The 144,179-nt window shown below is 42.9% G+C and overlaps 1 long non-coding RNA gene across 1 annotated transcript; it reads right to left on the bottom strand.

Moving 5' to 3' along the window:
- Positions 1 to 79,690: 79,690 nt before the first annotated feature.
- Positions 79,691 to 134,569, bottom strand: LOC115460179. The gene is made up of 3 exons (XR_003940399.1): positions 134,206 to 134,569; positions 85,707 to 85,874; positions 79,691 to 82,051 (listed from the first exon to the last, which is right to left on the bottom strand). It is a non-coding gene; the product is annotated as an uncharacterized LOC115460179 (long non-coding RNA).
- Positions 134,570 to 144,179: the final 9,610 nt, after the last annotated feature.

The raw sequence follows: 144,179 nt of genomic DNA, 5'->3' as shown, positions 1-144,179 counted from the left end.
GTACCTTCTGCTCTGCTCCTAAGGTCAGTGCCTCCGCAGAGATGTCCTGCACATCCTTGGTCAGGTCCATCCATAACAATAATGACACATAATGGTATAATTCCATATAGGCAAAATATAGCATACTTCTGCTGCAATTCATGAAAAAGATTTAAGTTTCCTCTCTTCAGTAATAAAAGAAAAATGTACTTTATACCCTTTCCAACATATTGAGAGAAAATACCCTGGTCTTGTCCCGGGGGAAATACTGGGTTACCACATGTAGAGGGGCATTTTCAATATGATGTCTAAGCCCAACTTTAAACGTTTTGGAAAAAACGTCCAAAATCTGAATAGGAAAGAATTTCATTTTCAAAAAAGAAAAACGTCTTTCTTTTGTTTTCGAAAATACTGTTTCTAACAAGGTTTTGCGCTTTGGACATTTTGTTTTTTGATCCATTTTCAAAAAGAAAGCATCCAAGTGAAAAACGTAGAAAATCAAGCCATTTGGATGTAGGAGGGGCCAGCATTTTTAGTAGTCTCCCAGACACCCCAGGAGATAAATGGGGCACCCTAGGCACAGCAGTGGACTTCAAAAACATGTTTCCAGGTACACATCTCACTGTTGCTCCCTTATCTTGTCTGCTGAGCCCCATAAAACCCACTCAAAACCTACTTCCCACAACTGTACACCACTACAATAGCCATTATGGGTGAAGGGGGCACCTGTATGTGGGTACTGTGGGCTTCTGGTGAGTTTTGGAGGGCTCCAAGTTTAACATAGTAAATGACGGCAGATAAAGACCTGTACAGTCCATCCAGTCTGCCCAACAAGATAAACTCATTTTACATGGTGTGCGATACTTTATATGTCGACGTTTATATGAGATATGGGGTGATACGAGTCCATCTCATCACTCATCTTCCCGGGTTTCCTGATCAACATAATAAGTGCTGTATTAGCATAAGGGGTGAAAGTTTCCACCTCCACGATTTCATGAAAATATTCTATAGGCCCTATCAAGGGCACCTGTAGCATTATATAAAAGGCTCCGGAGAAACCATCCACTCCTGGGGCTGAATGAGTATTCAAAGACTTAATGGCCTCCTGAAGCTCCTTTGCTTGGATAGGCCTGTTTAAGGCCTCCAGGGTCAAACCAGGAAAGGTCCATCTGATATAAGAATGCAGATGATTGGGGCTCCATATCCCCCTGCAATGACGAGTACAAGGAGCTGAAATACTTCAAAAATATATTAGTTATCCAATCACTATGATTAGTTAGTGCTCCCGAAGAGTCTTTCATTGCCGTTATGGAACGCAAGCCACCCCAATTCTTAACCACATTTGCTAGTAGTTTTCCAACTTTATTTCCATATTTGTAAAATTTGTATTTGCGAAAAATCATACCACGCTGTGCATGTTCATGAAGTAGCCTATTGAGCACATTCTGAGTAGATACCAATGAGTCTTTTGTGTCCTGAGAAGGATTATGTATGTAAATCCTGTGCACTCTGAGCAGCTGTTTCTCTAAGTGTATGATACTCATGGCTAATTTCCGCCGACATGCACTAGTATAAGCTGTGATATCTCCCCAGATCACTGCCTTCCCAGCTTCCCAAAATAATTGGGGTTGGTCTTTATGTTGAGAGTTATTGCAGACATAATCCACCTACTTATTATTTAGAAATTCTTGGAAATCAGTATTATGGAGCAAATATGTGGGAAAATGCCACCCAGTGGTATCATTTGGTATCATTTGGTATTGAGGCCTCCAAGTCAATACCAACCATTGAATGAGATAGCCTCTACTCCTATATCAGAGGCCCGACTGAACAAAAAAGTGTACTCTACAAAAATGTAGTCCAGGCAGGATAGGGTTTCATGTGCCCATGATCTATGAGTGTAGTCCATGACTTGAGGATGCAACATACGCCACACATCTACAAGATCTAGTGCTTGGGCAAATGAGCCAATACCCCTTGCCCAGGCCTCCCTGCCCCCTCTACACTTCTGGAGGAAGCGGTATCTACTAGGGAGTCCATTAGCAAGTTTATGTCTCCCACTGCAAGAAGAGGTTGATCAGCATAGGGGTTTACCAGGCGCAAAAGCTCCGGGTAAAACCCAGGATCAAAGGGGGTAGGTCCATACACTCCCAGTAAATGTATTTCTCTGCCCTGCACCCTTAGTGATGACAGCAAATGTCTTCCATGGGGGTCTGCTCTTAATACTTTAGCAGAACATAATAACGTTTTTCTAATGAGGATTGCTATACCCCCCTTTCGGGAACCCAAAAAAAACTGATAAAACCTCCCCCATCCAGGATCTTCACAATTTCTGGTGTTCAGCATGAGTGAGTCTAGTAAAGTTTCCTGAAGACAGGTTAGATCTGCTTTCCACCGATTAAGAGCAGCCAAGATTTTAGTCCTCTTCATCAGTAAAGATATGCCTCCTACATTTCAGAAGACTATTTTACATTGACTACTCAGCTATACACTTTCCAAACAGTATTCCTTATATACAAGGTGAATTTTACGTTTACTGGGGATGCCCAGCCCTCATCACTGATCTGTGTCACATGACCTCCACCAGCTTCCCAAAATGTTAAAGTGTCTGTCATACTAGCGTGCTTCATTGCCCTTATTCCAGAGTAGAGCAGTGTCTCTAAAGCATTACAAGTGGCTTTGTTCCTTACATTAGCTAGATCTCCCAATATTCCAGATGCCCTCCTTCCACTCAATTTAGCAGCATTATTACTCTATGAAGTTCCACAAAACATAAACAACCCCTCTTATCCTCATTCTGCAACAATTCCACCACAGCATTTAGCAGTGGAAACCAAAAACCACGAACCATGATTTGGGGTTCCACCTGCACCCCGCACCTCAATTTCACTTTATACAGTATTAGCAAACATTACAATTTAAAGTTATGAAAAACTGAATCACTCTACACTCCAAATGAAACCACTGTGAAATCTGGTCATTAGCATTGCGCAAAAGAAAATCAGTTAAGCATGCATTCACAAGCATCATGTTAAAAATTATCTCAATGTCCATTTTAATATCCACCCATTTAGGGTTCTTTTGGCGATACACAGGGGAGCTGTGCTAGGAAGGCTTGTGCTGCCATGACATTGTCATAACAACTCCACTTGCCATCACTTTGAGCAGCGCCGGATATTGTAGCGCTTAATGTGCTTTGTAAATAGCTCCACACAAAGAGGGGTAAACTTGCATCTCTTCTCCAGTAAAGAATATGAGTAGTTCTGAAATATTTTAATAGGTTGTCCATTGTAACACAGATTATTACACTTCTGTCGAAAACCCTGTAGGATTTTTACCTTGTAATTATAATTCAGAATTTTTATAATATCTGCACAGGGAGTTCAACGGACATCTTGGAATCTACCAACATGGTGTGCCCACTCAAGACTTAGAGGTCCTGCATGATCTGAAAGCACAAATTCTTTAATCAACCACTGCTCCAGGATGGTTGGTAAAATGCGATCTTCCACTGCTTCTGGGAGTCCGATAATCTGTAAGTTGTTGCAGCGGGATCTGTTTTCAAGCTCATTAATTTTCTGTTTCTGCATGCACTTGATTAGTCAGGTCTAACAAAGACATTGATGCGTCTTCTAATGCTGAAATCCATTCCCCTAGCTCTCCCGCGCGACAGTTGTTCTCGGCCAGACACGCTTCAACATTCGCCAGCTGACTGAGCAGTTGTCCCAATTGTGGCTGAAATACATGGCCCACTGCCTCCGTAAGTTGAGTTAACTGTTCTTTTGTAAAGGCTAAAGCATCAGATGCCATGACACCTTCCGACTTACTATTCCTTGCCTGGTATGTGTTCTTTTCCTTCTTTTGCCCTTTTCAAGCCATTTCTCCTGCCGAACTCCGCAAAAATTTGTCCATGGGCATTTAAATTCTCAGATGCAGGTAGAGAACAATTAGTCTGACTGTGATGTGATTAGTTTCGGTACAGAGTAAGAGCAGCACCCACAGAGAGCAATAACACACATCCTGCCACTCTCAGTGCATCATGTGATCTCCTAAGTTACAGGTTTAAAATCTGCTGAGTCATACTTGCAAGAGTACAATTTCCTTTCTGTCAGAATAGATTTTCTTCTTCATATAACATCAAGTCCTATGACATAGTACCAGTAGGTGCTCTGAAGCAGACTATGGGGCTCATTTTTGAAACAGAAAAACATTTAAGAAGTGTCATAAAGCAGCATTTGGATGAGTTTATTCTCAAAACATCCAAATCGCTATTTTTGAAACCTGTTTTGCAGATATGTATCTATGCAATTCTTCTGCAGTGCATCCAAATCACAAGGAGGCATGTTGAGGGAGTGTCGTGAGTGGGATTATGGCATTCCTAACACTTGAACATTTTGCAGCCATAATGGAAAAAATGAAAATGTCTAGGTCTACAATTTCAACGTTTTGGTCTAGACCTGTTTTTAGAATGAATAAGGAACAGAAAGGTGTCCTAAATGACCAGATAACCACTGGAGAGATTATGGCATGAACCCCTTTACTCCCCAGTGGTCACTGACTCCCCTCATACCCCCCAAAGATGTGCAAATAAAACAGTACATACCAGCCTGTATGACAGCTTCAGATGTTATTTGCCAGTTCTATTACAGCAACAAGCAGGTCCCTGGAGTAGTGTAGCGGTCAGTGCAGTCACTGTAGAGAGGAGGACTCAGGCCCATATCCCACTCTACCTGTTATATTTGTGGTGGAAAATGTGAGCCCTCCCACACTCACCAAAAACCTACTGTACCCATATATAGGTGACCCCTTCAGCCATGAGGGCTATTGTAGTGATGTACAGTTGGGGACAGTCAGGGCCGGCGTTACGGGGGCAAACAGGGAAGCTGCCCTGGGCCCCACAGCTCCAGGGGACCCTGTGGTCTGGGCAAGTGTTCCCCTTCTCCCCACCATGGTCCATCTCCTCCTCCATTCCCTTCATCTTCCCGGTCTTTTTAAAAATCAATTCCCTTTCTGAGAGGGGATCTGGTGCGGCAGCCATTCACACAAGCTGCCGGCAGCTGCCCTGAAGCTTTTCCCCTGCCGTGATCCGCCCCTTCTGACACAACTTCCTGTTTCTGCATGGGTGGATCACGGCAGAGTGTTCCTTATCTACAGAAATGCTACTATTTGGTTATTATTATTCATCGTGTTGTGTGCTGGCTATTATGCTGGCTCCGGTAAGTTCCCACTTTTACATTTGCCCATTTTGATCTTTTTACTTCCAGAATCTCACATGGGTATATTTGCAATATAGTTTCACTTTGTGCCGGTAAGCAACACTACGGCATACCGGCACCTTTTTTTTGCCCCCCCCCCCCCCCCCCCCCCGGCGAGTCCTGCACTTCCTCTCACTTTCCCTCCAGGCCCGCCCACCCAACACCGACCTGCCAAGTCTCCCGTGAAACACACGGCACCAGCTCCCATTTCTGGCCACTGCTGCTTCTCCTGTTGAGCAGCAGCGGCCGCTACAAAAACAAAAACAGCTGTTTTTAGGAAGCAAGCGCGGCACCGCAGGCAGCCATCAGGCATTGGCTGTCGGCTCTGCAGCCGCTCCTCTCGCCTCTCACATCACTGCCCCTGGAGTACGACCCCGGAGGAGCGCAGTAACATGAGAGGCGAGAGGAGTGGCTGCAGAGCCGATAACCAATGCCTGATGGCTGTCTGCAGTGCCGCGCTTGCTTTTTAAAAACATTTTGGTAACACTTTTTGCTTTTGTAGCGGCTGCTGCTGCTCAACAGGAGAAGCAGCAGTGGCCAGAAATGGGAGCTGGCGCCGCGTATTTCGCGGGAGACTTGGCAGGTCAGTGTTGGGTGGGCGGGCGGGCCTGGATGGAAAGAAGGGGATAGAGATAGTCACTGGATGGAAGAATTGGGAGAGGGGGGTAGACAGATGGAAGGATGGGGAGAGAAAGAGGGGAAACAGATGGAAGGATGGGGAGAGAAAGGGGGAGATGGATGCAGAGAGAAAGGGGAGAGACTGGAAGGATGTGGAGAGAGAAGGGACACTGAACAGAAAAGGGTAGAGAGATAGAGAGCCACTGGATAGGAGGGGGAGAGAGACATTAGATGGAAGGATCAGGAGAGAGGGTAGATGGGTGGAAGGATGGGGAGAGAAAGAGGGAAGACACTGGATGGAAGGGTAGGGAGAAAGAGGAGACACTGAATGGAAGGATGCTGAAACAAAGAGGGGAGACATTGGAAGGATGGGGAGAGAAAGAGGGGAGACACGAAGGATGGGGAGAGAAAGAGGAGAGTTGCTGGATGGAAAAGGAGAGTAGAGAAAGACTGGAGAATAAGGGGCATGGGGAGAACAAGGGTGAGAAAAAGATGAAAAGCCATAGGTAGATGAAGGAAAAAGAAGGAAATTAAAGAATGGATAGTAAGAATGAATTAAATCTGGACAGAGAGAGAGGCTGAAAAATATTGAAGAAAGCAAAGAAAAAGGAGAGAAAAATGACAAATTGCGTAGAAGAGTTAAGCGAAAATGAAGGAAAGCAGAATCTAGAGACTGGGAGCAACACAATGAGAAAAAGTAAATGGCCATACAAGAAAGGTAACAGCTTACAGAAATTATTTCTGATGAAAAAAAATCACGTTATTTTTTTCTCCTATACTAGTATAATATTTTCAATGTCTGTTTATATGCGCCATAGCTGGTATAAGGGGTGTGGCTAATGTGGGTGTGGCTATCATAGGGGTGGGGGCATATGTGGTGACCCCGCCCATAATGAGTACCGGCACCTTTTTTTCTACAAATAAAGCACTACTTGCACTACAGTTTTGCTTCACTCACGTATTTATGGCGCCTATAGTTGGTGTCCTTACATTGGGTTTCTCTTTTGGATATAACTTTTTCTTGCTTCACAATTCATGTCTGTAAGTACCTCAACAAGAGCAGCTACCCCTTAAATTGTTAAATTGCCATTGTAAGTGTACTTCATGATAGCACTCGAATATGTTGGATTATTTGTAGTAAATAATTAGCAGATTTTAGTACACACAGCTTCAGCTTTAGAAATGTTAATTTCTTTCTTCATCTCTCTCTCATTCACCCCTGAATAATTCACTGCTGAGTCACTTTAAAGTTGAAGTAACAAAACATCTGTTTACTCACAGTTTGTAGTTAGATTATAATCAGACAGGCTTATATATACATATTACTATACATTTGTATTATCAGCTCCTTCCATGTGCTTAGATGGTAATGGATGCTCACACCACCATAGATCCTCTCAGGTTAGGAGAGATCATGAGCTCCATGTGCTCCATGTGCTGCATGTGCTGTGTCTAACCCCCAACAGGAAGTTGCATAGCTATGTGACCTCTCTAAGTAATTCACATCAGAGGTCACAGAGTAATCACAGAGAAATAATAGGTGACAGGCAATGCATGTAAAAATACAATACATTCCAACAAACCCCTTCTCATGCATAACTGTCATGCAATTATTTATTCATACAAAGTCCAAGCTTTATACGCAGATTCACAAAATGTTCTCTGGGTAACGGTTTGGTCATGATGTCAGCTGCCATCTCACTGGTGTGACAATAGTGTAGACTGATGACCCCTTCTTTCGCCAACTCTCGCACGTTGTGGTATTTCGTTGCGATGTGCTTGGTGCGTGACTGAACCTTGTCATTCTGTGACAGTCGGATGCAGCTCTGATTATCTTCCATTATCTGGATTGGTCTCTTTTCAGCTATTCCGAAATCCAGCAAAAGTTTTTCAATCCACATCAGTTCTCTGCACGCTTCCGATACGGCCACATATTCAGCTTCTGTAGAAGACAAACTCACAATACTTTGTTTATGACTGGCCCATGAAATTTGTACATTTCCATACATAAACACATATCCACTTGTGGACTTATAATCAGAATGATCCCCTGCCCAATCTGAATCACAGTAACATATTAGTTTTGGATTACTATTGGCTGAAATCTTTAATTTACAATCAATGGTACCCTTTAAATACCTTACCATCCTTTTAACTGCAGTCCAATCTGATTTGGTAGGTGAGCTGACCCTTCTGCTCAAAATTCCTACTGCATTTGCTATATCAGCCCTGTATGTGGTAGCTAGATATAAAAGCTTACCTATGGCTGATCTATATTGGATGTTATCTGGTAAAGGTTCTCTTACTGTTTCATCCTTCAGAAAATCAGTGATCATGGGAGTGCTTACAACTTGGGCATCTTGCATACCTAAACTTTCAATAAGCTCATTTATTTTCTGCTTCTGGCTTAGAAGATAAGAACCATCATTTTGTTTCTCAATTTCTATGCCAAGATAGTATGACACATTACCAAATTCTTTTATCTCAACATTGTGGTTTAAACACTTTACAATGTCCTTGTACTCTTGCTCACTTTTGCTTGCAATGAGCAGATCATCAACAAAAGCTAAAATGTATGCATATTGTCCATTTCTGCACCTAGTATACAAGCATTTATCTGCTTCACCTTGCTTAAATCCTAAATTTGTCAATATTTCATGCAATTTTTCATTCCAACATTTTGCACTTTGCTTTAATCCATAAAGACCTTTGTTTAATTTACACACTAGCTGTCTTTGTTTTGTATTTATGAAACCTGTTGGCTGTTCCATGTACAAGTCTTCAGTTATTTCTCCGTGAAGAAATGCTGTTTTCACATCAATGTGTTTGACTTGCATGCCTTTTGAGACTGCAATGCTCAGAAGTGTTCTTATTGTCGTGTGTTTCACTACAGGTGCAAACACTTCATCAAAATCTTCTCCATATTTTTGAAGATATCCCTTTGCCACTAATCTGGCTTTATACCTTTCCACTTTTCCTTGTGCATTCCTTTTTAACTTGAATACCCATTTGCATCCTATAGCTTTCTTGCCAGGAGGTAATTTTGTAAGAATCCAAGTATTATTTTTATCCAATGCATCAATTTCTTCCTGTGCAGCTTTACGCCATTCAGCAGCTTCTTCTGCTGGCATTTTCTCAATCTCATCCCATGTTAAGGGCTCTTGAGCTTCTGCTGACTTTGTTAGGTAAGACAGTCTTGGGGGTGGAACACCTTTGTTTTCCCTGGATGAGCGTCTGACAACAGGTTGGTCTGACCTTTCCGCATCCTCTAAATCTGAGAGTCCTTCTCCAATTGATTCCCCTTCTCCAACTGTACTGTCTTCTTCAATGATCCTTTCTGTGTCTGTTTCCTCTGCCTGTTCCTCGTTAGATACAGATGAGTTGCTTTCAGACATCTGCCTTGGTATGGCATTTATATACACTGGCATGTCTATTATGGTTCTAGTTTCATATTCTGGATGATAAGGCTCATCTGGGATAATCCAGCCTTTATCAACCCTTTTGTTTTCATCAAAATATGTAACATGTCTTATGCCAACAATGCCAGTTTTCAGATTCAAAATTCTATATCCTTTGTGTCCTGGAGCATAGCCAACTAAAATGCCCCTTTCTGTTGTGGAATCCAGCTTATGCCTTCTTTGCTTTGGTACATGAGCATATGCTGTACTTCCAAATGTTCTTATGTGTGACAGGTTTGGCTTCCTACCATGCCATGTCTCATGTGGTGTGCGCTCAGCGCCTTTAGTTGGCATTCTGTTTTGTAGGTACACTGCTGTGAGAATGGCTTCCCCCCATAGTCTTTTAGGGAGATTGCTATCTGACAGCATACATCTGGTCATTTCCACAAGTGACCTAAATTTTCTCTCTGCAACAGAATTTTGCTCTGGTGTATAAGCTACTGTTGTGATATGTTGAATGCCTTCTTGTTCTAGAAATGTGCGCATGCTTTGTGAAGTGAACTCACCACCATTGTCGGTCTGAAGAACCTTTGGTTTTCTTTCAAATTTATTGCTCACCATGGCTACGTATTTCTTCAGCATGTCTGTGACTTGACTTTTTTCTTTCAGCAAATAGGCCACACAATATCTAGAGAAATCATCCAAGAATATTAGCACAAATCTGTTATTTCCCAATGATGGGATATTAAACGGTCCACATAAGTCACTGTGTATTAAGTCCAGCACTTTATTACTCCTATTTCCTGTGTATGCAGGAAATGAGGGTCTCACACCTTTTTGAGTAACACAGTCTATGCATTTCTCCATTTTACCAGCATCTGCACTTATCTGAATGTCAGTGGCTAGTTGCTTACTGTAAAGATCCTGGATCACCTTAGAATCACAATGTCCCAGGCGGCGATGCCAGATTTCCAGACTACATTTACCATCATTCTTCCTTACTTGCGCCATATGTGAGGCTTCACCTGAAATGTTCAGCTTATAAACATCATTATGCATAAAAGCTTCAGCATACACTTCATCATTTTTAGAGATTGTGCACTTACTGTTTTCAAAATGAATCACAAATCCCTTCTTATCTAATGTAGATACACTAAGCATATTGCAAACTGCTTGGGGAATATACAAGACATCACTTACAGGAATTTCTTTAACTTCATTAGACACTTTGCATTTTAAGAATCCAATACCTTTTGCTTGGATCTTAGCAGTCCCTGCGTTTGCAGTTTTAAGAATACCTTCCTCTGGACACATTTCCTGAAAGAAATTCTTACAATTGGTTAAATGGCATGTGCTCCCTGAATCCAAAATCCAAGTACTTTCATTTGAATTATTATTTACCATAGTCAAAGATTTTTCTGCCATTAGAAAGCCCTTGTGTTTATCTTTGTCCTTCATACATTTCCTGGTTTGAAAATTCTTTAGTTCCATTGGCTTAGGTGAGCTAGAGGGAGTGTTTTGTGTTTCCTTACACCATTTAGATACATGTCCCTCCTTTCCACATGAGTAGCAAATCAGCTTGCCCTTGGGTGGAGTTTTCCCATAGCTCCGCCTTCCTCTGTTCTTTGCCAAGAAATTTGTTTCATTTCTCTCTGACTTGCTTTGAGAACACATCTCCTCAGAATCATTTATTATGCATTCCTGCCTTAGTTTTGATGTTGCCTGTTCAAAGGATTGCCCTTCAATGGCCTCATTTACAGACCTAAAAACATCAAACTTCTTTGATAGTGAGGTAAAAAGAAATGCTCTTTTCAATGCATCACACATGGGAATTCCAGAAAGTTCTAACTTTTGAAATGAAGACATAAGATGCATAATGTGATCATTACATTCACTTTTATCCCTTAATTTGGTTTCATTCAACTCTGCCAGCCAAATTGGTTGCTGCTTTGCATATGTAGTTGCATACATAGTTCTCAGTTTATATAAAATGTCCTTTGGTGTATCTTTTCCCTCCACTAATATGGCTTGTTTCTCTGAGAGAGCTTCCAAAAGCATGCACTTCACATAATAGTTTGCATTGTCCCATTCAGCCATATTTTCAGCTGTTCTGTCTTGGTCTAAGCATATATTTAATCTTTTTGCTCGAAGGAGACATATGAATCTTAGTTCCCACTGCCGATAATTAAACTCAGTTAATTTAGGCACCTTGAGAGAATAGAAAAATGGTGAATTTCTTCCCTCAGCCATTTTCTTAGCCTTCTGTCTGCTGTGTGGGGGGAGAGAGAGACAGACTGAATCTTTCCTTTAAAACTTAAGAGAAAAATGTGGCCTTTTTTTTTTTTCTGCCTGGTAATATTTCTCTTCTTTTTCAATTCCTGGACTCCTGGGCCCATAACCCTTTTGTTGGATTATTTGTAGTAAATAATTAGCAGATTTTAGTACACACAGCTTCAGCTTTAGAAATGTTAATTTCTTTCTTCATCTCTCTCTCATTCACCCCTGAATAATTCACTGCTGAGTCACTTTAAAGTTGAAGTAACAAAACATCTGTTTACTCACAGTTTGTAGTTAGATTATAATCAGACAGGCTTATATATACATATTACTATACATTTGTATTATCAGCTCCTTCCATGTGCTTAGATGGTAATGGATGCTCACACCACCATAGATCCTCTCAGGTTAGGAGAGATCATGAGCTCCATGTGCTCCATGTGCTGCATGTGCTGTGTCTAACCCCCAACAGGAAGTTGCATAGCTATGTGACCTCTCTAAGTAATTCACATCAGAGGTCACAGAGTAATCACAGAGAAATAATAGGTGACAGGCAATGCATGTAAAAATACAATACATTCCAACAGAATATGTTTTAGTGTGTCCCTAATGTTCGCTTCTATAATTGGGTGTCAAATAGTAAGTTCACTAATGTGTTTAGCTGTCTATCCATTATATCCCTTTTGGCACAATTGTCTTAATTTCTTCTTCAGTATTCCTTTTGTCCATATACACATACACATAACTATCTAGATGTTTTGTTTTTTTAAGTTGTCTCTTGCTCCCCTCTTTGTGGGGTCTGATAGACACCAGTATTATGTGCTTACCTTTATTCTTTTGCTCACCTCATTTTTTCCAGTACCATATTCAGGCATTTGTTTAACTTCCTAACTGGTTCTATACATTGCAGATATTGTTTCAGCTATTTTTCCTTTTTTAATGTATTGTATATCCTTGTGGTTAACATGTTTTTATAACTCTGGTTTTATATCTAAGTTATGTAGATCAATGTACACCTACAATTAAGGTGTTATTTATCTGTTTTAGGTATTTGCTTTCATTTGCTTATTTATTTATTTATTTACTAGTAAAAAAGCCCGTTTCTGATGCAAATGAAACGGGGGCTAGCAATGTTTTCTTCTGTGTGCATGTGGGAGTGTGTGTGTCCCTGCCCTCTGCCCTCTCTCCCCTCCCCCCTCTGAGTCCTTCAGTAAAAAAGCCCTGTTTCTGATGCAAATGAAACGGAGGGTGGGGGGGGGGGGGCTAGCAAGGTTTTCTTCTGTGTGCATGTGGGAGTGTGTGTGTCCCTGCCCTCTGCCCTCTCTCCCCTCCCCCCTCTGAGTCCTTCAGTAAAAAAGCCCTGTTTCTGATGCAAATGAAACGGAGGGTGGGGGGGGGGGGCTAGCAAGGTTTTCTTCTGTGTGCATGTGGGAGTGTGTGTGTCCCTGCCCTCTTCTTCTCTCCCCTCCCCCCTCTGAGTCCTTCACTGTTACAGAGCCAGTGATTTGATTTCGTGCTCTGCTGTTTTCCTTCACTGACTGTTTGTGTTACAGAGAGGGCGGGACAGACACTCATGGGGAAACCGGATATCTCTCCCCCTTCACACTTCCGTCTGGAGGCTTCATAGAACGTTGGTGTTGCCTTTTATATAGAGAGATGTGCCTTTTATGTACTGACTCTTGTGTAAGGTTAAGTTAATTATTTTTCATATGTTGATTGTAGACTCTAGACACAGGCTCTATAGCCGAAATAGGGTATCCATGTCAGGTCCTTTTCATAAAGGCTGTATTTTGAACTTCACCCCTTGTGCTGTTGTTCCGTTGTGGAGTGTAGTACTTCCTTCTTATTTAGCTTTGGGATATGTGCATCACAGATTTTTGTAGTGTATTCGGTGGCTTAGCCAGACAGCTGATGGGGGGAGGGGACATCGGCCTTGAGCCCAAAGTGGTTGGATACCAAGTTTCTCCCTGTCCTCCCCATGCCCAAATGGAAAGTATATATACCTAAGCTGGTGGGGATCCCCAAGCCCCACCAGCTGAAGACCTCTTCCTCCAGTCTCGTGGCCAGAACTCTCAAAGCTCTGCGGCTTGTGACAGCTTGGTGGCACTGTTACTAGCTGAAGTGCTTGGAAATTTCTGGCTGCCAGACTAGAGAAGGTGGTCTTCAGCTGTTAGGACTTTGGGATCCCACCAGCCACAGCAAGGGAGGTGGCTAATTTTGGGAGGCCTGGGCCCAGGTCCTCTGTCTGTTCAGTACAAAAAGAAGTGCATACCTGTTTTAATTTCTCCAGTGCTATAGTACTTGCTGAGTTTAATTTCTTGGGGTTCCCATTTCTATTTCTATTTGTGATCCCTTTGTCTGTATTTGGTGAAGGTCTGTTTGTGTTTTGTGTGTGAAGAAGTCATTTAAAGTTGTTTTATGTGTGGTACTAATGGCAGGTGAGGAAATGAGAGGGAGAGACAGGGGCCCCCTCCTTAATTTCTGCCCTGGGCCCCAGTATGTTCTAAAAATGGCCCTGGGGACAGTAGGTATTTGGTGGGTTTTGGAGGGCTCACCATGCAATATAAGGAGTGAAGGGTGATATGTGTACCTGGGACCTTTTATGTGAAGTCCACTGCATCACTGCTTTGCTAGGATGTCTGTGTGGCCAGTTTACTAAGATTACTGGGTCCTCCTACATCCCAAGCTTGATTTTGTACATATTTTTTTCTTTTCGAAAATGGACCTAAAACAAATAAATGCACAGAGCACAAAAACATCTTGATGTGGCCATTTTCGAGAAAAAAAAAAAAAGATAAGATGTTTTGCTGTTTGAAAAATGGCTGCACTTGCTATTCGGATTCTGGACTTTTTGAGTAAAACGTCCAAAGTCGGACTTAGACGTAATATCGAAAATGCCCCTGCACAACTCCTTCAGGACAAATAAATCCTTCTATTATCCAAAAACCCCATTTCAGGGCATTCAATGCACTCAAACAACCCTCAGCCTTTGAATCAGGTCTGAGAAGTCAAAACTCGTTAAGTTTCTTTTCCCCCTCAAAATACTTTCAACCACATTAACACAGTTCTCTTACTCAAAGAAAATACAGCTTCTTAACAGCAATCAATCAATTTCTTTTCCAAATTTTAATACAGGTTTAAAATAATATTGGACAACTTCACTTTGGCATTAAACTTCAGTTATACATGTATGCAATAAATTCCCACAATTTAAGCTGTTTAGAATTTTATAACTGATCCTGAACTACTTTAATCAAATGTAAGCCCGAACAGTGCTCCTGCCACTGTGTGAGCAAACAGTACTGCTCAGAAGCCACCTGCTACTCTCCCAGAACCACCAGGAGTTTGATTAAAGCCCCGGGAGCCCCAGGTAAAAAAAATAAAAAAAATAATAAAATTAACCTCTGATTACATTAAGGCTCATTTCTTTTTTCAAGGCTTCCCATTAGCATCTTAATCCAGGGTAGCGGTAATGGCGGCTTGGGCTGTAATAACCCTTGATTGCACTGCACAACTATTGCATAACCTCTTTTCCACAGGGTAAATATTATCTCCCTCCTCCTACATTAGGTTATTGTGTCCTGATCCTTCTCTTTATTACCATTAATTGACTATTGTGAACTGCTTAGATACCGTGTTTTAATTGCAGTATAGTAAATAAACTTGACGTGAAATATTTTTCAGTCACCTAACTGCAAAACCTTTTATGGAATGAAGACATCATCCCTGAGGTAGCCCTTATTTCAACTACACTTACTCCAGACTAGTCAAAGATCTAAGAAAATTCTTCTTATGATTTTGCTAAAGAAAAAAAAATTCAATGTCTTGAAAGGCTAGGTCTCAGCTTGCCTCGAACATCTCATACAACTCTCTGGCAGACACAAAACATCCACCCCTAGGTCCTTCACTGTAAAAACACCAGTGGGTTACAAACCATTGTCCTGCCAGATCACACAGAAGGGAAAGGAGCTTCTTACAGACAGGAGTCTGTGATGGGGTGGCCCTGAGAATAACTCAGCCAGAAAAGGTATAAAAAGGTGAAAGTAAATGTTTTAGTCACACGTGCCCTGAGAACTGTTTCCTCAAAGGCCGGGAACCTCAGATGCAACAGCTTCTCTAGTTTAGTAACAGTTTTGAGTAGGCCTCTGGCTAGCAGGCCAAGCAGTCTGTGGCTGGTGGGGCTGCCCCACCCCAAACAGAGCCTGTAGGTTCTCTAGTCTTGTGAGACTCAGGTCTGGCTCCAGCCAGACTTCAGCAAGGCTTGCAAGTCTAAACAAGAAACAAAATTGGCTTACCTCAGCCAGGTCACAGCAGCTAAACATATTTAGTAAAGGCAAAAACTTGGGCTTCAGTTCTTCCTTCCCTGGGCCTCTTTAACCTTAGCCTGGCCCTGTCTTTTAAACTCCCAGGTATTGACTCTGCCCCTCCCGGCTCACTTCCTCCTGGGGCGGGATCACTGACTAGTGGTCTAGGCTAGTTAGAGAAGGACTTTTCTTATGGGTGAGGAGCAGTGTTCCATAAACCCCTTCACAGAGTCAATAAAATTCAACCTTAACCCTTTGCTTACCTGTAACCAGATCTCAGACATAAGTTTTAGAAAAGGAATTCAACCTCATACATCCTGGATGACTCTCAGGAGCAAAAAGTCTGGGGTCAATTTTCGAAGGGTTTAGATCCCAGTCCCTTTGAAAACTGGAAAAGGGTGAGCACCTAAGGGCTCAATATTCAAGGATTTATAACAAAGGGGTCAATATTGAAAGTGGTTTAACCAGGCAGGAGAGGGTCCTGCCTGGTGAAACCCCACTGAGATTGCTGGCCACCAATATTCAGCAGCACTTAACCAAGTGGCGCAGCTGAATATTGGCTCTAACCAGCACTTCTAACTTTATCCACTTAGCCAGTTTATGAACTGAATATCGTCACTAACTGACTAAGTAGTGGCTCCACCCAAACTCCACCTCTGAGAGTTTGGACAGAGTCACTACTTAGCTGGTTAGCAACATTATTCAGGGGTCATTGCACAAAGCTTACCGTGCTGTCAATGTTTGCTTTACACTGGTTGTAGCCAGTCTAAAGCAAATGCTATTTAGCGAGTAATGCACAAAGGGGTTTTCTGTGGCTCTAACATGTGCCATTAGCAGCCACCAAGAACCCCATGCAAATGCATTACAACCTGCTCATTATTATTCTAATGAGCATTCTGTGTGATGCACAGCTCCAGAGCATCTAGCTTTAACGAGCTAGATTTTACATCTGCTCAGGAGCTATCAGAGAGGAGGGAAACACAGGCAGCTGCAAAGGCTGCCTGCTTGTGCTCCCTGCATCTCCCCTCCCGTACCTCCACTCCGGCAATCCCCTGAGCTAAAAATCCTTGGTGGTCCAGTGGACTTCCTCCCAATCCCCCTGATCCAACCCCCCCCCCCCCCCCCCCACCAAAGCAAAAGAATCCTGATGGTCCAGTGGACGGCCTCCTGACCCCCCTCCTAAGATATTTTAAAAATCTCCCCCCCCCAACCAAAAGAAACCCAGAATTCATGCTCAGTGCGCATCATCCCAGTGCCTATCTTTGGCCGATCTGTTATGATGAAACCGTGCATAAGGCAGATCTGCTACTAGGGTCTGCAGCTCACTAACCCTGTGAGCTGAAGTGACTGCCACCAAAAACAAAACATTCCAGGTCAAATACTTCAGATAATAGGAATGAAATGGCTCAAAAGGAGCTTTCATCAGCTGGGTGAGGACAATGTTGAAGTCCCATGACACAGAAGGAGGTTTGATGGCGGGGGGGGGGGGGGGGGGGGCTTGTCAACAGCAACCCTCTCATGAAGCGAACAGCTAAAGGCTGTACAGAGATGAGTTTACCCCAACACTGTGATGAAAAGCAATGCTTGCACTGAGGTGAACCATTGCAAAGTTAGTTTTCAAACCAGACTCGGAAAGATGAAGGAGGTGTTCAAGCAGGTTTTGTATAGTGCAAGAGAGGATATCTTGCCATCACATCAGACAGTAAGCCTCCTAAACATAACACCTCTTAGTGGAATTTTTCCTGGAAGCCAGCAGGTTCCTGGAGACACTGTCAGGCAGTTGCAAGGAGTCAAATTTTATGCTTTCAACATCCAGACCAGGTACTGGAGATTACAGTGCAGAAAAGCCCCCTTGTTTTGTGTGATCAGAGTTGGAAAGCATTCCAGCCTCCACGGTTCTTAATAAGAACATAAGAACATAAGCATTGCCATACTGGGACATCAAGCCCAGCATCCTGTTTCCAACAGTGGTCAATCCAGGTTACAAGCACCTGGCAAGATCCCAAAACAGTACAATACATTTTATGCTGCTTATCCTAGAAATAAGCAGTGGATTTTCTCCAAGTCCATCTTAATAATGGCTTATGGACTTTTCTTTTAGGAAGTTATTCAAACCTTTTTAAACCCTGCTAAGTTAACTGATTTTACCACATTCTCTGGCAATGAATTCCGGGGTTTAATTACACATTGAGTATAGAAATATTTTCTACAGTTTGTTTTAAATTTACTTCTTTGTAGCTTCATTGCATGCTCCCTAGTCCTAGTATTTTTGGAAAGAGTAAACAAGCCATTCACCAACTCATCATTTTATACCATATTTCCCCTCAACTATCTGTTATATACGGAAAACAACTCCAGAAGTAGAGGGAACCATATCTCCCTTGGCCAATAAAGCGTGATTAGGATCATGGTCCTTTGATCCTCCTTGAGTTTCAGCGAATGGAGGAAGAATATGCATACAGAAGACCTTTCCCCCAATCGAGGAGAAAGGCATCCAGTGCTAGTGTGCCATGTGACCTGAGTATGGAGCAGAACTGAAGGAACTTGTTGTTGAGATGAGCTGCAAAGAGATTTACCAAGGGGGTACCCCACTTTTGGAAGATCTTGCAGGCAATGCCCATGTTGAGAGGCTACTCGTGCGGTTGCATGACTCTGCTTAGTCTGTCAGCCTGATTGTACTCATTCAAACAATCTAGTTTCTCAGCCGATCTCTGAAAGTCTTTAGAGCATTCCAAATTGCCCATAGCTCTAGGAGGTTGATCTGATAACTGGACTCCTGAGTAGACCATACTCCCTGAGTGTGAAGCCCATCTACATGGGCTCCCCACCATAGAGTGAATGCATCTGTAGTCAGAATTGTCTGGGGCAGAGAAATTTGGAATGAAGGTCCCAGGACCAAACTGGACTGAATTATTTACCAGTGGAGTGACTGGGTGAGCTCCAGAGTTAAAGAAATGACATCCACTAGGTTTCCTGTGGCCTGGAACCACTGAAAAGCTAGAGTCCATTGTGCACCTCTCAAGTGGAGGTGTGCCATGGGCTTGATATGAACAGTGGAAGTCATGTGACCCAGAAACCTCAACGTCTGCAGAGTTGACACCTGCTGGCTGTCCTGAACCTGAGTGGCAATGGCCACTTGGCCTCGGCACAAGCTGGAGGCAGGTAGGCCGAGCATGCATCGTATCTAGCAGGGCTCCAATAAACTACAGGGAGTAGATGGGACTTCGGGTAGTTGACAACGAACCCTAGTAGCTCCAACACCCAAATACTATCCCACATTGACTCTTGAGCACATTCCCTGGATGTGCTCTTGAACAGCCAATCATCCAAGTAGGAAACACATGGACTTCCATTCAGCAGCGGTCTTGAAGGAGTGTGATGTGCTCTTTCTAATTCCAACAGAGAAGAGAATTCTAATTCCAGGAAATTTGGAAGCCAATTGATTAGGAACAATGTGACATCCGAACCCTCTGTGCCTTTTGGAAGACCAAGGATCTGAATATTGCTTCTCTGGCTATGATTTGCTAAGTCCTCTAGGTCTTCTCTCAGTTTAGAAATGGCAGTAGAATTGTTTTGCACTTGTGACAGAGACACTTCCAAACAGGAGATACAAGAGGTCAATTCTTCAATTGGTTTTTGTAAAGAAGCTGTTTGTGAGCGAATAGACTCTAACTCTTGCCTCATATCTTGGGAGATTGCCATATGATTTTGCATTAGCTTCTTTATATTCTGTAGCTCAGACAGGATGGAATCCTCCATGCTAGACTTGAGGTTTGGAGCACCAGTTTTATCAGGCGATTGCGGGTTAGATTTCAGTTACTTAGAAACATTATAAGTAGTGTTGTATTTATCCTTTTTCAACTTGCTCCATGGAAAAGATCACACAAGCAAATTGCAACTTACACAAGGTGATCTTGAGGTAAGAAACTATATGATTATTGTGAAAGTTGGCGAGAACATGCTTCTCAAGCAGCCATCTCGTTGAAGCTAGAATCGGAAGCCCGAATTAAAACCTTTTTAAGCTCAGGAGTAATTTAAGGAAGTACTTTTTTATGGAAAGGGTGGTGAATACGTGGAACAGTCTGTTAGTGGAGGTTGTGGAGACAAAAACAGTATTTGAATTCAAGAAAGCATGGGAGAAGTATGTGGGATCTTTTAGGGAGAGGAGGCGATAGTGGACGGGCAGATTGGATGGGTCATTTGGCCTTTATTTGCTGTCATATTTCCATGTTTCTGTTGTGGTAATAGAGAATGCCAGAAAGGAAAGATAAAATGGGAAACACTGTATTTCATGTTCTCTTCAGTTATAATAATTAGGAAACCAAGTCAGATAAACTCACATGAATGTTTATATTACTTTATCATTTAAGGAATCTGCACAAGGCTGAACTGCTAGATTCACATGATAATTCCTTTGGAACAAATTCTTGTGTGATGAAGCTTTTTTCTTGCCAACAGTGAGGTAAGATAGAGCACTATTTTTAACCTTTGTCTTTTACATTTGACTGAAGAAAGACTGCAGCTGTCCACTGCAGACAGCAGATAACTGGAAAAGACCTTGAGGTAATTGGCCATAAAAACAAATAAGTATCTGTCAGGAGAGCAAAAGGAAAGTAAAATTGTACCACGGAAGGTATAATTTAATAGTGCCATAAGTGTTTTTCTCTTAGAGAGGGAATTTCTTGGAGAAGGGATTGTGTTCAGAAGGATGGTAAAGTTTTTTATGCTGAGATTACAAACTAAGTGCCCTTTTACTAAGCGGCAGTAAGCCCAACGTAGGCTTACTGCTCACTATACAGGAAGTACCACAGCAGCCCGGTGGTACTTCCCATCCCTAGCACACTGTCATTTCCGGCGGTACAGAAATGTATTTATTTTTGTAGCGCCAGAGTGTATTGCCGCAGTGCTATGTGCCGCCCAGTTACCGCCAGGTTAACATGGGAGCCCTTACTTCGCGGTATGGGCCCCCCCCCCCCCCCCCCCGAAATTGCCGTGCGGCAAGTGATTTACTTGCCACCTGGCCATTTCCTGTAGGAAAGTGAGACTTCCCTTTTACCAGTTGCGGTAAAAGGAGGCCTCAGCACACATGTAAAACACGCACCAACGCCAGCGTTGGGCTTACCGCCAGTTAGTAAAAGGAACCCTTTGTTTGTAATCTTTCACTGTCCACCAAGCCTGTACTGCACACACAACAACAGGATAAATTTCCTGACATTGACCTAGGAGCTGTCTGGGTGAGAGTGGGATCATTTTCAGCGCACATTCAAGTCTTAGTCTCTCTGGGGGTCAATATTCAGACTTGGTGGCAAGCATTTGTTTTTAAACAGTGGCCACAGCACCACTATCTTTTAAGATGGATTACACATAGAATGTACTTTCTGCCAGTAACTATTTATACAGCAGCAATATTCAGCCACTATTCCCTTCATTCTGTAATTTGAGCACCTAATATTTTTCTTTTATTTATTTATTTATTTATTTATTTATTTGCTGCATTTGTATCCTACATTTTCCCACCTATTTGCAGGTTCAATGTGGCTTATATTATATAGCAATGGCAATATTTAAAAGTTTAATTGCAGTATATTAAGAATACAAAAAAAGCAAACTGCACCTTACAAGAAAGGAAATTAACCAATTAAACATCAAGAAAACAATCTGACATTAAATTGATGCCTGTAGCCCACATCAAGGGGAAACCTGAAAATGTTATAGGCATATTATAGGAAACTTTGATTTATTTTCATATCCACGACTAACAAGCCCATCACATAAAGAAATAATTTTATGGGGAAATTTATCACTCAAAAAATTCTCCAAATGGAGAAGGTCAAAAAAGGTGTATTGTTCCTTTAAATCATAAAAAAATATTTCTATTACCTGGTCAGGTAACTTTTCTCCACCTGGTATATGCATTTTCATAAAATGGCAAGAGAAGTCGAGCCAATAAGTTGCCAAGTTTATTTAATATTTGCTATTCCGCCCTAAGAATGCCTTCAGGGCATTTTACAATCTCAGCTAGGGTAGGAATGGAGTGTCCTAGTGGTTAGCATGGTGGACTTTGGTCCTGGGGAACTGGGTTCGATTCCCACTGCAGGCACAGACAGCTCCTTGTGACTCTGGGCAAGTCACTTAACCCTCCATTGCCCCAGGTACAAATAAGTACCTATATATAATATGTAAGCTACATTGAACCTGCTATGAGTGGGAAAGTGTGGGGTACAAATGTAACAACAACAAAAATAATATAGTAAAAAAGAAAGTGGTAAAAAAATAAAATATAAACTATGGGACATGACACAATAAGGGTAGTAAGAGTAAAACTACGATCATAATAGTAAAGGGGGATGATAGTAAAAAATATATATTGTCATCATAACAGATACAAAGTATAATATATAAGAAAGAGGCAGAAACAGGGAACTGAGCTAACATGCAGCATGCTATTAATATGTGCAATGTTTTATATAGGTACTGAGAAAGCTGAGCCAACCTACAGAATATAAATAATGCATGCAAAGCTTTGTGTAATTACTGCATGCAGTTCCTCTCAGAAAATAGGCTGAACTATGCGACTGAGTACCAGGGGCGTATCTGAACTGCGGCGGTAGGGGGGGCCAGGGCCAGAGTGAGGGGGCACATTATAGCCCCCCCCCCACCGCCGCCGCCACCATTGCCGATCCCCCTCCCCCCAGCCGCTGCCATTGCCAATCTCCCCCCTCCGTTGCTGTCGCCTACCTTCGCTGGCGGGGGACCCCAACCCCCGCCAGCCGAGGTCCGCGTCCTCCTGCAGCTGCCGGCTGCCTGTAAAAGAATTCCGTCAGCTGGCGGGGGACCCCCAACCCCCGCCAGCCAAGCCGAGGTCCTTTCATTTCTTCTTCCACTAAAGCTGGCGCCGAAAGTTTCTTCTGAGTCTGACGTCGCTGCACGTTGTACGTGCAGGACGTCAGACTCAGAAACAGAATGAGCTTCATTCTGTTTCTGAGTCTGACATCCTGCAAGTACAACGTGCAGCGACGTCAGACTCAAAAGAAACTTTCGGCGCCAGCTTTAGTGGAAGAAGAAATGAAAGTACTTCGGCTTGGCTGGCGGAGGTTTGGGGTCCCCCGCCAGCTGACGGAATTCTTTTAACGGCAGCCAGCAGCGGCAGGAGGACGCGGACCTCGGCTGGCGGGGGTTGGGGTCCCCCGCCAGCGAAGGTAGGCGACAGCAACGGAGGGGGAGGGTTGGCAGCGGTAGGGGGGTCCAGGGCGAAATCTGCAGGGGCCCAGGCCCCTGAGGCCCCACGCAGTTATGCCCCTACTGAGTACGCAAAAAAATCTTTAAATTTAAAAACTACATAACTTTGAAAGCTGAGCTGGACTGCAGCATATTGTTAGAACACGCAAACCTTAATTGTAGTCTTTTAAAGAAAACAACTATGTGAAGCATGCAAATGCCGCTTGAACATAAATAAACCGCAGGTTACCAAAAATAAATTTTTACTGTGCTGAAAATGAAACTCCTATAAACTATTAATGGATGTACTGGTAAAAGAGGCACTCCAGCTTGTGAAGAAACCTTACCTCAAGTTGTCAGATGTGATATACCCGCAAGCGAGCCTTCTCCGGAATAGCTCCCACATTCTGGAATGCATTCCCTTAACACAAGACTATCTCTACTTCAGGAATCAGGTGAAAGCTTGGCTTTTCAACCAAGCCTTTAATGGAAGAAGTAACTAACTTGTTAGTCTCTCACACACACAAGGAGTGACTCAGGCTGCACATACTGCAGCAGGACATGTTTATCCACTCCTACCCTAGCTGAGATAATATTTAACAATCTCTCTGACCTCTTGTGCAACTTTCTTTAAATTAGTCACCTTACTTTTAAACTCTTCTTACTCTCTTACCTATCTATATGTTCCATCTTTGCTTATACCCTTCACTATCAATTAAAATGTTCTATTGCATATTGTGTTGACATTGTCGCCAGCGAAATAGGTCACCTGCGATCTATTTTGGCAGCAGCGCAACAGCTGGCCGGAACCGTATTTTTGAAAAAGATGGCCGGCCATCTTTTTTTTTGATAATACGGTTTAGGCCGGCCAAATGCCAGAGTTCGCCGGGTTTGAGATCGCCGGTTTTGTTTTTCAGCGATAATGGAAAAAAATGCCGGCCATCTCAAACCTGGCGAAATCCAAGGCATTTGGTCGTGGGAGGAGCCAGCATTTATAGTGCACTGGTCCCCCTGACATGCCAGGACACCAACCGGGTACACTAAGGGGCACTTCTAAAAATTAAAAAAAATATATACAAATAGCTCCCAGGTCCATAGCTCCCTTACCTTGGGTGCTGAGCCCCTCAAAACCAATCTCCCCACAACTCTACACCATTACCATAGCCCTTATGGGTGAAGGGGGGCACCTACATGTGGGTACAGTGGGTTTTGGGGGGGGGTTGTAGGGCTCAACACTTAGCACCACAAGTGTAACAGGTAGGGGGGAGATGGACCTGGGTCTGCCTGCCTGAAGTGCACTGCACCCATTAAAAACTGCTCCAGGGACCTGCATACTGCTGTCAGGGAGCTGGGTATGACATTTGAGGCTGGCATACAGGCTGGCAAAAAAGTGTTCTATTTTAATTTTTTTTAGTGTGGGAGGGGGTTGGTGGGCACTGGGGGAGTATGGGGAGGTCATCACCCATTCCTTCCAGTGGTCATCTGGTCAATTGGGGCACCTTTTTGAGGCTTGGTTGTGAAAATTAAAGGACCAAGCAAACCCGGCGAAATACTGCTTAACGCCGCTTTTTTTTTCCATTATCCGCGAAAGCCGGGCCATCTGGTAGCCACGCCCATGCCCGCCCATGCCCCGCCTTCGCTTCACCGCCAACACGCCCCCCATGGTGACGGGAAAGCGGCGATGGTGTCAAAAACGCCGCTTTCGATTATGCCAATTTCGCCGCTTTTGCGAAATCGCTGGCCATCTCCCGATTTATGTCGGAAGATGGCCGGCGATCACTTTCGAAAATAAGCCTGATTGTAACATAACATAGTATACTACTATTCCATACTTTATATTGTTATTTGAATATTTATTACTGCTGTAATTGCCTATTGCTCATGTTTGATCTATTCTTACTGTACACCACCTTGAGTGAATTCCTTCAAAAAGGCAGTAAATAAATCCTAATAAGTAAATAAATAAATATTTTGGGCCCTTTTACTAAGCCATAGTAGGCTCTACACATGTGCAGCATGCCCACAAATGAGACTACTGCTAGGCCAGCATGCCCTCTGGTTGTAATTTTAGATTTGGTGTGCCCATAATGCCTGGATGAATTATTTATTTATTTCCTCCCACGTGCACCATTTCCAGCGGTAATTGGCAGTTGGTGTGCGCTGACCGTTCACCATGCGTGTAGCATGTGAGCCCTTACCGCTAGATCAGTGGGTGGCATTAAGGACTCAGGCCGGTTTTAGACGTGCACTGGTTTCAGTTTTGCCACATGCCCTTTTCTCGTCACATTTAAAAAAAAGAACTTTTTTGCAGACGTGGTAAAAACTGGCCCGCTGCATGCCTAATACATACGCCTATAGTACCGCACGCCACTTTTTACTGTGGCTTAGTACACACAGGAAATCCAATACATTAGCATTTAACTTTCAAAAAGGAGACTGTGATAAAATGAGAAGAACGGTGAAAAAAAAATTTAGAGAAGCAGCTTCGAAGGTCAAAAATTTACATCGAGTGTGGGTACTGTTCAAAAATACCATCCTGGAAGGCCAGGCCAAATATATTCTGTGTATTAAAAAAGGAAGAAAAAAGCCCAAATGACAGCTGGAACAGTTAAGAAATGAGGTGAAGGAAGCTACTAGAGCTAAAAGAAAATCCTTCAGAAAATGGAAGAAGGATCTGACTGAAAATAACAAGAAACAGCATAAGGAATGGAAAGTCAAATGTAAAGTGCTGATAAGGAAGGCAAAGCGGGTCTTTGATGAGTCAGAGAAAGTGAATGAATGCGATGAAGCTACAATGCAGTAAATTTAAAATGAATCAGAGAAAGGAAAAGTCCATAGACCATTATTAAATGGACTTGGGGAAAATCCACTATTTCTGGGATACGCAGTATAAAATGTTTTGTACTTTTTTGGGATCTTGCCAGGTATTTGTGACCTGGATTGGCCACTGTTGGAAACAGGATGCTGGGCTTGATGGACTTTGGTCTATCCCAATATGGCAATACTTATGTACTTACGTAATAGCACCAAATATCAAACCCCTTGAAAGTCCATAGACCATTATTAAATGGACTTGGGGAAAATCCACTATTTCTGGGATACGCAGTATAAAATGTTTTGTACTTTTTTGGGATCTTGCCAGGTATTTGTGATTTGGATTGGCCACTGTTGGAAACAGGATGCTGGGCTTGATGGACTTTGGTCTATCCCAATATGGCAATACTTATGTACTTACGTAATAGCACCAAATATCAAACCCTTTGAATGTTAGTGTCACGATTGTGACTGTTTTCCTTGGCTGTGCTCACCTCGCCCTCTGGTGGCCAGAACCGGTGGCTGCCATAGACGGTCTTGCTGTCGCCCTACACATTCCAGACTTTCATTCCAGTCCAGTCCAGATATTCTAGCCCTCCAGACTTGGTTTGAAGTTTGGCAGCTAGCCTTACCCTTAGCTGCCTTGAGATTCCTGCAGCTGAGCCTCAGCTGTTGATGGGCTTTATTAACCACCTGGAAACTTTCTAATTTGCCTTTGCAATGCCAAAGGTTGAGGTTTGTGTGTTTTTTGCATTTCTGCCTTGTCTTGCTTTGTCTTGTTTCTTGTCAGTATTCCTAGTCTTAGTCTGTGTTCCTACCTTGTTTGAGTCTCCTGAATCCTGTCTTGAATCCTGTCCTGTTTGCTCCTTCCCTGTCTGCTTTTGGCTTTCTTTCCCTTCTGGTTGTGAACCTTGTATTTTGTCTGTTTGAGACCCTGTATCTTGAATCCTGGTCTAGCCAAGCTTGTGTCTGTATTCTGTCTGTTTGAGGCCCTGTATCTTGAACCCTGTCTAGTTTAGCTTGATTCTCCCCACTTGGTCCAGTAAGTCCTACCGGCTGCCCGCACCTTGGGACTCAACCCCTATGGAACGGCGGTCAAGCGCAGGTGAAGTCCTGTTCCAGTCATGCTAGTTCCTGAATCCTGCTTGTGTTTCCTGATTCTTGTCCCTGCCAAGCCAAGTCCATTCCGGTTCTGCTTATTCCTGCCTCGCCTGCATACAGCTTCTACTCCAGTCCTGTTGGTCCAGTCCTGGTTGGAGGGTTTTGCCTGCTGTTGCTGCTCCTCGTCATCAGCCCAAGGGCTCACGATTCCAGACTATCCTTGAGAACCTGACAGTTAGACCCTATATAGGCAAGTGCCCCTCGGGCTGCCCCAAACTTCATCCAGCAGCGGGGAAGTGTTACCTTTCTTACAGAAGTAAAGGCCAGCAGATGTGATACTTTTCTCATTGAGGGGTACTTTTACAAAAGCATGCTGAAAATGGGTTGTGGTAGTGTAGGCGTGGGTTTTGGGCGCATGCCGCTCCATTTTTCAGTGCATCTGTAAAAAAGGACTTTTTTTGATGAAAACGGACGTGCAGCAAAATCAAAATTGCCCCGTGTCCATTTGGGTCTGAGACTTTACCACCAGTCATTGACCTAGTGGTACAGAATCCGGGGGGTAATAACCTATGCACGTCAAATGCCACTTGGTACATCTCCGTTATGCACGCCCGAAAATAAAAAATATTTTTCAGACAGGCTTATTGGACATGCACCAAAAATGAAATTACCGCAAGAACCATGCGGTAGTTGGGCGGTAACTCCATTTTGACGCGCGTTGGGCACACATAGACGCTTACGTGACTTAGTTAAAGGGCCCCTGAACTAGATACATTTTGATTATTATTTTTTAAGTTAGGCTGTCTTAATTAGGTCAGTGTGAATATTTATTTGTTGACCTTTAAATGTACACATCCAGATGGACTAACGTAGCAACCATACCACTTGATTGACTTTCAGAAATATGGCTTTTTCTTGCACATTAAATTTGAGTTTCTTCCATGAAAATCAAATTCAGAGTGCCTTTGGCCATGTATAACTAAGAGGTTAAGGAATTCTTCTGGGTAATTTCCAGACTTAAAATCACAGTCTGGAGGAAATCTAAAAGCAGAGGCAGTCAAAATAATTTTGTCCTTGATAGCTGCCTTCAGGGTCTCCCACTGAGAGAACACTATACTCTCATTTTCATTGAACACAACATAGTGTATAATTGCTTCCCGAACCACCTAAAAAATAAGGTGCTTTTTAAGGAATAAATTAAGTATGGAAGTGTGACACGAGGGATTCATCTCACACGAAGAGAATGAAAGAATGGAACAGCATGCAATGAAAGGACAGAAAAACCACACATCTCTTCTCTAATTTTTCTCCCCTTCCACTATTGTGATTAATTATATTCTTTTCCACTACTGTGATTAATTGTATTTTTTAAAGTAAAGTAATAGCTGAATGGCTAACTGCTTAAATGAAGAGGTGGAGGACATGAAAACCTTTCAAAAGCCCAAGGTGGTGGATATGAGAGGGAAGGTCTGCCTGCAGGGACAACTACATGTGAAACGTACTTAAGCCATAAGTGCTGCATTTTCTTTACATGATCTGTCAGCTTGTATTTCAGACAAGGATTCTTTGTGCTTCCTGGATTTCAAGACCATTGAGCAAACCAACTGTACTGCTTAATCTTTTTCATGTATCTATTTCCTCAGTAGATTCTTTTCGGTACTGTGACATCATTATTGACTCCAAACTTTCATTCAATAAACACATTTTTCAGATGGTAACGAGAGGTTTCTTTTGGTTGCACCGCTTATGGTCCATTAGATGTTATTTTGATTTTACTTCACTTCACACTTTTCATGCTTTTATCACAACTAGTCTCAGTTATTGTAATCATGTATATGCTGGCCTCCCACAATTCCAGTTATGCCGTCTTCATATTTACAAAGCTCAGCAATCTGCATGGTCTTTAAAGCTAACCGCTTTGATTCAGTCACTCCAGTATTTACCAAGGTACATTGGTTGCCTATATCATATCACATTTGGTTTAAAGTCTTCCTCCTCACCCACAAGGCATTACACTTAGGCAAGACGTCCTACATTGCTTTTTTGATCATTTATTTATTTATTTCAATATTTATATTCCGCACTATCTTGCAAATTCTAGGCAGAGTACAATGTAACATATATAATAATTGAAATCATAGGCAACAATAAAACAAATTCAGCAACAAAAAAGACAGATTCCACAGTATAGTAATAACAGGATTCAATAGGCCATATACCCACAGATCAAGCATTGGGTTTTCTCTAAATTACCATGATAAAACCTTCCAAAATTAGAATACTTTTATCTCAAAAGCTTCCTGAAATAAAACGTTTTCAACTTATCTTTAAAATCTTACATATCACACAGTAAGCAGATTCCTTCAGGAAGTGTGTTCTACAACTTAGGACCTCTTACATAGAAGTTGGAATTTCTATGCTCCTCCAAATAAACCAACCAAAAGGAAGGTACGTCCAATACACCAGTTCTTGCAGATAGTAGTGACCTTGAGGGTTGATGAAGATGTAAAGAGGATGCTATTACAGGGGAGATCTGTCCACATAGCACTTTAAATACCAAAAGCAAAATCATGTAACAGATTTGTGATTCTATGGGTAAAATCAATGAAGAGCTGCCAAAGATGGTGTAATGTGTTCGAATTTCTTTACCCCTTTTATCACACATGCAACAACATTTTGTGTGGACTGAAGTGATTTGCAATAACATTTAGGAACCCCCATCCTAAAATTCTCTTTGGTTAAGTATTTCTTTATATGTCGAACAACTCTTAGCTTTCCTAATATAGTTTGAATTACCTTCCTGATTTGATCTTACATAGAGAGAGACTGATCTAAAATAACTGCTAAAGATTTAATTTTCTGGACAAACTGAATCTCTACATCATCAATAATACAAGACTTAGGAAATGATTCTAATTGTTTGGTATTGCCCTCCCCTAAACAGGCCTTTTATGAATCCACTCGACATTCTGCCTTTTTCTATTTGGCCCCTGGTCTCTGGAATAGTTTACCCTCTGATATTAGGTCCGAATTGTCATTACTTAGATTTAAGACAAAATTTAAAATGTATTATTTCCAGATGGCTTTTGGGACTTCCCCTATTTATTTATTTATTTATTTATTTATTTGTTTGTTTGTTTGTTTATTTAGACAAACTTAATATACCATCTTGAAATAATGGATAGATCTAGGTGGTAATTAAGTGTCAATCCTGTGAATTTACTGTGACACACTGCTCTCTTTACTGTTCCTCTCTTCCTTCCTTCTCCTTCCCTATTCCTTTTCCTTCCGGTTCCCTTTAGTATCCTTTCCTATTTTATTGGAGTTCTGTTTCTCCTAATTTTATGTGGATTTTATGCACAGTTAACCACTTTGACCTTCCTTAGAAAAGGCTGTATATCAAGTTTTGAAACAAACATAATCAGAGATCCTTCATGGTAAAAGTAAAAACATTCCAGCCATGGAGTAAAGATAAGCCCCAGAAGCACAGCCAGGTTGTGACACTAGGGGGAGCAGAGAGGTGTGCGTGCGCACAACATAAATGCAACGGACCGACTGAAAAATAGGCGTCAGCACCGTCCGTAGTCCATTTGGGTGAGTGGTCACTCCCCTGGCACCCCACCTAGCTACACTATTGATAAGCCCATGTGGGCATTAAGAAAAAAAAAGCAAGAACTCGAAAAAGCTATGAAAGCTAAACACTATGGTGGCACTATGAGTGGGTGTTTTCATGTAGGTGCCCTGATGCATGGAGAGCACCTATTCTATAACAGCATCTGGGAACTAGAATGCTAGTATAAGCCAGCATCAGTGGGCCTGCAATTTAAGTGCCCGCAGGTACACCAGCCATAGACCTGGCATAACTGTGGTCTGTGGACACCTAAACGCAGCAAAAGCGCAAGTAACTTACAGTATTCTGTAAATTACATGAGTAAATGGAAGCCCTGCCCATGTCATGCCCATGCTCCGCATTTGCAGCTACACGCTATAGCAACTATGTGCCCTCATATAGAATAGCAGGTTGTGCACTTTCACCTGTAAGCGCTACTGTTCACTATATTTATGTGAGCCAGGAGTGTATAACTCTAAGTGCTCAGTTGTGAGGGAAACAGTCTGACATCCCAAGGATGTATGGTAGATTTGTAGATGATGGCACTAAGTCTAGGGAAAGACGCACTTAAACTCATGTCCCAAGATTCCAAAATCTACTGATAAGAACCATGTACTGCCATAAGTATATAGAAGGCACATTTATTCAGCACAGCTGGTCCTGCTTGCAACGCCACCGTGGAGCCCAGCCCTCTGCCACCGGGGAAGGATGAGTTACTGCTGCTAGAGATGCAGGGCAGGCAGGACTTTTATTGGATCCACTGTTTGTTTTGCCTGTCTTTGGTTCTCTTCTGTGGGTGTTTGCTTCATTGGACTTGAGGGCTTGACATTAGGCATGTGGTTGAGCTGGATGAGAGCGGAGATGCAGTGGCTGGTGCAGTATTGCCACAGCTGGGGCTCGGTGGGTAGCAGCAGCACAGGTGTGCAAGCCTCGCCTTACTGACTTGTATACATCTGTTTTTAACTATAACTGAGATAAAATAACAATGCACAATGACAACGTGGATATAGCAGCTGATAACCAAGATAGATGTATCGCATAGAAAAGATCGCTCCTGATCACAAGACTTTAGGTACTGAATTTCAGGGCTTCCCAGTTGATGACAAGAGCCTGAATGTGGTAATTCATGATCAGTGATGTAATGATTATTGTTTTTCCTGGTCAAGAGACTCATAAGTACATAAGTACATAAGTAGTGCCATACTGGGAAAGACCAAAGGTCCATCTAGCCCAGCATCCTGTCACCGACAGTGGCCAATCCAGGTCAAGGGCACCTGGCACGCTCCCCAAACGTAAAAACATTCCAGACAAGTTATACCTAAAAATGAGGAATTTTTCCAGTCCATTTAATAGCGGTCTATGGACTTGTCCTTTAGGAATCTATCTAACCCCTTTTTAAACTCCGTCAAGCTAACCGCCCGTACCACGTTCTCCGGCAATGAATTCCAGAGTCTAATTACACGTTGGGTGAAGAAAAATTTTCTCCGATTCGTTTTAAATTTACCACACTGTAGCTTCAACTCATGCCCTCTAGTCCTAGTATTTTTGGATAGCGTGAACAGTCGCTTCACATCCACCCGATCCATTCCACTCATTATTTTATACACTTCTATCATATCTCCCCTCAGCCGTCTCTTCTCCAAGCTGAAAAGCCCTAGCCTTCTCAGCCTCTCTTCATAGGAAAGTCGTCCCATCCCCACTATCATTTTCGTCGCCCTTCGCTGTACCTTTTCCAATTCTACTATATCTTTTTTGAGATACGGAGACCAGTACTGAACACAATACTCCAGGTGCGGTCGCACCATGGAGCGATACAACGGCATTATAACATCCGCACACCTGGACTCCATACCCTTCTTAATAACACCCAACATTCTATTCGCTTTCCTAGCCGCAGCAGCACACTGAGCAGAAGGTTTCAGCGTATCATCGACGACGACACCCAGATCCCTTTCTTGATCCGTAACTCCTAACGCGGAACCTTGCAAGACGTAGCTATAATTCGGGTTCCTCTTACCCACATGCATCACTTTGCACTTGTCAACATTGAACTTCATCTGCCACTTGCACGCCCATTCTCCCAGTCTCGCAAGGTCCTCCTGTAATCGTTCACATTCCTCCTGCGACTTGACGACCCTGAATAATTTTGTGTCATCGGCGAATTTAATTACCTCACTAGTTATTCCCATCTCTAGGTCATTTATAAATACATTAAAAAGCAACGGACCCAGCACAGACCCCTGCGGGACCCCACTAACTACCCTCCTCCACTGAGAATACTGGCCACGCAATCCTACTCTCTGCTTCCTATCTTTCAACCAGTTCTTAATCCATAATAATACCCTACCTCCGATTCCATGACTCTGCAATTTCTTCAGGAGTCTTTCGTGCGGCACTTTGTCAAACGCCTTCTGAAAATCCAGATATACAATATCAACCGGCTCCCCATTGTCCACATGTTTGCTTACCCCCTCAAAAAAATGCATTAGATTGGTGAGGCAAGACTTCCCTTCACTAAATCCGTGCTGACTTTGTCTCATCAGTCCATGTTTTTGTATATGCTCTGCAATTTTATTCTTAATAATAGCCTCCACCATCTTGCCCGGCACCGACGTCAGACTCACCGGTCTATAATTTCCCGGATCTCCTCTGGAACCTTTCTTAAAAATCGGAGTAACATTGGCTACCCTCCAGTCTTCCGGTATTACACTCGATTTTAGGGACAGATTGCATATTTCTAACAGTAGCTCCGCAAGTTCATTTTTTAGTTCTATTAATACTCTGGGATGAATACCATCAGGTCCCGGTGATTTACTACTCTTCAGCTTGCTGAACTGACCCATTACATCCTCCAAGGTTACAGAGAATTTGTTTAGTTTCTCCGACTCCCCCGCTTCAAATATTCTTTCCGGCACCGGTGTCCCCCCCAAATCCTCCTCGGTGAAGACCGAAGCAAAGAATTCATTTAATTTCTCCGCTACGGCTTTGTCCTCCTTGATCGCCCCTTTAACACCATTTTCGTCCAGCGGCCCAACCGACTCTTTGGCCGGTTTCCTGCTTTTAATGTATCTAAAAAAGTTTTTACTATGTATTTTTGCTTCCAACGCTAATTTCTTCTCAAAGTCCTTTTTTGCCCTCCTTATCTCCGCTTTGCATTTGGCTTGGCATTCCTTATGATCTATCCTGTTACTTTCAGTTGGTTCTCTTCTCCACTTTCTGAAGGATTGTTTTTTGGCTCTAATGATTTCCTTTATCTTACTGTTTAGCCACGCCGGCTGACGTTTAGTCTTTTTTCCCTTTTTTCTAATACGTGGAATATATTTGTCCTGAACCTCCAGGATGGTGTTTTTAAACAGCATCCACGCCTGATGCAAGTTTTTTACTCTGCGAGCTGCTCCTTTCAGTCTTTTTTTCACCATTTTTCTCATTTTGTCGTAATCACCCTTTCTATAGTTAAACGCTAGCGTACTTGATTTCCTAGTTTCACTTCCTTCAATGCCAATATCAAAACCGATCATATTATGATCACTGTTATCAAGCGGCCCTCGTATCGTTACCCCCTGCACTAGATCATGAGCACCACTAAGGACTAAGTCTAGTATTTTTCCTTCTCTTGTCGGCTCCTGAACTAGCTGTTCCATGAAGCTGTCCTTGATTTCATCAAGAAATCTTATGTCCCTTGCGTGTACAGATGTTACATTACCCCAGTCTATATGCGGGTAATTGAAATCCCCCATTATTATTGTGTTGCCCAGTTTGTTTGCGTCCCTGATTTCCTTTAACATTTCCGCATCCGTCTGTTCGTCCTGGCCAGGCGGACGGTAGTACACTCCTATCACTATCCTTTTCCCCTTTGCACATGGAATTTCAATCCACAGTGATTCCAAGGAGTGTTTTGCTTCCTGCAGAATTTTCAATCTATTTGATTCAAGGCTCTCGTTAATATACAATGCTACCCCTCCACCAATCCGATTCACCCTATCACTACGATATAATTTGTACCCCGGTATGACAGTGTCCCACTGGTTATCCTCCTTCCACCAGGTCTCAGAGATGCCTATTATATCTAATTTTTCATTTAGTGCAATATATTCTAACTCCCCCATCTTATTTCTTAGGCTCCTGGCATTCGCATATAGACATTTCAAACTATGTTTGTTGTTCCTAAGTACATCATGCTTAGTACTTGACAGTATTAATTGGCAATCTTTTGTCTGATTTTTATTGTTATTTAAAGATACCCCATCTACTACAATCTCTTTTGCAACCTCACTATCAGGATACTCTATCTTCCCTGTTATGGTGATATCTTTGAAAGATACCTTATCCCGAACCATGCTCTTTTGAGCGACTGTCGGCCTTCCCCCCATTTCTAGTTTAAAAGCTGCTCTATCTCCTTCTTAAACGCCGATGCCAGCAGCCTGGTCCCACTCTGGTTAAGATGGAGCCCATCCTTTCGGAATAGGCTCCCCCTTCCCCAGAATGTTGCCCAGTTCCTAACAAATCTAAAGCCCTCCTCCCTGCACCATCGTCTCATCCACGCATTGAGACTCTGGAGCTCTGCCTGTCTCTTGGGCCCTGCGCGTGGCACAGGTAGCATTTCAGAAAATGCTACCCTGGAGGATCTGGATTTCAGCTTTCTACCTAAGAGCCTAAATTTTGCTTCCAGAACCTCTCTCCCACATTTTCCTATGTCATTGGTACCCACATGTACCAAGACAGCGGACTCCTCCCCAGCACTATCTAGAATCCTATCCTTGCTTTGCTTGGATTTAGGGACCAGTGATGTAATTGTTTCTTTTCAACTTTGGATAGGTATTATTGTTTCTTTTCAGTTCTCTTCAGTTATATAGCTTAATCATTGTGTATATAACTTAACCATTGTGTATCTCAGACAATAATGACTCATACACTCTCCGTTGTGAAGTGAATCTATCTCTAATAAAAAGTCTCATTTACCCAATACAAATCCAAAAGAATCTGCAGTAATTTATTTTCTGAGCAGTCTGTAGTGATAAAGTAAGCAAGCTGTACTTTTACAGCAAAACACCAGCCAATTGGATGCAGGGGGAGGCAGGCGAAGTAGCTGAGGAAAAACAGCCTTTGTTCTTGCTTTCTCCTGCTGCTTTACATCCTGAAGTTTTCAACTCTAGTGCCAGGGTAGTGCTGGAAAGAATAATGGGGGTACTGTGCAGTGGCGTTCCTAGGGGGGCTGACACCCGGGGCGGATCGCCGATGCGCCCCGCCCCCTGGGTGCAGTACCCCCCCTGGATGCAGCGCGACCCCCCCCCCGGCGAAGGGACACCCCCCATGAAAGAACCCCCCCGGGTGCATGCCGCTGGGGGGGTGCCACACGCGCCTGTCCTTCGTTCGTTCCATGCTCCCTCTGCTCCAGAACAGGAAGTAACCTGTTCCGGGGCAAAGGGAGCATGGAACGAACGAAGGACAGGCGCGCGTGCGCGGCACCCCCCAGCGGCGTGCACCTGGGGCGGACCGCACCCCCCCCCCCTAGGAACGCCACTGGTGCTGTGGTACACACAGAGCTGGCACCTATGGCCAAGCCAGATCACAAGTACCTGGCAGAACCCCAAAAAGTGAACTTTTTAAGCACTCTATATAGTGCTGTGACCGCTGTCTGTGTTTTTGAGATAAGTAGCCACTGCCTTTTGACGTTTTATCATATTTTAATGCCTCAGTTGTTCAGGTATTTTAAATAAAATAAAATTGTGTAAAAATTGAATGGGGCTTTGTAAATTTTGAGGCAAGTGATTGATGAATCAAAAGGATCTTGGATCTGAAATATCTTTGTCTTTCAGTAATCCCTTGTGGTGAATTACATCAGGTGACATTTGTTTGTGTATTGCCACTTGTTTTTGCTTCCCCTCTTTTCATGTTTATTTGACTTCCTTGGGAAGTGGATTTCCTTTTTCCCCTATTCTTTTGCAGAGAGTAGCAAGGAAGAAGTAATGGATTTCCCCATGTCTCTCTTAATAGCAGATTATGGACTTTTTCTCCAGCAACTTCTCCAAACCTTTTAACCCAGATACAGTGCTATTACCAGTGTCACAACCATTACCCTTCTCTGATGCAAGGCAGAGCAAAAGTTGTTGTTGTTGATTTTTTAGCATACAGCACAGAGCCTCCATGTGACATTTGAAGCCAGAACCACAAGCTTGGTCAGATTAAGGTCTGTGATATACAGGTTATATTATAGCAGGGGGCTTTACCCCTTAAATTGTTATAGATTTGCCCTTTACATAGTAAACACATCAAGAAAGAAATTACATTGGTTGTAGGCCTATAAGTTGAATCGAGAGATAAGCCATTGAAAAGCAGCAAACTTCATCCAAAACAGTCACAATCAAGAAGAAACAAAACAGAACAAAAAAAAAAAGCAGAGAATATCACAGAAACATGACAAGCAGGAGTAGAAAATTATGTGTAAAAAGTGAAAAGGGCAGGGGACCAAACATGGGGGGGGGGGGGGGGATATGTTGAGTGGATCTCCAGTCCAGGAGTTCCCAGTCTTTTTGGCTGCACAGACCCCTTATCAACCTCCAAAACATTTGGAGGGACCCTAGTCCATCCCACTACTCTATCATCATTGTGTTCCCTCTAAACTGAGCAGGAGTCCTCCATCTACAGTCATGTCAGTGGGGGGTTGGGGGTGCTGTTTTACTGTCATAATTTCAATAGTAAGGGACAGGCAAATTCTGCAGACTCCAGAGGACATTGAAGCACCACCCCTCACTGGTAGCAATGCAGTTGGAAGACCCCTGCTAAGCTTAGAGGGATCAGTGTCTGTCACCCCTGTAGCTTATCTCTATTAGTCTCTGTTCTGTCCTCTGACAGCCTCACACTAGTTTATAATGTGATCCTAAAATGTGTTTAATGCTTTATTGTTATTCTCACTTCTAAGGATTTTCATTGCTGCAGTTCTCACTGCAAAGATATGTGAACAATGCATTGTGCGTAATGTAGTTCACAGGCGATGCAGCCACACTTGCCTATCTGTATAAGAACTGTACTATTGGCTGGGCTACTGCCTAGACTTCCTCTCTTTCTCAGCCAAGCTTGGCTCCTTTGTCTACCTGCTATCATTTCCTGGTCATTCTTACTATCTCTGTCCTGAGAGGTCAGCCAGGTATGACCTTTGCCTCCAATCGAGGGCTGTCCTCTAAGACCACCCCTTTTACCTGATGGCAGGCTCTGTCCCCATTGGTCTATTTACCCCCTCCTCCCTGGGCCTTTGTGAGCCCTTCTTAGTCTCTACCTCCCCCTCACCATGAGGCATTCTCCATCTTGCTTCGGACAGCCCTTGTCCTGCTTCACTCCTTGGAACGAACTTGTTTTTTTACCTTGAATATATCTCCTCCTAATGAGATATTGCACTCTCCAGTCACCCAGCTCTGAGCCACTTCTGCCTGTTCAACTATTTTCTCACCTCTGCAATAAAGCTGCCTCTCTTCAGATTTCTACCTCCAACCACTAATACAGCTCTCAGAATTATGGAGTCTCTGTGCCCTGGGGCCACACTTCTGAACATCTGACTGTGAGTAAATTATCTGTGTTTTATTCAATAAAGGAAACTTCAGAAAATATAGAGACTTCAGGTGTATGCTGGGGTGCCAAGGTTATATTTAAAGATATTAGGACTTTACAGTAACAAGTCTTAAGAGGCTTGACAGTCTCTCTTCCCCCTTTCCCAGCAAGCCCATTCCCACCAGCCCTTTCTTGCTCCCTCTTCACTTGCCTGTCTCTACAATCTCTCTCTTTCCCCTCCTTCTTCCCAGCCCCACTCTCACTTCTCACCCCACTGTTGTGCCCCTTTTCTGGGTGTACATTATTCATAAGGCTTATTGATTTCCAGGTCCCCTATCACATGATGTGCTATCTTGGGAAAACCTAGCATAGATTTTTGCCAGGAAAGGGGAGAATAACTCAATGTTTGCTTTATCCTCATCACTCTCTACATAGCTATGCTCAGCGTCTTTCAGTCTACCAATTCCATTCCTAGCTTTTCTCCTTTCCCTAATATATCTGAAAAAGGTCTTGTCACCTCTCTTTACATCTTTAGCCATTTTTTCTTATGCCTGCGTTTTCGCCAGCTGTATCTCCTTCTTCGCTTCATTGAGTTTATCCTGATAATCTTTTCCATGATCCTGTTGTTGAGTTCTTCTGTATTTCTTGAACACTGCCCCTTTTGCCCTTATTTTTTCAGCCACTTGTTTGGAGAACAAAGATCTGTTGCCATATTTATAGCAGCTTTCAGCTTGGATCAATACACTTCCACTTCTCCAGTGTCTACCCCTGCCATCAGCTCCTTCTTCAAGTATTTACCCATTTTACCAAAATTAGCACGTCTGAAATCAGTACTTCAAATTTTATGTGTCTGCACTCAGCTTGTGTTCTTATATCGATCCATATTGTATGGTGATCACTATTGCTTAGGTGGGCACACACCCAGATGTTGGAAACAATACCTCCATTTGTAAGCACTAGATCCAGTGTTGACCCTACCCTCATGGGTTTGGTCACCATTTGTCTGAGCAAAGCACTTTGACAGGATCCACAATCTCTCTGCTTCTTTCCGATTCTGCCGACGAGATGTTCCAATCCACATCAGGCAAGTTGAAATCTCCCAGCAATAGCACCTCCCTTTTCATTCAAGCTTATGGATATCTTTGATCAGATTTTTGTCCCACTTCTCCATTTGTGCCGGAGGTCTGTAGATAACACCCACATGGATATAGGTTCCATCTTCTCTTTCCAGAATGATCCATATAACTTCTTCCTTTCCACAGGTCCCCTGCATTTCAGCTGTTCTGATATTATTTTTCGCATACAGTGCCACTCCTCCACACCTTCAGCCCTCCCTATTTTTCCTAAAAAGATTACAGCCCGGTATGGTCACACTCGGCTCATGGGAATTATTGAACCATGTCTTTGTAATAGCAACAATATCCAAGTCTTTTCCAAACATCAGGGCTTGCAAATCTTGAACCTTTTTGCTTAAACTACAAGCATTTGTGCTTATTGCTTTCCATCTGTTAAGTGAGTTTGGATGGTTTTCTTTATTAATATTTTTTTTGTTACATTTGTACCACACACTTTCCCACTCATGGCAGGCTCAATGCAGCTTACATGGGGCAATAGAGGGTTAAGTGACTTGCCCAGAGTCACAAAGAGCTGCCTGTGCCGGGACTTGAACTCAGTTCGCCAGGACCAAAGTCCACCACCCTAACCACTAGGCCACTCCTAACCTTCTCCACTGCTATCTTATTTTTGCTGGTGGTAACTTTCTGAATTCCTTTGCTTCCTATTGTCACCCCCTCCCTCTAGTTTAAATGTCTAGAAACACACCATCTGAATTTATCCCCAAGGATCCTTTTTCCTGTTGCAGAAAGATGTAGCCCATCATTATAGTACAGCCTGTTATTTTTTCCACGTACTGCCCCATCCTCCTATGTATCTGAAGCCTTCTTCTTTATACCAATTCAAGCCATTTATTGAATTCCTCTGTTTTTGTAGTCTTTCCTCTCCATTCCCATATGTAAGGATATCTTCAAAAAAGCTGCAGTCTGAACCAAAGGCTTGAGTCCCTCCCCAAGCTTCTGGAATGCTGTCTATGCTCCAAACTTGCTATTGTTGGCCAAGTCATTTGTTCCCTGGTGGATTACAATATTAGTATTAGAATCCTTACTCTCTTCTTGGATCACATTCAGTATTTGGTCGTTACTTCTGGTAGCAGAAGATCCTGGAAGGCATTTCACTAGATTGGTACCATTGAACTGTGTTCCTAAATTAATGCCTCTTATAATGAATTCTCCTAGCACTAAGAGTTTTCTGCTTTGTGCTAATCTCTCATTGTTTTGGTGATATGTTTTGAACTGAGTTACATTGCTTGCCTCTGGCTCCTCATTAGTACTTATTTTCTGAGCTTGATAATGATCCAGTGCAGCAAAGAAATTATTTAGGAGCAAATGTTGAGAGTGAATGCCTCTGTGACAAAGGTTAGTGTACCAGACCCCACTGTGACCCATCTATTCCTTTTTTGCTTTGTGGCAGTGCTGGTAGTAAATTGACTGGGAATTGGGTAGTCCTGGGTGCTTCCTTAATTGCAACCAATTTACCTAAGTACATAAGTAATGCCACACAGAGAAAAGACCAAAGGTCCATCGAGCCCAGCATCCTGTCCACGACAGCGGCCAATCCAGGCCAAGGGCACCTGGCGAGCTTCCCAAATGTACAAATATTCTATACATGTTATTCCTGGTATTGTGGATTTTTCCCAAGTCCATTTAGTAGTGGTTTATGGACTTGTCCTTTAGGAAACCGTCTAACCCCTTTTTAAACTCTGCTAAGCTAACTGCCTTCACCATGTTCTCCGGCAACGAGTTCCAGAGTTTAATTATGCATTGGGTGAAAAAATATTTTCTCCGATTTGTTTTAAATTTACTACACTGTAGTTTCATCGCATACCCCCTAGTCCTAGTATTTTTGGAAAGCGTGAACAGACGCTTCACATCCACCTGTTCCACTCCACTCAATATTTTATATACCTCTATCATGTCTCCCCTCAGCCGTCTCTTCTACAAGCTGAAAAGCCCTAGCCTCCTTAGTCTTTCTTTATAGGGAAGTTGTCCCATCCCCGCTATCATTTTAGTTGCCCTTCGCTGCACCTTTTCCAATTCTACTATATCTTTCTTGAGATGCGGCGATCAGAATTGAACACAGTACTCAAGGTGCCGTCGCACCATGGAGCAATACAATGGCATTATAACATCCTCACACCTGTTTTCCATACCTTTCCTAATAATACCCAACATTCTATTTGCTTTCCTAGCCGCAGCAGCACACTGAGCAGAAGGTTTCAGTGTATTATCGACGACGACAACCAGATCCCTTTCTTGGTCCGTAATTCCTAACGTGGAACCTTGCATGACCTAGCTATAATTCGGGTTCTTTTTTCCCACATGCACCACCTTGCACTTGCTCACATTAAACGTCATCTGCCATTTAGCCGCCCAGTCTCCCAGTCTCGTAAGGTCCTTCTGTAATTTTTCACAATCCTGTCGCGAGTTAACGACTTTGAATAACTTTGTGTCATCAGCAAATTTAATTACCTCACTAGTTACTCCCATCTCTAAATCATTTATAAATATGTTAAAAAGCAGCGGTCCTAGCATAGACCCCTGAGGAACCCCACTAACTACTCTTCTCCATTGTGAATACTGCCCATTTAACCCCACTCTCTGTTTCCTATCCTTCAACCAGTTTTTAATTCACAATAGGACATTTCCTCCTATTCCATGACCCTCCAATTTCCTCTGTAGCCTTTCATGAGGTACCTTGTCAAACGCTTTTTGAAAATCCAGATACACAATTTCTTCTTGAGTTGTTGATTTCATCTTTAATAGCTGATATTTGGAGACAGATGAGGCATACACTAAGGTACCAGATAGTTTGCCTTAGGACTAAGGTATGACATATACTGCATTGAATAAAAGACAAGTTGATATGCTTAACAAGTGTGAGGTGCACTATGTTAGGGATATCAATAAGCAGGATTTTCCGATAGAGGGTTTAATGAAGATAATTATTTCTCGGTTTTCCCATACAGGGAGAGCTAGCCTATTGGTGAGTGGGCAGAAAGGGACTATAAAGTCAGAAGGACAGAAATATAGTAACTTATAGGAACCAGTTGATCTCCAAGTCAGAGGAAAGGAAGTTTTCTTCTTGTTTTGTTTTATAAATAGGATAGATAGAGGTAAAGTTAGCAGATTACAAGAAATCTATTAAGAAAGAGGGACACACAGGGAAGAGAGCAGTTTAGAAATTAAGAAACAATCCAAAACCCAAATTTGAAAATATATAAATTCAAAATATCTTAGCTTCAGGCTTGCACTGCTTTTCAGGATTTCCACCTCCCCAGGAAGCAGCTCCTCCTTTAAAGACAGACTCTTTCTAGACACCAGGTACACTGGAAGCCAAATTAATTAAATTAAGCCTCAATCAACTTTGCAGTAGGAAAAACAAAACAAAGCCTCAGATTTGGAAGTACAGCACCCTTATTAAACAATAAATTTCAGCAGAAAAATAAAGCACAAGGCAAAAGCACAGTTTAAAGTCCACCAGCAGATGTCCAAGTCAGAGGAAAGGAAGTTTTTATTGTTTGTTTGTTTTTAATAGGATAGATAAAGTCAGCAAACTGCAAGAAATCTATAAAGAAAGAGGGACACACAGGGAAGAGAGCAGTTTAGAAATTAAGAAGCAATCTAAAAACCCAAATTTGAAAATATATACATTCAAAATAGCTTCATGTTTGCACTGCTTTTCAGTATTTCCACCTCTCCAGGAAGCAGCCCCTCCCTTAATGACAGACTCTTTAAGGGAGGAGCCAGAGGTAGGTTCAGTAAAAGTACAGCAGGATAAGGAAGAGAGAAGTGGGAGGTGAAGGGATCGGAGAGAAGAGTGGAGGGTAGCATAAGGCGTGAGAGAGAAAAGATGCAGCTGTTGGGCATAATGTTCAGGGGAAAAGAGAAAGGGTATGTGTAGAAGGTAATAATGTGGGACCACTGAGCCCTCGTGTCTTGGGGAAGGGGAACTGTTATATTAGGAGGATCACCAAGCATCTCTTGCAGTTTCTGTGGGGGTGGAAGGTGTTATATTGGGGCCACTGAGACTCTCTTGTTTTTCTTGGAATGGGAGGTGTTATTTTGTAGTCACTAAATTCTTTACCTTGTTTGACACATTTACTGAATCCCATACTATGAATGTCACTGATTTCCTATGAGGTGTCAGAACTGGACTGACTTACTCCTATGTTGGATTTGTGATATATATTAACCATGCCAAACATCTCAACTTGAATTCATTAAATTCCCATAGTCCATCACAGTGACTCCATCAGAAATGTTGTAAAAGTACCTGTTAGAGGTGCAATTCCTTCCCCCCATCAGTGAAACTAGTGTTTATCAACTGCTGAGAGGAAGGCGGGTTGGAAGAGGTTGTCCAGGCAGAGGGCCATCTTTTGAACAGCAGTCTGGACCTTACTAGGTTACTGGAAAGAGATATAGGTGTAAAAGTCAGCAGAGCTAGGCTATTTGTTATTTTTTGTGCTTAAAAAACAGAAAAACATGATTCTATTCCTTTTTAATAATTCACAGACTGGTTGGTTTCCTTTTGAGAAAGGAAATCTGGGTTCTGTCAGCCCTTTTGAAAATGTTTTCTATCCTGAGTTCTTCTACACTGATGGGCCATGAATGAAGCAGTATGCACTGGTACAGAAACATCTATTCATTACCCCTCTCAGTGTGGACTGAGTTTGATAATAGGGAGGCTAATTGTTATAGCTTTTTATCTGGGTAAAACAGCTATTTATTCATATAAAAAGCCTTGCTGCAAATTGCATCCCCACTGTTGCATACAAAAGTAACTGCGCTATTCACAGTGGCAGGCAAAACAGCTTTATAGTTGGTATCGAAGATGGGTTACAATGTCTTTATTTATTTATATCATTTATAGCCCACATTTTCCCAAACAGATCGGGTTCAATGTGGCTAACAGATCAATTAGTTAACAGTACAAAAAGGAATTAGAATTGTACAGAGTAATATAAAATAATAATAAAACAGATAAAACATTAGATGATACAATAAAGAGGTTTTTTTGACAAATTCATTATTTTTTTTAATCTTTGTTTAGAATTATGGGCTACCACCCCCTTGCATAACATCAGATTCTGGGACCTAGTCCTGACAGTGGCCATCTTTTGATTGGCAGTATCATAGATACCTAAGGAAGGAAAAGTTCAGGTGGGCAGTGGCAGTCTCAAAATACATTGAAGACAAATAGAACACAAAGACCTGACACGAAGCCATGTTTTGGCAAACAAATAATCTCCTGCTTCAGGAGTTGTGTAATATATGAGGCTTCAGCAAAATAAAATAATGTGGTGATGGTGCTACAGATACAGCCATTTTAGCAGAACCAAAAACACACAAAGCCTGCAAGCAGAAGAGCTGAATGTTGCAGTGGTGTCTTGCCAAGTCTGCAAGCACAATAGCTCAGTGGTGCAGAGGCATCTTGCCGATTTTGCCTTTTTTGGTTTTTCAGTATCATAGAGACTGGCATTGTCTGTTGGGGGTCTCACCTTGCCACACATTGCAGCAAGCACAAATCAGTATGGTCTTATCACTGCTCCCCTTAATTTGCCCAAGGGGGCAATGTGAATGCTGAGATATCTCCCTCAGCAACACACCAGATGAACCTGAACCAGTCCAGAAAACAGCACAGAGAGGGTTAAAGCACAAGACACAGTCCAAAAAAACAAAAAAAAAGTACTAAGAGCCTTCAAAATCAGGATAAATTTTTTATTTCCACAGCAAGGATCAAAATGGTGCATCAATATCCTACAGCGTTAATCCGACATGGGCCATGTTTCGGCACACAGCGCCTGCCTCAGGTGTCTATATTATAAACAATTATACATACATAAATAAAATGCATGAAAAACAACAATATACATGTAAAGTATAGCATGCATATCTAGCTGAATGAAATAGATCAACGTTTCCCAAACTGTGCGCCACAGCACCCCAGTTCGCCGCGGCGAACTCACAGGCGTGCCACGTGACATTTGAAAGTTCACACACCGAATGCCGCTGTCCACCACCCACCCGCTTGCTCGCTGCAGGCTGCTGGCAGTGATGTAAGAGCTGCCTTTGGCCTGCCCCCAAAGCATTCTTATTACAACATCCTGCCTACGCGGAAACAGGAAGTGGCTGAACAAAGAAGGCTTTTGGGGCAGGCTGAAGGCAGCGCTTACATATTGCTGCTGATGCCGGCAGCCTGGAAGTTTGGAGGCCTGCTCCCGCCCTGGGACCCTGGCTGCTCACTTCTCAGCTGTCAATGAGGGAGGACAGGGCTGCAGGACATTATGTTGTCTCCCTCCTGAGTTCAGGTCCGGGCTCTTCTTCATCCTCCTGTCCCCAGGAACAATGGATTATAATGGATTAGATGGGGGCATGGGTTGGGGGAGGAGATGGTAAATGGGGAAGAGAGGGAGAAATATTGGACATGATGTGGGGCGGGGGGGGGTGGAGACCTCTGTGGCCGGGGATGGGGGTTGAGACCTGTGTAGTGGGGGGTTGGGGTGCCATGAAATTTTGCTCAGACACTAAGGGTTTCGTGAGCCTAAAAAGTTTTGGAACCACTGAAATAGATAATGTCTAAAAAACGAGATCAACATAATGAAAATTAAAATTGTACATAAAATGGTAAACATTACAAAATGCTTGATGAGTGTTGTGAATTGTGGTGATAATCTACAGTGTATTAAAGTATATTGACATTGATAAATGTTGAATAGAAGTGCAGAATAGTGTGTGATGGTGAAAAAATTGTGAAACTGCTAATCCAAAGATAAGATCCTACTCAGGACTGGTGTCCATGAGACAACAAAAATGATGTGTTGAAGTTATGAGTGCAATTAACAAGTGCAGATATGTGAGAATAAAACTTCAAAGAGATGAGAAGACAGACTCACCATTCGATATGTGGTTTCTGATGATAAAGAACCAGCTGGAAAGCTTAAGTTCATCAATAAAGAGGAATTTGTCCTTAGAGAATAAATAAAAAAACATAAATACTTTTGCCAAAACATTATTTAATCTATCAAACATAAAATAACTAAACCTATCATGACACTGAGCATATAGTGAATCCAAATAGAAGTGCCAGTGTATTGAAATGCAAAGATATGCCGTGAGACCAGATGGCGTGATCTGTAGAGTTGTAATAATAATACTGACCTAAGCATCAGAACTCACAACGGTATCAAAACCAGAAGTGAAGCAATCCTGCTTAGTATGAAACAGTGCCTTTATGTTCAACTCATGTTGTGCTACTACTGTATTGCCCTTATGAGATGTTAGTGGCTAATGGTGCTGTTTGGACCACGATGGCATTGGCCCTTCCAACACCAAGGTTGCTAGGCATGATGAAAGATCTGCTCCACAAAGGACAGAGTTCCATTGTTGTACACGTGGAGGGGCATTTTTGAAAGAAACGTCTAAATCAGAATTTGGACGTTTTACAAAGACGTCCAAATTCTGAACAGGAAAGAAGGTAATTTTCGAAAACGATGGACGTCCATCTTTTGCGTTCGAAAATACTATGGACGTCCTGTGATTTGGACGTCTTTGTTTTTTGGCCATTTTCAAAAAAAAAAAAAAAAAAAACGTCCAGGTGTAAAACGTCCAAAATCAAGCCATTGGGACGTAGGAGGAGCCAGCATTTTTAGTAGACTGGTCCCCCTGACATCCCAGGACAGCATTAGGGCACCTTAAAGGACACTGCAGTGGATTTCATAAAATGCTCCCAGCTACACATCTGACCACTGCTCCCTTACTTTGTCTGCTGAGCCCCCCCCCCAAACCCACACAAAACCAACTACCCCCAACTGTACATCACTACCATAGCCCTTACGGATGAAGGGGCACCTATATGTGGGTACAGTGGGTTTCTGGTGAGTTTTGGAGGGCTCGCAGTTTCCTCCACAATTGTAACAGGTAGGGGAGAGGTAGAAGACTGGGTCCACCTGTCTGCAGTGCACTGCACCCACTACTAGGCTACTCCAGGAAACCTGCATGCTGCTGTAATGGACCTGAGTATGACATCTGAGGCTGGCAAGTAATGTTCTTCAACACACTTTTTGGGGGTGGTTGGGGATTAGTGACCACTGGGGGAGTAAGGGGAAGTCATCCCTGATTCCCTCCAGTGGTCATCCGGTCATTTGGGGCACCTTTTTGTGCCTTATTCGTAATAAAAACAGGTCTAGCTCAAAACGTTGATGTTTTAGTGCTGGATATTTTTGCTTTATTCCATTATAGCTGAAAGATGTCCAAGTCTTAGGAACACCCAAGTCCCGTCTTGAACACGCCCATGATATGCCCCCTTGAGATTTGGACATCCTTCTGACAGACTTTGGAAAAAGACGTCCAAAATGAGGTTTCGATTATACCGCTTTGGATGTTTCTGTGAGATGGACGTCCAAATGCTGACTTATGTCACTTTTTGGACGGCCATCTCTTTCGAAAATTAGCCTGACAATCATATATGAGAGACTCCTACCCGGTTATATCCCACTAACTCGGCTAAACCTGGACATTCAGTAGCACATATCTGGATAGTGCTGCTAAACATCTTGGCAGACTACCCCAGCATTATCCGGGCAGTGCCAGGATGATCTGGGGCAGGAACTTGGCAGAGACAGGAGTCACCCAGTTAGCAGCAATATTCAGTACACTAACGGGGTAACTATGCAGATAAACTTCAGACAGCAAAAAGGCTGACCTAACTTTATCTGAGCAGTTTGCCAGGTACCAAGCTACATATCAACAGTACCCGGATATCTGCCAGCCGCTGGGTTATCATAGTAATATAATAGATGACGGCAGATAAAGACCTGTATTGTTCATCCAGTCTGCCCAACAAGATAAACTCATAACATAAGATATGATGCGATACTACATGTGTATACATGATCTTGATTTGTCCTTGCCATTTTCAGGGCACAGACCTTGAATGAAGGTGGGGGGGGGGAGGGTAGGCAAGGGCTGCTAGACCACCAGGTCATGGGGGATTAACTCGCTGCCCACTGGGCCACCAGGTCTCCATGTGAGGGGATGCTAGGGGGTTAGGGGGGCTGGAGAACCACTGGATCTCCAGTCCCCTCCCCTGAACTTGTGTCAGCAGGGTCGGGGGGACTGGAGGTCTGCCGGACCTCCAGCCCCCATGTTGCTTGGCTCGGGGTGGGGTTACTAGGGGTCTGGTGTTCCCATGGACAGCCCAGACCTGTCAAACAAGTGCAGGAGGATTGTGCCTGAGCACATGCTTAGTCACAATCCTCCCGCACTTTATCCTATGATCAGAGATAATAGCGTGCTTAAATTTGCATGCTATTATCTCTGATCATACAGGAGGTAAAGCCCCGCGCTGTTCCAGCGCTATATTTAGGGTGCTGTTTGGAACAGCATAGGGCTTTCGATCATCTGCCCATCAGTATTTTAGGAAATATACCAGATTCTGAATGAGAAGCTGATCCTTGTCTTCCAAATGGCTAACTACTAATACTACTACTTATCATTTCTATAGTGCTACTAGATGTATGCAGCATTGTACACTTGAACACGAAGAGACAAGCTCTACTCAACAGAGCTTACAATCTAATCAGGATAAACAGGACAAATAAGGAATAAGGGAAATACATAAGGTGGGAATTTGCAGATGATACAGAGTGGACATCCGGGAGGGAGTGGAAAACATGAAAAAGGATCTGAGGAAGCTAGAAGAATGGTCTAAGGTTAAGCAATTAAAATTCAATGCGAAGAAATGCAAAGTGATGCACTTAGGAAATAGAAATCCATGGGAGACGTATGTGTTAGGCGGGGAGAGTCTGATAGATACGGACGGGGAGAGGGATCTTGGGGTGATAGTATCTGAGGATTTGAAGGCAACAAAACAGTGTGACAAGGCGGTGGCCATAGCTAGAAGGTTGTTAGGCTGTATAGAGAGAGGTGTGACCAGCAGAAGAAAGGGGGTGTTGATGCCCCTGTATAAGTCATTGGTGAGGCCCCACTTAGAGTACTGTGTTCAGTTTTGGAGGCCGTATCTTGCTAAGGATGTAAAAAGAATTGAAGTGGTGCAAAGAAAAGCTATGAGAATGGTAAGGAATTTGCGTTACAAGACGTATGAGGAGAGACTTGCTGAACTAAACATGTATACTCTGGAGGAAAGGAGAAACAGGGGTGATATGATACAGACGTTCAAATATTTGAAAGGTATTAATCCGCAAACTAACCTTTTCCGGAGATGCGAAGGCGGTAGAACGAGAGGACATGAAATGAGATTGAAGGGGGGCAGACTCAAGAAAAATGTCAGGAAGTATTTTTTCACGGAGAGAGTAGTGGATGCTTGGAATGCCCTCCTGCGGGAGGTGGTGGAAATGAAAATGGTAACGGAATTCAAACATGCATGGGTTAAGCATAAAGGAATCCTGTGCAGAAGGAATGGATCCTCAGGAGCTTAGTCGAGATCGGGAGGCGGGGCTGGTGGTTGGGAGGCGGGGATAGTGCTGGAAAGACTTATACGGTCTGTGCCAGAGCCGGTGGTGGGAGGCGGGGCTGGTGGTTGGGAGGCGGGGATAGTGCTGGGCAGACTTATACAGTCTGTGCCCTGAAGAGCACAGGTACAAATCAAAGTAGGGTATACACAAAAAGTAGCACATATGAGTTGTCTTGTTGGGCAGACTGGATGGACCGTGCAGGTCTTTTTCTGCCGTCATCTACTATGTATGTTACTATGTAAGGTGGGAATGATAAAATAGACATTGGTACTGAACAAGTGAATAAAGGTTAGGAGTTAAAAGCAGCCTCAAAAAGGCGGGCTTTTAGCCTAGATTTGAAGATGGCACAGATGTAGTTTGAGTACTAGCTCAGGCTATTCCAGGCGTTATGGTGCAGCAAGATAAAAGGAAAGGAGTCTGGAGTTGACAGTGGAGGAGAAGGGTACAGATAACAGAGATTTACCTAATGAACAGAGGCCCAGATGCACTAAACGTTTTTCATCATTAAATGAGCCCTTAAGGAAGAATTTCCTATCCTTTCCATGCACTAAAGCCTATTTTTCGACGGCAGTAGCAGCTAACGAAACTGGAATGCAAATGAGAAACTACCATTGAAATGTAGACAATTCGGAATGCACTAACCATACCGACGATAGCAACGATTCACTTACCACCAGAAATTTAACGTCAGCTCAGACCTGTCGTTAAAGCCTGAGCTGTCATCTCCCCACTGCCCCCTGCACGATGAAAAACCAAATTGCTGGCATGTTTTAAAAGAAAAGTGGCTCCCTGCTTCCCTGTGCCTAAAATAAAAAAGGAAACTAAATTAAAAAAGGATCGGGAGGGGGCAAAGGCGCTCATCAGCAGCGTCCTGTATGGACGGCCTGGCCTTGCCTTGCTTGCCCCCCCCCCCCCCCCCCGAAGTCCCCGCTGCTCCCCGCTGCTCCGTTTGTGAAATAAAAGCTTTTAAAAATGAAACCTTTGCAGTTGCTGGGCTCCCCCTCCCTTCCTGTGTCTCTCTTCTTTAGTCAGCAATGCTCCGCCTCCTGCCCTCCTCCCCCTCCGTGCCCCGCCCCCCCCCCCGATTTCGTCCCCACCGCCCCCCCCCCCACCGGACCCCCCCTCCACCATAATGGCCGGTGCAGCGCCTCTCACCTATGTTTGAAGGCGCTGCACAGGATGGATCAGCTATTCTTTAGCTCTTCTGTCTCCTCCGATGTCTCCTTTTTCTTCCTGTGTCCGCCCTCCTCTGACGTCAGCTATCTACGTAGATAACTGATGTCAGAGGAGGGCGGACACAGGAAGAAAAAGGAGACATCGGAGGAGACAGAAGAGCTAAAGAATAGCTGATCCATCCTGTGCAGCGCCTTCAAACATAGGTGAGAGGCGCTGCACCGGCCATTATGGTGGAGGGGGGGTCCGGTGGGGGGGGGGGGGAGCGGCGGTGACGAAATCAGGGGGCGGGGCACGGAGGTGGAGGAGTGCAAGAGGCGGAGCATTGCCGACTAAAGAAGAGAGACACAGGAAGGGAGGGGGAGCCCAGCAACTGCAAAGGTTTCATTTTTAAAAGCTTTTATTTCACAAACGGAGCAGCGGGGAGCAGCGGGGACCTCGGGGAGGGGGGGGCAAGGCAAGGCCGTCCATACAGGACGCTGCTGATGAGCGCCTTTGCCCCCTCCTGATCCTTTAATGTTTGTGGAGACATGCAGGGGAAAGTGGGGAGCCACGTGTTTGTGTTTTCTTTTTTTTCTTACGTTTCTGGCATGCGCAGAGCAGCCAGCATAACGCTTGGCTGCTTTGCGCATGCTTTACGAGCCGATTACCGACGAGGATTAGTGCATCGTTCTTTCCAATACCGCACCAAACTTTTTGGGGCTGTGTTTTTGGAGCATGCTTCGTTATTTGAGATTCAGTAAAGGTTTTTACGTTTCTGATTTTTTTACGTTTGCTTGATGCATCTACCCCTCAGTTCCCAGGGAAGGGTGTAGGGAGAGATAAGAGTGGAGAGATACTGAGGAGCTGCAGACTCAGAGTGAATGTAAGAGGAGTTTAAACTGTATGTGAAAATGGATAGGGAGCCAATGAAATGATTTGAGGAGAGGGCTAATATGAGCATAGTGACACTGGCGGAATATAAGTCGTGCAGCATAATTTTGAACAGATTGAAGGCGAGAGAGATGGCAAGGAAGTCAGAGACCAAGGGTTAATGTGACCCAGCTAAAAGAGCAAAGCTCCATCGTGCAACTGATTTTAGAGAAGAAATGGCAATCAGCCACTGAGTAAAGGACAAGCTTATCAGTTGTCAAAGTGTATTTTCCAGAACTAAGGCTATTTCTACTGATCTGAAAACGGGTTTCTTAGCCATCCTCTGCAGCTGGAATGATAGATCACACAATTTGGAAAGCAATGGATGGGATGTGACATATACAGTATACGTTGGATGTAACTCTAAATCCTGAAACTGCTCATTCTGAGCTCATTATGCCTGAGAATCTGAAAGCATTAGATATGACGACACCTAATAAAATGTGCCTGACTGTTCACAGAGCCTTAATACTATATCCTGGGACATGAGGGCTTTACCTCAAAGAGGCAAGACTGAGTGGATATTGAGGATGTATTGATTTTATGAACAAGAAGGAAAAGATCACAGTATCACCAAAAAAGTGCTACCGGATAATGTGAAACTTCATAAAGTGGAAATTCTCCACTATATGAGGTAAAGTGTCATTTTACTATGCAGATGAGAAATCTCAATCACTTTCACTGATGAATTTATAAGAATTACATTAGCTATCTCTTTCTATTGATCTGTGCTACCTAAACCTTGGAAGGCAAGGATAATTAGATATGCTACGGTGAAAGACAGCTGCACAGAGTCTGAAAAAAAAACATCATAACTTATTAATTAGCTCATTGATCTGGGAAAGTACCTTATAACAAGTCATGAAGCAGAAATGTAGTCATCCTCACTAATTAGCTCTATGGCCCTAAGAGACACCTCATACAATAATGAGATGGACCCAGCCTGCTTAGACAGAACTTGTGCTGGCATCTATCTCTTCTTTGCTAATTTTGCTATGCACCAATTGGAGCATAAAGGATGATTTTGGATTTACCTATATATGTCAATAAATTCTGATATATCCAATTAATTGGGGACATTTACAATGCCTTCATATGCATACTGAATAGATACAAAGGTGAGAAATGGTATCAGGGTCAGGTTAAGGCATGAGCCAGTTGAGGCACTGGCTCAGGGCACCAGAGTCCAAGGAAACCAATAACCTACCTCACTGGATCATGGCTGCAACATCATAACTGCCTCACCATCTTGAACATTCAAATGCACGCAGCTTTCTTCTTCCATCTCATAACATCCCCATCCCCTCTTTTCCTCTCTCTCCCCTCCCTCTCCTGTGCTTTTCAAAAGACAGAGGAGGAGAGTAGCTGCACTAGCTCCAACTGTAGAATTTGAACTGCCAGTCAGCATGGCAAAAGAGGACATGGTCTGGGATGTGGCTGCTCTCAGGGCCGTGCCAACACAGTAAGTGGGGTAAGCACGGCAGGGGGGTGCCGTCCTCTGGGGGGCGCCGCCGCCGCACCATGCTTACCTTGCCATCCCGCTCCCATTGCCCAACTGCCCGCCCTCTTCTCTCCCGCAAGATCCTTTTCCTTTTTTTTCTCCTTTTAAATTTACCTCCGTCCGGCAGCGCAGCATCAGTGAAGGAGGCAGCACTCCCGACGTGTCTAGCCTTCCCTTCGCTCAGTGTTCCGCCTTTTTCTGAAGTCAAGCAAATGACGTCAGAAGAAGGCAGGACACTGAGCGAAGGGAAGGCTAGACACGTCGGGAGCGCCACCTTCTTCACTGATGCTGCACCTGAGCTGCCGGACGGAGGTAAATTTAAAAGAAATAAAAAAGGAAAGGGATGTTGGGGGGGGGGAGAAGAGGGCGGGCAGTTGGGACATGGGAGCGGGAGGGCAGGGGAGAGAGGAGCATGGATGCGAGGGCAGGGTTCATGGAAGGGAGAGAGGGGAATTGCTGGATAGGGATGAATGCAGGGGGCAGGGGACAGAGGAGCATGGATGAGAGGGCAGGGCTCAGGGAGAGAGGGGAATTGCTGGATAGGGATGAATGGAGGGGACAGAGGAGCATGGATGGGAGGGCAGGGCTCAGGGAGAGAGGGGAATTGCTGGATAGGGATGAATGGAGGGGGCAGGGGACAGAGGAGCATGGATGGGCATGGATGGGAGGGCAGGGCTCAGGGCAAGAGGGGAATTGCTGGATATGGATGAATGGAGGGGGCAGGGGACAGAGGAGCATGGATGGGCATGGATGGGAGGGCAGGGCTTAGGAAGAGAGGGGAATTGCTGGATAGGAATGACTGGAGGGGGCAGGGGACAGAGGAGCATGGATGGGAGGGCAGGGCTCAGGGAGAGAGGGGAATTGCTGGATAGGGATGAATGGAGGGGGCAGGGGACAGAGGATCATGGATGGGCATGGATGGGAGGGCAGGGCTCAGGGAGAGAGGGGAATTGTTGGATAGGAATGAATGGAGGGGGCAGGGGACAGAGGAGCATGGATGGGCATGGATGGGAGGGCAGGGCTCAGGGCGAGAGGGGAATTGCTGGATATGGATGAATGGAGGGGGCAGGGGACAGAGGGCATGAATGGGAGGGCAGGGCTCAGGGAGAGAGGGGAATTGCTGGATAGGAATGAATGGAGGGGGCAGGGGACAGAGGAGCATGGATGGGAGGGCAGGGCTCAGGGAGAGAGGAGAAATTGCTGGATAGGAATGACTGGAGGGGGCAGGGGACAGAGGAGCATGGATGGGAGGGCAGGGCTCAGGGAGAGAGGGGAATTGCTGGATAGGAATGAATGGAGGGGGCAGGGGACAGAGGAGCATGGATGGGCATGGATGGGAGGGCAGGGCGAGAGAGGAATTGCTGGATATGGATGAATGGAGGGGGCAGGGGACAGAGGAGCATGGATGGGCATGGATGGGAGGGCAGGGCTTAGGAAGAGAGGGGAATTGCTGGATAGGAATGACTGGAGTGGGCAGGGGACAGAGGAGCATGGATGGGAGGGCAGGGCTCAGGGAGAGAGGGGAATTGCTGGATAGGGATGAATGGAGGGGGCAGGAGACAGAGCATCATGGATGGGCATGGATGGGAGGTCAGGGCTCAGGGAGAGAGGGGAATTGTTGGATAGGAATGAATGGAGGGGACAGGGGACAGAGGAGCATGGATGGGCATGGATGGGAGGGCAGGGCTCAGGGCGAGAGGGGAATTGCTGGATATGGATGAATGGAGGGGGCAGGGGACAGAGGAGCATGGATGGGCATGGATGGGAGGGCAGGGCTTAGGAAGAGAGGGGAATTGCTGGATAGGAATGACTGGAGGGGGCAGGGGACAGAGGAGCATGGATGGGAGGGCAGGGCTCAGGGAGAGAGGGGAATTTCTGGATAGGGATGAATGGAGGGGGCAGGGGACAGAGGAGCATGGATGGGCATGGATGGGAGGACAGGGCTCAGGGAGAGAGGGGAATTGTTGGATAGGAATGAATGGAGGGGGCAGGGGACAGAGGAGCATGGATGGGCATGGATGGGAGGGCAGGGCTCAGGGCGAGAGGGGAATTGCTGGATATGGATGAATGGAGGGGGCAGGGGACAGAGGGCATGGATGGGAGGGCAGGGCTCAGGGAGAGAGGGGAATTTCTGGATAGGGATGAATGGAGGGGGCAGGGGACAGAGGAGCATGGATGGGCATGGATGGGAGGACAGGGCTCAGGGAGAGAGGGGAATTGCTGGATATGGATGAATGGAGGGGGCAGGGGACAGAGGGCATGGATGGGAGGGCAGGGCTCAGGGAGAGAAGAGAAATTGCTGGACATAGAGGGGAGGGAAGAGAGATGAAGGAGATGAAATGAGGGGAAAGGAAGAGAGGAGAAAAACTGCACATGGATGAAGAAAATAGGCAGAAGCTGAGGACCAGAAATGAAGAAGAAAGGAGGAAAGGAAAGAAATAAATGGAAAGGAAGCCCTGGAAATGGAGTTAAGTGGACAGATAGCAGCAGAATCAGATACTGGGCCAGCATGATCAGAAAAAGTAAGTCACCAGACAACAAAGGTAAAAAAAAATCATTTTATTTTCATTTTAGTGTTTGGAATTTGTCCACTTTGAGAATTTACATCTGCTATCTTATTTTGCAATGTATAGCAATTTGTTTCTAAGAATATTGCTGACAATTCCTGGCAGTGTGGCAAGTGGTGAGCGATCATTTTCACGGGGGGGGGGGGGGGGGGGGGGGGGGGGCACCAACTGATAGCCTGCAGGGGGGCACCAGAGACCCTAAGCACGGCCCTGGCTGCTCTTATTTCCTTTCTTCTGAAAAGAGCAGGAGGGTGAGGGGAAAGAAGGAAAGGAAAGTGAGGAATATCATGGGAGGAGGGTGTGCACTCGAGGGGTACCACAGTTGGAGGGAAGAGGTGTATGTTTGTGTTTGTGCTTGAGGTCACACAGGGGGAGGAGAGAAGAAAAGAAGAGGGGCAAATTTTGAGGAGGGGAGGTTGGCTGGCTGGCTGGAAAGACACTGATGCTATAGCGTGATATGCTGAATTATTGATTATTCTGGATTCTGAATTAAATATAAGGATTGCTGACTGCAGATGTCTAGTTGAACTCAGCTCTCAAAAAGCAGATGACACCCCTCCTTCACTTAGTGATCAAGCCAGTTTGGATAAAATACTTGTGAAGTGGTCAACCACTACCTAGCAGAAAGGCGGAGCTAATACATAGGAAGGTCATTGATAAAGCTTGAAATTGAAGCAATAGAATTCACAGGACTTAGGTGGCATAAAGTAATTACAACATATTCCAAGTGCAGGCTATGCCTGTCTCCATTTTGACAGTAAACAAAAAAGTGGGTGCTACCAAGGAAAGACCATCTATCCTGAAGTTCCCAAACAACAGACCTTCTCAAGTACTGCACAGAATCTTCTCAAGCACCACTAATCCAATATTCAGAAAATGCTGAACTCCTAAATTTGTGCCCTATTTTCAGTCAAACTTAGGAGCATAACTTTACTGCTGAAAAGTCACTTAATTTAGGAGCTTAAAAGCTATTGTCATAAATGTATGCCTGCAATTCATTTGCCTATATTTATGAGCCTAATTTATGAGTTTAATACTGAAAATCAGTGCTAAGCTCCTAACTCCGCCCCAATTGCCACCCACTTTTCAGGCTACAGAAATTTTGAGTACAAATTCATGTATTCAACCCTAGTAAATTTTCAAAGAAGCCAATTTATGAGCATAACTCTCAAATAAGCATAAATGCTTTCAATATCAGGCCAGATATGATTATCTTAATATTCCTGGATGTTATGTAAACACCTGGCCCCTGCCAGGATATATGTGAGCAGAACCAGTTAAAACTGATTTTGGTTTTGTTCCATCTCAACAACCAGAAAAATCTAGTTTCAACTTTTCTGGCATTGTGATTTGATTTCTCCCCCAACATGCAACTTCATTTCTTACAGACTGATAAGACAATTATACGAATGCATTCCATGCATTGCAGGAAGCTCCCCTGCAGACTTCACTCACCTTCATCTACTCTGCAAATACAAAATCCTTCTCTACCAGCCTCCAGAATTCCTATCAACTTCCCCTCTGCAAGCCAAATAGCATCACTGCAGAACCATCTCCAGAAATTCCAGAGGAAAAAATAAACCAGCACACTGATCATCAACTGAGAAAAGAATGAAGCCACCTGGACCCAAAGTCTGGCCACACTTATCAATCACAGTGAGTTCACACTAACCAAGACTCATAGTTTTGATCAATATTTATCTGCTTACATAAGATCCCATAGATGAGTGCTGTAATGAATGCCTAGCCTGTAAATATCTGTAAATAAACTGCTTTCAACCTAAGAATCTAGTCCTTCCTTAAGTTTCTAAGTGTATTTACTTAAATAGTTTGCAGTGTGGCTTTCAGTGAAGGTTGGTGCTTTTTCCAAAGCACATGTGTATTAAATACTTCCTGCATAAACAAAAATCTTTAATACTGTGGGTAGAGAATCTAATATCAGCAGGTAGGGGGCTGGGGGATCTGGCTGGAAAGGCATTGCTGTGGATGGTGAAGCTAATGTAGGTAAGTGGAAGGCTAGAAAGTTTTTAGAAATCTCAGTGAGCCTAGAAGATGTACTGAGCCAAATCAACAAGTTAAAAAGGTGATAAATCACCTGGATCGGTTGGCATACAACCCAGGGTACTGAAAGAACTGACATGAAATTGCTGATCTACTGTTCGTGATCTGTAACCTGTCATTAAAATCATCTGTAGTAACTGAAGATTGGAGGGTGGCCAATGAAATGCTGATTTTTTAAAATGGTTCCAGGGATGATCCTAGAAATTATAGACCGGTAGGCCTGACTTCAGTGCCAGGCAAAATATTGGAAACTATTATAAAGAATGAAATTACAAAACACATAGACAAACATGGTTTAATGGGATAGAGTCAACATGGGTTCAACCAAGGGAAGTCTTGCCTCACCAATTTGCTTCATTTCTTTGAAGGTGAGCCGGTTGATGTAGTGTATCTAGATTTTCAGAAAGCTTTTGACAAAGTTCCTCATGAGAAACTCCTGAGCAGGGGCGTAGCCATGGGCGGGCCTGGATGGGCCCAGGCCCAGCCACTTTTGCTCCAGGCCCACTCACCCTAACTAGCCCCAACCAAACAACATCCAAAACTCATTTTACTAACCTGACTGAAGTCGTGACTGCAGAAGCAGAATATAGCCGGCTCAGCCTTCCCCTTCTCTCTCAGCTGTGGTCTCGCCCTCATTTCCTGTTTAGGCAAGGCGAGACAGTGAGAGAGAAGGGGAAGGCTGAGCCAGCTGTACTCTGCTTCTGCAGTCACGACTTCAGTCAGGTTAGTAAAATGAGTTTTAAGCTATGGCTGGGCGGCAGGAAAGCAAGGAGGGCTGTTGGGGGTCGGGCAGGGGGGTTGGAACTGGAACTCAGGGGGCAGGTGGGGTTTGGGGCATCACTGGACATGGAGGGGAGGGCAGAGGAGCATCGCTGGACATAGAAGGGAGGGAAGGAGATAGGAGAAATCACTGGACATAGAGGGGAGGGCAGAGGAGAATCGCTGGACATGGATGGGAGGGAGGGGAGAGGAGTGGAGAAATCACTAGACATGGAGGGGAGGGCAGGGGAGAGAGGAGAGTTGCTGGACATGGATGGGTGAGGGCAGGGGAGAGAGGAGAGTTGCTGGACATGGATGGAGGGGAGGGCAGCGGAAGAGGAGAGTTGCTGGACATGGATACAGGGGAGGACAGCGGAAGAGGAGAGTTGCTGGACATGGATGCAGGGGAGGGCAGGAGAAATGCTGGACATGGATAGAGGGCAGGGAAGACAGGAGGAGATGCACATGGATGGAGGGGAGAGAAGAGAAATGCTGGACATGGATGGAGGGGAGGGAAGAGAGGAAGTGAGATGAACATGGATGGCGGGGCAGAGAGAGAGGAAAAATGGTGGACATGGATGGAGGAGTGGGAGGAGAGGGAAGAGAGAGAGGAAGGAGATGCATATGGATGGAAGGGAGTGAAGAAAGAGGAAGGAGATGCATACTGACAGAGATGAGGGAAAGGGAAAAGAGGAGAAAAGCTACACATAGATGCTGGATGGAAAGAGGGAAGAGAGGGGGCAGACGCTGGATGGAAAGGGGGAAGAGAGGGGGCAAAGTCCTGGGTGGGAATTGTCTCCCTTAGGTGGGAATTGTCCAGGGGGAAATTGCACAGGGTGGGAATTGTCCCGGGGGGGGGGGGGGGGGAACTGGTGGGTGAGAACTGTCTACAGTGGGGGAAATAAGTATTTGATCCCTTGCTGATTTTGTAAGTTTGCCCACTGACAAAGACATGAGCAGCCCATAATTGAAGGGTAGGTTATTGGTAACAGTGAGAGATAGCACATCACAAATTAAATCCGGAAAATCACATTGTGGAAAGTATATGAATTTATTTGCATTCTGCAGAGGGAAATAAGTATTTAATCCCTCTGGCAAACAAGACCTAATACTTGGTGGCAAAACCCTTGTTGGCAAGCACAGCGGTCAGACGTCTTCTGTAGTTGATGATGAGGTTTGCACACATGTCAGGAGGAATTTTGGTCCACTCCTCTTTGCAGATCATCTCTAAATCATTAAGAGTTCTGGGCTGTCGCTTGGCAACTCGCAGCTTCAGCTCCCTCCATAAGTTTTCAATGGAATTAAGGTCTGGTGACTGGCTAGGCCACTCCATGACCCTAATGTGCTTCTTCCTGAGCCACTCCTTTGTTGCCTTGGCTGTATGTTTTGGGTCATTGTCGTGCTGGAAGACCCAGCCACGACCCATTTTTAAGGCCCTGGCGGAGGGAAGGAGGTTGTCACTCAGAATTGTACGGTACATGGCCCCATCCATTCTCCCATTGATGCGGTGAAGTAGTCCTGTGCCCTTAGCAGAGAAACACCCCCAAAACATAACATTTCCACCTCCATGCTTGACAGTGGGGATGGTGTTCTTTGGGTCATAGGCAGCATTTCTCTTCTTCCAAACACGGCGAGTTGAGTTCATGCCAAAGAGCTCAATTTTTGTCTCATCTGACCACAGCACCTTCTCCCAATCACTCTCGGCATCATCCAGGTGTTCACTGGCAAACTTCAGACGGGCCGTCACATGTGCCTTCCGGAGCAGGGGGACCTTGCGGGCACTGCAGGATTGCAATCCGTTATGTCGTAATGTGTTACCAATGGTTTTCGTGGTGACAGTGGTCCCAGCTGCCTTGAGATCATTGACAAGTTCCCCCCTTGTAGTTGTAGGCTGATTTCTAACCTTCCTCATGATCAAGGATACCCCACGAGGTGAGATTTTGCGTGGAGCCCCAGATCTTTGTCGATTGACAGTCATTTTGTACTTCTTCCATTTTCTTACTATGGCACCAACAGTTGTCTCCTTCTCGCCCAGCGTCTTACTGATGGTTTTGTAGCCCATTCCAGCCTTGTGCAGGTGTATGATCTTGTCCCTGACATCCTTAGACAGCTCCTTGCTCTTGGCCATTTTGTAGAGGTTAGAGTCTGACTGATTCACTGAGTCTGTGGACAGGTGTCTTTCATACAGGTGACCATTGCCGACAGCTGTCTGTCATGCAGGTAACGAGTTGATTTGGAGCATCTACCTGGTCTGTAGGGGCCAGATCTCTTACTGGTTGGTGGGGGATCAAATACTTATTTCCCTCTGCAGAATGCAAATAAATTCATATACTTTCCACAATGTGATTTTCCGGATTTAATTTGTGATGTGCTATCTCTCACTGTTACCAATAACCTACCCTTCAATTATGGGCTGCTCATGTCTTTGTCAGTGGGCAAACTTACAAAATCAGCAAGGGATCAAATACTTATTTCCCCCACTGTAGGTGGCTACTCACTGGATACCTTCTTATAATATCCCTATATTACCTACAAACTCCAGGCTTTATTTTATCCTGTTTCAAGCATAGGATATTCAAATAATAAGCTCCAGCCTGAGAGAGAGTTCAAGTAAAGTAATGAGGATTTCACAGAAACATGCCATTCAGTATTCATGTTTAAGTTATGTGACCCAAGAGTTGATCAATATCCAGTACTGTAGTCCAACATAATAATTACTGAAGCAGTTGTAAATGTTATCTGTATTTAAGTCATTCATCCACACTACAGATGTTGCACAAGAGTGATCTAAGGAAAACATTTCAAAAAACAGATTTATCAATGATTAAACAGTGGGCTGCTACAAAATGATGTATTTGAATGTAAGCACACAATGTAATAGAAAAGTCAAGAGGAAAAAGGTGTCATTAAATTAATTTGCCAAGGTTAATGCAACTGCTGGAAGGCACACCTTGAAGCCATAGGCTCCTTTGGTTCTGTGGCAAATTACATTTGTTTTTGCAAAGTCAAACAGTATACACTGAGCAAACATCTCATTTTCTTATCTGGCGTCATGTAAGTAAGAAGCAAATAAAAAGGCTCCAGGGCAACATGTTTAACTATGTGCAAAAAGCCAGACAAGATTCTTTTTTTTTAACACTGCAAAGTAAAAAGCAGTCATTCACCCTCCCCCTATCTCAAAACCCCTAGCTATGGGGTCAAAATACTAAAACACATCATCCACTGCCTAATCATTTTGGGGGCGCTGATTGCAATTCAGGATGTGTAAATCAGGTCAGATTAAACTGAAACCTTATCTATGCTGGAAATTTCACTTATTTAACAGTCTGTATACTAAAAGGCAATAATTTTCATCATTTGCCATCAGCAAAATGACCGATAATTTCTGCACTATGTATTAAGATAATCTTAGCTCTTGATTGCAAGCTGCTTGCTGTAATGTACAATAAATTTTAGCCCACAAAAAATGATAAAAATGGACATGCGAGATCTACTCAAGAGCTCGTGGAAGAAGAGAAGGAGGAAGAAAAGGATAATAATAATAAAACTTTACTTAAAGCCCGCATATCTAAAACATTCTAAGTGGAGAACAGGGACTGTCTCTTTGTATCAGGTATTCAGTGCAGCGTGCGTCTGGTAGCGCTATACAAATGCTAATAATAATAATCTACTATAATAAAACTCACCCTCAACGTTCTGAGGACACTGACGTCAGTGAAGCCAAGTCCTGACTTCCTTCAAAAAGGTTCGAAGGTTCGTGGTGGTGAAGCCACCAAAATCGCTCCGGGCCCCGCCCTCGAGGGCAGAGCAATGGCAGAACAACGAAGGGGTTGGCCAGGGAGGGAGGGGGGGTGTTGGCGACGAAAACCTTGCTAGCGCCCGTTTCATTTGCTCTGAAACGGGCCTCTTTTACTAGTAATAATAATAAAATGCAAGGTGATGTACATTGGAAAGAATAATCCGAATCCTAGTTACTTGATGCTAGGGTCCACCTTGGGGGGTCAGCACTCAAAAAAAGATCTAGGTGTTATTGTAGATAATACTTTGAAATCTTCTGCTCAGTGTGTGGCGGCAGCCAAAAAAGCAAACAGGATGCTAGGAATTATTAGTAAAAAGATGGTGAATAAGACTGAAAAACTATAATGCCTTTGTATTGCTCCATGGTGTGACTACACCTTGAGTATTGCATTCAGTTCTGGTTGCCATATCTCAAAAAAGATATAGCAGGATTAGAAAAGGTTCAAAGAAGAGTGACCAAACTGATATAGGGGATGGAATTCCTCTCTTATGAGGAAAGTCTAAAGAGGTTAGGATTCTTCAGCTTGGAAAACAGACGACTGAAGGGAGATATAATTGAGGTCTACAAAATCCTGAGTGGTGTAGAACGAGTAGAATTAAATTGATATTTTACTTGTTCCAAAAGTACAAAGACTAGGGAACACTCAAGGAAGTTACATGGAAATACTTTTAAAACAAATAGGAGGAAATATTTTTTCACTCAACAAATAATTAAGCTCTGGAACTTTTTGCAGAAGGATGTGGTAACAGCGGTTAGCGTATCTGGGTTTAAAAAAGGTTTGGACAAGTTCCTGGAGGAAAAGTCCATAGTCTGTATTGAGACAGAGATGGACTTGCCCTGGGATTTGTAGCAGGGCGGCATTAGGGCTAGGCAAATCTAGAAACTGAGTTCCAGGCAGGGAGAAAGGAGAATAAAAGTGAAAAGGGAGTATTCAGTTTATTCCTCACAAGAAGGAAGACAGAACAGCATATGATTAGCTTTACCACCACATATACTAAACTGAAACACAACCCTATTAATATTCAGCCAGCAGCAGTCACCAACACCAGGCCAAATTAGACCAAGACATTCAAATTAGACCCAGATATTCAATATCTGGATGGAGTAGTACCCAGAAGCTATGCAGGTAGGGCCGATATTCAGTGCCATACCCGCGCAGCTAACCAGGCAAAGTTAAGATTGCTAGTTATGTGTTCCTACTTGCCTGGTTAGCTATGCAGGCACCAGCACTGAATAACGCTGGTGCCTGCAAAAGGTCCAGTCCTGACCCACCTCTGCCCCCAAGCTGCTCCAGTCCTGCTTAGACAGTGCCATGGCGGTCAGAGCTGATATTCAGCAGTAGTGCCTAGTTAAGTGCCACTGAATATTGATGGCTGGCAACTTAGCATGGTTTAAGCTGGCAGAAGCTCCTCCTGTCCAATTAAACCACACTGAATAGCTATTCCAATATCCTTAAAGGCAAGATCAGGACTAATTCAGTCTGTTATAAATGTCCCAAATCTTCAAGGGAACAGTAAGTTACAGCAACCCCAATGAATGACAATCCAGATAAAGGAACTTGGGTCAGCTACACATGATTAGAAATCTTGTTTAACAAAACCAGTTTCAATAAATCAAAATCTTCAGGCTTGGGAACACTTTGACCTTCTGGTGGAGGTGTGAGTGTCCAGTTTAACATCCTTGCAGCACAGGCAGTTGCAGTTTGGCATCTAAGGATTTACCTTTCGACCCCCCGTTTCGTACTGCATAACTGCTGTTGCGTCCACCTGCCTAACTTATCATCAGTCTTTTTAAAGACTTGATCTGGCTTGTTTCTTCTTTGTACATCCTTGCAATTTTATCCTCGAGCTACAACTATATACAGACTCCTGAGGCAGGCACTGTTGCCAAAACACAGTACAGTGCCAAGTCCATCTTTATTACCAAATAAAGAGCATATCTCTCCATCCCATCTTCTTGGCTTTTTGGAAGAGTCTTGGTGATCATGCTACTTCCCTGTTGTTGTACTGCTCCTTTTGTAGTGGATCCAGTTTCTCCAACTTGGTGGTTGATCCCTAAAGGAACTAAGCAATTTCAGAAAGAGGAATGAGCTGTAGAGCCCTTTTACCCCCGCACAGTTTGGATATATCTTTTTACCTGCGGTGGCCCCTAGGTATATCGGGTTGCAGATTAGCGGTTCAATGCTCCCAGGAAGTATGAATAATGTAGCTTGTTTTCTATCCTCATGCCTTGTTTCTCCAGTAGAATATTAGACTTCTAAAACAATCCAAAATTTATGGAAGAGACTCAAACTTGTAGTTTCCAACAGTTTAATACAGATAAGTTAAAACAAGAGACTTACTTCATGAAGATCATTGAAACCAGATGAAACCTGAGCCTGTCTGAATTAATTATCCCAGTTCGGGAGTTCTGGAGCCACTGCAGTTGATAAATGTTGAACCAATAAAAGAGTGATGTATTTGCAAGGTTGAAAGAAGAGAGAAGAGGCTCATGAGACCTTGTTCTGCTATACTAAAGCCAAGAAAGAGATTTTTCTGTAGGGGGAGGGAAGCAGAGGACTACCCAAGGTGCTAGAAGCTCTGGAATTGATCAATAGGATGAGAGGTTACATCTCTGAGGTGTGAGCAAAGCAGGTCTCAAGGAAGACTGGACAGAATAGGTCACATGCACCATTTAACCTATGGGTATAAAGATTACAGGACCCAGCAGTAAGTATCCTACATTAGCTATAGGCTGTCAGTATAAAACAAAGTGAATGTAAACATGCACACACAGCAATGGGAACAGAACAATTTGCAAAGCTGATCACAAGCTACGTTATTCAGGTACCATGCGGTACCATGCAAGTCATTAACTTGTGTTTCTGAGATACCGCAGATTAGTGACTGCTACAGTAAACTAAGATGTGGTAGTGAGGCAGCCTGGGCAGAGAAATCATATTAATTTGTTAATTCTGTTTAAGTTTGGTTCAGTCCTGTAAAGTGGTAGAATGCCATCTGGTTTTAATTACTCAAATGTCTAGCTTTTGCTAGACTAGAGGTTAGAAAGGTCAGAGAGAAATGAAACTTTCTCTGTCCCTTTTTGAGTGATGGATTGTTAAGGCTAGTTCATAGGTATTATTTACCACATCTGGATGCCATTGATTAGCAAGCAGGCAGTTTAAAAGATTAGACTGAACGCTGTTTAGAAGGAGATAGAGTAGATTTAAATAATTCTAGATAAGTTAGATTTTGTCTTATAAGGAATTCTGATTTCTGCTTATTTTAAAATATGTTTTATTCTGTTTAATTAATAAGTTCTATTTCTCTATGTAAAATATCTTTTCAATTCAGTGTTACATCTTTGTCTGACTTTTCAAGTGAGATTTGTCTGCAGTTTAAGAGGTCATCATCTGGTTTGAATTATCCACAGTCCTAGCTAGTTCTGTGTATGAAGCTAGAAGGTGAAAGAGGTCAGGGAAAGTCAAGTCTTCTCCTTGATGGATTATAGCTAAGTGTAGGACTGGTCTTCTGAAAGTAATAACAAACCATGTCTGTGTGCCATTAAGTAAGATTGGCCCCTTAATGAACCCATATGACTGGAAATCTGAGAATTTAATAATAATAAAATGCAGGAGATAGGTGCCACATTGTCTAGTTTGAGAGGCCCCAGGTCATAGGTCAGTTTAGGAAATATCTCAAACCTATGTAACTGATATTTTTGAGTAAATGTGTAGAGATAATTAGTTCAAGACAGGGTAATCAATCTATTCTTTACCATCTGGTGAGAAAGGGGGGCTAGAAGGGTTTAGGACCCTATATAAAGGAGAGCAGAAGCAACTTACATTAGAGAAGGAGCTGAGACGAGAAGGAACCAAGACAAGAGACACAAGACACAGAGAGCTGAAGAAAAGGAGAGGTCTAGCGCTGATGTCCTACTTTGTGTGCTGGCAAATAAAGAAGATTTCTCTCTCATTCTGGTGTGTGGTGTTTTGTATTTACTGCATTTTAATAACTACACCTTTAAACCATCCTTTAGTTGTATGGTTCAGAGTTACCACTAGCTCTGCAGATATTTATGTAGTAGCGGGAGGTGATATATAAATGTCCTATCCTTGTGGGTGATGTATAAGGGTGAATATAAAACTCTGTATTAAGGGAGGGGTTTGGTCTTTATTTTTACAAACTCTTAGTGGTTTGAGGACTTAGGGACAGCGTCATGAGGGCAAGGATTGTCTAGCGACAGGAAAAGAAGTGCTCACTGTTTTTGCAGTCTGTTTCCCAACAGGTCCCTGAAGAGGGCTTAAGGAGTGATTCGATCAGAGAAGAGTGTTGAAGGCTAGTGTCTGAGGTATGGAAGATAGTAGGAACCAAGAGGAATAGGTGAGCTGTCTCCTTTCCTGGACTCAAAAATCAAACTATTCAAGGAAAGTGGAGAAGAATCCAGGAAGTTGTTTTTTCTTTTTCCTGTGTTTACTTATGCGATCTGGACTTTGCTGCATTTATACCATTCTTTGATGGAATTCTTTAGTGAGAATCCCTTTGCTATTCAATAGCCTTTCAGGCTGCACAGAGAGGTTAAGAACAACTGTGCTGAATGGTGACTGGGGACAAGACAGAAAATGGACTTTCACGGAGGTAGGGCCTTGAAAGCAATCTTCTCCTTTGGCCAACACAGCCTGAGGTAAGGGAAGGGGAAAGGGAAATGAAACTTGATATACCACCTTTCTGAGATTTTTGCAACTGCATTCAAAGTGGTTTACATATATTCAGGTACTTATTTTGTACCAGGGGCAATGGAGGGTTAAGTGACTTGGCCAGAGTCACAAGGAGCTGCAGTGGGAATTCTTTCCGCATACAGTTCAAACTCCTCTTATTGACCTATAAGTGCATTCACTCTGCAGCTCCTCAGTACCTCTCCAATCTCATCTCTCCCTACATTCCTCCCCAGGAACTCCGTTCACTGGGTAAATCTCTCTTATCTGCACCCTTCTCCTCCATTGCTAACTCCAGACTCCGTTCCTTTTATCTTGCTGCACCATATGCCTGGAATAGACTTCCTGAGCCGGTACGTCAAGCTCCATCTCTGGCCGTCTTCAAATCTAAGCTAAAAGCCCACCTTTTTGATGCTGCTTTTAACTCCCAACCCTTATTCGCTTTGTTCAGAACCCTTATTTTATGATCCTCACTTTAATATTCCCTTATCTCTTGTTTGTCCTGTTTGTCTGTCCTTTTTTTTTTTTTTAATTTTATTTATGCAATTTTAAATTTTCACAAGAAAGTATCTTGTTACATGTAACATTAGGTACATTGTGATACATATAGTATGAATATACTTAAAATAAAATGCAAGAAATACAAAATAAATCACAATGTCACTACCTTAGACCTCAATATAAATTCTGGAGGAGGAGAAAATACAGATTCAGGGAATCTAAAAATTGAATAATAATAAACATATTAAACATGAAAAGGCATTCACCCTAACATCTACCTTCTTCCTTTAAATCTGGTATCAAGACTTGACAATCTTTTTCATAGCTATGAATTCTCTTAATTGATTCGGTACAAAGAAAACGTATTTTACGCCCAAATATTTTACTATGCATTTACATGGGTATGCGAGCAAAAAGGTTGCACCCAATGACCTCGTTTCTTCCCTCAGTGCCAGGAATTGTTTCCTTCTCTTCTGTGTTGTTCTCACAACATCTGGAAAGATCCACAATTTCTGACCACAAAATTTCTGTTGAGAATTTTTAAAGTATAATCTTAATACAGAATTAAGGTCTTGCTCGAATACAAACGAAATTAATAGAGTAGCTCTGTTAATTACCTCACTCAATGAGTCCTATAGTATAAGTGAAATATCTTTCAATTCCCCCAAATTTTCTTGATCTAATGATCCAGGAATCTCTTCTTGGCTTTTCTTAACCGGAAGAAAGAAAATCTTGTTTATTGGAGGTATATTTTGATTGGAGAATTTTAAATTTTCAACAAGAGACTTTTTAAACATGTCCAATGGCGAGACTCCTACTGGCTTTGGAAAATTCAAGATTCGCATATTTAATCTTCTATTGTAATTTTCAATTTGTTCTATTTTCTGACGAATATTTGTATTATCTTTAATCATTACTGATACATTTTCTTTAATCTTTTGAATCTTCTCTTGAGACTTCTTCTCTTGATCCTTAAAGTCCTGCTTCAGCTTATCAACTGATTTAGAAAGTTGGTCAACTGTAGTTACGAAATTTTTAGTTTCCTGCGTTGAGTTTATAATCAGGGCTTGCATCTTTTCCATTGCAATCCAAAGAGTGTCAAGGGTTACTACCCTGGGCGGGATACACCCTTTTCCCGATGTTAATTCACCTTCCACTGCCGTCTTCATCTCCGAGGGAGAGCCCTCTCTACTGCCCACGAGTTCCCCGACGACCGGGTTGTGTGGTGCAGCACTCCCCTCGCGTGTTCGGGCAGGACAGGGCGGATTACCAGAGTCCGGAGGGGATAATGAGATCTCAAACTCCAACGACGCCAGGTTCCCTGCACCTGCGTCTAGCGGAACTCCTCCTCCGGTTTGTTCAGGTAGGCGCCGAGTAGCAAAACTGTCGATTGTTCGCTGCCCAGGGGACGACGTACGAGCCTGAGAGAGCGAGGCTTTAACGGTCCCCTTTCTTTTTGAATGCGGCATAACTATTAAAAGGAAAAGGAAAAAACAGCAGCAAGAGTTCTCTTCGAGCGTCTCGCTAAACTCAGCATGTCGGCGCCATCTTGACTCCTCCTCTACCCTGTTTGTCTGTCCTAATTAGATTGTAAGCTCTGTCGAGCAGGGACTGTCTCTTCATGTTCAAGTGTACAGCGCTGCGTACGTCTAGTAGCGCTTTAGAAATGATAAGTAGTAGTAGTAGTCAGTTCCCCAGGATCAAGGTCCACTGCACTAACCACTAGGCTACTTGCTAGCCCCTACCCCTTCAAATATCCTGGGATGGGTCCAAATGGTGATATGATTTTCCTCATTGCCTTGGCAGTGGATTGCAGGAGCCTGTATCCAGGGCAAAATCTGATTCAATTTCTCCTACTAAACCATCAGTCTAAATTCTGAGGCACCAAGAAAAAAACATGGTAAGTTGTCATCTGCGCTCTGGTGGATAATTTTTTTAACTTTAATTTAGGTTAGATCATCAGATACCATTGGGCCCCTGCCTCAGCCTGCCTTCTGATGTCATGAATAACCTAAGCAATAAATTACCCCCGGTAAGAACGAGAAGCTTTGCAAGGATCAGGAGCCCTATTGCAATTTCCATGCTTGGATACTGTAGATACCTCTTTCATAAGGAAGATTCATAACTAAAATGTGGTTGTGAAGGTTTGACTGTAAATAGTTTGCTATGAACTTATATGGAAGCAACTCCCTCCAAGATATTGTGAGTTGTTAAATTTCAAGTTAATTTGCTTTGGGAACAACGCCATAGTTGTGCCACCTGATTGTTGAATTACAGAAAATCACAGACACTAGGAGGCCCAAAAAAGATTTCTGTCTCTTCAGGGAAAAACTCCTATGTGAAAAGTGATCTGGATAGGACGGGGGAGAGGGTACTATGCATGGAAGGTTATTAAATATTTTAAGCATGTTATTAGTTAGAATATTTGTTCTAGCTATCACTCTGATTTTACCTGTGGAGCTGCAGTCTCCAGATCAGAGTTATTCTTGCCCAAGTCTTAAATAGATATATTTAGGTCTGAGGAATGCTACAGTTGTGCATGTCTTTGGGTGAATCCAAACTGACAGAACAGAGAGAGCATCTATGGATACTGTATGGAAGTTGTGACTCCACTGTACTGTAAATATTTTTTTCTTCAGGTTGCAACAAATATTTTCTTACTTCTGAAATATATTTCAAATATCTGCTTTTACACTTTTACAAGGATTGGAATGTATGTGTTTATTCTATTGGTCCTCTGAAAGTCAAATATCATTCAGGTGAATAAAGTCCTTGGTATAAATCTATTGAATTAATCCTCTGCTTGTTACACTGTCAAACAAAGGACGTATTTGCTCAGTGAAGAATACACCAAATTCAGGCAGGTGTGTGATGGTTTCCTTTTTCAATCTACATCTGTAATATTCAAAAATGTTCTAGTTCAGTGGGGCAAAACCAAGATTCAGCAAAAATTCCAACATGCATAGCCCCCTTGACTCCTATATATATGTTAATAAATATTTCCAGAGCTTGAGTTTTGGGATGTTACATCAAGGTTATTGGAAGAAAAAGTGAAGGACTTTACAGCTCTCTGTTCCAGTCTTCTTCAGATAAGGAGTCCCTCACAGTTTAAACTGGGGGGGTAATAACATTGATTGAGGCCGAGGGCAGTAAAGGTATTGAAAGGTGAGGGTGACAGGGAAAGTAAGAGTGGGAGGGGGGAAGAGTGACTTAGTGAATGGTAAGGTTTAGGCAGGCTAGCAACAAGAGGGAGAAAGGTGATTGGTTAGTTAAGTTCTGATGATTGGTGGAAACATCGAGTGGAAAAGACGAGGAGAAAAGTTTTGGCAGTTTAGAATTATTAGGCGGGTGGGTAGGAGTGGGTGAGGGTGGATAAGGTTGAAGGTTTTTGACCCCTTCCTGCCCGCCCGCTGTGGTGGTGTGTTAATTTTAAGGAGGAGGTTAGTTAGATATGGATTTTACGGAGGGGGGGAGGGAGGGAGTGGTGGTTGAGGGTAGGAATCGGTAGCAGTGTTTGGGTGATTGGGCCTGTGATATGGGAATAAAGAGGCATCAGAGGTGGTTAAGTGGATATTTGTGAATGATATTGGATGAAAATAACTCGGGAGCGGAACTGCCATGAGTAAAATGTGGCTTGATGGCACCGTAAGTCACATGGGTAAAAGGGGGTAATGTGAGAAAAATCAGAGCCAGTTTCGTTACCGAATGGCTTATTACTCTTGAACCGCTCTGGGAAGTTGTAATGTGGGGAAAGTCAGAGCCAGTTTCATTACCGAATGGCTTAGCACTGTTAAACCACTCTGGGAAGTTTAACAGGGTGATAAATGATTTGTATGTTGTTAAAGAAAGTTAAGTTGAGGAATTTAGTTGGATATTCCTATGTGGTGAATAAAGCTGCCGCCAAATTTTATTCCAAAATAAAGTGCTGTTGTGTTATTTAAGTATAAGGATTTTGAATGGAATAGACTGACTGAAGTGCGAATGTCAATGTTAAGTTTTATGTAATCTCCCCCCACCACCATCACCACATCCACCCACCCCACAACAACCATTTCCATGTCCTTGTAGCAGAGGAGAGGCTAGTTGTGGGGTTTGAACTGGTCACCACCTGTCTCAGCTCCAGGGCCTGGTCCAAACCAGGGAAATCAAAGCTTCAGAGATCTTAGGGATAGGACAGTTAATCATACCTGAACTCCAGTGAGAAACAGTACACTCCAGATGATGGTGTTCCAACTAGAATAACTTTACATAAAGTTCAAATTCCTGAATAGATATTGAACATAATACATACTTCTTAGGAGATAAATCCATGTTTTTACATATATATTTTTTTAATTTTATTTGTTGACTACAAGAACAGACACGCAAACAAAACAAATATTTTCTTTTTTTGTGTTTTTGTATTCCCAAAGACAACACCCCATTCCCCAGCTGTCCCCATTTCCCCCTCCCTCATACACTCCGAAAAATTGCAACAGCACTACCGCAGACCTGGTGGTGTCTTATCCAGGCCTGAGGCAACAGAAGGTCTGCAATGAGTGTATCCAACAAGTTCAACAATTAAGAATTCAACAGCGTATACGATGTGGCATAGCCATCCACACAATGTGCTGGGTGGGTCCAGTCAGCTTTATGGCATTCCAAAACCATGGTAGCATAAACTAAATTCTGCCTTTACAATAACATGTGGAACTGTAGCCTCTTTCCAACTGAGTAAAATCACCCGTTGAGCTAAAAGAAAAAAGCAGTGGAGCAAAGTACGCACTGTCTTGTTAGCTCTGTGGGGTGGATCAGCAGAATGATCATCAAACAAGAACATCTGCGTTGAAAAAGACAAAGACCTGCAAAAGGAGAAGCAGCCTTCTGTACAACATCCTTCCAAAACTGTTGCACTGCAGGACAAGTCCAAAACTGATGACCCAAAGAAGCAGAAGAAGCTCCACATTTCAAGCAAGTATCAGTTGTAGCTATTCCCATCAAACAGGCTCGTTTTGGGGAAATATAAGCTCGATGAATAAATTTGTATTGTTGCTCCCAATAAGGTTTGTAAACTTGGACAAAGGCTTACTGACAAGGCCATAGAGTAAATCCTCAGAGGTGAGGACTTCCAAGTATCTAGTCCAAGTGTCCTCCCACCTCTGATAACTCATTTGGGACAGACTTGCTCGCTGCACTTCGTAATAAAAAGAAACTTTCACAGTGGTATCACTAAGCAAGAAAAACAGGCCCTTGACTGTTTCCGTCACATCAGCCATTAGGGCCTCTCTGGGAAAGGTAGAAATATAATGGTGGACTTGCAAATAAGCAAAATGATCAGAGGCAGAGAGGTGATAATGGTCTTGTAAATTCAGCCGCCCTCATCCACACAGTGTCACACCTGATTGATACCATTTTCAGTCCAAAAGGTACGACCGGACAAGGCAGCTGGAAAGTCAGCATCACTCAAATGCAACAAAGCAGTTATTAAAAGATTTGAGCCCGCAAATATGTGGGAAAACGTGGGGTACAAATGTAACAAATAAATAAATAAATAAATAATATGTTTATGTTTACATTGTCAATGCCAGAGCTTCCACAATGGTGAAATCAACCAACTAGTTTTCACATATTTTGGCAATTTAGCTGCTGATACCTGTAGTATATAACTAAGAGATAGGGGAGCAATAAGTGCTTGTTCATGTAAAACAGGAGCATATGAAAGAGTTTTTAAGCAACTCAGTAAGCACTCTATAATGACAAGACTTATAATACAGATCAATATCTGGCAAAGCCAGCCGCCCTCAATGAGGAGCATTGGTGAACATTTGATATTTAACATGAGCCTAACCACCCCGCCATAAAATGTTTCACACCCTGCATTCAAGCACTAGGTGATCCCCTCTGCGTATTAAAAGTGGGGCTGTTGGAACACATATAACCATTTAGGTAAAATAACCTAAAGGAGCCAGATGACCCATCATGGTTAATGGTAAAGATGACTAATTATCTGTTTTCATTAAAGTCAATATGGACTCTTATTCTCGCATAAAAGCAAAATAGAATAAGAGGTAATTGAATGCCTAAATAACGAGTAGAGGCGCCTCCCCAATGAAAGGGAAACCTCACTCGCTCAAAATACGCCTGATTCACAGTAAGAGGGATGGCAAAGGTTTTATAATAAGTTAGTTTAAGACCTTGCTAATGGACTGTAGGAGTCAAAAACTTGGATCAGGTCGGATAACTAAATCCTAGGTTGGGTAAGAATCAAAAAAATGTCATCAGCAAAAGCCACAATTTTCACCTGCTGATTATGAATGGAGATCCCATGAATATTAGGGTTATTCAGCAAAAATTTCAACATACATACCCCTTTGACTTCTATATATATGTTAATAAATATTATCGGAAGAAAAAGTGAAGGACTTTGCAGCTGTCTGGAGTTCCACACTTCTTCAGATATAGTTTTATGTACCACCACCACCACCACAACAACAACAACCATTTCCATGTCCTTATAGCAGAGGGAAGGCTAGCTGTGGGGATTAGACTAGTCACTACCTGTCCCAGCTCCAGGGCCTGGTCCAAGCCAGGGAAATCCAAGCTTCAGAGACTTTAGGGATAGGACAGTCAATCATACCTGAACTCCAATGAGAAACAGTCCACACCAGGGGATGGTGTTCCAGTTAGAATAACTTTTGCTTCCGTATGCCTTGTCTTTGTCTGGTCTGTACCAGATGGGCAAACTCTCCTCCAAGACACTGCCTGGGTAGCACTAGAGTCTTTTGGTGAAGTAAACCAGCATGTTACTTCAAAGTTACAATTACAAAAAAATCCTTGTATACTTCCCTATGAAGAAAGATTAAGGAGGCTAGGGCTATTCAGCTTGGAGAAGAGACGGCTGAGGGGAGACATGATAGAGGTATATAAAATAATGAGTGGGGTGGAAGAGGTGGATGTGAAGCGTCTGTTCATGCTTTCCAAAAATACTAGGTCTAGGGGGCATGCGATGAAACTACAGTGTAGTAAATTTAAAACAAATCAGAGAAAATCTTTCTTCACCCAACGTATAATTAAACTCTGGAATTCGTTGCCGGAGAAAGTGGTGAAGGCAGTTAGCTTAGCAGAGTTTAAAAAGGGGTTGGACGGTTTCCTAAAGGACAAGTCCATAAACCGCTACTAAATGGACTTGGGAAAAATCCACAATTCCGGGAATAACATGTATAGAATGTACATTTGGGAAGCTTGCCAGGTGCCCTTGGCCTGGATTGGCCGCTGTCGTGGACAGGATGCTGGGCTCGATGGACCCTTGGTCTTTTCCCAGTATGGCATTACTTATGTACTTATGTACTGTGCATACCATTTACTGCTCAAAGTGGTTAACAGCAATAAGAAACCAGACATTCCTGGTAATTACAAAATAAATCAATTTCTAAACTAAAGCCACAACATATTTTTGAAAGAGAAAGGTTTTTAATGATTTTCTGAATTGTCTATGATTTTGTATTGCCCTTAAATTCTGTGGGAGTTCCAAATCTTTGCTGCTTGATAACCTAAAGTTCCCCGACACTTTATTGATAAACCCCTAGAAGCACAATAGGGGGATATGCACCTGTGGAAAGAGGAGCCAAGATGGCAGTTGTGGTGTAGAGCAGTTCCTGTTTTGCTGGCTATGATACTAGGACTAGGGGGCATGCAATGAAGCTACAAAGTACTAAATTTAATACGAATCAGAGAAAAGTTTTCTTCACTTAATGTGTAATTAAACTCTGGAATTTGTTGCCAAAGAATGTGGTAAAGGCAGTTATTTTAGCAGGGTTTAAAAAAGGACTAGGCGACTTCCTAAAGGAAAAGTCCATAGACCAATATTAAATTGACTTGTGGAAAATCCACTGCTATTTCTGGAATAAGCAGCATAAAATGTAATGAACTTTTTTGGGATCTTGCCAGGTATTTGCGACCTGGATTGGCCACCATTGGAAACAGAATGCTGGGCTTGATGGACCTTTGGTTTGTCCCAGTTTGGAGGAGTGGCCTAGTGGTTAGAGTGGTGGACTTTGGTCCTGAGGAACTGAGTTCGATTCCCACTTCACGCACAGGCAGCTCCTTGTGACTCTGGGCAAGTCACTTAACCCTCCATTGCCCCATGTAAGCTGCATTGAGCCTGCCATGAGTGGGAAAGTGTGGGGTACAAATGTAACAAAAAAAAACTTATGTACTTATGGAAGAAGGGTAAACTGCAGGTTTATCCCTCAGAAGTCCAGTCTTTGCCTTTGATTTCTACTGTGGGACCTATGGATACATTTGTCCAGCATGGGGGTCAGATTCCAGTGAGTTTCAGTGTGTTGCCAGCTGTCTCAACACCACTGCCAGGAGGAGAGACTGCAGATTATGGCTCTGAATTATCTTTAACTCCTGATTTGTGGCCCCCTCCCCCTCAACAGCTTTCATTGGCAAGTCCTTTGGAACCTGGTGAGGTGGTCCAGTGGATGACGCTGTAAACTCCCTAACCATGAGGGAAGGTTACTGAGGCTGTGGAGCAATTGGTGGATTCCCCTCCAGGTCATCTGAGGCCATCGTTCGTAGGAAGTGTGAAGATCATTCCAGGATCTGCTGACCACAGAGACAATTCCTGTTTAGCTGCAATTGTGCCTGAACTCACCCTGCAACAACCTCAGGTTTTCACATTGGAGTCAATCTGGACTGCCATCTCTGAATTAGGTAAAGGGCTTCCTACCCAGTTTTCCATTATGAATCAGAGTATTAAAGGTTCTGTTTCAGATATATAAATGCTGCAAAAACAAACGGAACTAGAGAGTAGGATTAAGTGGTCAGTATTCTCAATGGAGAAGGGTAGTTAGTGGGGTTCCCCAAGGGTCTTTGCTGGGACCATTGCTTCTTAATATATTTTTAAATAACCTAGAGATGGGAGTAACTAGTGAGGTAATTAAATTTGCTGATGACACAAAGTTATTCAAAGTTGTTAAATCATGAGAGGATTGTGAAAAATTACAAGAGAACCTTACAAGACTGGGAGATTGGGTGTCTAAATGGCAGATGACGTTTAAAATGAGCAAGTGCAAAGTGATGCATGTGGGAAAGAGGAACCCAACTTATAGCTACATCATGCAAGGTTCCACGTTAGGAGTCACCGACCAAGAAAGGGATCTAGGTGTTGTCATTGATTATTCGTTGAAACCTTCTGTTCAGTGTGCTGCGGTGGCTAAGAAAGCAAATATAATTTTAAGTATTATTAGGAAAGGAGTGGAAACCAAAAAAGACGTTACAATGCCTTTGTATCGCTTCATGGTGCGACTGCACCTCAAATATTGTGTTCAATTCTGGTCGCTGCATCTCAAAAAATATATAGTGGAATTAAAAAAGGTGCAGAGAAGGGCAACGAAAATGATAAAGGAGATGGGACGACTTCCCTATGAGAAAAGGCTAAAGTAGCCAGGGCTCTTCATCTTGGAGAAAAGACGGCTGAGGGGAGATGTGATAGAGGTCTATAAAATAATGAGTGGAGTGGAACAGGTTGACGTGAAGCATTTGTTTACGCTTTCCAAAAATATTAGGACTAGGGGGCATGTGATGAAGCTACAAAGTAGTAAATTTAAAACGAATCAGAGAAAATCTTTCTTCACTCAACATATAATTCAACTCTGGAATTCGTTGCCAGAAAATGTGGTAAAGGTGGTTAGCTTAGCAGAGTTTAAAAAAGGTTTGGACGGCTTTCTAAAGGAAAAGTCCATAAGCCATTTTTAAATTGGACTTGGGGAAAATCCACTTTTTCTGGGATAAGCAGCATAAAATGTTTTGTACTTTTTGGGGGGATCTTGCCAGGTATTTGTGACCTGGATTGGCCACTGTTGGAAACAGGATGCTGGGCCTGATGGACCTTTGGATTGTCCCAGTATGGCAATACTTATGTACTTATTGCCGCTCACCACCAGGTTACCGCGGGAGCCCTTACCACCATCTCAATGGGTGGCACTAAGTGCTACCCGCTGCTTGGCCACACAGTAAGACCCTCCCCCCCCCCCCCCCAGCCTACCTGACACCACCATCCACCTGTGAAGGCAGAAGCAATGCTAAATCTCTCCTGCCTTCAGCGATCCCCATGGACACTTCTTCAACGCCCCCCCACATACACACACAACACCACCATCTAGCGCTAAAAGCAGAAGAGATGTACATAATATATATACATAATGCACATTACTCAGCAATAATGCAGCTTCCCACAAACAAAATATGTAGCCCAACAGGTAAAATAGTAATAAGTTGCATCACATAAAAATGCACACAATGTCGTTCATAAATATACAAACAGCTTCATGCAATTTGTAGTAAATTTTACAAGCCATATTATTCCAAGAAAATAAATTACATCTCCAGATGGGAGCTTTAGCATGCTCCTTGCACATCAGTTTAAGAGCCTAACATATCTAATAAAAGACACGCCACCCAATCTGGTTCAATGGTGGTCTATAGACCCCCAGGGGCTCCCACACCCCACTCCACCCCCACCTTAGCCTTAACAAAGAAATCAATGTAAGTCCCCCGAAGCTTCCCCTGCTCCCCCCTCCAGTCAAACGCTGTCTGTTCCAAAATTCCTCCCCCCCTTAAATAATGTAAAAAACGGTGTAATAATGCACGAGCAGCTTAACTGAAGATTCCTAGAGCCAGGAGTCTGTGCAGGTTAAAAAATATTCATGTTCTTCTGTACAGGGTGGGGCAATAATCAAACTGTTTTCCCTATATATATTTTTGCTTAATCTGTGTAAAGTCATACTACTCTTAAATATTGTTAGCTCTAATTCCTACACCTAAAGCCCTGTTTACTAAGACGCGCTAGCGTTTTTAGTGCGTGCCTAAAATTAGCACGTACTAAACACTAGAGACACCCATATATTCCTATGGGTGTCTTTAGCATTTAGTGCAAGCTAAAAGCATTAGTGTGACCTTAGCGCTGCTAAGTAAATAGGGCCCTTAATGTTTACACCACCATCACATCAAATGCTATTTTCACCATGTTTTCTCAGAAGATACAATTGCTTCAATTATTGCTCACACTATCCCTGTCTCCCTGAAATCTTCAACACACAACACAGTCTTGGCTAATCTCCATACATACCATGGGAAGTGCATGGAGTAGTGGCCATTACAATCTTTGATTTCTCAAGTGCTAAAATCTCTTCCAGGTTTTGCTCCTACAGTGAGTAAATACAAAATAAAAACAAAAATTTTATCCGGCCCTGATATTTATACTCTGTAGTCAGCAATGCTTTAAAAATGCTGGCCACATTGTTTAAAGTTATACCCAGAAATTCTATGCCGGGTGATACCCAGGTACTAGTGCTGAGTATCTGAGTATAGGGTGCCTGTCTCTATTTTGCTGTCCTAACTTCTCCAGATGGTTATCTGGGTACTAGCGCTGACTATGAGCAGTACCTAGATAACTTTCAGCTCTGCCTTGACTCCGCCTCCAGGCCATCCCAGCAATACCCAGATAATGCCAGGGAGATCAGTAAAGATTTTCAGTGGCATTATTTGGATGGTGCTGCTGAAAATCAAGGTATGGCCCCTGGTGAGCAGAACTATCTGGGTAGGGGCTGCTGCTGCCCAGCACGGTTCCCTCTAAGCTGAGCAAGTGTCCTCCAACTTCATTGCTACCAGTAGGGGGTGGTGCTTCAATATTATGCTTTCAATCTCTAGGGACAGGCAGGTTCCCTGGAGTTCCGCAGAACTTGCCTATCCCTCATTATTGAAAACTAGTAGAAAAGGCCCGTTTCAGGCAGAAGGAAACAGGCACTAGCAAGGTTCCCCCCCTCTCCCAGTTCCAGACCACTCCATCACTCCCTCCCCCCCACCCAGGTCCAGGCCGAGGTCCGTCCCTCCCAGTCCGAGTTCCAGATCCCACCTCCCTGCCTTCCTTCTTCCAATTTCTGGCCCCCCCTCGGAGTTCCCGACCTGAGGCCCCCCCTGTCACGACCGTCTGGAGCCCCCCTTCCTGCCGGCAAACCTCCCCATCCACCGTCGCGTACCTGTGCTGGTGGGGACCTCAACCCCCGCCGGACGGCTTGAATGAGGACCCGCGTTGAAATCAGTTTGTGCTAGTGCGTCTGACGTCTGACGCACGCACACAGATTCCACTGCATAATGCGTCGTGACGTCAGCGAGGCTTCGGAGACCCAAAGTTACAGACACAGGCAGCCAGGTTTTCGAACGTTGGAGGTGAGAATTATTATATAGGATGTGATGGTGAAAAGGCCCCCCTCCCCCAACTGGCAGGATTGTAGATGGAGGACTCCCACTCAGCTTAGAGGGAACAGTCTTGCCCAGGTAAGTGCCACTGTATATTGGGAGCAGCCAACAAAAAATAAAAATTCCAGATATTCAGTACCAGTATTCAGATAGTGGCTGGTCCTGAATTTCTGGACAGAGTGGTAACTGATGCAGCTATTTGAATATTGGCAATAATGAGCTCCCTATCTGGATACCTAACTGAAGGTAGGATGGCCTTTTTGCTGTTCTGACTTTGGAGTCCTTTTATTAAGCTGTGGTAAATGGTAGCGCACCCTTACCGAAACTTGAAAGGGCTTACCACGGGACGCATTGAGGTATACCGTGGTAATTTTCCACTCTGCACATTCGCACCGGGTGCTAAAAAATGTCTTTTATTTTTTTCATGGAGGGGGTATGTCTGGGGCTGGAAAGTGAGCATTTCTAGGCAAATCAGTTAGCGCATCAGCAGTGCCAGCGTTCTAACTGATTAGCTCATGATTAGCACATGAGCTCTTATTGCCTACAAAATAGGTGGTGGTAAGGGCTCATACGTTAATCTTTTTTAATAGCCATGCTCTAATGGCAACATTAACGCTTAATACAAATATAAATAGTAGGGATACTCGTTTGGGGTCTGACTGAAAGATACTGTTGAGTATTATGAGAATACAAGGAGGAAAAAGCCTCAAGAAGCTCCTGGCTATATTAGACAACGGGAGCAGGACTGCTTCATCATAGGCATAAAAAACCTCCTGCTGTATTTCAATAACTCCTTAATGACATAACCACAGAAATGTTGCTTTCTTCTTGATACTATTGCCTATTGCTATACTACTGCAATATTACGAAATACAAGGAAATATGCTTAGCTTGTACTTAGCTTGTATGGTGCTTCCTTTTCCAAAAAGCCAGACCATGACCCATGACGGCCAGCGTTTCGTCCGCCTGCTTCAGGGTCTGTTGGTCAAAGAAGACCCTCTGTGAAGAAACGGACAGAGTTTCCATGCTATTCTTTGACCGACAGACCCTGGAGTTAATTTATTTAGAAGATGAATAAAAGTCGCCTATCCAGGGCACCAATTAGCACTTTAGGTGTAAGAGCTGATTTGGTGGGATTTTGATAGTGGACAGTAAAAATGGACCTGTGTTTTCCAAACATATTCTGGTGCTTTCAAATAACTTTTGCTTTTACGCACCATATAAACTCCTCATATCCACTTTTAGGGAAGTACATCTTAAGGTAAGTCTGTTTCAGTGGCTGTTTACCTAGTTGGACCAAACCTCAAAGGGTGAATCAACCCTTTAATTTCATTTTTAAATAAATTCATAACCTTGTTTTGTATTTAATGTGGCCCTCAGATACTGGATTTTTGTATTTAGTCCTTTAGTTATCATTCAGAAATTTATCTGATATGGTAATTAATGCCTTTTGCATTAAGTTCCTAAAATACCATAATGGTATTTTATTATTATTCCAAACAAATACTCCTAAAGTGCTTTCTGAAACATCCTAAAAAAGATAGTGCATTTGTCTGGCCCTCTGACTAAGGCTATAGTGCTGTGAATCATTCCAACCTACGTATATAATGACATAGCATATGGTACAAGGTTAATAAACAATGGTACAACGTACAAACCTCTTTTTCTGAAATTAAAAAAGCCAAATACATTTTAGCTAAAATGGGTTTCTTGGTCCTGAATGCTCATGTATTCATCTTTGAATTCTTACATTGGACTAAGAAAAGGTGTCAAAATCTATTCCAAAGTTCTGCAGTACAAACATATCTTTCCTATCGTGTTCCTTCTGGCAGCACAAATCAGAGGCGCCTCTTTGAGAAATGAGTTAACGTTCATTGTCCATGCCACTTGCAGATGCCTTTCTCCATCTCTGTTGCCAATGCAGTTCAGGACCAGGGATGTCTCATGTTCAGAAGATGTGCCCCTCTGGCTGCAACACAAGACACGAGCGTCCAAGAAAGTTCTCATGTCCTGTGTTGTAGCCGGAGGTATCACACTGAGTCACAGGAAATTAGAAGTGTGGAGCGAACGTCTTAGGAGAAATCTTCGTTTTGAAATGCCAACTTCTTCAGTCTTGAAATGACAATTCACTTGTGCCTATGAAAAAGAAACACATAAAAAAGAGCAGTAGTGAAGTGCCTATAGTGCTTCTTGCTCACAATGAATGACTCATGAATTCATCCTTTCAGAGCAGGTCATTGGGGGGGGGGGGGGGGGTGCATGCAGAAAAAGGTTTTGCGCATACTCTTGCATTAGACACCAGCGTACAGCATATTAAAATCAACGGTAATGAGGCTATTAGGTATTCCGCCCTAATACAGAGAGAACTGTGCAGAAGACTTTAAGGTAAGAATAATGCAGGAGAGAACACCAGGTTTGAGAAGGTATAGGAGAGTTAGCTCATTCTTCTGAAGTAACATCTGTGAGGATTTAGTGCCTCTTTCTTCTCTGCTGCAGGTATAACAGTACCCTCAACTGTAAACTTGGCCTTTATGAACAGCAGAAAAAAAACAAAACAACAGAATGGGAGAGATGACAGTTCTGCACACAGGGCTTAAATATCGGCATCACAAAAATTTTATGCACGGAAATTTTTGTGATGTTGATATTTATGTGAAGAATAATATTACAGCACAAGCAAAAAAAAAAAGCCCATTTTGGAACAAATGAAACGGGACCTAGGAAGCCTGTCATCTAATCGTTTTCTCGTCTCTCTCCCCTGCCCTCCCCTCCATGTCGAACGATTCTCCCCTCCTCTCCCTGTCCAGCTATTCTCCTCTCCCCTCCCCTCCCTGTACAACGATTCTCCTCTGCCCTCCCATCCCATCTCATCCATGTCCTGCAATCCTCCCCTCCCCTCCATACCTGAGGTCGCAGCGGAGGCAGGCTCGGCTCGCGTTGCCTCCAGCCTTCCCTTGCTTTCCCTCTCAGTGTCCCGCCCTCCTCTGACGTCATTTCATCTTTCCGCGAGGGCGGGACACAGAGGGAAGAGAACGCTGGAGGCGAGCTGACGTAAACTCATTAGTATACGATTACGAACCCAGCTAGCCAGCCATCCAGGGACGCAGATTGACAAATTATTATATAGAGATGTGTACAGAGGTGTGCCAATAATTTCTTTCTCTGACATGTGCACAGTACTATCTGCCCTTTCTGTAGAATCTTGTGCACATGTGTCTAGTGATCTGTCCTTGATTAACCCACAAGTTCTACATGGGTCTAATTTGCATATAACCTGCTTATCACATTGGCAAGCAAAATTTGAAGGGTCCTTTAACAAAGGTGCACTGAAAAATGGCTTGCAGTAGTGTAGGCACGGGTTTTGGGTGTGCACTGATCCATTTTTTAGCGCGCCTGTAAAAAAGGCCTTTTTTGCCGAAAATGGACGTGCGGCAAAATCAAAATTGCCGCCATCCATTTTGGGTCTGAGATCTTACCACCAGCCATTTGACCTAGCGGTCAAGAATCCAGGCGGTAATGACCTACATGCATCAAATGCCACTTGGCACGTGCCCATTATGAGCGCCTGAAAATAAAAAATATTTTTCAGACGCGTGTATCAGACGCACGACAAACATGAAATTACTGCAAGAGCCACGTGGTAGTCAGGTGGTAACTCCATTTTGGCGCAAGTTGGGCATGCATAGACGCTTGCACAGCTTAGTAAAAGGGCCCCAGAGTGTTACGTTTGCATTAGAAACTGTGCACTCAGCCATCAACGCATGGCTCTAATGCAAGCTTTCTGCATCACCCCCTGAGTGTTGTCACAATCGTCTGCAATCCACAAAGGGCCCAGTTTGCTGCCAACCCAACAGAGTTATGATGAGAAGGGAACAATATTTAAAAAGTCATTTACCTATGGAAATGACTGTTTTAGAATGGACCACCCTGCGTTCAGGTGAAAGTGTGGACGATGTCTTAATTGGGAAAAAGTACCAGCAGAAAAAGACATGCAAGTCTTCATAGGTCCTTTTCCCCCTTAAATCAGTTTTCATAGCAAAAGTACGTGTGACTTTCACTTTCAAAATTCTGCAGAGACAGTAGGTGAAAGTACCTTTGGACTTTGTGGCAGAGGGGGCAGTTTGAAAATTACTCCCCAGATGATCTGAGATCTGGGACAAGAGGCCTCCAATGAGTGGTGTAGCCAGCCTAAGAATTTTGTGAAGCCACCAGCCTTTGAAAGCAGTCAGTGGCATGTTGCTATATCCATGTATACTTACAGTTATTTCAGCCTGCAGTTCAATCCCAGGCAAAGGACTCTCTGGAGGGGGTGAAAGGAAGCAGTGTATGAAAAGATTTTATAAGTGACAGAGCTTTACAGAGCATGGCTTTACAATTTATTGAATGCCATCGCTCTGGGAGCCAAAGGATGGAAAACCCACAATTATTTCTGCTTCTCTCCCTTCCAGAACTCTTTCCTTGCCTGCTGTTTTTCAATTCCTGTGTACATTTATCACTTTTATGTGGCTTGATTTTGGTTGGGTTCTCTTACTTCGCTAAGTGGACAGATATGAGAGTGGTTACTAATATACCCAGTCTAAAGAAGCCCTACATTGCTTGTCATGAGAAAGAGGAAGAAGGACAGTGGGGAGGGGAAAGAAACAGTAAGAAAAGAAATGAGAGAAAAGATGATTTCTGTAGAGATAAGGATAGACAATCCCTCATAGTCATATTTGTAATAAGGACAAAGCTTCCGGTATCAAACGCACAGAAGCCTTTTATGATCTGGACTTAGCTTCTTTGGGGCTGGGTTGTTCTGACTGATAACTCATTTTATGAAAGCAAATGTTGAGCTCTAACTCTATAGTGCTGGATATATAGAACCTTTCTTGTACTGCTGACCTTATCTGTCATACCCCTTTGATATATGAATATAAAAGCAGTAATCCTGCTCGGGGCTAGTCAGCTGCTCTCCGAGTTTCCTATCTACCCTAGTACAACAATGCATCACAGGGCAGTTTATAATCAATATATAAAACCAATACATAAAAGAAAAGAGAAAGGGATGCCAAAACTAATGGGAAAGGGACAATCATACACTCAGAGAAGAGAGGGGGAAAAAAAAGAGAGTAGGTCGGCCTAAAAGAAGGTCAGTGGACCCTAACTACCTTGCTACAGGCTGCCGCAACATCACCAAAGGCATTTTAGAAGAGGTGGGTTTTGAGATTTTCATCCAGCTAAACCTACCGAGTGTTGCTCGGTATAAGGCTGATATTCAAAAGGATTTATGCAGTTAATTTGGGTATTAACCTTATAAGCTCAGGGGTGTCAAACTGCAATCTTGGAGGGCCATGAACCTTTCTGGTGTTCAGATGTCCCTAATTAATATTCATACAAATCATCATCTGAGTATCTCTATTTCAATCTAATTATAATATAAATTGTTATCCATTAAGTAACTACTTTACTCTTTATAATTTCTTAAATGTCTTTATTGAAAACTTTCAACATTAAAATAATATAAAATGTTGTATATCTTCTAAATATTGACCTCACACTTCTTCTCATTCTCACCATTCATTCTTCCATTCAACCACATGGGTACAAACAGCTACAGAGCTCTTTTAACCACTGATACTTCTATTATCTATTCCCATAAGCCTATTCCACTATTCATATACAATTAATACACTTTTTCTTTCAGCAACGATCTCATATGAACGTCCATCATATCTCAGTTGTTATACATTATTGCCCACTTATCTCCATTGTTTTATTCCAGTGATTGTGATCCACATGAATATCTCCATACCTTGTGTCCAAATCTTATCCGATGCAATCTTCTTGATACAGAAGTAACCAATGCACTGTTCCCTCAGTTCAGTTCTTCTCATAAAATCGCAGGCAAATATGCTACTTGAAACACCGTCAAAACCTACGCAAATCTGTGTTTTGTTGGATGCGTCATCAGGGGTTTTAACTGAAAAGTGCAGAACAATATTACTCACAACACGCTAACTTTATTCCCAATCCTATCTAACTCACCTCAAAAAAAATATTTTTTATACAAATATTTCATATCTTGTAGTTTTAAACCATTTTCTCGGATGCACTACCAGAGCGAACTTCCAACCGGTATTGGGAGCAATGGTGCCACTGAAATTTACGCTGTGCATACGCAGAACCCTTTCTCATACATTTTTAAACCCTGGTTGAATAAGTCACATTCTACAGTCTCGCCCATTCCACTTCTTTATTTAATCCTAAGGGGGTCACTGTTTTCCACTCAAAAATTAACCTTTGTTCTGTTTCAAACAGTTTTGTGTATTATATTACCCCCCATTTGTACATCAAATTGAATCAACACTACAAATTTCAAAGTTCCCTAATCCAATGTTCTACTAAGGGAGTTTCAATTTTTTGCAATTTAATATTGCTTAAATGTTGAGCTAATCTATGCTTGATTTTTTTGACCATCTACCCTATATATGGTAGCCTCAGAGAGTGGTTCACAGAGCATTTAACAGAGCTTATAATGTGCATCATCCATGGTTACTCCAGACGGTGAAAAAATCTCAGGAATCTAGAGTAACATGTGTCTTACCTTCTGTTTCTTCCTCGAATAAGGTTAGACACATTATAAAAAAAACATTGGCCAATATTAAATCTACATCCAGGTTTTCAGGTATTGCCCCAATTTACATACCAACAGGGGCAGGTATTTAAGTAAAGGTATTGAAGTAGGTCATACAAAATGTAAAGGATTTATATATTGTATGCATGCCATAGAAACACAATGGGTTGTGGTTCTGAACCAGCAAAAGGAACGAAAATTGTATTTAAGGTCAAGAACAAACTGTGAATCATCCTTTGTGATATATTCTATTCAGTGTCCATGTGGGTTAATGTATATAGGGCAGATGTGACCCTTTGAGAATTACCCCCATAAAGTGCAGGCCTAAGACAAACCCTCCCAATAGGGAAGTCAGCAGTAGTATAGGCCTGCTTAGAAAGGTACATTTTCAATGCTATACAGTATTATATTAAATCTTGCATGTGTCATAACTGATGTTGTAAAGCATTCCACAACTGTGGAGTTTAACAGGAAACTGCCCAATTTCTTGTCACCTGTGTTCTAGTCATTACCAATTAAGATAGCACATAAATATTCTTAGACCAAGCATTAATAAACACTCAGGAGTCGAATTTTGGGAAAGCTTAAAGATCATCACCAAAATTTTGTATCTAATACAATACTCAATGCGAAACCAATGAAGTCACATCAGAGGCAGAATGACATGCTCCAGTTTGGGAACACCCATAACTATTTCCAATACAGTATTCATCACAAACTGTAATGGTTGAAGCATAGAAGCTGGTAAGCCAAAGAATACAATAATACTGTAGTTTAGGCAAAGCACCGGCACAGTATGAAAGTCACAATCATCTAATATGGAGCACAAAGACACAAGACATTCATCTTGTAAAATACTGTGCACACAACCTTATTAATATGGGATCTCATTATAAAGGTACAAATCAAGGCCTCTCCCTCCCCCCACCCCAATTCACAAGTCCCTGTTTTACAGTTATTGCATTGTGTTGTACCATCAAGACTGATAGTAGAACATAGAACTTCTCATGTGATGAAAAGGGCCTCAATTTTCTTATCATTTAAGATCAGTCCACGTGCTTTCTCAACCAGTATTCAAAGCTTCTAGAACAATGAAGAATAGAAATCTATGTTTATAGACTCTAGTTATTACTGGGCAAAAATGTTCTGTTGAATTTTCACGAATTTCAGAGATGAAGAGTACTCTCTCCAGATCCCCTGTATGCAAGGGTGGAGATACAATGATTACAGTTATCATCATAGACTGTGATTAATTTAACAGTAACATTTATAATATGAGATAAATTAGAAATAAGACGTAGTTATAAATGACTTAATGGAGGGAAAATATATATATGGCATGTGAATATGATACTATCGTTGATTAATCAATTTTATTTATTTAAAAATTTCTAGTCTGCATACAACTAGACAGATCACAAATCAACATATAGAATAAAAACAGTAAAACAATAACAAACACTAAATTATACAATATTCAAAATACAAATAAATCAGGCCCATGCATGTACAAACAATATGTCTTTAGTAACTTACTGAATTGAACCCTGCTGCTATACAGTCTCAAGTAACCCAGTAATTAGTTCCAGATTTGTGGACCCGCTGTTGAGAATGTAATATTCCTTGTATTAGCATATGCCACAGTTTGCAAAAACTTCAAATTTTCAGACCTCAAGCATCTGATGGGTTGGTATTCCTGAATTACATCTTTAAGATATCAAGAAGCACAATCAGAGTACAGTGCTCTGTGTAGCAACCGTACTACCTTGTACTATACTCGAGCATGAACTGGCAACCAGTGCAAAGAGCATAAGATTGGAAAAATATGCTCAAACCTGGACACACCCACCAACAATCAGGCGGAGTTATTTTGTATCACCTGCAATGTCTGTATCTTTGATTTTGACAAACCCAAATACAGTGCAGTGCAGGAGTCGATACGTTTGTACCATAGATCGAAAATCACATTGTTCCAACACAGGTAGCAACTTTGCTAACAAATGAAGTTGAAAAAATGCCGACTGAACCAACTGCAATATTTGATCCTTCATAGTCAGTAAAGGGTCCAAAATCATACCTAACACACATATACATTCCTTTACTGGCAACACGTGGAGGGGCATTTTCGAAAGGTCGTCCAAGTTTGAATTAGGACGTCTTCATGAAGTCGTCCAAAATCAGGTAGGTATAATCAGAAAATAGTATGGACGTCCTTAGACATTTCATTATTGCAGTGTGAAACGTTCAAATCAGGGACGTCCAAAGTATAGTAAAAAAGGACGCCCATCTTCCAGAACCACCAAAGGATGTCCCCAAGACAAATGTTAGCAAATACATTCACTGTACTTGCCAATTTGTCATATGGACGTCCTTCAGCGGTTCTACGAGAAAGACGCCCTTATTATTATACTTTGGATTTCTCTGATGTACCTGGTTGTTCCACAAGTACAGTGCATGTAGATGCAGACATCCAGGTACGGGAAATATAAGGAACATTCATAAGTGCAAAGTATAGTAACAAGGGCGTGTTTCTTGCAGAACTGCCGAAGGACGTCCATCTTACTAGGCCCGCCAAAGGACAGCGGGACTGTAAGAGGGACATCCTTCGGCAGTTCTGTGAGAAACATCCTTTTTACTGTATTTATCACTATGAATTTTCCTTATATTTCCCGTACCTGGATGTCCGCAACTATATGCACTGTACTTGCGGAACATGCAGCTATGGGAAATATAAGGAACATACACATTTTATTTTGTGTATATGAAGATGTTTGCGCACTTGATAATGATCCATATAAGGAAGGCTCCACACGTTTGAACACATACTCATCCAGATAAGGCCCCACACGCGTGACGATGGTCCATGCACATCATGGACGTCCACGTGCTGACCCGTCCATATAAGGGATGGTCGTCCATATATGGAACTGTGCATGTAAGGACGTCCATCACGCATGGACATCCATATAAGGCAATGCATGTTTTCCAACGGTTATTCACTGAGATGGCGCTCCGAAGAGAACCTAATTTTAGCACCGCTAAGGCCCTGCTTTTGGTGCACTTCTGTCTGCGGCACCATCGCAGTTTATTTCTGCACCATCACCACCTGCCCCCCAGGACTGTCTCTATACGAGCCTGGAGTCATATAAGAGACAGGTTTGCAAAGGTAACTGTTTGTCCCCCTCCCCCCGGGTCCTGGCCTATCAGGTCCTCCACATATAAGAGCTCCCTCAACAATGTAAGCACTAACTGTAGTCTGGATTCAAGGGTAATCAGTATGTGCACATGCACATTCATTAATAGAATCAATGTACTAGAAAGGAAAAACATTCTCACTTCCCAACAATACTGTACTCTCTGTCCTCACGTCCACCTCAATGACATCACCTGTACCAATGTCATGTTCCCCCCCCCCCCCCCCCCCCCCCTCCTCATCATCAGTGTTATGTGTCTCTACAATTTGGCTGCCAAATGATTTTATGTTGTGATGGCAAGAAGGGCCACCCCCTGACTCCTGGTGTACGAACTTGTATCTTACAGACGTTTTGGCATTAGGAGGGACCTCAAGTCCCAGAGGTGAAGGTTCCAGCGCGTACGGCGGGACCACCCTGATATAATCAGGAGTGTGCGATGGCGCCTCAGGGCTCGACGTAAGTATTATAAACAGGGCACCTGTACTCATTTGTAAATGTATTTATTTAATAATGCAAATGTTGTGTACAATATCAGTTTCCATGTGGCTAATAGGCAACTAGTAAGTCATAACACCTCTGTCCCAGATCAAGGCCTGAGGTTGCAGCTACCCTCCCATGAGTGTGGCTGTAACTTCCAACTAACCTCCTCTGAGATGAATGAGATGACATGCCTTACTTCTGTATCCACCTTTCTGGGGTGGATACTGTTTCATGGTATTCTTGCCTGATGTCCTGCTCTGAGTGGATGTCATAGCATGATTTGAAAGTAATGTAAAGAAATAGTGCTTCCACCCCCTCCCCCCCCCAAAAAAAATGGTCATCCAACCATAGTCACAACTCAAAATGCTAACATGCTGCTGAGGAATGAGTGTGCCCTGCTAACATACCTTGTGTACCTCTTTTTCAGACCAGCTTCCAGGGTTCCCTGTCATGTCATCTCATGCATCTCACACCCTATGTGTATAGCCCAGGGCTCACCACTGACCCCACCTTTCCCCATTCCTGCCTCATCTCAGCCAGCCAGCTCCTGCACTATGCAAGCCATGTTGAATGTGCTGATCTCAAGGACAATCCTTTTACATACACAGGGTGGTAACAGCAGCAGGAGCAGGAGGAGGCTGAGAAGGCGGAGGTGGCAGCGACAGCAAAAGGGCCAGATCCCTGGCATAATATGCCGCCCCTTGAGGGGGATGAGAAGGAGGGCCCAACACTACCAGCCCTCTCCTCATCATCACCAGCCCCATCCCCAGCACCATTCTCATCCCCATCACCAGTCCCATCAGCCCTGCACCTCCTGCAGCAACTGGTGCATACCCAAAACCAGTTGCTGCAAAAGGTGTCAGCGATGCGGCAGGTGAATGAGCAGCACTTCAGGGCACAGAGGCTGCTCCTGGTGCTGCTCGTTAGCCTGCTGCAAAGGACACGGCCTCCCTTGAGAGACTTAAAAAATATATATATATTTGTAAATAAGTACATAAGTATTGCCATACTGGGAAAGACCAAAGGTCCATCGAGCCCAGCATCCTGTTTCCAACAGTGGCCAATCCAGGTCACAAATACCCAGCAAGATCCCCAAAATGTACAAAACATTTTATACTGCTTATCCCAGAAATAGTGGATTTTCCCCACGTCCATTTAGTAACGGTCTATGAACTTTTCCTTTAGGAAGCTGTCCAAACCTTTTTAAAACTCCGCTAAGCTAAACACCTTTACCACATTCTCTGGCAACGAATTCCAGAGTTTAATTACACGTTGAGTGAAGAAATATTTTCTCCGATTCATTTTAAATGTACTACATTGTAGCTTCATCACATGCCCCCTAGTCCTAGTATTTTTGAAAAGCGTGAACAGACGCTTCACATCTACTCGTTCAACTCCACTCATTATTTTATAGACCTCTATCATATCTCCCCTCAGCCGCCTTTTCTCCGAGCTGAAGAGCCTTAGCCGTTAATACACGTTTCATATTTTTTGATATAATAGGGTGTGTGTCTCTACTTTGTGCACTACATATTATCAAAGGCTGGGACTGATGTGAGAGGAGGCAGCAATCTGGGTTGCATGACAGAAGAACCGTGACAGAGAAACTTTGGTACATATGTGTCATAAGTGTGGCCATACAGAAAGCCACCTATTAGAACTGCATGGCTGTATGGTAAGGGAGGGAGGCTGGGGGGGCATTTCTGTTGAGGATCAGAAATGCCCATCCAGCCTCTCTCCCCCTTACCATAGAGCCCCACAGCACAGAGTTGTAAAAATAATAGGTATGTTGTCTAGCACTAGTGATCTGCAAAGTACAAAGTTGCAGATAACCATAGGTAGTGCCTAGACTATGTTTGCTCTCTGATCAGCAGACACCCTTACCCACAACCAAGATCAGCAGACATCCTTACCCACAACCAAACCACATTGGTGAGGGCCAGGAAGGAGCTACAAACAGCTGGGTCATCTTTGTCACATTGAAGGTATCAGCAATGGTATATAGTGCTGAGGAGAAAAGGGAAAAAAACAGTAAAAGCATTAGATATATGTTTACTTCATCACAATTGCAATATAATACACCAGGTACAGAAGGGCACAGGCTAGGGGAATTATATAGGCACCGGGCTGTAGCCACCTGCAGGTTATTTAGAATAGGAACTGTAATCAGAACCCCTCTCCCTCACCATGACTTAAGGGCTCAAGGCCGTGGTAGGCATGCACCTGTGGCCACTTTGAAAATGGTTTGCAGGATAGAATTTAGAAATATTGTTGTTCCATAACTATGGAGGATTGTAGGACTGTGTTGAATAATGTGGAAAAGACATTCAGTGCATATATGCTTCCCCCCCCCCTCCCCACCCCCAGCAACCTTGAGAATGGGTGGGCACTTCATAAAAGGGGACTGGGGTGCACTAGATAAAGAAGGATGGAACCTAGCAGGGAGACAGATGAGGTGCAAAGCGGGAGAAAAACTACCAGCTGTGGATACCCCTGAACCTGGTGAAAATAGAGGTAAGATTTGAATGCATAGAACATACAGAGAATAGGGAGACCTTGACCATGAGGGATGCACACATTCATTCTCAGGGCCTCTTCTCCTCCCCCACCCCCACCCCACAGGCAGCCACAACTGAGTGTGTCCAATAGAGATCAAGACATCTGTACAATGAATTGGGTAGAAACAATCATGGCTCTCACAGTCCAGTGTATTACAGTCCACTGCTGTCCCTTGCAATCATGTTGACCGGCTGCAGTGCAAGATGCAAGAAGTGTTTGTTTAGCACCTACATAGCAGAAGGAGAAAAGGTGGCTGAGAGGTATGAGCTTACCTTGAACTTGTGGTGCCAGAAATTGCCAAAAGGAACACCAATCTGTTTGCTCAAAGGGGCCAGAGGCTGGCTGCTTCAACTAAGGAGAGAGAGTGGGGGTTAGTGAGGGACCGCATCAAACATAGCAAGCAGCTCCTGGAGGGTAGAGGTTGGAGAGTTGGTCAGATGCAGAAAATGCAGAGTATATGCTAAGCTGCCAGCTAATACCCAGTCTGAAACTTTTTGATCGGAAAGTTACACAGCCCACACACCAGTTATATTTTAAGAATTGGCAAAAGGTGCCCCCCCCCCCCAAAAAAGAAAAAAACAAACAAACAGGTGTACAAAAGCATACAGTGGCAAAAACAAGGTTTACTATAACTGAAGCTAAAATGCTTAGAAATACCACCCCATAATCTAAAGAAAAACCTCTAAAGTGCAAGCACAGAGAAAGCCAATGTAAAGAGGCGCCAATAAAGGGAATGCAAACCGGAAGAGCAGCTGAGGATGTTTATAACTTTCACCCATAATCAAAATTAGGGCGTCCAAAACACAGAGCAGCTGGGGACGTCCATAGTTCCCACCCATAAGCGAAATGAGGATGCCCAAATTGGCAGAGCAGCTGGGGACGTTTAGGGATTTTGCCCATAATCGAAATTAGGACGTCCATCTTGGGGATGCCCATCCCGCTCTTACATGGGCGTCCTTGGGATGTCCTTAGGACGTCCTTCTCAGTATTTTTGAACTTTTGCATCCCATTGTCAGAATTGCACCAAAATAGTCACCCACCCGCAAAGGTAATTTCACTGTGTCCTCTGCACTCCTTCCACAGTTCTATGTCTACCCACCTGCCTGTGTGGCTCTCTTGCACATCAGTCTCTAAAGTGCACTACTCCTCATCTCCAGCTCTGTACCATCTACATTGAGGATCTGTGATTTCCTGCTAATGCCATTCTTCATCATCTGTTTCCTGAGTCTTCACATGTGGGGCTATGTATATGAATGCTGCAAAGCAAAACTGGGTTATTTTACCCAACACACTTTCGCCCCTTTTGCTATGTGGGTGGTGACACCAGCCAGATACAGAAGCTGGTCTTAGTGGGCACCAGCTCCATAGGCTCTTGTTTACTGATTATTTACCAGTGATTGAATATTTATTTCCCTGTCAAGTTGACTTACCCAGATCTATTGTGTTAGGTGATTTTAATTTATATATAGATTGTAGTCCATCATTAGGGAGTGGCAAAGAAATTTAGATATTATGGGGTAGATACAGTGGTGTACCAAGGGGGGGGGGGTGGTGGGGCGGTCCGCCCGGGTGCACGCCGCTGGGGGGGTGCCGCGCGCCGGTCAGCGTAGTTTGTTTCCATGCTCCCTCTGCCCCGGAACAGGAAGTAACCTGTTCCAGGGCAGAGGGAGCATGGAAACGAACGACGCTGACTGGCGCGCGGCCCCCCCCCCCAGCGGCGTGCACCCGGGGGGGGTTCTTTCACCGGGGGGGGGGGGTCGTGCTGCATGGGGGGCGGGGCGCCTCGGCGATCCGCCCCGGGTGTCAGCGCCCCTCGGAACACCACTGGGTAGATATTCATGGGCACTGTTTTGAACATCACCACAGAAATGTACTGCAACTAAAAGGAATGCAACTATTAACATTTTTATTCCAATAGCTTTATTGCTATACAATTCAATCAACTTTGCTTTTGAAAATGACTGTCACTGATGCGAGTGCACTTCTGAATCGTTAATTCAGCACAGATAAAAAGGTGTCCAACAACTGCACTAGCAGTAAGTGGATTGTTCATTTTAATAAAAAGTTCCTTTTAAATCAGCCCAGGTTGCAGTATTATTGATGTTTTCTGACTGGGTCTGCAGGTTTTGATCAAGTGAATCTCTAAAACAATTGACTTCCGTATACTAAAGAATACTTTATCATCATTACTGTAATCATCTGCATTAGAAGTAGTGCTGTCTAATTCATCACTTGCATCTTCATCTTTATCTTCATTATCATCATGCTGTTTAATTACAAAGAAGGAATCATTGTCTGTTGTTATTCAAAAAATGTTTCATCTGATGGCAAACTCTGAATATCTTTGAGAACTGATGCAAGAATATCAAATGTGTGGGAACTCTTCAGTCTTAAGGCTAGACAAGCAAACTTCCTTTTCAAATACTCCATCAATCCAGTGAACAGTCACCCCGATATAAAATTTTCCATGTGGTACAGATATATATCTAGTCACCAAGAATTACAACCAGTTTCAGCTTCATCTGCACTTCAAAGTGACCCAACTCATCATTGTTTGGCTGGACACCAGTAACCAATTCAACAAACTGTATTTTTATAGGCTATATTTACTGAACAGCAAAATTTAAGAGATGGTCCACTATTTATAAGACGAAGTTTATGCTAGCAAAATCCTGTTCCCAGTTTTGCTGCTTCATTTGGTTTACTGAGGAATCATCATTTTCATCTCCTTTCTGCTTTTATTTGTTACTAACTGAAAGCATCAGATGTAACTGAGTAATAGTATTAAAAATTGGCAAAATTATTACTTCAGTAAAAGTAGCAAATGTAATCCTGTACTTCTTTACAAATAAAACTGACAAAGCTTTTACTTATATACAGTATCTAGTTATATTTTCTTGCGTAAGTCTAGTAGCGCTATAGAAATGTTTAGTAGTAGTAGTAGTAGTAGTTACTATACAACACTAGCTCCAGACCAGCAATTTAATTTCTAGCGGTTTAAATCACTTTGAATATCCACCCCATGACTGCTTGTGGTTGCAATCAATTAGTGCAGGGTCCAACCAATTTAGGGTCCCTTTCACCAAGCTGCGGCAAAAGGGGGCTGGTGCTGGCGTCAGCATGTGTTTTACATGTGCGCCAAGGCCCCTTTTTATCGCAGATGGTAAAAGGGAAGGTGTCGCTTTCCTGCAGGAAATGGCCAGCAGCAAGTAAAGCACTTGCCGCGTGGACATTTTGGGGGTCCCTTACCGCCACCCATTGAGGTGGCAGTAAGGGCTCCCGCACTAACCCAGCGGTAACCAGGCAGCGCACGGCACTGCCCATTTACCCCAGGGTACAGTCTGGCACTACAAAAAATAAATACATTTTTGTAGAGTCAGAAATGATGGCACGGTAGAAGTGGGAAGTACCGCCAGGCTGCAGCGGTACTTCCGTTATACACCGCTTAATAAAAGGAGCCCTTAGAGACACAAGCATTAAATTTAATTTTTTTTGTAGGTCAGAAGTGATATAAAGAACTTATAAGATTGATATTTAACCCCTGTTATAGTCAAAACCATTTAACCGGCTAGGAACAGCGCCTGGCTGGTTAAAAGGTACTTAGCTGTCTAAGTGCTAATATTCAGTCAGCTGTTTTGGCTGAATATTAGAGCTTTGGGGGAGATTCTATATATTGCACCTAAAAAAAAATCAGCACTGAAATCAGTGCCAACTAAGCACCTAAAGCAACGTGCATCCATTTACACCAATAAAAATGTGATGAAAATCCTGGCGTGTAGATTTACATGCACTGGGCCATATTCTATAACTGCGTGCGTAAATTTTAGAATGCCCACAAAACACTCATTTCCCCACCCATAATCGTGCCCCTTTTTGCCTGCACAAAAGTTCGAAGCACTTTGTTACAGAATATGCTTAGTGAATTGTGCACATAAATTCTAATCAGTGCCAATTAGTGCTTATTATTGCTTGTTAAGTGCAGTTAACAGCGCTCATTAGCTTGTTAAGCTTGTTAAGTTATGTGCATTGTTATAGAATCCGCACCAATTTTGTCGCAGATCTCTAGGTGCACTATATAGAATCTGGGGGAGAGCGGCTAGCTGGACGACCAGCTATGTCGTGTGACATAGCCGGTCAGCACCAATATTCAGCATCTGGCCAGCTATGTTTGGTGGCTCAGCTACCTCCTGCAGTTTGAATATCGGGCCCTTTGTTTTCAACAAAATAAATTTTTTGGAAAGGTAGAATATAAATACTTTTAAATAAGCAAAATACACATGAAACAGTTATATCTGTTTTTAATCAACTAGCTGCCAGATATTCAAAGCAATTTGACCGGGCAAGAGAGACTCCTGTCTGGTTAAATCAGTTGTGACTCCCCCACCACCACACACACACACACGCACACATATTGAATATAACCACAGACCACCCCTGCACTGTGTTGGGCAGGTCATGGGTGGAGCCTGGGAGGAGCAGGTACTTAACCAGTTAGCGGCCATATTCAAGACCATGAAAGAGTTAAGTGACTAAAGTTAGAACAGCAAAAATGCTGTCCTAACTTTAGCTGCCAAACTAACCAGACACTGACCTCAATATTGGCCAGTGCCCGGTTATCTTCTGGTAGCAGCAGCAGAGCTTCTGATTCCCTTCCCCCACCCTGGTCCTCATCCCCCCCCCCCCCGAAGAAAAATTCAGCCTTGCTATGAGCCTCCGACCCCTTAGTCCTGATCCAACCACCATCACCACCACAACCACTGGTCTTGATCATCCCTCTCTGCTTCCCAAAGACAATTTCAAGCCCAGTCTGAGCCCTCAAGCCCCCACCCTTGTAGGGCCCCTGGGGCCTACCTGAAATCTCCCTGGTGGTCTACAGGGAATGGTAGGGGCAGGAGCAATGATCACTCACTCCTGCCCATTGCAGTCCAGCCTCAAAATGGCTGCTGTTACCCCTAGAGTTTAAAAAAAAACACTGACTGCCACAGGCTGAATATCAACCAGTATATTTCTTAAGTTGTTGACTGGTTCCTAAAAGATACTGATTTCTCACAGTCATAATTCTAGAGATTACAACTGAAAAATACTGACCTAGGGACGTTTGTTTCCATAAGCTCTTGTGATCATAAAGGAGTTCTCTTTTTTAGCTTGAGAATAAAACTGATTTAAATTCCTCTACTTGTGCCTCCTCCACAACTAGTAACAAATATTATATGGGTAATATGAAGATGATGATCTAGTGTTGCTTCTTTGTTATAATTTGCAGCTTTTAGACTGTGGAGGCACAACTTCAAGTGCAATCAACTGGACATTAAAGTCTGGATTGATGGGCATTATCACTTAAGTAGATGAGTTATATTGTCGCATTCTAGCTACATATAATTTTAAATGAGTGGATAATAGAGCAGGTAATACATATTTTTTTTAATGTGCCACTACATGGCTAGTAGGCGTTTTCATTGTAAGTTGCATTCTCCTGCTGGCAATAGGAGCATTTAGCATTGTTTCCCAAATTAAATGAAGATAAAAGAAATCAGTTTTTGCAGGCCACTTGACAGAATATTTCAAGTGCTGTAATAATTTACAGCCCATTTACTATTTAATGTATTTATAGGATTTAATAGTTCTCTGGAATGTGCTTTCTTCTAGCTAAATTACTATCGCCTCATTGTGAATTAAAATAGTTAGTTGATTGATAGAGCGGTGGGTAGCTGTAAGCTGAGGAACTCTGTCAAATAGATGTGTTACTCCATTTGAATACATGTAAATAAAGCATAACGTTCAAAAGAAATAACATACTTTTTTATAACCTTCTCGCAGATCTAGTACTGTGCATTTTTGTTTTAGTCATCTACATTTTGCTTCAAGTTTATTAAATCAGAGCTTTCACAGAAAAAAATGGGGGGGGGGGGGAGGAGACAAAGATGAAGGCAAGGATCCAACATAATGAGCTTTAATAGGGGGAGAACAAAAAGGAAGTTATAATATTAGAGTGCAGGAGCATAGAGATGGATCTAAAGAAGGTCGAGGAGGAAGTGCACACAAAGTAGCACATGCTGTTTCAAGTTAGTGTGTGCTATTTTGTGTTAGTGTGCACTTAATGAAATTGCACTTGCTAAATGAAACAAAGGAGACCAAAGCACATAAAAAAAACAAAAATGAATTGAAAATATTCGGTACCTGTGGGCTTGCATTATTATTGGCCTAATGGAGACCACAATTATATATATCCTTCTAGAGTTTGCAGATGCATAATCCTCACTGGGAGCTAAAAATAAGCTGTCATTGTGGGTTACAGTCCCACCCTATCTCTGTCCTCGTTGCTGACCCTTTTACCTGCAGATGGGAGACAATTTTCAAAGACACTTTTGTCTAGTGAAAATCCCTTTAAAAAACTCCCCCTTTATTGAGTTACCCCATTGTTAATTTCGTTTCACTGGCTACCAATTTCAGCTAGAGCACAGTTTAAAATTTGTTCAATTGTATACAATATTTTAGTTGGAAATACACCTTCTTATTTGATGGATATTATTTGCTTTCCTACTAGGTTAGGTATGACCTTACAAGATGAAAGTATTTTGCATTACCTCATCTAACTCAATATCATTCTAAAAGAAATTATATGATGACAATATCATATCAAGCTGCCCAGCTTTGGAACTCTGAGTATTCACCTTTTAGGAAATATTTGAAAGCATATTTGTTTTGTGTACATTTATAATGGATAAGTAATGGTTAGTGCAGTGGACTTTGATCCTGGGGAACTGAGTTCGATTCCCACTGCAGCTCCTTGTGACTCTGGGCAAGTCACTTAACCCTCCATTGCCCCCGATACAAAATAAGTACCTGGATATATAGTAACATAGTAAATGACGGCAGAAAAAGACCTGCATGGTCCATCCAGTCTGCCCAACAAGACAAACTCATATGTGCTACTTTTTGTGTATACCCTACTTTGATTTGTACCTGTCCTCTTCAGGGCACAGACCATATAAGTCTGCCCAGCACTATCCTCGCCTCCCACCACCGGCTGGCTCTGCCACCCAATCTCGGCTAAGCTCCTTAGGATCCATTCCTTCTGAATAGGATTCCTTTATGTTTATCCCACGCGTGTTTGAATTCTGTTACCATTTTCATTTCCACCACCTCCAAGCATCCACTACTCTCTCCGTGAAAAAATACTTCCTGACATTTTTCTTGAGTCTGCCCCCCTTCAATCTCATTTCATTTCCTCTCGTTCTACTGCCTTCACACCTCCGGAAAAGGTTCATTTGCGGATTAATACTTTTCAAATATTTGAACGTCTGTATCATATCAGCCCTGTTTCTCCTTTCTTCCAGAGTATACATGTTCAGGTCATCAAGTCTCTCCTCATACGTCTTGTAACGTAAATCCCTTACCATTCTGGTAGCTTTTCTTTGCACCGCTTCAATTCTTTTTACATCCTTCACAAGGTACGGCCTCCAAAACTCAACACAATACTCTAGGTGGGGCCTCACCAATGACTTATACAGGGGCATCAACACCTCCTTTCTTCTGCTGGTCACACCTCTCGTTATACAGCCTAACAACCTTCTAGCTACCGCTTTGAATGTAGTTGCAAAAACCTCAGAAAGTCGGTATATCAAGTTCCATTTCCCTTATGATCTGCTTAGAACTGTGGTGGTAGTAGCAGAACATAAGCCTGTTTTGTAATGCAATACAGGCTCATCAGGTAGTTCTGCTAAGGCTCTGGAAGTTTCATTCACTGAGATGATGGCTTTGGGGGCCCTGGGTCAGAGTCGCTCTGGCTTAGAGGTCCCAAGATTGTATATCCTGGGATCTTGGAACCCTAGTTAAAGATCCCCTGGGAAAAACATGGGTAGCCCAGGTCTTAAGATGATTTCTTTGGGGATGTTATGAAGAAAGAAATCATTATTTTCTTAAGAGAGGGGAGAGTGTGCCCCCCCCCCCCCCCCCGCCTAAAAATGCCTAAGATTTTTCAGGGCAGTCACTAAGGTTGGGGACTTATTACTGACATTCCCATGGTAAAATCATGGAGGTTGGGCCTCAGAGTCACATTCACATTTCAGTCTATTCAAACAGTACACGCTGAAAACAAGAAACAGATAGAGCTCTGTGTTTCTGAATTAGAAATCCTTTATTTGTGCATCTGACATTCCTTATTCATATATCAACCCCCTAATTCAATAAAAGTCACAAAAATTGTTCATGCAGATTTGGGCATGCACCTAATTTGTGCATGAAATTTAATTGAATAATGAGCTAATTAGTGCCAATAATTGGCTTTGTAACAAGCAATTATTGGCACTAATTAGATTTAATTGGCATTTACACATGTAAATTAAAGTGTGGGATCCATGCCTACATTTTACGCATGAGTAAAAAGAAAGGGGTACGGAAATGGGAGGGTCATGGGTGTAACAGGAGTGTTCCTAGCATTTATGTGCGTTGTTATAGAATAAGGGGGGATATATGCCCAATTTAAGTGCATACATTTGCAATATGTTTCAGTTGGTGCAAATGTCCATGCCTAAAATTAGCGATGACACAAAAAGCAGAACAGACGAAGAAATCTATATGAAGATGAATTTATTCAATCAACAATGCCTGACACAGGCCGTGTTTTGCCCGCACATGGGCTACCTCAGGGGCAAATTATGTTGAGAACTGGATATCTCTTCACATATGTGTTGTAACTCATATGACTGCAATTATATGACAAGGGAATCCACACGATGGCTCCATGAATCCTCCTACATCATTGCACAGCATTGCACTGTATTGAGTAATAAGGAGACTGTAAATATAGAGATGCCATCAAAATGTCAAAAGAAACTATAGGGCTATGAAGTGCTCTACCCCCTCTTTTAATGTGTATGATATAAACAAAATAACAGTGAAAAGATTAGTGCAAACAGCTTTAGAATGCTGCAACATACAAGAATCTGAAAACTATGTGACAGGCCAATATGTGTATGATTCTATCTAATGAAAAAGCTTTGCGTGGTAAGGATGAGCATTAAAACTAGCGTAATACCTGTAAAATTAAAAAAAAATCATAAAAAAGGAGTGATGATGGCAGAACAAAATCCGTCATAATATGTAAATGAGCTCATGCATAGTCAGTAAGCATAAATGCCAAATACTGAAATCAGTGATGAGGGGCAGTAGGACCTATATCTATACCATAATCAGAGAAACAATAGATAAAAGCATAGACAAGTGTATTATGCATAAGAAATATGGTGTTATGTCCAATGGGAAATATATCGAAGAGTGAAGTTATTATAAGTAATAGAGTGAAATTAACAGAGACACCACTAAGTGAAGACAAATGGTAGTGCTAAGTGCTTTGTCTGTTTCTACTGCATCATGGACGGGAATCCTTCGGAAGAGGCTCATAGTTAACCTAAAAGGCAGCAGAAACGGTAGTTTAAAAGAAGTATACAAGGCGGACTGAAGACGCTACTGCAAACCAAAAAAAAAAGGATGCTAAAGTGGCAAGCAGCTATAGTGCGACAATAAGACGAAACATACCATGGGTGAACTGCTATAGTACAAATATAATGTCACCAACCATAGATAGAAAAGTCACGCATCTGCTGGCGTAGCAAGCTGTCCGAGCAATATAAATAAAAAAAAGTACAAGGAAGCCCGCCAAATTAAACGCTTGGGGTGGCGACGTGAAAAAAGACATCATGAGATGGAAACGAGCTCATGTATATGAATGTATGTAAAACTGTCAGGCTTATTTTCGAAAGAGAAGGGCACCCATCTTTCGACACAAATCGGGAGATGGGCATCCCTCTCCCAGGGTCGCCCAAATCGTCATAATCGAAAGCCGATTTTGGGCATCCTCAACTGCTTTCCGACGCGGGGACGACCAAAGTTCACGAGGGCATGTCGGAAGCGTAGCGAAGGCGGGACTGGCGCGTGCCTAACACATGGGCGTCCTTGATGGATAATAGAAAAAAGAAGGGCGTCCCTGACGAGCACTTGGGCGACTTTACTTGGTCCATTTTTTCTTACGACCAAGCCTCAAAAAGGTGCTCAAATTGACCAGATGACCACCGGAGGGAATAAGGGATGACCTCCCCTTACTCCCCCAATAGTCACTAACCCCCTCCGACCCTAAAAAAAAACACATTTTAAATATTTTTTGCCAGCCTCAAATGTCATACCCAGCTCCATGACAGCAGTATGCAGGTCCCTGGAGCAGTTTTAGTGGGTGCAGTGCACTTCAGGGAGGCAGGCCCAGGCCCATCCCCCCCTACGTATTACACTTGTGGTGGTAAATGTGAGCCCTTCAAAACCCACCGTAAACCCACTGTACCCACATGTAGGTGCCCCCCTTCGCCCCTTAGGGCTATGGTAGTGGTGTACAGTTGTGGTGAGTGTTTTTTTTTTTTGGGGGGGGGGGTTGGGGGGCTTAGCACACAAGTTAAGAGGGTTATACACCTGGGATCAATTTCTTAAGTCCACTGCAGTGCCCCCTAGGGTGCCCGGTTGGTGTCCCAGCATGTGAGGGGGACCAGTGCACTATGAATGCTGACTCCTCCCACGACCAAATGGCTTGGATTTGGTTGTTTCTGAGATGGGCGTCCTCACTTTCTATTATCACCGAAAATCGGGGACGACCATCTCTAAGGACGACCATCTCTAAGGACGACCTAAATGTTGATATTTGGGTGTCCCCGACCGTATTATCGAAACGAAAGATGGCCACCCATCTTGTTTCGATAATATGGGTTTCCCCGCCCCTTCGTGGGGATGTCCTGCGAGGACGTCCTCAGGAAAACTTGGGCGCCCCGTTCGATTATGCCCCTCTATGTAGGTCAAAAATATGTGTAGTGGTGATGTGAATTGAAATAAAAGGTTGAATAAAAATAGAAATAAGACAAAGACAAAGTAAAAATAAATAGTGAACCGGAGTGAAACCATATTATAAGCAGGTATACAGTGATGCTGTTTTGTGAAAAAAGATTAACTGGATCTGCATATTAAAGTTACTATGATAGTATCTGAACAACAATCATCTTAAATGGGATATCTATGAACATAAAATCATAATAAAAGCATAGATAAAACAAAAATGTAAAAAAAAATGAATATCTGTATATGTAAAATATGATAAAAGCATAAATGAACATAATAATACAAAAAGTATCTGTATGTATAAAATGTCTGTATGTATAAGATGTAATAAAAGCATAAATGAACATTTTAATACAGAAAGAGCCTGTTTAGTTATAGTAATAAGACATGATAATAAATATACATAAGAACAAATATCTATATGTGTAAAATGTAATATAAATATAAAATAAACATAAAGATACAAAAGGAGCCTGTACGGTTGTAATAGAGGAAATCACAGGACGATGATAAAACATGATGATAAAAGCAGAACCCAAATAATGCTATCAAGTGTGCTGGTTGAAATACAGAATGATATTAAAAATAAGATCAAGAAACAAGTTGTGTGGACATAAATAAATATCACCTAAAACTATTTAAAGGAATTATGCAATAAGCAAAAAAGGCAGAAGGACTAATAAAAACTAGTCTTTCATATTTCAAAGAAAATGAATCATTTCAATCTCTTTGTTTAAACCTGTTGGAGATACTGTGTTGAATTCAAAAGATGGGGGGTCTTTTACTAAAGCTTATCTCAAGTTGTCTGCAGCAGGACCCATAGGAATAAAATGGGTCCTGCTGCAGATAACTCGAGCTAAGCTTTAGTAAAAGACCCCCATGGTTCTTTGTTCTGTTTTCAATAAAAGACTATCAACAACACCTCCTTGCCAACTGGTTTTAATTGGTCGAATGACAAAAAATTGGATATCATCTATATTGTGCTTGGCATGCAGCCAATGTTCAACTAAAGGAGCAGATTTAACTTGTCTGTTTATACAGCTCCAATGTTCAATAATTCTTGCTGTCAACATTCTTTTGGTTTTCCCTACATATAATAGTTGGCATGGTCATGTTATAATGTAGACAACACATTTTGAGTTGCAGTTACTATGGAGGTTAAATTTATAATTTTTACCTGTAGAAGGATGAGTGAATGTATCTAATGTAAGTGAATGTTTGCAGACTGTTCAAGATCCGCATGGTGCATGCCCACTATAATTGTGATTAAGATTCTTCTTATTGCTGTCTGGTAAGGCAGAGGGTACTAGGAAGTTCCTAAGACTGGGATTTTTGGACAGAGCAAAGATAGGATTGATGTCCTTAAAGCATGGTTGTGATTGCACGATATTCCAGTGTCATTCAATGATCTTTTTAATGTCATGGCTAATTGAAGAAAAACGTAAAGAACAGACCATTTCCGGTCATCTCTTTCCTTTTACACCTGTTTTCAAACGTTCTTCTCTAACTTGTATATTTGTTCTTTGAAATCTATTGATGATTCATTTTTCCAGGTATCCCCATCTGTCTGAATCTTCTGATCAAGTCCTTGGATTTGTGTTGAAAATCATCTTGAGTTCGTAATCAGAGAAACTGGCAGTAAGGAATATATTCTTTTAAGGCTCTGTTGTGATAACTGGAGAAGTGGAGATAGCAATTCTTGTCAGTTGCATTTTAAAGGTGAGATTAGAATCAAAGCTGTTCATCCAATTTAAAAAAAGAATGAAGTTTGTCATCATCTTCTTTCCACAAAATAAAAATATCTTCAATGTACCTTTTGTACATACGAAACTCTTATTGAAAGGGATGATTGGTGAGATATGTCTTTTCAAATTTGGCCACGTAGAGGTTAGCTATATCAGGGGCCATGGAGGCTCCCATCACTGTGCCTTTAATCTGTAAATAAAAATGATCATCAAAATAAAAATAATTTTTAGTTAAGATGAGAGTTGCAAATGTCAAGATTAACCTATTAGGAATGTGCATGTCTGGTTGTCTGTTATGTAATGTTTCTTCAACGATGATGAGAGCTTCCAATTGGAGAATGTTTGTATATAGGACTTCAATATCCAAAGTCACCAACAGCAAACTGTCAAGATCTCCATCATATTTATCTAATAATGTAATAAAGTGGGAGGAGTCACAAACACAGGAGTCTATCAGAGGTACGTAAGGTTTTAGAAAATAATCAGTAAAGTCAGACAAGGGTTCCAACACACGATATCTACCTATATATGTTTTATAATGATTCTTGCATGTATTTATATTTATACTTATGTTGATGCTGTGTTTATATCATTATATTTTTATGTTGTAGACCCCTGATGAAGGTTTTTTAGCAGAAACACAGCCCATGTTGGGTCTCCTTTGGTCAGTTTACCTTTGGCAATAAACTTTTGAACCTTCTTACTTAGCTGTTTGCCTTGGTCATTGTGAACATTCCCGCTTCCACCCTTGCTGGTTTACATTGGGGAAGAAAATTTGATATGCATCATCGATGTACATTATATCAACCCCTGAGGCACTCTGATGGTGAAAAAATTAAGAAAGGGTCATTTGATGCATGAATAAAAGATTTTTAACTCAGAAATAAAGAGCTATGTATGTTTCTTCCTTTTAGTGTGCATGTGTATATTTATTTCATATTGTTATGGTACACTAGTCTCTCTTGCTTTTGGGTTCCCCCTCCCCCCTATATTCAGTGAACTACCTGCATAACTAACCAGACATAAATTGGACTTCTATTTATGGGGTCCAATATGCCTGATTAGCTATATAGGCACTGGCACTAAAAATCACCAGTGCTTGTGTAACTCCCAGCTCCACCACAACTTCACCTCCAGATTAACCCAGCACTGACCAGAGAGTGCCGCGGCCGTCAGAGCAGATATTCAGTGGCACTGTCTGGTTAGTACTGGGGCAACTGGAGGTGAAGTTGTGCTGGAGTTGGGAGTTACACAAGCATTGGCTCCATCCAAACAGAACCGTCTCTGCTAAAATGTAAAGCTTTTTTTTTAAATGGTCTTTTCATTCCATCTAGGTTGATAGTGGTTTCTCATTACTGAGTTATACTCTCCTCTTTACCTTTCCCCTTTTCCCTCTTCTCCGCCTCCTTTCCTTGCTTTCCTTATCTGTTGTACTGTCGGTTTTATTCCTCTCTCTGTGAGGTCTGCATGATCTTGTGTGTGTGGTTATTCTTTCCTGTCCAGTTTTTGCAGTTCCTTTTCCTTTTTCTTTCTGTACTCCTTTTCATTTTATATTTTGGACTAGCCATTAAGCCCGTTAAAACGGCCGAGATTTCCAGCTACCCTCCTCACCGCCGCTTCCTCCCCCCTCCGTGCCGGGCCCCCTGCACTGACCTGACAGCGCCTCTCACCTCCATGTGAAAGCGCTGCAGGCAGCAGCAGATCTCTCTGCTGCTGCCTGCAGCGCTTCCACACGGAGGTGAGAGGCGCTGTCAGGTCAGTGCAGGGGCCCGATACAGAGGGGGACAGGAGTGGCGGCGGGGATGGGGGGGAGGGTGGAGGTTGGTGCGCGCGATGTTCATTTCCAGGCTCCAGCGGCAGCGTCTGACAGTCTGACTCCGTTTCCATCTCTGTTCCGCCCTCTGACGTCATCACGTCTTGACGCGAGGGCAGGACAGAGAGAGAAGTCTCTACTGAGCATTTGCAGGTGAGTCGGTCACTTGCCATTTATATGTTTGATTGTACACTGCCAGTTAGCAAAAGTGAATAAACATAAAAATACGTACATTAATTTGTGTTGCTGAATAAATGCTCCTGGGTGAGCCTCTCCTGCCTGGTTAAATTGCTTTGATTGTCTACCCCAAAGTTGCTAAATAGGCTCCTTGAAATTTTCTAAAATCATAGTGGGTTCTGTTTTCAACAGCAAACAAGACATATGCTTCTTTCAGCCACTTATGCCCTTATTTTTCACTCACCATGCCACTGTTTGTGTAGGGTGCCTTTTTCGATCTTCTGTTTGCTTAGCAAAACTCAGGGGTGCAACTGTCCAAGGTGCATGAATGACTCGCCAATGGCCTGAGCATTTGTTTGTGGCAGAAAACAGAGCCCAGCAAGTCTGAATATTAAATGTGGGAATGTAAATTACACACCTGAATAACTAGAGTGAGAAAACGTACTCGGCAGCATTCTCTCACTCCCTGAAAAACACTGTATATTAAAACAGAATTATTTTCACAGCAGAGTGCCAAAGACGGTGTAAAATCCAATACTTGATAACAGGTTTGTGAAGCTAACTGCCAGAAAGTCGCATAAAAAATGCATCTACAACTGACCATACAGCTTAATAATAATTTTAAAAAATTAGTATAAAGCACTTTAATCACTTGAAGGTTAACAAATCGTCTACCTACTATAAACACTTAATAAAGGAAAATGTGAAGAAAGCTGAATTATTCTCTGACTCACATGGTGTGGGTGCCACATTAATCTACTTGAAACCATAGGGAAAAAATGGTTAATACATTTTTTTAAAAACAGAATATTTGGCAATACCTTTTTATGGGACATTTTTGACTAGATTTTCAGGACAGAATGAACAAAAGATGATGGGCCCAATATTCAGCTGTCAGTGATCAGCGTTTTTCCAGACATTCAATGCTGGGCAATATCAGGGCTCCGGCATTGATTTTTTTGGGTATTCGGAGCAGGCAAAAACATAGCCAGTTAAGTGCGATATTCAGCACCTAACTGGCTATGGCAAACTACATAAAGATAAGGACTGATTTTTATGTGGTCCTATTTATGTAGTTACTTTGGCTGGTTAAGTGCTGAATTTTGGCACTTAACCAGTCAAGTGCTAACTTTGCCCCCAAAATAGCTGGTTTTGTGTTGCACGCTACCTGGACATTTTTTTCTGCAGCATTAACTGGTTAAGTGCCACTAAATATGGGTGGCTAGCCCCAAACAAGCGATTTAAAGAGCCAACAGCTGTTTCTGGCCAGTTAAATTGCTTTGAATAGCGACCCCGACAATTCTAGAATATATATGTGAGTCATAATAGCATTGACTGCACTCCAAAGGACGGTATTTGTTAAATATTGATTAGAAGAAAAGAGCATCAATTCACCCTTGTTAATATAATGCAAGTGTGTAGCCAGACCATCATTTTTGAGGGGCCTAAGATCAATGTGGAGGGCAGAGAATTTTGCTTCTTGCTTCACCCCCTGCTCTCACCCCTCGCTCCCTTCTTCTGCTCTCAGTGCTTCCCCCCCCCCCCCCCTTGATTCCAAATTTCATTGACTGCTGGCAGGGATCCCTAACCCCACCAACTGAAGAGGTCCTGTACCAGCATTCTGGCTGCTGGCAGTACTTTCTATGGACCGCCTCTCCTGCGCCGGACTCCCCCCCCCCCCCGCCTCATGAAACACAAGCATGTGCAAGGCAGAGAACACCTGCACATGCTTGCTTTTGCAAAAACTGAGCATGCACGGGAAGGGGGACCCAGGGTGTCGGTGATGGCCCAACCCATAGAAAGTGTCACCATTGGTGACATTGGAAGTGACCTCTTCAGCTGGTGGGGCTTGGGGATCCTCACCAGCTATAGCAGCAGATGCCTGGTGCTGCAATATTAGGTGGCCTGAACCCAAGATCATGGGGCCCAGGTCATGGAGGCCCCCTCATGGCTATGCTATGAGTGTATTGAGGAGGTGAATAACATTTTGCTGCAGCATCCACTTCTGAAACGGCTGCAATGATTCTGGCTAACACTATATAAGCCAGCAATCCCTATGGTGTGGTATGGTTTTTTGTGTGGTAGATTCATGGTTGTTTGTTTTGGGCATAGGTAGTTTTATGTCCAGTACAAAGTCTCCCTTGAGCTTTAAGTTATTTTCCTTTTGTGAACTGCATGTGAAAATCAGAGGCTTTACCCATCCCTCTGCCTGACTACAGAAGACAAGAGTGAACCTAGGAACGTGAGCTAAAAGCCAAAAGAGGAGAGAGAAATCCCAAACTGGAGTTTAACTGCAGGAGAAGGTATTGTAGGAATAAGATTTCCATGTGGAGAAAGTCTGTGTGAAGAAGGATCCCGTGATAGTAGAGCAAAAAGCTCTAGTACAATTAAGCACAAGGGAATAGGGTTGTCTAGCAGTTGGGGAAGTAATAAACCAACAAGTCTGACAAACAGTGGAAAGGGACACAAATGAAGGAGATGTGTGATGTGTGGCTATACAGAGCAGTGTTATTTAATGCTGTACAACTTCTGTACACGTTTGGCATCAGTCTTCAGTAAAGTTAGTTGGAGAACCTCACACTAGTCTTTGAGTATTTGTCAAGAGAGATACTGGATAGGAGGGGAGATATTGGTAAGCTCAACTCAGGAGAGCGACCTGGGGGTGATGGTGTCCGAGGATCTGAAGGTGAAGAAACAATGCAACAAGGCAGTGGCCGTAGCTAGAAGGATGCTAGGCTGCATAGAGAGCGATATAACCAGCAGAAGAAAGGAGGTGTTGATGCCCTTCCCCTCTTCAAATCATTAGTGAGGCCCCACTTGGAGTATTGTGTTCAGTTTTGGAGGCCGTATCTTGCTAAGAATGTAAAAAGCTACAAATATGGTATAGGATTTGCATTGCAAGACATACGAAAAGAGACTTACTGACCTGAACATGTATACCCTGGAGGAAAGGAGAAACAGAGGTGATATGATACAGACATTCAAATATTTGAAAGATATTTATCTGCAAACAAACCTTTTCCGGAGACGGTAAGGCTGTAGAACTAGAGGACATGAACTGAGGTTGAAGGGGGGCAGACTCAGGAATGTCAGGAAGTATTTTTTCACAGAGAGAGTGGTAGATACTTGGAATGCCCTCCTGCGGGAAGTGGTGGAGATGAAAACAGTAACGGAATTCAAAATTGTGTGGGATAAACCTAAAGGAATCCTGTTTAGAAGGAATGGATCCACAGAAGCTTATTGGAGATTTGCTTATTGGAGAAGCAAAGCCAGTGCTGGATAGACGTTTATGGCCTGTGCCCTGAAAATGGCAAGGACAAATCAAGTGAAAACTCGAACTTCAAAAATGATCTCTCTCAAACAGTAAGTAAAAATTTTTTACCATATTTATTGTATGGTTATAATTAAAAACTCAGTCCAAAAGATACAAAATTCAAAACAAGCCTCAAAGTTGTTGCCATCAGAGTAAAGTGAACTTCTGTAAACCAATACATCTGTTTTTACACAAAGTTTGTTGAACAATGGGCTTCTTTTACAAAGTCGTGCTAGTGATTCCCACACGGTAAATGAGAGGAAGCCCGTAGGAATTGAAGGGGCTTCTTCTCATTTGCCGCGAAGGAATTGCTAGCGAGGCTTTGTAAAGGATGCCCTAAATCAGTAAACCTAGAAAATTCTTGCCAGCTCGACACACTCATAAGTGAACGTTGAGGAAACATTCCTACATTTCTAGCTGCCAGCTTATCCGGTTTCAACACTTTCTTCCCACACTACCTCTTCATTCTCTCTGCTTTCTATCCCTATCTATTTTTAATTACCGTACAAATAAATTTTGTATACAACATATACTACCAGTGAATGCAGATTAGAAAGTGTTGACTGTAAGACCATCGCATCTTAAGTTAATGAACTGACTTAATCGCTAAAATGTTAGCATGGCTGCACTGCCCAACATCCCCTCCCTGGAGTGCTAATGTATTTTAATACTAGCACAGTGAAAGAATTTAAATATTCAACCATACATATGTTGCTAACATTCTGTAGCCTATGGTATATTTTTATTAATTTTGAACAAGTTAGGAAATTATCTGCAATGTATCAGACAGGGAGATTTTAAGAAAAGCAAAGCAGATTGTTATCATTCCTATAGCACTACTAGATGTACGCAGTGCTGTACACTTGAACATGAAGAGACAGTCCCTGCTCGACAGAGCTTACAATCTAATTAGGACAGACAAACAGGACAAACAAGAGATAAGGGAATATTAAAGTGAGGATGATAAAATAAGGGTTCTGAACAAAGCGAATAAGGGTTGGGAGTTAAAAGCAGCATCAAAAAGGTGGGCTTTTAGCTTAGATTTGAAGACGGCCAGAGACAGAGCTTGACGTACCGGCTCAGGAAGTCTATTCCAGGCATATGGTGCAGCAAGATAAAAGGAACGGAGTTAGCAGTGGAGGAGAAGGGTGCAGATAAGAGAGCTTAACCCAGTGAACGGAGTTCCCGGGGAGGAATGTAGGGAGAGATGAGAGTGGAGAAGTACTGAGGAGCTGCAGAGTGAATGCACTTATAAGTCAATAAGAGGAGTTTGAACTGTATGCGGAAACAGATAGGAAGCCAGTGAACAGACTTGAGGAGAGGGCTAATATGAGCATAACGACGCTGGTGGAATATTAGTCATGCAGCAGAATTTTGAACAGATTGAAGAGGAGAGAGATGGCTAAGTGGGAGAACTGTGAGAAGCAAGTTGCAATAGTCTAAGCGAGAGGTGATAAGAGTGTAGATGAAGGTTCTGGTAGTGTGCTCAGAAAGGAAAGGGCAAATTTTGGTGATATTATAGAGAAAGAAACGACAGGTTTTAGCAGTCTGCTGAATATGTGCAGAGAAGGAGAGGGAGGAGTCGAAGGTGACCCCAAGTTATGAGCTGATGAGACAGGAAGGAAGAGAGTGTTTTCCACAGAAATAGAGACTGGGGGAGGAGGAGAGGTTGGTTTAGGGGGAAAGATAAGAAGCTCAGTCTTGATCATGTTTAGTTTCAGATGGCATTGAGACATCCAGGCAGCAACGTCAGACAGGCAGGCTGATACTTTGGCCTGGATTTTGGCTGAGATTTCTGGTGTGGAGAGGTAGATCTGGGAGTCATCAGCATAAAGATGATACTGAAAACCATGGGATGAGATCATAGTACCAAGGGAAGAAGTATACATGGAGAAAAGAAGAGGTCCCAGGACAGATCCCTGAGGTACACCAACTGACAGTGGGATAGAAGTAGAGGAGGATCCACTAGAGTATACACTAAAGGTATGCTGGGAGAGATAAGAAGAAAACCAGGAAAGAAAGAAGAAAACCAGGAAAGAAGCTGATAAGACAGAAAGCACTTTTACCCTGTTTACTAATGTGCGCTAGCGTTTTTAGCACATGCTAAAGATGAGCTAGTACTAACTCTGGAGACACCCATATATTCCTATGGGTGTCTTTAGCATTAGCACACACTAAAAATGCTAGCATGCCTATAGCGCAGCTTACTAAACAGGGTCCTTAGGGTTAATTCTACAGAATAGATACTAACATTTCTGTACCTATAATACATGTAAATGTACATGTAGACAAATACAAAGTGATGCACATCGGGAAGAATAATCAGAATCATACTTACCTGATGCTAGGGTCCACTTTAGGAGTCAGCACTCAAAAAAGACCTAGGTGTCATTGTAGACAATACGCTGAAATTTTCTGCCCAGTGTGCGGCAGCAGTCAAAAAAACAAACAGGATGCTAGGAATTATTAGGAGAGGGATACAAAATAAGACCAAAAATATTATAATGTCTCTGTATCACTCCATGGTGCGACCTCACTTTGAGTACTGTGTTCAATTCTGGTCGCCGTATCGCAAGAAAAGATGTAGTGGAATTAGAAGAAGTTCAAAGAAGAGCGACCCAAATGATAAAGGGGATAGAACTCCTCTCATATAAGCAAAGGCTAAAGAGGTTAGGGCTGTTCAGCTTGGAAAAGAGATGGCTGAGGGGGAATATGATTGAGGTCTACAAAATCCTGAGTGGTGTGGAGTGGGGTGAAGGTGAATCAGTTTTTCGCTCATTCAAAAATTACAAAGACCAGGGGACACTGAATGAAATGACATGGAAATACTTTTAAAACAAATAAGAGGAAATATTTTTTCACTCATACAATAGTTAAGCTCTGGAACGCATTGCTGGAGGATGTGGTAATGACGGTTAGCATATCTGGGTTTAAAAAAAACGTTTGGACAAGTCCATAGTCTGCTATTGAGACAGACATGGGGAAGCCACTGCTTTCCCTGGGATTGGTAGCATGGAATGGTGCTACTAATTTGTTTTCTGCCAGGTACTTGTGACCTGGATTGACCACTGCTGGAACCAGGTTACTGGGCTAGATGGACCATTGCTCTGACCCAGTATAGCTATTCTTATGTTCTTATGATTAGAATCCTGGTATATATATGTGAATGGAAATGCCAAACGTGCACCTAAGCGCTATTCTGTAAATACCAACTGCGCCTATAGATAGGAGACACCTGAAGACCTGAGGGCTTTTGTAGTGGTGTACAGTTAGGTACAGTAGATTTTTTGGGGTTCCTGGAGGGCTCACAAAAGGGTGTTAAGGTGAGATTTGTACCTGGGTCCTTTTATTTGAAGTTCACTTCACTGACCACTAGGCTGTCCCTTTGCTCTGCTGGGATGTCTGTTTGGCCAGTTTACTAGGAATGGTGCCTGACAGTCATCCCTGTGGCTTGTTTTTGTGCGTTTTTCTCTATGACATTTTGCTTTTTTTTAAATGGTACCTAATGAAATATACACTGCGCACAAAAACATCTGGAAATTAGAGATTTTCAAAACAAACAAATAGATGTTTTTCCGGTTCAAAACTTTCTATGCTCAGGATGAGAATTTTAGATGTTTCCAGCAAAACACCTATAACTGGACTTGGACATCATATCGAAAATGCACCTCTAAGCTTCTTCCCCACAGGCAAGACCCATAGGGAGGATTAATAAACCAAAAAAGACCTACTTTCTGGGGCATAAACACCTTTTTAAGGTAAATGTGTGCCAGACTACTTACTTAATTGGTTAGCAGTCTGAATATAGCCACTAACAGATTAAGTACCAGCTCCTCCCAAGGCCCACCAATGGCCTGCCCCAGCACTAAGTGGGGGCGGTTTGTGCTGATATTCAGCAGCACTGTCTGATTAAACACTACTGAATATTAGTGCTTAGGTGGTCACAAGCAATTTAACTGAGCAGGACCGTCTCCTGCCGGGTTAAATTCCTTTCAATATCAGGCAGTTATTGTGCAGCTGTCAGGGGGTGTGCACCAGGGCAGGGCATGGGTGTGTCATGGATGTATTGCCAAGCGATGTGTGGAGCTTATAAAATATTATCAGGCTCATTTTCAAAAGAGAAAAACGTCTAAAAAGTGACATGTCTGCATTTTTCTCACAAAAATGTCCAAATCAGTATTTTCGAAACCTATTTTTAGACATTTTTCTATGAAGTCCGTCAGACGTCCATCCAAATCTCAAGGGGGCATTTCAGGGACGTGTTCTGAGTGGGACTTGGGTGTTCCTGAGACTTAGAAGTTTTTCAGCCATAATGGAACAAAACAAAAACGTCCAGGACTAAAACTTGGACGTTTTGAGCAAGACCTGTTTTTATTACAAATAAGGCACAAAAAGGTACCCTAAATGACCAGATGACCACTGGAGGGAATCAGGAATGACCTCCCCTTATTCCCCCAGTGGTCACTAACCCCCCTCCCACCCCCAAAAATGTCATGAAAAACATTACTTGCCAGACTCTGTGCCACCCTCAGATGTTATACTCAAGTCCATCAGAATAGCTTGCAGGTCCCTGGAGTAGTCTAGTGGTGGTGCAGTGCACTGCAGACAGGTGGACCCAGCCTCTCCCCTACCTGTTACAATTGTGGAGGAAACTGCGAGCCTTCCAAAACTCACCAGAAACCTACTGTACCCACATATAGGTGCCCCCTTCACCCGTAAGAGCTATGGTAGTGGTGTACAGTTGGAGGTGGTGGGTTTGGGGGGGCTCAGCAGACAAAGTAAGAGAGCAATGGTGAGATGTGTACCTGGGAGCATTTTATGAAGTCCACTGCAGTACCCCCTAGGGTGCCCTATTGCTGTCCTGGAATGTCAAGGGGACCAGTCTACTAAAAATACTGGCTTGATTTTGTATGTTTTGTACTTGGATGGGGTTTTTTTCCCCAAAATGGAACAACAACAAAAAAAAGTCCAAATCACAAAACGTCTAAAATACAAAACGTCCATAGTATTTTCAACAAAAAAAGATAGATGTTTTTCTTTTTCGAAAATGACCTTCTTTCCTGTTTTGTGTAAAATGTCCAAATTCAGATTTAGACGTCATATCAAAAATGCCCTTCCATCAGTTGTACATACTGCATGGCACACTTAAATCAGCTATTGGCCTGTCATAAGTAGGTGGCCTAACTTTTGGCACACTAGCACAGCATTTTGCTAATATTCCATAGTGACTTAGGTGCGGCCGGAAACCATTATAGAATTGGCACTAAGCGCTCCCCTTTGTGGGGCCTAAAATGAAGGCCCCAATTTATAGAATTCCTGTCTTACCCTCGCTAAGTACAAAATAAGTGACCGCAGACTAGAAAGAGAAACATGCAGACAAAAGTTTCATGCAATGCAACACTAGGGAAACAGAAACAGAAATGCACTTTTTCATGCACCATCAAAATAAAGAAGGGCTGATATTCAGTGAGACTTATCTAGGTAGGAGGGGCTCCTGCCTGGTTAAGTCTTGCTGACAGGGTCATACCAAGATTTTCTGTGGAATTTACCCAGGTATATCTGGGCTGACAGTCTTGGCATTATCTGAGCAGTGCTAGGATGGTCTAGAGATGGAGTCTGGGTAAACTGGAATATACCTGGTTAGCCACAATATTTTTGAGATTTTTTCTTAAACATCCAAAAGTCTGGCTGTTTCCTGACTAGAAAGTGTGTCAGTGATAGGTTGCTCAAGTTTAGCTAGTCTTGGTAGATATTGGGGTTGGGGGTGTGTGATATTATGGTGTGTTTCTAACATTGTCTGTTTTTATGTGTTTGTTCTTAGATTGTTTTATGTTTTTAAAAACCTTCCTTTTCAGCAGCATTTTATCCAGGAAAGCAGAATATAAGAAGTTTTAAATAAATAATAGTAAAGTGGCTTATTGTAAGGAACAGTCCCTCCAGCAGCGGCCTCACTGGCGTTTCATATATAAGTGGTGCTGATAACTTGTAATTGTTACTTAAAGGGGTGTGGCTACCTCAGGCACTGTCATTGGAGGAGGCAGGGTACATCCAAGGGTACTCAAGCAAGGTTCCAGGATCTCCTCCCTACCTCCCTCTCTCTCTCTCTCTCCTCCGAGTTCCATGTCCCCTACCTGCTTCCCTCCCTCCGAGTTCCATGCCCCCCTACCTGCCTCCCTCCCGCCCTCCAAGTTCCATATACCCCAACCTGCCTTCCTCCGAGTTCCAGGCACCCCTCCCTGTCCTCCGAGTTCCAGGACCGGCCCTCCCCTTCCAGGCCCCTCCCCTCCCAGTTGAGTTCCAGGACCCCCCTCCCGGTCGAGTTCCAGGTCCCCCCCTCTTGTCCCCCTCGTGCCCTCCCCCCTCTCATCCCCTGCCCTCCAAGTTCCATGCACCCACTGTCGTCCGAGTTCCACAACCCCACGCCTCCCTCCCTCTCTGTCTGTGGTCTCCCAGTGGAAGCAGGACATGTGCGGCTGCCCCTCCCATTCGAAAGTGCCGGCTGTTCTGTAAAACTTCTTACCTCGTGGTCCGGCCCTCATTTCCTGTTTGCGGTAGGGTGGGACCAGAGGCACAGCTGAAACAGAAGCGAAAGTGAAGGCAGTCTGAAGCGCCGTGCCGTGCCTGCTCCACTTCACTGTTGCCAGCAGACCAGGAGGTAAAACGTTTTAAAGAACAGCCGGCACTTAGCACTTACAAAGGGGAGGGGCTGCTGCACACGTCCTGCTTGCACTCAGAGGCCACAGAGAGAGAGGGAGGGAGGCGCGGGGCGGTGGAACCCGGAGGAGAGGGGGGCATGGAACTCGGACAGGAGTGGAAGGAGGGAGGGAGGAAGGGAGATAGGGGGTCATGGAACTCGGGGTCCCAATTCTGTACTCACCTCCGGTGGCTGGTGCTGGCTTCCCTCCCCTCTCACTTCCCATCGGTCTGCCCTGTGACGTCATCCCTAGGGCGGACCAATGGGAACTGTATTACAAACCCAGACATCAAGATGGAGGTGCAAATTATTATGTAGGATATGGAAATCGGAACAATGAGTGAGGTGATCAAATTTTTAGATGATATAAAACTATTCAAGGTTGTTAAAACACGTGCGGACTGTGAAATATTGCAGGAAGACCTTAGGACATTGGAAGCCTGTGTGTCTTAATAGCAGGTGAAATTTAATGTGGACAAATGCAAGGTGATGCACATAGGAAAGAATAATCTGAATCATAGTTACTTGATGCTAGAGTCCACCTTGGGGGTCAGCGCTCAAAAAAAGATCTGAATGTCATTATAAATAATACACTGAAATCTTCTGCTCAGTGTGCGGCGGCGGCCAAAAAAACCCAAACAGGATGCTAGGAATTATTAGGAAAGGGATGGTGAATAAGATCGAAAATACTATAATGTCTTTGTATCGCTCCATGGTGCGTCCGCACCGTGAGCATTGCATTCAGTTCTGGTCGCCATATCTCAAAAAAGATTTAACAGAATTAGAAAAAGTTCAAAGAAGAGCAACCAAAATGATAAAGGGGGTGAAACTCCTCTTGTATGAGGAAATGCTAAAGATGTTAGGGCTCTTCAGCTTGGAAAAGAGATGGATGAGGGGAGATATGACTGAGGTCTACAAAATCCTGTGTGGTGTAGAATGAGTAGACGTAAATCAATTTTTTCCTCGTTCCAAATGTACAAAGACTAGGGGTTGCTCGAGGAAGTTACATGGAAATACTTTTTAAATAAATAGGAGGAAATATTTTTTCACTCAATGAATAGTTAAGCTGTGGAACACTTTGCCAGCTGATGTGGTAACAGTAGTTAGTGTATCTGGGTTTAAAAAAATGTTTGGACAATTTCCTGGAGGAAATGTCCATAGTCTGCTACTGAGACACATTTGGGAAGCAACTGCTTGCCCTGGGATTTGTAGTATGGAGTGTTGCCACAATTTGGGCTTCTGCCAGATACTTGTGACCTGGCTTGGCCACTGTTTGGCTACTCTTATGTTCTTATGAACAACCAGTAGTAGCAGGTAGTCTGGTAGTAGCCTACAGCAGAGATTTAAATTTACTCTTATTACTATTTTACATATTACGTCCTTTTATTTTTCTTTATCTTAACTGATAAGGAAATGGTCTTTGACATGTTGGCTACCATTCACACATAGGATCTAGCTCTGTGGGTGCAAAGCAGAACTGTCTCCTTCACTGTGTCCAGGGAGGGGTAATTTATATTGTGTTTGGCACCCCCAGTTATTTTGAAATGTTGGCACCTATCCAGGTCCAGATGTGCCTTTGAATCTGAGTTGACCCCTAGTGACCACACAAGGAGTGACCCTGCCCCCCCTTGTGCTTTTTGTGGCATGATGCAGGAGTGGTTTGCCATTGCCTTCTCCTGTAGCATGGACCTTACAGTTCTCAGCCTGCTGCTCTTACCATTAAGATATTCCTTGGCTCCTATAGCATGTATGCATAATCATGTGAGGAATGAAAGAGTAGCTTAGTGGTTAGAGAAGTAGGATGCAAACCAGGGAAGCCCCTGGTTCAAATCCCATTTATCCCACTGACACTCTGTGACCTTGTAGACCCTCTATTGCCTTATGTACAACTTAAATTGTGAGCTTACTTGGGAGAGGTTAGCCTGAACGACTTCACCCTCTCCTTCTGTACCTTCCTTCACTGTCCTATCGCTATTGTAGTTCTACCCTTCATGTCTTGTCCTCCTTCTCCTTCCTCCTTTCACATTTTTAGATTGTAAGCTGCCTCGATGTACCATAAGATGGTATACTTGAAACTTGAAATAATTTCTGCATCTGAATTGTAACACACCTTCAGCTCACATTTGGGAAAGTTGAGCAATTAATTCCAAATTCAAGTAGTGATGTTAGAAAAGGCACTGTTATCCATATATGCAGTGGTATACACATCTAAAGGAGGATTGGGTGGGTGTGGTTTGGGTGGGCCTTCGAGTGGATGTGTATTCCACATTTTAGCATGGCAATGAACATACACCTAGGAAAATGTTAGCACTGGTATCACAAATGCCAGTCATCTAACTTACTGTTTAGACCCAGGGTATGGAATAGAGTTTTAGGGGGATATTGTATTAATTATCTGGGATTAAAAACCACCTTGAAGTGGCTAAATTTTGAGTTCTGCAACTTGGCTTCTGATCTGGCTCCCCCTGACATGCAGGTTTTTCAGAATTCGCCACTTACGCTTGTAAGGAGTACAATTTACACATATACCCCGGGATTCTATATAATGCGACTTCAGCTGCAAGCACAAATCTAGTTGTATTCTGGATTTGCATGAACAACGTAATTAGCTTAACAAGCCAATTAGCACCAATAATTGACCTTAACAAGCAATTATTGACACTAATGGGCATTAATTAGAATTTACACGCAGAAATGTCTAAGCATATTCTATAAAGTGACAAGTGAAATTTGTAAGACGCGGATCTGAAAAGGGGATGTGGCCATGGGAGAGGCATGGGCGTTCCTAGAATTTACGTGCACTGTTATAGAATATGGCTGTTCTGCACGTAATTTAGGCATCGACATTTACACCAGGTTTCCATTGGTGTAAATGGTTGTGATAAATATATTTACAGAAAACGGGTGTTGGGTGTATTCTATAAACTATGCCTAGATGTATCTTTTTTTTGGTGCTAATTTGTTTAGATGTAATATATAGAATCTAGCCCACATGCAGCAAAATTACTGCAATTATAGAAGTAATTTTATAAAAGTATTTATATGTGTAAAGAAGCATGGTTTATGCATAGAAAATTTTGGGGGGGGGGGGTTGGGGGGGGGTTAAAATAAAATTGTGCATAGTGGGCCAGGGAAAGAGGTGGAGGAGGGAGCTTAGGTGAAGGATACAAAAGAGACAATCCCATCAGGCAGGCACTTCCCCAAACCAGGTAATGATCCCTAAGACTTAAGGAACTGTGGCCCAATCTCTGAAGGGCAGTGAATCGGCAGTTGGTTGGAGGAAGGGAGCAGAGGGTGAGGCTGGAGAGTTCCCATGGGAGCATAGGCAGTATGAGTTAAAGCCAGCAGGAAGGAACAGATCATAGAGAACCTGTATGAACCAAGGATCTGGAGGAAGAGATGAGGACAGAACCTGGAAGCCAGTCATGAGAGAGAGAAAGAGATGATGAAATGGAATTCCTGGAAGCAGATACAGGGGAAGATTCTGTTTTCCCCTTTTAAAAGTGGCCTATTTGAGAGATTTGCATCAGTGAGTAAAGTGCTGTACTCGATGGTGGCCTCCTTATCTTACATTCTCCTGGAATTTAGTGTAGAGGAGAGAGATAGGAGACAAGATTTAAAACCAGCATGAGAAAGAATTGATTTGTGTTTATACCATTGGAGATTTTGAGAAACTGAGGGAATCAGGGTCAGTGACTGTGAGCTGATCCCCAACTGAGATAATCTAACATAAACTAGAGGAAAAGAAGGCATAAGAAAGCTAGACAGTTGCCTGGAGTTAAAGGGAGCCAGGCTTCTGTTAAAGGAAAAGCTTTCCTTTTGTTGTTGTTGTGGATTTTTCAACAGGACAGACGAGCATCATGCAGTAGCAGGGAGACCTATTGGCTAATTGAAACAGAGAAAATATACTTGCAATTGAAATCCTTTATGATGGAACTTTTTTTTCTTTGCTTGCACTACTGAGGAGAAGAATTGTCTAAATAAGTGTCGGCTGTGTTTGGACACAGTTTGGAGAACAGCAACAGTGCAGGAACTAATTTCTCAGTGAACTTAACTCACATTGATTTCCTGGAAGTAGAGTGGACATTTATACACGTTTTAACAGGCCCAGAGAGTCTGTGTGTTTTATTACATTTTATTTTATTTTATTTTTCCGATGGAAAAAAAGCTGAAGGATCTCCTGGATCAAAAAGAAAAGGAGGAAAAGACCTCAGACATAGCGGGCCCTTTTACCAAAGCTTAGTGCATGCTAACAGAATTAGCACTTGCTAAATGCTAAGAAGCCCATTTTATATTTAGGGGCTTCTTATCATTTAGTGCACATTAATTCCATTAGCATGAGCTAAGCTTTAATAAAAAGATCCCACAGTCGGCAAAGCCACTGTAACAATCAGCCCAAAAATCCATTGATGTTCAAAAAGTCCTCCTTTAAATGCTATGTTATTGTTTTTATAACCAATATCTTTCAACATTATTATAGGGGTGGGAGGAGCTTGTCTAAAATGGCTGCCTTGTGAGGTGCTCTGCGAGACGCTATGATTCTGCTGACCTTTTTAAATGGTAAAACGAAAATCTAAGGTCCACGTTTACCTTGAGGAACCTGGTCCAGTTTCACAGTTGGTTGGACCCATGGATGCCTTTGTGGAGCACAGCATGACCTTTCAGAATCTGGACAGTCAGCAATTTATTAAGTTCTTGAGATAATTAAATGAATGTATTGAAATTTTCTTCTATTTACATATATTGTTGTTTCCTTCTTGACTATTTTTGTAATGTATATTCTTTAAATTTTATAAATAAAAAGTAAAAAACCTAAATTATTACAACAGGAAGAAGTCTCTTCTGACTTATTTTACCAGTGTCCATAAAAATATAAAGACACGAACAGTGTGCTATGATTCTTTTAGCATTGTGCTCAGAGCTACCTCAGGGGTTTTAAACCATTATTTGTGTATTTATTTATTTATAACATATGTATCCCACAATTATCCCAAACAAGTTCGGGTTCAATGTGGTTCACATTAAAAGTAGAACATTTGATAAGAAATCCAAATTACATTAGGTATAAAAACAGAAACTTATGTGAATACAATGTAATCACAATAATAGAATACAAAGATCAACAGGAATAGTCCATCTTAAAGATTGAACAGTGAATTAGTTGCTTTCATCAATGAGAGATGATCTTAATAAGAGAGGGGCCATTTACAGAGCGGCGGGCTTACTGCTTGCTCTTCCTGGACCTACTACTGGCCCAATGTGGCTGCCAGCAGTAGTCCCACCCTGAGCACGCACCATTTCTAGAGAAAAAAGAAAACCCCCGGAAATGGCTTGCACGGTGATAACCCAGTGGTAATCAGACATTGCAGCACATATGCAGGAACCCTTATCACCACCTCAGTGGGTGTAGTAAGGGCTCCCCGTCGCATGGCCATGCGGTAAGAGTTCTCTTACTGCGTGGCCATATGTGCTGGGGGGCTTTTTTTACCCGCTGAGGTAAAAAGGGCCCTCGTACATGGGAAAAACAGCCTCTGCTGCTAGTGCAGGGCCCATTTTTCCACAGTTTGGTAAAAGGACCCCTAAGTTTTTAGCAATTTGCGAAATATGAAATATTCAGTTGCATGACATAATTGCGTAGGAAGGGAGTTCCATCTCTTAGTACATTGTTAGGAGGATCCAGCATCAATATCTTGTATCTTTTTGCACAAGCTGCAGTAATACCAGTCTCCATAAACAATGTATTTTTAACAGATATGTGAGTTCAAACATGTTCAATATAGTCACAAATCATTCAAGGTGCTGCCTTTAATTATTTCAGGTATCGCGTACTTACATTGTGGCAGCTACCTGCCCCTACCATAACACACTAAGGGGCCCTTTTACTAAGTCATGTAAGCGTCTATGCACACCCAATGCACGCCAATTACGAGTTACCGCCCGGCTACCGTGTGGCCCTGGTGGTAATTTCATTTTTGACATGTGTCCGATACACACGTCAGAAAATATTTTTATTTTCTGGTGCGCGAGAGGTGATCGACATTTGGATGCACATTGACCATTACTGCAAAGTTAACATGTGAGACCTTACCGCTAAGTCAATGACTGGCGGTAAGGTCTCAGACCCAAAATGGATGCGCGCCAATTTTCATTTTGCCACACGTCCATTTCCCCCCCCCCCCCTCCAAAAAAAGGCATTTTCACAGGTGCGCAGGCCATTTTTCAGCGCATCTTAGTAAAAGGACCCCTGAAGCAACACTCCCCCTTCAATAAAAATATTAAATTGGATGTTTTGTTTTTTTTTGTTACATTTGTACCCCACACTTTCCCACTCATGGCAGGCAATGGAGAGTTAAGTGACTTGCCCAGAATCACAAGGAGCTGCCTGTGCCAGGAATCAAACTCAGTTCCTCAGGACCAAAGTCCACCACCCTAACCACTAGGCCACTCCTTCACCAGTTCCAAATTAATATCTCATTAAACTAACTAAAGCTCCCACTAACACTCTTTGAGGCCTTAAGTAAGTCACTTAACCCCCCATTGCCTTAGGTACAAACAGATTGTAAGCCCTATGGGGAAAGGGAAATATCTATTGTACCTGAATGTAACTCCCCTTGAACTACCACTGGAAAGGTATAAACTAAATTCTAGATACTAAAGCTGCTTTAATTGTGGGGGGTATCACGTACGGACATTGTGACAGCTGCCTGCCCCTACCATAACTCACTAAAGCAACTCTCCCCATTCAATATAAATATTAAATCTGATGAGTTCCAGTCATATCTCATTGAACTAACTAAGAGGCCCTTTTCACTAAAGTGGGGTAAAATCTGGCCTTAATACATTTTAATGCCCATATTTAACACAGCACTATTTTTAGGGCTTTTTCTGTTTGTTATTTGTATGTCATATGCATGGTACCTGCAACATATTAACGTGGGAGCACTTACCACCTCCTATGTAGCAGGCACTAAGTGCTCCCACATTAACTCTGTATTATTCAGTTGGCGCATGCTGATCATAACAAACTAGCTGGATAACACATCAACTCTCCGCCCAAGACACACCCCCTCTGAAAACGATTTTTTAAAAATATTGGTCACTGGCTAAATTAGTCCTCAATATTCAATGCTGGCCCAAGTCCGGGCGCTGGCACTGAGTATCAGCAGCTCACTGGAACTCCACATGCCACCAGAGCTTATATGGGTCCCGGTTGATATTCAGTTGGAGCCCGCATAGTATACCAAAGTAAAAACTCTTAATTGCTAGTGAACTGAAAACACCTTCAGTAGGATGGGCATGCCTGAGAAGGAGCCTTTTGCACTGCATTTGATCAACCGAAGGCAGGCTTGTGAAGAGAGCAGATTGGGGGCAACACGGTCTTAATAGTAACCAAAGGAAATATATACCATAATGAATACCCTCAAACTACTCCTAATAATCTACTCCTTAATACTGATCCACTTAACACTAACCACCCCACTTGCAGAAAACAACATCATACCCATACTACACAATCATCATAGATTGATCAAATACACCACACCTCACCAAACTGATAACAACCTAAACAAAGGAAAAACATTTACATGCAAACAACCACAACAGAAGGGAAAGAAGGGCCCAAAACAAACTCACCTCAACAAAGAAACGACAACTAACAAAAGTCCACCTAACACCAAATACAGAAGACCCATTCCAAACAATACAAGTGGGCTACATCAACGTCAGATCCACTGTAAATAAAACAGCAATACTAACAGACTGGATCATGTCAGAAAACCTCGACCTACTCTTCCTCACTGAAACTTAGATCCATGACCAAAAGGATCCCATAATCCTTGATCTATGCCCTCCAGGATACAAAATCACTCACTAGACCAGAAAGGAAAAAAGAGGCGGAGGTACAGCACTAATCTACCGCTCCCACTTCACCATCGAAACCACTGCCGAGTCCATAACAACCCAACTTGAAATTGCCTCAATCAGAATCCACAACAAATCCCTGCTTGATCATCTGAACTGTGTCTTGTTTTACAGACCACCCGGAAATTGGAACAAAAGCCAGTCTAATTTCACAGACTTCATCTCTAACACTTGTGTAACCAACTCCAACATATTAATACTAGGTGATATAAACCTTCGCCTAGAAGACCCAAACTCCACCAATGCACGAGAATGTAAGGAATTCTTCCACTCATGGGATCTCAAATGGCCACATATGCAAGCTACCATGTCAAAGGGCACACACTGGACCTCCTCTCACACAAATTGTCCCCACCACAACCTACTAATAACAGATATCAAATGGACAGAAGCACCTTGGACCGATCACTACAAACTAAACCTATCCCTAAACTGGTGGAAGAAGGGATCATACCGTATACAAGAACACACAACCTACAGCACAAGAGGCCAAATAGACCCAAAAACATTCTGGCATCAGATGACAACGAATGGACAGCACGAACGGACTCCATACACTACCTCTCTGACTGGGATGAAAGATGCAGAAGCATACTACACGAAATAGCACCCTTAAGAACAAGAATATCAAGAAGACAAAACTCGATACCATGGTTCAATGATGAACTGAAAAAACTCAAAACACAATCCAGGAAACTCGAATGAGCATGGAAAAAAATAAAAGATGAACACCCACTCAATGCATGGAAACAAATACAAAGAAAATACAAATATGCCATAAGACAGACCAAAACGTCTTATTACAAAACTAAAATAGGACCGGATTACAAAGACTTGAAAAAACTATTCCAACTCGTAAATAAGCTACTAAACACCACAACCAACACAGACATCCCATCCGCAGACAAACTTGCTAAATACTTCAATGAAAAAATAATAAAGCTACGCAATACACTTCCTCAGCACAACACCGGCATCGAAAACTTCATCAACGGCTTGGACCCAATCTCTGGAGAATACCCAGCAGACCGAACCTGGTCAAAATTTTCTCTCCTCATTGTTGAATCAGTTACCCATGCGACTCATAGGTTCTCCAATACCCACTGCAAATTGGACACCTGCCCCAGCCATCTACTTAAATCCACTCCCGACCGCTTCATAGCAGACCTCACATCCCACCTAAACTACATGCTCCAACAAGGTCTCTTCCCTGAGGAATATGGCAGCATCCTACTCACCCCAATTCCAAAAGACACCAAGAAAAAAACAAACAAACTTGCCAACTACCGCCCAGTTGCATCTATCCTACTAGCAGTCAAACTGATGGAGAGTATGGTGACCAAACAGCTTACTGATTACATGGACAAGTTCTCAATACTACATGAATCACAATCAGGATTTCGCCCCCTCCATAGTACCAAAACTGTGCTAGTCACTCTCCTGGCCAAATTCAAGCATGAAGTAGCTACAGGTAAAAGCATACTTCTCCAATTCGACATGTCAAGCGCATTCGACATTGTTATATTCCTTAATGATACTCTGAGTTTGTCTCGCATAACTCCTCACAATGTAATCCATAACCGAGTAGTAACAAATTGTATTTCTATCACTCACAACTTATTGTAAGCCACACTGAGCCCGCAAAAAGGTGGGAAAATGTGGGATACAAATGCAATAAAATAAATAAATAAAATAAATAAACCACAATATACTACTAAGACTCCTAGACTACATCGGGATTGGTGGAAATATACTCAGCTGGATCAAGGGTTTTCTAACCACCAGAACATACCAAGTGAAATCAAATTCAAACATATCACCACCATGGAAAACAGACTACGGAGTACCTCAAGGATCACCACTATCACCAATACTTTTCAACATAATGATGATCCCACTGGCTAAGTCCTTATCCAATCAAGGTCTCAACCCATTCATCTACACAGACGATGTCACAATATACATTCCCTTCAGACATGATCTGACAGAAATCACCAATGAAATCAAGCTCGGTCTGAACACTATGGACTCATGGGCAAACTCATTTCAACTGAAACTGAACACTGACAAAACACACTGACTCATCCTGTCATCTCAACACAATACGTACAAACCCACAACCATAAACACCCCAGACCACACCCTCCCTATCTCAGATAGCCTGAAAATACTCGGCGTTACAATCGACCGCAACCTTACACTTGAGAGCCAAGTGAACTCCACAACAAAGAAAATGTTCCACTCAATATGGAAACTTAAACGCGTAAAACCTTTCTTCCCGAGGGAAATATTCCATAACCTAATACAATGAATGGTACTAAGCCATGCAGACTATTGCAATGGAATCTATGCGGGATGTAAAGAACAACTCACAAAGAAACTCCAGACCGCTCAAAACACACCAGCCAGGCTGATATTTGGCAAAACACGATTCGAAATTGCCAAACCCCTTCGAGAAAAACTGCATTGGCTCCCAATCAAAGAATGTATTACCTTCACAATCTGCACCCTGGTCCACAAAATTATCTATGGCGAAGTACCAGGCTACATGACAGACCTCATAGATCTACCAACCAGAAACACAACCAGATCATCACGAACATACCTAAACCTCCACTACCCAAACTGCAAAGGACTCAAATACAAAGAAACCTATGCATCCAGCTTCTCCTATATAAGCACAAAACTATGGAACTTACTGCCAAAAGCTGTGAAAACAACCTACGACCATATAAACTTCAGAAAATCACTAAAAACCAACCTGTTCAAAAAGGCATACCCTACCGACCCAACATAAATCCCTACACTCTGCAACATAGCAAAACCAAAGCTCGTAATGGACACTATATAATCTCTCCTCTCTTCGATCCCCATTGTGCCTGAACCTTAATCGACCACAACATCACCATGTATTTGTTTCTCTACCGGACTTGGCGAACGCCTTTACGGTACTATGTAAGCCACATTGAGCCTGCAAATAGGTGGGAAAATGTGGGATACAAATGTAACAAATAAATAAATAGATATGCAGGCCCCAGCTGATATCTGCCAGGACCTACATAACATTCAAGAGGGTCCTCAGCTCCTCTGATCCCCCTTACACCCCCCACTCTCCCCGGAACAGATCGCCTTCTGATCCCCCTTCCTCCAACATGGATAGACCCCCCTCTTCCAATTCCTCCCTCTCCAGCAAGGATAGACCCCCCCTTCCAACCCCTTCTGGTCACAGTAAACCCCATCAGGCCTACCTAAGATCCCTGGAGGGTCCAAGGGGGCAATGGGGGCAGGAGCACATCTTATTCGCTCCTGCCTCTAACGACTACCTTAATAAAATGGCTGCTGCGACATCTCCTGGTTGTTTACATCACTTTGAATATCTACCCCATGGTCTTTATCTGCAATCATTTTCTATGTTTCTATTGACAATTTTATTTAGTAATAAAAAATAACATAATACAAAATGCACCTACTGATCATTTTTTAGGTTTTAACAATAACATTCTATCATTATAAAGAGCTCTGTTAAAGGTTGGTTTGATAATCATTTCTGCATAGCCTCGCTCACATAGATTCTGAGCTAAACTTGTCGATTAAAGTCTATATTTTTGTTCACTATATTCTTTTGTAATGTAGAAAATGAGTGAAAGATAAATTTCTTTTTAAAGGCTCTGGATAAAAACGATCAAAATGTTAAAAAGAGTTGCTATCAGTTTTTGCAATTGGCTTTTTGAATACTTCAGTGTTCAAAACATAACCATTTGTGATTATTAATGCATCCAAAAGTAAAATTTTCTCTTTATATGCATGTCAAGTAAATTGGATCTGGCTTATGCCTTTATCAGTTATAGCTCAAGGTGAGTTACATTCCATTACACTAGATATTTTTCTGTTCCTGGAAGGCTTACAATTTGTTTTTATCTAAGGTAATGAAGAATTAAAGGACCCTTTTACTAAAGGGTGTTAAGTCCTTAATGTGCGGTTAACACATGAGAACAGGCTACCGCAGAAACATGTTAAAGCATTTTGTGGTATTTTGCCTGTTTGCACATGCTAACAAGCATGTTATTCAATTTTAAAAATATTTTTTGAAGGAGGATGTGTCATGGGCAGAGAGTGTGTGTTCCCAGGTTATCCATTGTAAAGTGGATCCTCTTATCTCCTGGGGGTTGCAGCTCTTCTCATACAAAAACCAGGACAAAAAAAAAACACACTCTTGTATGGTTCCCCTTTTTCTCAAAAAGAAAAAAAACAAATATAAGGAAGCCTTTTATTGAATAGGAGGAACGTCCCTCTTTCTCCCAATTGCTTCTCCAAAACACAAACACTGCCACACCATGCAGGCTTCAACCGCTGCTTTCTCTCCCGGTCCCCTGGAGAGTAGCAGGAAAAAGAAAAAAAAAACCCCAGCGCTCTTCAGCCCCGGGTTTCCCAAACACAGTTCAATTTTTAGCCAAGCTTCAAAAACACAGCTCAGTCCAGCTAGGCTTTCAAACACAGTTCAAGTTTAGCCAGGCTTTCAAAAACACAGTTCAATTTTTAGCCAAGCTTCAAAAAACACAGCTCAGTCCAGCTAGGCTTTCAAACACAGTTCAAGTTTAGCCAGGCCTTCAAAACACAGTTCAGTTCTAGCCAAGCTTCAAAAACACACAATACTGGCTTTGCGCGGGCTCAAAGCCTAGGGTCCCACCCTCTTGGTCAGTCATACTCCTACCTGACCTCCTCCCGCATGACCCGGCTTGGCCCCGCTACTTCCTTGGCTTTCGCTGAGCCAGAGCTGAAAAGTCCATCGGCTCTTCCAGGGTGTTCTCCGGTTCAGTCAATTCCATAGGGCAAGGTTCACTCTCTGCCTCTCTCTCCTCAGGAGCCCAATCCATATTCTCCTCGCCCCGCCCTTCTCCCAGCTGCTCACCCTTTCTTTCATTAAAGCTCTTTTGTGGCTCTTCTTTCTCCACCCACCTGTTCCACCACCTCTTCCACCAGGTTGGAGAATCAGCCTTATTCCTTCCCCTGCGGCCCTCCTCTGGAGACTCCTGGGAATGCACATAGTTTCTCTTATCCCCTGTCTCCCTTGGGGCATGCTGGGAGTTGTAGTTCTTTATTTCTAGTTTTTTCCTGGGGAATGCCTGCCTATAACGGGGGTATTCTGGCCTATCCCAGGGTTCCTTTGGGGCCTGTCCTACATACTCTTTACACCATCTAGGGGGAAATTCTATATATGGCACTGAAAAAGTCAGCCCCCTCAAAAACGCGCTTAGTGCTATTGTATACACCTCACCTAACTTTAAGCACGGTTTATTGAATACGCATAGCGGCCATCCCTGTGACTAAAATTTAGGCGCAGCCATTTACATCAACTAAAACATGGTGAAAATGCCCATGCCTTATTTAGGGGTGGATCGAGCATATTTTATAACAGTGTGCATAGTGTTCAGGAATGCCCATGCCCTTCCCATGGCCACACCCCCTTTTGTGATCAACACATTAGAAGTTACGCATACCACTTTACAGAATATGCTTAGAAAGTTGTATGCGTAAATTCTAATAATTGCTAGTTAGTGGCCAATTATCGGCACTGATTAGCTTGTTAAACAATTAAGCTGCATGTGCAAATTGGCTGAATGCGCTGATTTGCATGCACAACTTTGGTCACCAAATAAAGAATCTGGGGGTATTGTGTTATGATTAGCACGCACTAACTGGATAATGCAGAGTGAACAAGGGAGCACCTACTGTCCCCCAAAATAGGAGGCAGTAAGTATTCCCGTGTTAACTCTAATGACAGCATTACAACATGACCTGCAATAAATTATATATTTTTAAAAACTCCTCCCCATAAGTGCTGCATTATACTGTCTGTGCCCTGAAGAGCACAGGTACAAATCAAAGTAGGGTATACACAAAAAGTAGCACATATGTCTTGTTAGGCAGACTGGATGGACCGTGCAGGTCTTTTTCTGCCGTCATCTACTATGTTACTATGATACTATGTTAGTAAGAGGTCCTCTTAGTGACTTGCCCAGGGTTACAGAGCCACAGTGGGAATGCCCTCCTGCAGGCGATGGTAGAGATGAAAACGGTAACAAAATTCAAAAATGCGTGGGACAAACACAAAGGAATCCTGTTTAGAAGGATCGGATCCAAAGAAGCTTAGCGGAGATTAGGTAAGAAAGCCAGTGCTGGGCAGACTTCAATAGTCTGTGCCCTGATCAAAGCTGAATAGATTTGGATGGGCTGAAGTGGAGCTCTTCAGGAGCTCCGACAACAACTTCAGAAATTTTAGAACAAGGCCAGTGCTGGGCAGACTCTACAGTCTATGCTCTAAAAACAGCAAAGATAAATCAAGATTAGGTATATACATATGATCACTTCATACTACATGTAATGAGTTTATCTTGTTGGGCAGACTCGATGGACCATACTGGTCTTTATCTGCCATCATCTACTATTTTACTATCAGGCTTATTTTCGAAAGAGAAGGACACCCATCTGTCGACACAAATTGGAAGATAGGCGTCCTTCTCACAGGGTCGCCCAAATCGTCATAATCGAAAGCTGATTTTGGGTGTCCCCAACTGCTTTCCATCACAGGGACGACCAAAGTTCAAGGGGCATATTGTAGGCATAGCGAAGGCGGGACTTGGGTGTGCCTAACACATGGGCGTCCTCAACCCATAATCGAAAAAAGAAGTCCCTGACGAGCACTTGGACGACTTTACTTGGTCCTTTTTTTGTTACATAAGCCACGAAAAGGTGCCCGAACTGACCAGATGACCACCGGAGGGAATCGGGGGTGACCTCCCCTTACTCCCCCAGCAGTCACTAACCCCCTCCCACCCTCAAAAAAATTCTCCAGGGACCTGCATACTGCTTCAATGGACCCGAGTATGACATTTGAGGCTGGCATAGAGGCTGGCAAAAATATTTAAAAACTTTTTTGGGGGTGGGAGGCGGTTAGTGACCACTGGGGGAGTAAGGGGAGGTCATCCCCGATTCCCTCCGGTGGTCATCTGGTCATTTAGGGCACATTTTTGTGGCTTGGTCATAAAAAAAAGGACCTAGTAAAGTCGGCCAAGGGTTTGTCAGGGACGCCCTTCTTTTTTCCATTATCGGCCGAGGATGCCCATGTGTTAAGCACACCCTAGTACAGCCTTCGCTATGCTTCTGACACGCCCCTGTGAACTTTGGTTGTCCCCACGACGGAAAGCAGTTGAGGACGCCCAAAATTGGCTTTCGATTATGTCGATTTGGGCGACCCTGGGAGAAGGATGCCCATCTCCCTATTTGTGTCGAAAGATGGGCACCCTTCTCTTTCGAAAATAAGCCTGATAGGCTCCATTTTACCAAGCTGTGCCGAGGCCCCCTTTTACTGCAGCTGGTAAAAGGGCTGGTCTCACTTTCCTTCAGGAAATAACTGGGTGGCAAGTAAAGCACTTGAGGTGCAGCCATTTCGGGGGGGGGGGGGAGCCCTTACCGCCACCCATTGAGGTGGTGGTAAGGGCTCCCGCCCTAACCCGGTGGTAACTGGGCAGCGCATGGCACTGCCCAATTACCGCCAGGTAGTATCCAGTGCTACAAATTTGTGTAGCGCCGGCAATGACAGTGCAAAGGGGGGGGAATACTGCCAGGCTGTAGCATTAGCCCAGCGGTACTTCCTAAATAGTGAGCAGTAAGCCTGCATTGGGCTTACTGCCGCTTAGTAAAAGGAGCCCATAATTGCTGAAAGGAGGACTGAATCACCTCAGAAGTTGATCCTTCATAGCAAGCTGAGAATTAAGAATCAAGAACCACCCCAAGCAAACTCTGGTCAACTCTTCTCTACTAACCTTCCCACAATCATAATTTCTGTTTTATCTACACTCAATGGAGGTCTGTTCAATGACATCCATTTACTAATATCTCTCATATATTCTGTTAACCTTGTTGACAAGTCAATTCCCCAAGATAACGAAAAAAAATTGCATGTCATCTGCATATAAGCGATAATTCATTTCCAGTTGATCAAGCACACTATCCAAAGGAACCAGGGCACATGCTCTTTATAGAGTAGTGTAGTGTGGCCAAGGGAGAGGGATGGGCAGGTCATGGGCACTCCTAGGATTTAGGTGTGGAGTTATAGAGTACTTCCATTTCCACGCCTACTGACAATAGTTAGGCACAAGCATTTATAGTGACAGGCGTAAATGTTTGCACATAAAGTTAGGCACGAAAATGAGTTCAGCTCGTATTCTATAAAAACAGTTCCCTACAGAACTGCCTTTATAGAATTTGCAATTAGTGTGCATCATTCTAGCGCACACTTACTGAAACTACCCCTATAGGAGCAAGTCTGTAAGTGGATATCTCCCTTTAGGCACCCTGAGGATGTATGGTGAGAGCCTATTCTATAATGGCATCTAAGCGCACAGATTCCGAAATAAAATACTAGATGTGGCATAAATACACACGCATAATAGGGAAAGGAACGCCGTCAATAATAGGACAAAGGACATGCAATCATTCAGAGAGACATAATAAAATACTCAAAGGTCAGGCAGGCCCAAGAATGTCTCAGCTAAATGCCTGCTGGAAAAAAGTAAGTCTTCAGGAGGGTCTTAAATCTAACAAAGGACTCTTCATTACGAATGGAAGTGGAAGTCCTGCACATGTCCTGCTATATTCCACCCATTGCATATGCCCCACTGGCATTTACATATTTACACGCTATGCCACTTAAGCACACCTTTACAGAATAGTGCTGAGTCACCCTGCTGGGCCTTTCACAGATAAGAGTACCCTTACACACCTACGTGCTATTATCCTGTACATTAATGCACAGAAGGGACACATAGATGTAGCTGCCCAGTTATGGAATTGCCCATCATATGTCAACTATAGATCTTGACAGCTGAAAAACAAATATCTTACCTCTTCTGCAGATCACCATTCCAGGAGCTCAAATCTCCCATAAATCCAACGATTCACTCATAGTCTCTTAGAAATGTTCTGTTCTCTTGAGCAGTGCTGCAATCTTGTTTAGCAATTACCAAAGTCTTGATAAGGTGAAATATTTGTATTGCATCTCTCTATTTTCACAAGAACCCATAAAATAGATTTCTGGCATCCTTATTTGTAGGTACTTAGCAAAAACTACTAAAAAGCACTGACGGTACTGTACAGACTAATTGATTTGTTGAGGCATGAGCTTTGGAGGATGAGTCTGGTTGTCTCTCAGTTGTTCGATTCTTCCTAGTGCGAGAAAATACTTCCCACTCATCTTTCCAGAGAATGAGTCTGGATGAATGGGTTTTTGTAAGAGCTTTTAAAGTCTGAACTGTTTTCTTTTCTTAAAGCATTCATATGGCAGAGGGTTTCCTACAAATGTATCTAAAGGCAAACTTGTGATGCCCTTCACTTTCCGAGATAAAGTGCAGCCTTATCAATTAATGCACTTAAAGCTAAGAGCACATGTGCAGATATTACATCACATCAGACTACTTCTTGTGCTTATCTTTAATCCACAAATGGATTGGATTGTTTTTTATCTGACTAATAAATGTCTGATAGGAAGGCACTAAGGAAGTGGATTGGTTAGTGTGCATTAGCTTTGTTAGTGGGCCTTAAAATGCTTTGGGCATGCTAAATTAATTTAAGGTGCATTAACCTATAAATTAATGGGCCTTAAGGCAATTCATTTATTTACATGTTGATATACAGCATGTGGCGGATAGTGTTTTATAACCTCACACTGACCGCCACAGGCTGAATTAGACTGGGAAACTCAGTGCTGGGCCCTATGCAACTACCAGCACTGAGTATCTGGGCCCACAGTAGCCATCAGAAGTTATGCACGTACTGCTGATTATTCAGTGCTGGTACCTGGATAGTTAACCGGGCATAGTTAGGCAGCTTTTAAAACAGTCCTACTTCTCAGTTAGTTATCTGTGTACCAGCACATTATATTGGCAGTATCCAGATAAATTCCAGGTCTGCAAGACTCTGCCTCCAGACTGACCCACCAATAAACAGACGGTGCTGTGGCAGTCTGGTTAAGAGCCACTGAATATCTGGGGAGGACCTGGTCAGCATGGTTTAACCATGGGTACGCCCATTGACAACACAGCTAAACAGCAGCTAAGTACACACTTATCTAACTAATAACTTGCCAAGAAAAATAAAGGCATAATATTAAGTAGATCTTGAGGTTTTTTGATTCGTGAGGATACTCGCCAGCAGTTTTTACTTATAGAAAAGAAATATTTCAAGGTAAACGCTGAGCGACCCGGTTTAAGCGGTTGGTATATCCGCTAGAACCGAGTACCTGAAGTCTTTTCCTCATTTAAAGTAAGATATTTAATGGAGAACTTTACTTGCTATAAGTGGATTTGTATATCATATAACTCTGCAAAGAATTGTGTAAATATCTCCTTTATCTCAGAGCCACTGAATTACTTAAGTGCATAAGTATTGCCATATTGGGACAGGCCGAAGATCAATCAAGCCCAGCATGCTGTTTCCAACAGTGGCCAATTCAGGTTATAAGTACTACTACTACTACTACTACCTGGCAAGGTCCCAAAACAGTACAATACATTTTATGCTGCGTATTTTAGAAATAAGAGTGGATTTTCCCCAAGTCCATTTTAATAATGACTTATGGACTTTTCTTTTAGGAAGCTATCCAAACCGTTTTTTAAACCCTGCTAAGCTAACTGCTTTTACTACATTCTCTGGCAATGAATTCCAGAGTTTAATTATATGTTGAGTGAAGAAATATTTTCTCCTATTCATTTTAAATTTACTACTTTGTAACTTCATTGCGTGCCCCCATGGACATGAATACTTGTAATAACTGTACTTTCCTTTCAAGTCTGCTTGGCAGAAAGGCCCATACTTTGTTTCCATGCTCATAGAAAATAGTGGGTTCATCAAGGCCAGCCTTACCACTAGGCATCCATCTAAGGTGATGGAATTTGGGGGGTGGCAGCAAGTACCTTCCAAAATGCCCATGTCACTTTCCCAACCAGAAGGTGTAAAAGTGACAGCAGTAGGCAATGAGGAAAGAACTGCATAGATTACAGAGTCAGAGAGTATGATCAAAAGGACTGCAGTACTTCATTTTGGGCCATGGGATTTGGAGCATGGACAGCAGTGCCGATCCCCATGGCCTCTCCTTTCTCTATTGGTTGTGCTTCCTGTTTCAAAATAGAAGCATGACAGCAGAGGGAGGAGGAATTGTGGGGTTCAGTTCAATACTGATCATGTCCTAGATTTGATTTGATTTCTTAACTTTATAACTTTATATACCACTTATCACAATAAAGCATTATAACAGTTTACAATAAAACTATACATAAAATATAATTGAAAATACAATATAATATCTTTTTTAAAAAACAGACTTCTGCAGCCCTGCAATCTGTGTTGCAAGCTAAGAGGAAGGGATTGGGTGAAAAGGTTGAGGTGACACCTGGTCAGTACCCATATCTATTTCTTCTTTTCTTCCATCAGTAGCAGAGGGGAAGTGGGTCTTGCAGCTAGGAGGCAGTGTGCTTGGAGTCTTTCTCATGCTCTTCGGGGAGCTAGGATTCCACAGGGGATGGGGACGGGTTTCCCCTTCCGAGCTCTGCTTAGTATGCTGAGGGCATCTTAAACCACTGCTAGAGAGCTTTCACTGTCTTTTCCATGAGTATCACATGCTGCAGCCCCCCCCCCCCCCCTCCAACGTTACTTCCAGCCTGCCGCAGAGCTCCCTGAGCAGCACTTCAGCCATTTGGTACTGTCTAACTTTATTTTTTTTAAACATAAAGAAAAGCTACCTTTGTGTTTAGAGTTAAGACAGATAAGTGGAACTGCACAGCAAAGCTGCATCAAGCCAGCTGCTACGTGTGCGAGATTCTTAATATGGAATATTTTTCTGGTGAACGTGGTGTCCCTTGGTGGCACTGGAAATCAAAGTATGGGCATGAATGAGTCTCTGTTATGCAGTTGTAATAACTGGACCCTTGGCATACAGGAATCCCAGTTTAAATGTAATTCTTTTTGCACTGGGTTTCTCATGAGGCTTTTTTTTTTTAAAGTCTTCCAAAAATCCAAATACAGTAAGGGCTAGATTCTATATATGGCACCTGAAAAATCCGCACGGTAAAAAAATATGCCTAGGTGTATTCTCTAAAGTACGCCTAAATTTTATAGAATTGGCTTAAATTTCCGCGCGGTATATAGAATACGCCGAGCACCTCTCCACATGACCAAATTTGGTTGCATCTATTTAGACCATGTTTTACTTGGCATGAATCCTGACACCTAAATAAGGTATATTCTATAGTAATGTGCATAGATTTTCAAAATGCCTACAACCTGCCCATTCCATGCCCTTAAACACGCCCCCTTTTCAACTATGTGACTTGGAATTTACGCGCATCATGTTACAGAATACATGAGTTATGTGTGTAATTCTTAATGCCAATTAGTGCTGATAATTGCTTGTTAACATCCAATTAACAGCACTGAATAGCTAGCCAACCAATTAAGTTATGTGCATTGTTGTAGATTATGCTTTGATTCTGCTCGGAAATTAAGGCGCGATGTATAGAATTTGGGAGTATATCCACTGGTTCACCTTTTTCACTTGTTTATTCACACCTTCAGAGAACTCTGATAGTTGAGACCTGAACGTCATTTTAATTTTTATCTGTAGTATGGATTACTCTTTTGAAGACAATAATTAAACCTTCTTATGTTTAGCCATGTTTGCTTGTACCTGTTCTTGATTAACTATTGTTTTTTTCTTCTTTTTGGAGTTCCTTTCTCTTTTCTTTTTAGCATATAAATTGCCTTGACCTATCCGTCAGATAAGGCAGTCTAGAAATTTCTAATAAACATAAACACGAGTAACGCATGGCCTCCCATAGTTTAATCCATATTGGCTCTTCCCTACTGAACTATTTTTATCCATATTACCGTAATCTCACAATTTTGCTCTTAACAATAACTTTCACCATTTTGCCTATGAGACTTGGATCTTCACTGGACACCTGAGGGAGGGGCAGGTAGGGAAGAGAGAAGGAAAATGGAATGTGGAGAGGTAGGAAATGGAAAGGGGAGATGCTGGACACCTGGTGGGTGGGGGCAAGGTAGAGCCTTGACCACCTCTGAGAGAGGCACATGGCTGAAGGCTCAGCTAGGGCATCAGATAACCTTGGGCTGGTCCTGGGATTCAAAAGAGGTTTAGAGAAGTTCTTGGAGTAAAAGTCCATAAAAAATTATTAGACAGACTTCGGACAGCCATTGCTCATCCCTGCTATGAGAAATAAATCTACTTTTTCAGATGTGCCAAGACTAGGAGACATACCATGAAGTGACTAGGTAGTACATTTAGAACAAATTGGTGATTTTTTTTTAACTGAATGCATAGTTAAGCTCTGGAACTCATTGCCAGAAGATATGGTAAAAACCGTAATACAGCTGGGTTCAAAAAAAGGTTTGGACAAGTCCTTGGAAGAAAAGTCCATAAACCTGATTTAGACCTGGGGACAGCCACTGCTTATCCTTGGGGGTAAGTAGCATAGAATCTTACTACTTTCAAAATCCTGCCAGGTCCCTATGAACTGGATTGGCCACTTGGAAACAGTGGGTACCAATGACAAAGGAAAATGTGGGAAAAGGGGTTCTGAAAGTCACATTTAGACTCATAGGTAGAAGCTGAAATCCAGATCCTCCAGAGTATCATTTTCAGAAATGCTCCCCGTTCCATGCAAGGACCCAAGAGGCAGGCATAGCTCTGAAGTCTCAATGTGTGGTTGAGACGATGGTGCAAGAATGAGGGAATTTGATTTGGTAGGAACAAGGCAACATTCTGGGAAAGGGGGAGGTTATTCTGAAAAAATGGACTCCACTTTATCTGGGATGGAACCAGGCTGCTGACACTAACATTTAAAAAGGAAATAGAGCAGCTTTTAAACTAGAATGGGGGAGGGGGAAGCCGACAGCATATGGTTCAAAATGGGTATCCTTAAGGGATACTATTAAAACAGTAGATTTAGGGAATCCCAATAGAGAGGTTTCAACAATGGTGAAACAAAGCCAGGAGTGTTTGGAGAGCAAAAGAAGAAAATTATCCCTATCAACTTGTAAGCAATTTGTAGATGCAGTGAAAAAGGTGTCTGTACACAAATGCTAGAAGCCTGAAAAATAAAATGGAAGTGTTAGAATTGTATAGCACAAAATGAAGAGGTAGATATAATTGGAAATTCTGAGACCTGATGGAAGGAGGAGAATCAGTGGGGCAATGTGTTATCAGGGTATAAATTATATTGCAATGATAGAGTGGATCAAATTGGAGGGGGGGGGGGGGGAGGTTGTACTATATATTAAAGAGGGAATTGAGTCAAACAAAATAAACATTCTGCACGAAACAGAAGCATAGAATTCTTATGGATAGAAATTCCATGTGTGAAAGGAACGAGTATACTAGCAGGGCTATACTACAATCTGCTAGGACAGAATGAACAGACAGATGATGAAATGTTAACCAAAATTAGGAAAGCTGGCAAATTGGGGAACAGTATTATAATGAGTGATTTCAATTATCCCAATATTGGTTGGATAAATGTCACATCAGGGAGTACTAGGGAAGTAAAATTCCTAGATGTAATAAATGACTGCTTCCTGGAGCAACTGATCCAGAAACTAACAAGCAGGGGATCTATTTTAGATGAAGTCCTTAGTGGAATGCAGGGCATGGTACGAGAGGTAACGGTGTTGGGTCTGCTGGGAAACCGTGATCATAACATGTTCACATTTCAGCTAAAATCTGGAGTGTAGTCACTAAGGAAATCTACTGTAACACCATTTAATTTTTGAAAGGGTGACTATGATAAAATGAGGAAATTGGCTAAAAGGAAGCTAAAAGGATTGACCACAAAGGGTAGGACTTTAAATCAAGCATGGACGTTGCTTAAAAATACCATCTTGGAAACCCATATCAGATGTATTCCACATATTAATAAAGGTGGAAAGAAGAGCAAACGACAGGCACCATGATTAAAAGGTGACGTGAAAGAGGCTATTAGAGCCAAAAGAACATTTTTCAAAAAATGGTAAAAGGATCCTAATGAAGAAAATGAGAAGCAACAAAAGCACTGACAAGTTTAATGCAAAGCACTGATAAGAGAAGAGGAAAAGACAGGGTCTTAAACCTCAGGGACTTAAACCACTTCCTTGCCCAACACCCTAGAGAGTGGGGTTGGAGCTAGGGAGACCCTCATCTCCATGAGCCCAGTGCACTCCACTGAATCGGTCACAAGACCAACTCTCTCTCACCTGCTTCAGGTGTAGGGAGAAAGGTTACATGGCCCAGGACTACCCAGAGGTAGATGAAGACACCATGGAGGTGAATATGGTAGCCCTTCATTTTTGCTGTTTTATGGAGACTTCCCAGAAGATACAGTGCTGTGTGTTACAAGTTGAATTAAATGGGAACCCCTATCAAGCACTGATAGACTCCAGCAGTGTGTGGACCCTCGTTCAGAGAAGAGTGACCAACTAACTCCACGTGAATGATAAACAAACTGTGAAACTGTCATGGATGCATGGGGACCAGAAACAATATCCTACAGCTCCAGTATTCATCAAAACGCTAGTGGGGCAGGCTCGGTTGGAGATGGTGATTTTGCCATGTCTTTCCTACCCAATTGTTTTGGGCCGAGATTTCCCAAATTTCGGACCCCTTTGGGTCCAGCTAATTGCTGGCTTGAAGAAGAAGGAAATTCCCAATGATACAGAGAATCCACAACTACCTAAGCCTTGCCCTCTGAATTTAGGAGCCACAGTCTATGAAGCCCCTTTAGATAATCTGCCTGAGTGGAAGAATCCCATTCCACTCAGGCAAAGAGCAAAGATGGGAGGCCCTGGATTGTCTGACAGCCACGGTGTATCACTCATGGGAGTAGAAGGACCCTCTCTTGGGTCAGCCAGTGGGAGTTCAGGACAGACCATTATATAGCGAGGCAAGAAGGACTAACCACTATATTGCAGACCTGGAAGGAGATTTAGAACAAATAACTAGATGTATAAGGGAAGAGAAGGAATCACTCCATGTTCAGCTGGCCAAAGCTCAGAACTGGTTTAAGAAGCAACCTCAAAAAATGGTGGAATATGAGGACAACCTGAGAACCTGTATACAGCAAAATGGAAAATTTATGGTGGAACTTCAGTCCATCCATGATGCAGTGGAAGAAGAGAGGAAAGGGTTACTGGAAACCATTGAGCAACAGGCTGAAGAAATAAGGCAACTGGCATCCAAACTCCCAAAAGTCCTACCAGAATTCTGGGAACAAGAGGGGGAAACTATAGAGTTAAAGCCCAGTTTGGAAACTCAGATGGCAGGGTTGACCCACTGAGAAGAGCAACTAATTAACACAATACCTTCCCAGAAGATTCCGTCAGAGCAGGCCAAGGAACTGATGAAGAACTTACCGGAAGACAAAGAGATTGCTCGGGTGAACAAGGAATGATGCCAGAATGTCAAGGGGGAAGTTAATTGGCTGGAACTGGAGCTGGCAGGCACAGTACCCCTGTGGCAATACTCCGAGCTGCAAGGGTGACCAATGGGAACCTAGTGGAGCTTTAATACAGTGCTATAATGACCCCAGTTGCTGGCCAGCATGAATACTGCACTACAGCTACAAGCTCAAGAAATTCAGGAGAAAGTATCAGAGCTGGACAGTGGCCCATGGGTCCTGTGAGAACAGCTAGTGCAGGCCCAGGCTCAACTGACTCAGGTGGAAGCATCTAACCGTATGATGTACAAAGAGCTGGATGACTTAACTAACTGATTCAAGGGAACTCCCCAGAAAGTTGATCTGCCTGACACCAAGGATGAGAACCCAAGTGACCAGAGTCCTGCCCAGTCGCAGGGTTCAATGGGTCAAGCTTGCTCCCAGGTAATTGCCTGTGGCAACAGGAACCATAGTGAGGAGAGACCTGTGCCAGCCACCGGGGAAAGTCCGAGTGATTTATTTAGCGAGACAAGCCCTGTTGGGCATCAAAGGCTGGGGAGCAGATCCCTTCTGATGCCAGCTGCTGGCTCTGATAAAGGCTACAGACAGGAGTTGGTATCCTCAGGGGTCACCTTTAACTTAGAGGTGCCATATAGCTGCAGTGTGGAGAAAGAAACTACAGAGTGGAAAGTGAAGGCATCGCTACCACAAGGAAAGCTAGGCAGCATGCCTGTCACCAACACACAGCTGGAATCAATTGGCCAAGGTCTCCTGGGAAGTGGGGAGTTCAAGAGACCCCGGGGCTATGGCAAAGGTGTTAGCTGTACACCCAGACCAATGCTTTCTATTGATGGAGATTTCCCCTTGACAACAACCTCACCGGCCAGCAGGTTGGATTGGAACTACAAGTGCCTGGTTGGGGCCATGATGACTGCCCCAAGAGCATTGGTTCTGTTGGCCTGTCAACCAAATCCTGTCCCCACTGAGTTATAAGCCTGAGTTAGAGTTTTTGAAGCCTCCTGGCAAGTAAAAATGAGTGAGCCACCAGTGGACCATAGGCTTATGCCAGTAATGAAGCTTATCCCTGAAGTTGAGCTCCAGATGTCCTTGGGCTTTGACAGGTTGTTGCATTTAACCTTGGTACAGGGACCAATGTGAAGGAGAAAAATGCCCTTGGTGTGGGGTTTGCTGCAGACAACAAGGACATCCTTGATTTTGACCCACAGGTTGATGGGCTAGCTGATGACTACAGTGGGACTGAGGAAGACAATGACAAGGCTGAAGAAGAGGAGGGGGACTTGTCTCTCCCGGATGCTGATGGTGAATTCTGCCACTTGTCAGATGACGAGCGTCTACTTGGCTGCCTACCACTGTGACTGGTGCCATTGTCAGAGATCTGGGTGGATGTCAATGCTGTTGGTGTGGTGGGGTCCAATGGCTACTGTGACTTATTTGCCCCACCTATCCTCTGGTAGTCAAGCAAGCTGCCCAAATAATACTAGGATAATATAATTCCCGGGCTATAGCAAAAAGAAAAACTCATTAAAGTATACAAACAAGCAAAGCATGCAAATAATACAAGTCAGAGTACAGTTGCAGGCAATAACAAGCATCCATCAATCAACCAAGTTTACAAACAAAAACAAAACCAAATCCCTGTTTAGACATCCACTTCCAAATGTCAGATTCACAACTAAGTAATACATAAATTGCCAAGACCGATCTCCTTTGGGTAAACCAGGGGTCAAATCCAGCTGAGAACTGCATCTTCATGGTAGTTAAGCAAACACCCCCAGGATAAAAATGCTATAGCATCAGAAAAAAATAATAATTAGCTAATTCTAGAAGTCAACAGCAGCTGTGTCTTGAATAGTATCATCCATAGGAGAACCCAGAACTGAATCTAGGTCTTCAACTCAGATGGTTCATCAAAAATCCTTGTTTTAAGAAAAGAGATCTGAAGGTGAACTGGGTAGAGGAGGCCACACTATATGATTGCTTTCTTCATACAATACCTCTGACCCAAAAATCCTTTCTGTTTATTTACAGACACCTTATTAGGATCCCAAAGATCATAATCTTTACACCCTCATGCTCAAGAGGGGACCAGATCCTTGTCTTCTGTAGTATGGCCAGCACATGCGGATTTTGCAACACCTTGATGACAAAAGGCCATGGAAAGCAAGCTGTGATTGAATGGAAGGACAGTGCCCAATGGGCTCATTTAGTTTCAAAGGGGCAGCTGAAGAACAGGTCCAAGAACTTGGGCAGTAGCACTTCAAGGTAAGCAACAGATCACTGCCTTCAGCTCCTTCATGAATGCCCCAAATTTGTAGATTGTTCCAATGGGAGCAGTTATTTTTGGTCCTCGAGGTCTTATTCAACTGCTTTTTCATAATG

The sequence above is a fragment of the Microcaecilia unicolor genome, chromosome 1 (assembly GCF_901765095.1).
Source record: "Microcaecilia unicolor chromosome 1, aMicUni1.1, whole genome shotgun sequence".
NCBI lineage: Eukaryota > Metazoa > Chordata > Amphibia > Gymnophiona > Siphonopidae > Microcaecilia > Microcaecilia unicolor.
This window is presented reverse-complemented; position numbering and strand designations above follow the sequence as displayed.